We start from the raw sequence: 144,179 nt of genomic DNA on the forward strand, positions 1-144,179 counted from the left end.
ACGCCTCACGAGGCGTCAGGGCGGAAATCCGGCCGACTCCCGCACCCCCGGCAGAGGGGAAAAGGGGGGTGGAGTGCCCCAGGGTCTCGGAGGCCCCGTCCCCTAACAGGCCGCGCCCCCCCACTGCGGGGCGGGCGCTCTACCCTAGGATCCGGAGGCCTCCAGTCGGCCCACACTCCCCCCACCAGGAATGCACGAGACGACAAGCTTTATTCGTTGGAAGAAGTATCTTTTATTTTTTTTAAAAGACATCATATGAAATAACTCATAACTTCAACAAGCCAAACATCAAATAGCAAGTATAGCAAGGTTAGTCAATAAAGAAAACATTTTTATTTACATGTTACTGAGAAATTGTCTCACCTGTATCCGTAGGAGGGACGGTTACCCTGACTACCCGGTGCCTTGTCCTCCAGTTTAGGGTTCCGCCCCCCCTCCAAACACCAATCAGCCCTGGGGTGTAATGGGGGGAGCCAAGAGCTGGAGCCCCATGTCCCCAGCGATCTGAGGTCTCTTACCCCCTGATCTGGTGTGTACATCCGCTGGTTGGCTCAGAACTTCAGGATCCCATCCCAGATGTCCTCCTGGGGGCCCCATCTTGGGGACCCCCTCCTATTGTTTCTAGTCACATTTTTATCTCAATTTCCGCCACAAGGGTGACCAGGGCCCCAAAGGTCCTTCGCCCTCCCCACCCAAAAAGAGGCTGCGGGCAAAACCCCACATGTCACGGATAAATTGATTGGTTCCCTCGTCAGACAAATGCACCTGGTTGTTGTGAAACATGTGCACGCCTTTCAGCAGTTTGTGGGGGATATTGCATAGGCGCCCAGGGCCTGGGCAGAGTTTTGCCATCTCGGCATTCAGCCGGCGAACTGACACATTGATGGTTCGAGATCTTATCCCTGCCCCCCACTTAAGACGTGGAACCATGTGTGACCAGGCGAATGCTGCCCACGGGAATTGCTTTGCCACTCTTGTGATTTCAAGGAATACCGTCTCCCTAAGGGTCTTCCGGCCTAAACGCACTAGATCATTGCCCCCCAAGTGAATGAGGATTAGGTCCGGAGACTGCAGTCCCCCTCGACTACTCGCCAATTCGACCAAATGTTGCAGCTAGGTGATGCCTCCTCCGCCAATGCCGCACCAACGAAAAGCCACGTTGTGCAAGTCTGCCGGTTTCGACCCACGGAGCAGTTGCAACCGGTATGCCACCCGACGGACAAATGAATGCCCCAATACCCAGACTACTCGCTGAGGCATCTGACTGAAAGAAAAGAAACATACGCGTGAGACATCACCACTGAGCAACCCAGTCCCTGTTACACCAACTCTGGCCTGATGTAACGTTTGTAACATTCCGAAGACCAACGACCTATATTTTTTACAGCGGACGCTGGAAGGCCTGCTGCCGCCGCTACCGTGGCGGCGCCAATTCTAAAGGAATGGGATGAGTATCCTTGCTGATCCACTCCGATTGATTTCAGGGCCAATTTAAAGACTTCCGTGAATTGGTAGCGTGACAGGCAGTCTCCCCAGGGGTGAATAAAGAAGGCCAGAGACTCCACCATAGGGCGTACTGCCATATAATTGTTTGTGATTAACACAGGGCATAAGGGGGAACCAGGCGCCTCACCGAGTGTGATGTGTGTTCCTTTCTTCAGCTGGTCGGTCTTTGATTTACGCAACATAATGTATAGAGCCCCATTGCAAACCGTTACGTTTTTCTGCTGTAGGCCCCCCAAGTGGTCACCCTTGGAAGAGCCTACTAACTTGCTGATGCGGAAAGCCCCATAAAAAGCCAAAGTGAAGGCTGCGGCGAAAAGCGCTGCCTCAGCGGGTGAAGAGCAGACGGTGTGGAGCGCCCTTAAAATACTTTCTAGCAAAGGAGGGGTGACGGGACGTCTGGCATCAGAGCAACCCGGGGATCCCTTGGCCCAACCCTGCAAAGCCTGTTTTACGATGAAAGTATTCAGAGGCCTCTCCAAATTAACTATCTTCGCGAAGAAACGTATCGCTGCCAAGTGGGCCCTCGCGCATGACACAGGTCGACCTAGGCTACGCAGATGTTGAAGAAACGCCCCCATTGCTGGTTCAGAAAATGTGTCTGCAATATGCCGGGCATGCAAGAATCGCCTGTAAAGTAAAAAACTGTTCTCGTAAGCTGTTTTTGTGCGTGGGGCCAAGGATGAAGCTACTAAGTCTGGGAGGGAGGGGCACCAATCTTCCTCAGAGATTCTGGGAACTCTGTCATCTTCTCCTTCGCCTGGGGGTGGTACCGCAAAAAGTCCTGCATTAATGAACGAGACAATGCGTCAGCTGCGTTGTTATGCACCCCAGGTACGTGCTTTGCCTTGAACGTGATGTTGTGCTGAAGACAAGCCAGAATCAGGTGCTTCAAAAGGCGCAAAACCAAGGGGCAGGAAGCCCCTTGACGGTTGATAACTTCTACCACCGCCATGTTATCTGACCAGAAAATTACAACCCTGTTCCTGAACTCCTTTGCCCAGATGTTCACAGCGACTACAATCGGGAATAATTCTAAGAACACTATATTCTTAGTCCAGCCCTGCCTGACCCAATCTCTAGGCCAGTATGCCCTACACCATATAGGGCCCAAAATTGCGCCGAAACCTATGCTACCCGCGGAGTCAGTGAAAAGGCCCAGCGTAGGGCTGGATATTGCTTTATGCGGCCAAATGACCGACCCGTTGAATGTCCTGAGGAACAGATCCCACAACCTCAGATCGTCCTTAACCTCTCTAGACAGCCGAGTGTGGTGGTGTTTTTCTTTTAGCCCTGCCATTGAGCGAGCTATTGACCTAGAAAAGGGGCGACCCATGGGAATGATTCTTAGTGCAAAGTTCAGCTGACCCACCAGTACCTGAAGCTGGTGCAGGGTCACCTTTTCTTGAGACAATATAGCCTTAATGGACTCCTTGAAAGCCAACAGCTTTTCCAACGGCAAGCGGCACTCCCCGGCCATGGAGTCGATTTCAATCCCCTGGAAAGTGATGCAAGTAGAAGGGCCGACCGTTTTTTCGGGGGCCAAAGGAACCCCAAATTCTTTGAACAATGCGATTAAAGCTTGAAGGGCCCACCTGCATCTATCGCAATTAGGGGGTCCCAGAATCAAGAAGTCGTCTAGGTAATGTATGACCTCCCGGTGCCCTGTACGTTGTGAGAAAACCCACTGAAGAAAGGAGCTGAATTGCTTGAAATAACTGCAAGATATGCTGCAACCCATGGGCATGCATTGGTCGAAGTAATACTCCCCCCTGAATTGAAAACCCAGCAAATGGTAGTCCTCGGGGTGCACGGGAAACAGACGGAAGGCAGACTCAATGTCGGTTTTTGCTAACATAGACCCCCGGCCCAGCGCCCTAACTTTCTCTACCGCATTGTCCACTGACGCGTAACGAACTGAACATAGCTGCGGATCGATGGCATCGTTAACTGATGACCCCCGAGGGGCTGAAAGATTGTGGATCAATCTGAACTGACCTGCTTCCTTAAGGACCGGCCAGCCTGCCCAGGGACCTCTCTTTCTCTATTTTCTTGGCAACCACCGAAGTGTTCTGTAAGGCAGATATTAAGTTCTACAGTGATTTACCGGAGAAACGTTAGGGGTGGGAATCCTGAAGCCAAAGGAAAAACCGTTAAGAAGTACTGAAGCCGCGTCCAAAGAAGGGTAAGCCTTCATCCCAGGGCGTACCGCTTCTAACCTGACCGGGGAGGGGAGAGAAGAATCAATTTGATGGTTTACTGGGGTCCCGAACCCGCTCTTTAGATTTCTTAATACACTTGGATTCAGGATGGGAAGGGTGTTCACAAAAGGAGCAGTTATGCTTGAATTTGCATGTTCCTGCGGGACGTGAACATGTCTTTCTGTTAAATGCCCAGCAAGACCCTTTCTTCTCGCCGGACAACTGGGGCCGAAAGGGCTGCCTCCCTGGGACCTTGTTGTTAACACATTCGAGCCACACATTCACTTCAGTTTGATCCCACCCAATGGAGGGATCCTCTACTTTCTCCCACCGAAAATCCCTATCATACTCCAACCAAGCAGACCCCCCGTACGTGTGTTGAGCTTTCAATATCTTATTGGCATAATAAATCAAAGAGGTGCCCAACTCTGTTTTTTTCTCCAACAGGATTGACATAAAAACATTAAAGCCAAATAGCCAATTTGTGATGTTTTCTTCGATTTTTGGCTTTCTTTCATTATAGGAAGATGATTTATGCTCTTTCTCCTTCCCTTCAATCTCCCTTCTTTTAGCCCTTATTAAAGAGAAAATGTCCACGAAGTCTCCCTTCCCAATTTTTTCCCTTGTTTCTGTGCTAACGTGGGCTGCCAGCTTAGCTGGTCTGGATAATAATGAATCTGTCGTCCCTTCTTTTGCCGGGATGTCCGGACTTGGAAGCTTGCTTGAGTTGGGCTGGACGCCCTGAACTGGAGGGGGAGATGAGAGACAAATGCTCAGTGCCGGGGCGACACGCGGGCTATTGTTCACGGACTGCAGTGGGTTTGAGTGCGCTGCCACTAGGGAATCCACCTGGCGCTTTAAGTCAGCTACTGTGTTTTGCCACGACCCGTCCGCCCCCCATGGTGTAGTGGGTGGTGGGGCGGTGGTGGCCGGGGCGTTAATACCAGCCAATATCTTAGACACTTGCATTAGCGCCAGCCTAGATGGCTCTTGGTCTTGCGCCCGGGAATCTTGCAAGCCGACAGGCGGTGGACCAGGCGGCGCGGGTACAGCTATCCCCTGATTAAGTGTGGATGATGGCCCGGGCTGAACTGCAGGTGTTAAGGCCGCCAAGGAATTACGAATATCAGCTAGAACCCCTTCTATACCCCCGCCTGAGGGAGCCGTGGAACCCGAGCCAAGATCTTGAGGCGTAGGTGGTGGCACAGTGAGCGGGGGTGCGGCCGCGGGCCCGCTTGATTGACTTGGGAGGCTAGCTGCCGCAGGGGGTGACAAAAAGATGGTGGCCAGGACTGCTGCGGGGGGCGTAAGTACAATGGTGGCCGGCACCTGCGCCTTACCATTCCTTCTGCGCTTAACCGGAGGGAAAGCCGCGCTGGGGGCCACATATGACCGTTTTGGGCGGGAACCCCGCACTTTGCCCCCCATGATCTCGGGGCCCCCGCTGCCCTCACCGGTGTCCTCGCTCCCTAATTTTTCTAAGACTAATCTTAGCAGCTGGGATAATTCTGGGTCACGCCCATTCCCTATCTGAGTGCTCGCCTTTTTTTATGGCATGCTGGACTACAGGGAGGGGGGGGGGGGGGGGGGGGGGGGGGGACCTAACCTGAGTGAAGCTGCTAAGGCTGATTAACCGGTAGTATAACCGCTTAAACGCTAGTATAACCCCTGTCTCCTTTTTTTTTTTTATTAACCTGAAAAGAATGCAAACACAACAGCGTCAAAGACAAGGATCAACCAGGTCACCTACCAGGAATGCTTTTCTTCCGGATAACCTGCCAAACAAACGCGGGCCGCACGCCAGGTCCCGCCGCTGCGCACAGGTAAAGAAGGGGTTTCCCTTCTGGGGGGGGGGGGGCGCTTTAAATAGCCCCCCACCAGTGCGCAGCAGGCGGCCAACGTCGGCCCCACGACATGCCCCCTGTGGCATGACTTTCGCCCCAACGCCTCGCGAGGCGCCAGGGCGGAAATCCGGCCGACTCCCGCACCCCTGGCAGAGGGGAAAAGGGGGGTGGAGTGCCCCAGGGCCTCAGAGGCCCCGTCCCCTAACGGGCCACCCCCCCCCCACTGCGGGGCAGGCGATCTACCCAAGTATTTGGTTGCAATTAAGGAGTTGATTAAAGGAAACATTTAACTAATAACTAAAGAATACACACCAGTGTTGCAACTTATGCCAGATCTTTGGAAATTATACATGGTATAGGGATCTGGGAATTTCGGGATGAATGCAATAAATTGATAGTCTTTCACAAAAAGTTATCTTTCTGGACTAATTTCTTGCACATAGGTTTTACATATGGTTACACAATAACATTTTCTACATTAAAGAGGTGCAGTAGGAGAATAGTATGTTTTTGATAGGCAATGATTAGCGACGAGCCATAAATTCCAATATATCATCTAATTTTAGTTGTTTTGGTACCTTGTTCTTTCTCGTTACAAACCGGTCTAACTCTGGCGACCTCTATCCCTGGCACATATCCACAAAGGATACATTTTTATCAATGTACAGATACATTTCTGAGGTTTACTTGAGTTTATTGACAGCATGTGCAAGCAAAAACCTACCCTGTCTGTGATAACTGCTGCAGAGGTTACCTGCAGGTTGAGGAGCTCCAATGTTTCAGCCCATCATAAAAGTGTGCTTCTTCTACTACTGCAGTTTGTACTGAACCATGGAAAGTAACAACGCTAGATTCTGCCACGACTCAGTTACTCCAAGCCACACTTGCATTAGAACTAGTGCAGTGCAGAAGGCCTTCCTACAAAACAGATAAGGACATCCTACAATGTCAGACTGTTATGTCTGGTGACCTGTACTTATAAATGCCATTACTAATTCCAGAAATACGATGTTCCCATTTGTAAAATCAAGTTTATCCCAAAAAAAACCTAAGGCTATAAGTGTTGTGGAAAGGGATTGGGCTGTGGCGTGCTGATGTTGAACCCTAGGCTGTGAAGCAAGAATACTGTTTGCCTTGTTTGGTATTGGCATTTACCAAGTCTTTCCTTTGAAACAGTCAAATCAACCAGACATTTCATCTGTATGACTAAATGGCGTTAAGTCTATTGTTACTAAAACAATTTGTGGATGCCCTTCTGTCATCTATCCCATCTATTTTGGCCCAAAGAGAATTTCCTTGTTGAAAGGTACATTGATAAAACGTGCTTGTATCTCTGGGAGAAAATCTGACATTGACAGCATTGTCAGCACAACAGATGGCTAATATTCAGCATTGACCGAGTGTCTGCTGCGTCCAATGAGGTACGAATTCTAGCTTTTGAGATAGCATTGCAGTAGTGGACAGTTATCTTCCTTTTATGGTTAAGTCCCTCAAAGATGTTAAAGTCTTACCCTTTCCTCCCAAATCTATTGTGTCCTCTGAGGAACGCTCCAAGTTACTTAACTTTCAGAACATAGCTGAACTTGTGACTACTCTGCACCCCATCGCGTATATAAATTCAAATACTAAGTGTAGGCTCGATGTGCTACCGTGGATCAGGGTTCATGTGGCCACAAATGTAAGGCTGGCCTACTTTGTGGTTTTCAATATGGGCAGACACTTTTCTATTCTATCCTGTTAAAGAGTTTCATTTAGAAAGCTGTCTTCCTCCTGCAACTGCATAGTTGATCCTGGATGTTGGAGTGTACGTGGAATTACTGCATGATTTCCAAAAGTTTCATCTGTTCCATCCATCATCATCATCCTCTCGCTCACTAGATACTCTAGGTCCTTATGTTACTCATCGGATATTCCTTTTCTGTGTAGATTGATATTCGTTTTTCAGGCAGTGGCCAAATAGCTGATGGTGGCAATGTATCTCTTGATTTTCTCAGAGTGTGGTAAGTAGTTTTGTGAATAATATTTCTCTAATGATCCAGAAAAGAGTACTTGTACAGAGACTGCTTCATTTAATGTTACGTTCTGGACATTTGGAGTAGTTCCTTTTAACCAGCATTAAATTGATGTGGTAATTGGATTGGCATGATAGGACTACTTTTTGTGGTAATATAATATAACTCCTGGGTGGATCTCTGTTCGAGATGGGCTAGCTTTCAGTTGTGGCAAGGGCTGGATTAACTTTGAGGTTAGTATCCCACTGAAGGTCTTTCAGGTTGATGACTATGCCGAAAATTCTATATAAATGATGCAGATTTCGGTGCCAATAATGTTCGAATACCTTCTAAGCTAGTCTGTTTTGTAAGTTTTGATGTGTGTATTTCATCAAAAGACCTGGCAACTGAAAGATCTCATGTTGAAAGACTCCTGCCTCCTTCATCCAGATCAATAATCATGATTAGTTCTGCATAAAAATGTTCTTTAGCCACTTAGGCCCTCATTCTGACCTTGGCGGGCGGCGGAGGCCGCCCGTTAAAGTCCCGCCGTCAGGTTACCGTTCCGCGGTCGAAAGACCGCGGCGGTAATTCTGACTTTCCCGCTGGGCTGGCGGGCGGTCGCCTTCAGACCGCCCGCCAGCCCAGCGGGAAAGAGGCTTCCACGATGAAGCCGGCTCGGAATCAAGCCGGCGGAGTGGAAGCTGTGCGACGGGTGCAGTTGCACCCGTCGCGTATTTCACTGTCTGCGCAGCAGACAGTGAAATACATGTAGGGGCCCTCTTACGGGGGCCCCTGCAATGCCCATGCCAGTGGCATGGGCACTGCAGGGGCCCCCAGGGGCCCCGCGACCCCCCCTACCGCCATCCGGATCCCGGCGGTCGGACCGCCGGGATCTGGATGGCGGTAGGGGGGGTCGGAATCCCCGCGGCGGTGCAGCAAGCTGCGCCGCCGTGGAGGATTCAATGGGGCGGCGGTACACTGGCGGGAGCCCGCCAGTGGTGCTGGTCCGACCGCGGCTTTACCGCCGCGGTCGGAATCCCCATTGGAGCACCGCCGGCCTGTCGGCGGTGCTCCCGCGGTCCTCCGCCCTGGCGGTCTCTGACCGCCAGGGTCAGAATGAGGGCCCTAGTCTTTAAACTCTTCAAGGGTTTCTTACGAAAATTCGTTATTCCTTTCTTGTCATCATGGCCAAATAAGCAGGGTGCGGTTCTGTTAAATGTTTATTACTTTTTCCAAAGGTCATTGTTCTCTTACACCAAACTGCGTTGTAAGGCTGATAATGTGCCCCTCGTTCTGAACTGGACTATACCGCAGTCAGTAAAATCACCAAGAGAAATAACGTAACTGAAAGTTACCTCAGGAAGGTTTGACAGGATTTCAGACAGTTCTGCACGATGATATGGAGGGATAACATGAGGTCTCACACATACTGACTGAAAGAAAACCTACATGAGTCCATCCTTTCCGAAATGTTTTGTAAGTAACAAAATTCTGCAGACAAAACCTGGAGGAAACTGCATGGGAAAAATACTGGCACAATGCACACTTTTTTACTAATCTTGAAAAGTCAAATCACGCACAAGCACAGTCTGCCCCTGATTTGACAGGAAGTTCAGACTGCATCTGTTAAGAGTGCCTATGATCGCATAACAGACTGCAGATCACATGTACATCATACCAGGTATCAGTCTTACATCTAAGTCACAATATAAAAAGGGAATTCTATTGCCGCCTGTGGATTCATTCTAAGATCTCATTCTGTCCTATCGACTTCTGGGTCAACAAAACTACGTTTGGAATGCTGCTTCCATGTTGTGTGTGCTTAAATGAACAGTTGCATGTTATATCCTACTGGAGCAGACACGACAGTGGAAAAAGAACACAAATTGGAGTCAGTGTCCAGGTCCAGTTTACACATAGTTGCCACTCATTGGAGTATGTATGAATTTGAACCAGAAGTCTGAAAACATCAGGTGTATGCATTGCATGTGTCGCCCCAATAGAAATCCTGTAAATTGCAAATCCACACTTTTCAGAATTCACTTGGCATTCAATCTTTGAAAAGTGTTACCCACTGACATTTAAAACAACCCTTATAGGTCAAGGCCATACTAATCGGTAGAAGTAGAGTCTACAAGGACAGTTATCACTAACAAATAATGTACAAGGCTGATCAAAAAATATTAATGAAAAGGATAAACCTACGCAAAAATTGATTCAGAGTTAACCTTAAGCAAGAGCAACAGCACAGTCAGTCCTGAAATAAAAAAAAAAGCAGACCAATCCCACAACTCAACTGTTGCCTTTATTGTTTGGTAATAGTAAATTTGCCACGTTATCAAAATCAAAACAGATTTGCTCGATGTTCATTTCACACTTGTTCAAAAAAAAAAAAAACATATTCAAGTGAATAATTTCCCCAACAAAATCACTAGATGCAAATCTGGAATGTAACATCTATGGTGGAAAGTGTAACTAAGTCTGAGGATTATTTCCTTTGAAGATAACAGTTACAGTTCAGTCTACAAAACTATATCTGCATGAAATAAGAAATGTTAAGTTGACAAGTCTACAACAGGTACATTGTGTAAAAACTCAATAAATTATATATATAGATTTATAATATCTATTACCATTTGAAATCATGCGCAAATTTTTACAATTCAAAAATGAATGCCTTAGGTACTTGGAATGTACACAATTAGCAGATGCTTGTAAGAAAATAATCTTTTTTTAGATTCAAAAAAAGAACACTAGAAATCTACAGTCTAAAATCTTTCACTGTAATAACCTTAACTATAAATTACTTTTTATTTTAGAATAAGAGCTTTGTGGTCTTCTGTGTTAGGACATAAAAGACATGAACCGTAAATAAGTCACTGTAAATTTTAACCAATAGAATAGATTTTTTTTTTATGCACACATATAGGAGGAGCACCATGATCATTCTAGTGATAAGGCTGTGGGGCTAGCGTGCTTTGGCACACTGGCCTGGACCCCCAGGTGCTGAAATCTGTGAAGCAAAACCTACATTTTCTGAAAATCGATTCTCACATGCGCCCCTGCTACAGAATTTCCTAGAATGAATGACCTGGATGCAAACAAATCATATCCGAATTGTTAGGTTAATAAATGCGATATACAGACATTCTGTGTGACCATCCTGCCACCGACCCCACTCCTGCTAGTGACCTTTTACTGAGCTAACAACTTCCTTTGTGCACGTTTAAGGCGTGCCTTCCAATATAGTTTTTGGTACAAAGGCACATTTAAGGCAATCATTTAATTATGTACTAGCTCCATGCTTTAGAACAACAAACGTCATCACAGCACATAGTGCTATTAATTTTCTTACCCCGTCTGCAAATTACAGCTCAAGTGGCTATTGGTGTTTCATAATAAAAGCTATCAGTGAACCCCTCTCAACAACCATGCTTAGCTTGGTTGTGCACTTGATACACTGAAGAAAGTACATTCATTGGGAAATGGGAAACAGATTAAACTAATGCACTGAGGTTTCTTCATTGGTTTCCATGCACTTAACGTGCAATGTAAAACTGCAAATCAATCCTTTAAGTCAACCGCTGATTATGTATTGAAAAAAAAACCTCAAAAGATTCCATACTGAAATCCAAGATAAAGGTTCTACAGAAAAAGTGTAACAGAACTGAATGAAAGATGTGGTAAAAGTGAAATTGTAATGAGACAGGGCACAAAGTGCTGTTTCAGGACAGTGAGGAGCTGTGTTGAGTACTTCACACATGCAAGTGCCGTCACCCCCAGAACATTTACTGAGCTTCCCCACATCTCTGTATCCAAAGATCGAGATATTGTTTTTCTTGGATAAGGAAACTCCGTACATTCATTTAGTGAACTCAATTTTCATGTCTATTCGCCTAAAATCACACTTTTCAAACAGTTCTTTTTCTCCAATAAGAATGTTTCCAATTTACCGCCTGTTCTGAATGGCACAAAGTAGAGCACTGGCACAAAGTAGAGCACTGGCACAAGAGTAGTCAAAGATCCGCAGTAAACTTTTAATCGCCTAATCATGGATTCTGCTGCAGTATGGCAGAAAAGGTGAGTTTGGGGAACGAACACAAGATGTAAATTGGTGTGTTCTGTTAATTTACCATATGTTGAGGTTTAAGCAAGTGGCCTAGGTCAGTGAAAGAGTAAGTACTACTCATATATACATCTTTCTACTTAACCAATATCAAGGTGCATAACCTTTGAAAAACTGTTTTGCAACAGAAAAAAACATTTAACGTCCAGGTGTGAAAGGGACCAACTCCTAACATTCTCTCAATACTTCTGTAAACACAAGCGGATTAATATAGAGTAACTCTCAACTGTTAATAACTTAAAACTTAGTCTGTAACATCAATATGCTTAGCCTAATGCAACAAACATAAACGTTGAAGTCTATAAATAACTTTACAAATATACAATAGTACCAAAATACAATTTTTAAAACAAAACTGTGAATATAAAAACATTTCTTTTAAATGTTCTTGATCATTATTATCCTAGACTGCAATGCTAGACTTCGGAGACTGCCCTCTTTCGGAGAACTGCTTGTAAGACATCCTAGGAATATTATACATATTTTATTTACATATGTTATGTACATGCTTATTCTGGGATAAACCTTTCTTTAAAATAAATTAAAGACTTTTGCCAGCAGGTACCCGTACTTTCGGTCTTCAAATCACTGCCACGTTTTTTGAAAGAATGGTGAGGCAACGGAGGGGTTTATTTGATTTTGCACCACGTTTGCTGCATATCAATTAAAGACTGAATGAAACAGATGTTGCCCGAAACCAAGGAGGTTTGTTTCATTTGAAAAGTGAAGATAATTCTTTGTTCCTTTTCTTTCACAGTAAGCAGCCACCAGCAACTAAAACAAATTTGTTGTACTTTTTTCAGTACAAAACGTTGTGGAATATGTCAGGTTTCTCCTACCAAAGCAAATTGCAATAGAGATTTGTGTGGAAGAAGACAATGTCTGTGTCATGGGTCCAAATTGATGAGTGATGGGTGTGGCCATGGTGAGGTAAAGACTGAGGCGGGACTTGGTGTCAGAAGAGGTTTTGTTTTTTTAACCTCATGCCTCAACATGGTCTTGTTGGAAGGATTTTGTGTGTACAAGTCTGAAGATGAGACATTTTGCAATGGAACCTGGTTGCTTGTCATTTTTAACAGCTTCATTAAGAGCCTGACAATGCACGCGTACACACACAATTTAGATCTATCCACATAAATATACATAAAACGCAGACACACTACATGAGCCCTCTTTTGCAATACACTTAAAGGCTTCAGGGGCACACAGGGACACATTACAAAAGTGAGGTGACAGGAGGTGCATGGGGGCAGGGATTATATTTGTTCCTAGATCCAGCCATTTGCAAAAACTACGAAAATGGGGCAGTCAGTTTTAAAAAAAAGAAGAGCACCTATTAATTAAACCTTGACTTGCTCCCATTATGCTACCATTCACATTGTTTATTAGTGAGTTGCATTCAGTTATACCGCCAGATGAGTAATTTCTCTTGTTATATGATGCCTGCTGGCGTTTGTTCCCCGAAACCGAGGCAACCCTGTCATAAAAAAGTTAGAAAGGGTGGACAGCTGGGATTAGAAAATAATTACTGTGTACTGAAAGGGATCCCTCTCATGACTGCTGGACTAAGAAGGTGTGGCCAGTGTTTCTATTTTCCTGCATAATACTGCTGGGTATCCAAACCTGTTGCTATAACTTTCATAGACAAGTAAATCATAATGAAGTCACAGGCCATTTTAGCAGCACGCTCTTCTGCTCAGCCTGCCTGCTTTTCCTGCATACCATGTGAAGACTTAACTCGCAGGTCAATGACACTGCCACAGGATAGTACATTAAAGCATTTGGAGATCACTGTTAAGGTAGCAACAAGTTAACCAATAACTTCGAAAACTGGAGATCTTGGGCTTACAGAGGCAACTGGGAAAACATGCAAATATCCTAAAGGATGCCCTATTATTCCTTATTTCTTTACTACATCCATCACCTTTGAAAATTTTGACTTTAGTATGCCTATTTATCCACTGCAATCTTTTTCTCTCAAAAAGCAAAATGATAGGGGTGTTCTGAAATTTTCAAGCCCATGTTTTCTACAGAAAACGTACAACAGTTCAAGGAAACGAACAAACGAAAATGTACCAAACTACCTCAACTGGAAAAAGCATTATAACATCTGTAGGCCACGCCCCTTTTGGTTTCTCCAAAAAGGTTAATGCACAGATTGCATAAAGTTAACAGGTTTACATTCTTCACTAAAGTTTCTTTTTTTTCCTTTCTAGTTTTCTCTCCTTTAAACTCTGCCCTTCTTGGCGTTCTTAGGCACAGATTGGCAACTCTGGCACACTAAAGTACATTACTAGAGGTCAAGCAGTCCATACCTCTAGACTGAACATTCTGCTTTCAAAAAAATATATATATATTTATATCTTGGCAAGAGATTAGGTCCTTCAGGCCAAACAGTGCTTTATGACTTCTTGTACAGCATGTAAAAAACTACGGCTCAACGAAAGAAAAAAAGGTTTCTTTCACTCCTGGGCTACGTCCAGCGAAATCGCCCTCGCGAAAGGTCTGTCCATGGGCCTGGAAGCCTACATGCTTGTGTTGGTTTGGGTCTTTGCCCCTCAACACTCATGTTCGGATTACTCCATTGTACTGCTGGTGCTTCGGAAGGCAGGGCTCCTCGGGCAGGTCGTGGGCAAAGACCGAATCGTCTCCAGAAGAGCAGCTGCTGTGGCTGTCTGGGCAGGCAGGCGAATACTGCTCGAAGGGCACAGAGAGATCGAGGTACTCCTGCAGGAAGGAGCAAAGCAAGAGAGGCCACGTTAACAGAGTTCATCAAGGAAGCACAACATCTGGTGGCAAGGGAGGCGTCCATTTAAGTGAGTAACCCACCACAGCAGTTCTTGAATTTATCTGCAAACCATAGCCCAAATGAACATCTGGAGCAGGAACAGGGAAAGGACTACTACTGAATCCAGGTTGGTTAAGAGTGCTCTTTGAGAAGACTGCTCTTTAAGCCAAGGGCGTGTCCCACTACTGCTATTCTATAAAACATGGGTACTCGCAAACATTTTCTCAGGGGCTAAAAAGTTTGGTCTGTGACGTGCCTGGGGGCCGCATTGATGCCAGGGAGGTGGCAGTCGGGTGGGGTGACTAGGGGATTGGTGGCAAGGTAGGTGTAGGGGAAGCAAAGGATATACATCTAGTGGCTGAAATAAACAATGGGAAACCAGAAAACCTGGAATGAATCCCGGCTTACCCACTTTTCCAAATTGTGTGATCCCAGGCAATTGTTTAGTGTCACTTTCCCTCCTTTTTCTGCATTATCACATTTAAGATGACCTCGAAATACATGATTCATGGTGTGCACTGTACAAAACCTGCTTCTATGTTTGATTTAATAAACTATAATGTTGTTTATGGGTGGCCTGGGTTCCTATCATACATAAAGTGCACATACCAAGTGACTTGCCTCTTTAATTTACTATTGTGGTGTTCTCAGGGTAAGGGAAATAATTAATGTTTCCAAATTTATGTTTGAAAACTATCACTTTAAAAGGAATACATTTCAATGCACTGATAAAATAAATTGTACTAAGGCAAAAAGGTTCTGCATGTTAACTAAATACACTTAATATTGAAGAGACTGTCTTAGTTTTACACTTATGCTGCAAGATATCTTTAAACATGAAGGCGTTTTTAAAGTTAAGTGCAGGAGTCCCTAGTTACTTCCTTTACCACCAATTAAGTTTGAAATAAATGATTGTGTGTGTATTTAATATTTGTTAGTGCGGAGTCGAGCAAACAGCTGCCCAGTGCTCCTGTTGCCCCAGGGGCTGCATGTAAAGGTCAGAGGGGCCGCATGAGGCCCGCGGGCCGTACTTTGAGTATCCTTGCTGTAAAACATAGATGGGTGAGAGAGGGGTGAAACTGTAGAGAAGTATATTTACAGGTGTGCAGCTCTAAGACCGAAATGCTGAATCTTATTTTAGGTACTGCCATATAGGCCCAGAGCTTCACCACCCACTTACCCAACTATACTCTACTGCTGTGGTTCCCAACCTGTGCTCCGGGGACCCTGAAGGGGTCCACGACTACTTCGAAAATGCAATACGTTTATCAGATTAGGTCCGCAGCTTTCAGTAATGACTCAGTGATTTGTGGGGGTTGGGCAAGTGTCCCTGGATTCCAATAATGATTCATTGGGGGTCCATGGTTCCAGTACTGATAAAGTGGGGGTCCACAGTACTCAAAAGGTTGGGAACTACTGCTTTATTGAGCTGCACCGATGGAAAAATGAAGGGCTCGCTGATCAAGGTCACTTAAGCTCCTCTAACAACCTACTTTTGAGAGCCAAATAGCGAAATAACAAATGAGAGACCCTGATTAGATCCATTTAATGTCTGCAGTGTACTCATTCTTCCACTGACGGCACCTATGGTCCTTCAAACCCATGAAAATACCCCCCGAATGAGCAAATGATACGTACATCAGTGGAGGTCACCGTAAGGACCCGGTCCAAGTCTTCTACGAGTTGCTTGAAGGTTGGCCGCTGGGATGGCACTGCATGCCAGCACTCCCGCATGATCATGTACCTGGAACAAGGGCATACCGTAAGAATCTGGGCATAGCACGTGATTAAAGTTTTCAACACAGAGTACGTGATGATGTCACATTTCGAAACAAAATTCGGGTTTAACAGTCATAAAATCCCCGTGTAAAGTAGGTTGTGGTTAGTCTTAGAATCTCTTCACTTTATACGGCAGATTTACTGCTCGAAGCCAGTAACATGGCAATGGCTAGTGTGGTGACATGGTTAATATTATCTTGTATATGCAATACTGCCGGCTAGATGATATGGCTAGTTAAGCACTCTCTGCTTGTGGATAAATTGAGTATCATTATCGTGAGTTATTATAACATACGTTACTTAAAGCGCTTACCAATGAACGTCAAACTGTGAACTCAGAGTTATTTTACTGAACTGGTATTTTCTCTGTGGTGTCGGGTAACTCCCAGCTGGTATATTTATTTTTCGCCCCTTTTTACCTACATTTAAGTAATTCACGATGACCTGCTAATCTAGGTTGACTGGCTTGAGTGCATGTTTATAGGCAATTTAAAGCAAAATAAAGATATATTTAAAATGGAAATGTCTGAGAATTGGAAGTATGCACAAATGGGTAAGGCTACTATGGGACCGGTTTTATCAGGTTGAAAACTACTGCTTAGCCCTGTAGGAAAAACCTGACAATTTATTCGCCTCATATGAAGTGTTAGGGATGAAACTGCTTACATCACGTGGAATATAGTTTATAATGGTGCACATCAGTCTAGAACAAGAATACCTCTACTGAGCTTTTGTTCTCTTTTTTACAGCTAGAAGTGCATAAGGACAGATCGTACCGAGCCCAACACCAGACGGCGGACTGTGCACAGCATGTGTATCTGCAGCTACACATGCCATCGAACACATAGTTCCTCTCAGTGTCTGATGTCAGGCTACTTCAAGCAAGGTGAGAAGCAAAAGCTCTGTGAGATGTGGGGTGTTGGCGAAGACAGTCAGTGCATCATCGGTCTACCTCAAGTAAGAAAGTGTTTCACGTCAGTGCATGAAGGGGGGGGGGGGGGGGGGTAACAGAAGAACAGAGATGTTGGCAGCAGTTTTCACCTGCAGGAGATGTGCCAATTTTCTGAATTTTTATCTGTTTCTCGGGGAGGTGAGCAGGCGGCGACCTTTTCCAGTTATAAAGAGCAAAGATGGGTCTTGGTTGATTAGAGATGGAATCATTGAAAGGAACACCATCTTCTCTCTGCTTGCCTACTGGTGGGAATCAGACCCAGTGATTGCATGATGGCTTGTGTACAAGCAGCACATCGAGGTGTTCTTCCTCCCTGTTGGTGGCCCCTTCATCACAGCCACAAAATAGCAATCCTAGCTGAAAAACAGCAAACATCATAGCACGGAAGAGGTGCAGAGCCAGGGACAATGTTCTCTAGAGCGGTTTATGATGCAATTTATCAGTCGCTGTAGGTGGGCTTCCAATATATGGTGAACATCCTGCTCCCTGCTCCGAGGCAGCTCTGTAGCTGCTCACACAAGCAGGAGCCAGCTCACAAGAGAGTGACGCGGACATGGCAGATGGAGGGCTTGTGGGGGGAAGAAAGTATCTGGGTCACACATGAAGGCCTCATCGCTGTGAACGTCTTCAATGGTGGTCTGACAGGCATGGAAATTATTAATGACGCGGTCATCGAAGGATGGGCTTGGCCTCCAGTGAATGAGATAACTACTGAGGTACTAACTACATGGAGATAATTAACGAGGAAACGGGAGATTTTAAAATACCGAAGATTTTGGTACCATTTTAACAGGCAAATCCACGAAAGTCTTTCTGAAGGCGAGAGCATGAACTTCAAATAGGATCTCTGAGTCGGATAAGTTCCCAACACCCTATCATCACAGATAAACAGGATTTCAAGGGCTCTGCGTTTGTTGGAGACTTTTTGACAGGGTAGCTGAACGAGTACTACCGACGGGTTCTTGCACAGAACACAGTAACGCTTACCTATGTGACACAAGTACCATTACACTGGGTAATAACAGCATCTGTTACTTAAAGCACCCAGAAACAGCAGAACTGCGATAAAAAAATAAATAAATAAAAGTATCTTATTAAAGAAAAAAATATATATTACGGTGCTGCTAAATCAGTGGAGCAAATTCTATAAGCAGCATTCATCAGGGGAAAGTTCTTGGAAAAAAAAAAAAAAAAAAAAAAAGATTTTACAAATAGCTGAAATGAAGCAAAAAAACAATTGTTTTAATACTGCTATTTGCTGCATTTCACTCACCGGGGTGCCCAGTCAGATGGGAAATCTACGAAAGATCAAAGATCAAGATTTCTGTGCTTCAGAAAAAGCACATCGGGGCCTGTTCACAAACTGGATTTTGTAGTATTACAAAACTTACTGCAAAATGAAAATGTCACTTACCCAGTGTACATCTGTTCGTGGCATCAGTCGCTGAGATTCACATGGTATGCATGAGCTCGCCATCTGGTGTTGGGTCGGAGTGTTACAAGTTGTTTTTCTTCGAAGAAGTGTTTTCGAGTCACAGGACCGAGTGACTCCTCCTTCTGTGCTCATTGCGCATGGGCGTCGACTCCATCTTCGATTGTTTTCCCCGCAGAGGGTGAGGTAGGAGTTGTACTATAGTAATAGTGCCCGCGCAATGAAAAATGTAAGTATGTACCTATTAAAGGATTAAATAATATATATACAAATGTACAAAATTGAAGGTAACTTCTGAACTGCTACAGGCTTCCGGGGAGGTGGGTGGGTCCATGTGAATCTCAGCGACTGATGCCACGAACAGATGTACACTGGGTAAGTGACATTTTCAGTTCGATGGCATCTGTCGCTGTAGATACACATGGTATGCATAGACTAGTAAGCAGTTAGTTCCCCATAAGCGGTGGTTTAGCCTGTAGGAGTAGAAGTTGTCTGAAATAGAGTTCTTAATACAGCTTGACCTACTGTAGCTTGTTGTGCGGATAGCACATCTATACAGTAGTGTTTGGTGAATGTGTGAGGCGTAGACCAAGTGGCTGCCTTACATATTTCCTGCATTGGGATGTTTCCTAAAAAGGCCATTGAAGCACCTTTTTTCCTTGTTGAATGTGCCCTGGGAGTAATGGGCAGTTGTCTTTTTGCTTTAAGGTAGCAGATTTGGATGCATTTAACTATCCATCTGGCTATACCTTGTTTTGATATTGGGTTACCTACATGAGGTTTTTGGAATGCAATAAATAGCTGTTTCGTTTTTCTGATGTTTTTTGTTCTGTCAATGTAGTACATTAATGCTCTTTTGACATCTAATGTATGTAGTGCTCTTTCAGCCACAGAATCTGGCTGTGGGAAAAAAACTGGTAGTTCTACCGTTTGATTTAGATGGAATGGTGAAATAACTTTTGGTAAAAATTTTGGATTAGGTCGTAGGACGACCTTATTTTTATGTATTTGTATAAAAGGCTCTTGTGTTGTGAACGCTTGAATTTCACTTACTCTTCTTAGAGATGTAATGGCGATGAGAAAGGCAACTTTCCAGGTTAGGAATTGTATTCCGCAAGAGTGCATGGGTTCGAAAGGTGGGCCCATGAGTCTTGTTAGAACCACGTTTAGGTTCCATGAAGGAACAGGTGGTGTTCTTGGTGGTATAATTCTTTTAAGCCCTTCTATGAATGCTTTGATAACTGGTATTTTATACAAGGAAGTTGAATAGGTAGTTTGCAGGTATGCAGATATTGCTGCAAGGTGTATTTTAATAGAAGAGAAGGCTAGCTTTGCTTTTTGTAAATGGAGCAAGTAATTTACTATATGTTTTGGAGTTGCGTCTAGTGGTTGTATCTGATTATGATGGCAGTACCAAACAAATCTTTTCCACTTACTTGCGTAGCAGTGTCTAGTGGATGGCCTTCTGGCCTGCTTTATGACTTCCATACACTCTTGGCTAAGTTGTAAGTGTCCGAATTCTAGGATTTCAGGAGCCAGATTGCTAGATTCAGCGATGCTGGGTCCGGGTGTCTGATCTGTTGGTTGTGTTGCGTTAACAGATCTGGTTTGTTGGGCAGTTTGATGTGTGGTACTACAGACAGATCTAGCAGTGTTGTGTACCAGGGTTGTCTTGCCCAAGTTGGTGCTATTAAAATGAGTTTGAGTTTGTTTTGACTCAATTTGTTTACTAGGCAAGGAAGGAGAGGGAGAGGAGGAAAAGCGTAAGCAAATATCCCTGACCAGTTCATCCATAGGGCATTGCCTTGGGATTGCTTGTGTGGGTATCTGGACGCGAAGTTTTGGCATTTTGCGTTCTCTTTTGTTGCAAATAAGTCTATTTGTGGTGTTCCCCAGAGTGTGAAGTAGGTGTTCAGAATCTGTGGGTGGATTTCCCATTCGTGGACTTGCTGGTGATCTCGAGAGAGATTGTCTGCCAGCTGATTCTGGATCCCCGGAATAAACTGTGCTATTAGACCAATTTGATGGTGGATTGCCCACTTCCATATTTTTTGAGCTAACAAGCTTAACTGCGTTGAATGTGTTCCTCCTTGTTTGTTTAGATAATACATCGTTGTCATGTTGTCTGTTTTGACAAGGATGTATTTGTGGGTTATGATTGGTTGGAAAGCTTTTAGTGCTTGAAAAACTGCTAATAATTCTAGATGATTTATATGCAGTTTTGTTTGATGTATGTTCCATTGTCCTCTTATGTTGTGTTGATTGAGATGTGCTCCCCACCCTGTCATGGAAGCATCTGTTGTTATTACGTACTGTGGCACTGGGTCTTGGAAAGGCCGCCCTATGTTTAAATTTATACTGTTCCACCATAGAAGCGAGAGGTAAGTTTGGCGGTCTAGCAACACCAGATCTAGAAGGTGACCCTGTGCTTGAGACCACTGTGAGGCTAGGCACTGTTGTAAGGGCCTCATGTGCAGTCTTGCGTTTGGGACAATGGCTATGCATGAGGACATCATGCCTAGGAGCTGTAGTATTGTTCTTGCTTGTATTGTTTGGTTTGGAGACATGTGTTGAATGACTCTGTTGAAATTGTGGATCCTTTGTGGAGTTGGCGTTGCTACTCCTTTTGTCGTGTCTATTATGGCTCCTAGATATTGCTGTACTTTGCTTGGCAGAATGTTTGATTTTGCAAAGTTGACGGTGAACCCTAGTTTGTAGAGGGTTTGTATGACTTGATTTGTGTGGTTTGAGCATTGTGTGAGCGAACTGGTTTTGATTAGCCAGTCGTCTAGATACGGGAACACATGTATTTGCTGCCTTCTGATGTGTGCAGCGACTACTGCTAGGCATTTTGTGAATACTCTTGGAGCGGTTGTTAAACCAAAAGGCAATACTTTGAATTGGTAATGTATTCCTTTGAATACAAACCTTAGATATTTCCTGTGTGATTGATGTATTGGTATATGGAAATATGCGTCCTTGAGGTCTAGGGTTGTCATGTAGTTGTGTTTTTTGAGCAATGGTAACACTTCTTGTAGTGTGACCATGTGAAAGTGGTCTGATTTGATGAATGTGTTTACTACTCTGAGGTCTAGAATTGGTCTCAGTGTTTCGTCCTTTTTTGGTATCAAGAAGTACAGTGAATAAACTCCTGTGTTTATTTGTGTGCTTGGTACTAATTCTATTGCATTTTTTTGCAGTAGTGCTTGAACTTCTATCTCTAGAAGCTGTGAATGGTTTTTTGATAAATTTTGTGATTTTGGTGGTATGTCTGGAGGGAATTGCAGGAATTCTATGCAATAACCATGTTGGATAATTGCTAGGACCCATGTGTCTGTAGTTATTTTGTCCCATGCTTCGTAATATTGACGTATCCTCCCCCCCACTGGTGTTGTGTGGGAGGGGTGAGTGACGTGTGAGTCACTGCTTGTTGGTAGTGGTTTTGGGGCTTTGAAATCTTCCTCTATTCCTAGGGAATTGCCCCCCTCTATACTGGCCCCGAAAACCTCCCCTGTACTGTCCCTGGTAGGTGGGCGGTGCGGACTGTGAGGTGCTAGCTTGTGTGGCCTGACCCCGAAACCCTCCTCTTAAAGGTGTTTTGCGGAAGGTGTTATAAGATCCTCTGCTCTGCGGGGAGTAGAGTGCGCCCATGGCCTTGGCAGTGTCAGTGTCCTTCTTGAGCTTTTCTATGGCTGTGTCGACCTCCGGACCGAACAGAAGTTTTTCGTTTACTGGCATGTTAAGCACTGCCTGCTGAATTTCTGGCTTGAATCCAGACGTTCTGAGCCATGCGTGCCTACGGATGGTAACCGACGTATTAATGGTCCTTGTGGCCGTGTCTGCTGCATCCATGGAGGAGCGTATTTGATTGTTGGAAATGTTTTGACCCTCCTCAACAACCTGTTTTGCTCTTTTTTGCAGATCTTTTGGGAGATGTTCAATGAGATGCTGCATCTCATCCCAGTGGGCTCTGTCGTATCGCGCTAGGAGCGCTTGTGAATTTGCGATGCGCCACTGGTTTGCTGCTTGGACAGCAACCCTCTTCCCGGCTGCATCGAACTTCCTGCTTTCTTTATCTGGGGGAGGTGCATCCCCAGAAGTGTGTGAATTTGCCCGTTTTCTGGCAGCCCCTACCACCACAGAATCTGGTGGCAACTGAGAGGTGATGAATACAGGGTCCGTAGGAGGCGCCTTATACTTTTTGTCCACCCTAGGCGTCACTGCCCTACTTTTAACTGGCTCCTTGAAAATGTCCTTTGCATGGCGTAGCATGCCTGGGAGCATCGGCAGGCTTTGGTAGGAGCTGTGGGTTGAAGAGAGGGTGTTAAATAAAAAATCATCCTCTACTTGTTCTGAGTGTAGTTCCACATTATGGAATAGTGCTGCTCTAGCCACCACTTGTGAGTAGGCTGTGCTGTCTTCCGGTGGTGATGGCCTAGTTGGGTACGTGTCTGGGCTGTTATCAGACACTGGTGCGTCGTACAAGTCCCACGCATCCTGATCTTGGTCATCGTGGCTCATGGCGGTGTGAGCTGGCGAATGTGACGGGGTGTAAGTTGGCGAAGCCGGAGTTACAGGTGGAGGCGAGGGAGGAGGTGTTACCTTTTGTGCTGTTTGTTGCTGAGGAGTAAACTGAAGCGTTCTCTTTCGTTTGACAGGTGGAAGGGTACTGATCTTCCCAGTCCCCTGCTGAATAAAGATACGCTTTTGCATGTGATCCACGTCAGTGGATTGCAGTTCTTGTTCAAATCTATGTTTCTTCATTTGTGAAGACATAGAATGCTCTTCAGTATAGGAGCCTGAAACAGGGTCTGATGTTGCTTTTTTCGGCTCCGAAAACCCTGTTGATTGTTTTTTCGGCTCCGAGGTAACCTTCCTCTTTTTCTGTGCCGAAAATTCTTGGCCTCTATGGTCTTCGGCGCCACTGTCTCGGCGTCGATCCGTGTCGACACCGAACTCTCGGTGTCGATGCTTCTGTTTAGCACTCTCTCGGTCCCGAGGAGGCTGCGTGCCGGTGTCTCGACCGAAGTCGGACGATCTCGACACTGAATGGGCCTTTTTCGGTGCCGATTGTTGGTCACCGAGAATTTGGGTGGAGCCATGGCCGGTTGGCAGTGGCGTCCCCTGGGCCTTCTTTCGTTTTTTAAGTTCTGATCTCGACGTCTTACTCACAGTTTTTGTAGAGTCTAGCTCGTCGGAGTCTGAATCCTGGATGGAAAAGGATTCCTCCTGTTCCTCTTCTGTCTCGAACTGTCGACGCTCCTTTGGCGTGGACGCCATCTGCAGTCTCCTCGCACGACGGTCGCGCAGAGTTTTTCGGGACCGGAACGCCCGACAGGCCTCACAGGATTCTTCGCTGTGCTCGGGTGACAGGCACAGGTTACAGACCGAGTGTAGGTCCGTATAAGGATATTTGTTGTGGCATTCGGGGCAGAATCGAAACGGGGTCCGTTCCATCGGCGTTGTTCTCCACGCGGTCGGGCCGACTAGGCCCCGACGGGGTGCCGAAATCTACCCCGAAGGGCACCGAAGCGCTTCGATGTTCAACGCGTCGTCGTATGTGTCTATCTCGAACCGGATCGCAACGATACCGTCGAAAATCTTCCGTTTTCAGCTATCTTTCCGTTCCGAAACCCGGAGCGACAGGAACACGTCCGAACCCGATGGCGGAAAGAAAACAATCGAAGATGGAGTCGACGCCCATGCGCAATGAGCACAGAAGGAGGAGTCACTCGGTCCTGTGACTCGAAAACACTTCTTCGAAGAAAAACAACTTGTAACACTCCGACCCAACACCAGATGGCGAGCTCATGCATACCATGTGTATCTACAGCGACAGATGCCATCGAACTGCCATTTACAAAATAAGGAGCAGCGTTTACATCTCCGCCTCTCCTACACCTACAGATCTGCACCCTAACTAGGGAGTTGCCTCACTTGTAGATATACGTTTTAGTAGTATATGTAGGAGGGACACGCGGGAGTGGCTAGAAAATGGAGAATACTTATTGGTCAATGGGAAGAGTTAAGGTAGGGGAAAGGAGGGGCTTAGGGAGGCTCAGTCCTCCCACAAAACACAGGACACACCTCGCTCTTCATAAACTGTACTTCTGTACTTACTATAGCCAAAGAGGGACCCAGAGCAGAAGTAAAATACTCAGGCTCACAGCCCCTGGTATTGCAACCCCTGCACACAGAAATTAATGGCAGTAGGGTCTTAATATGAAACACCATAAGAAAGAATGTTAAAGTAAATGAGCTAAAGTAGTTGAAATATAACAATTATATAGATATATTTTTTAACAAATTAACACTAAAAGTACATACTTTAATGTAATCAGAAAATATTTGAATAACCCTTTTTCCATTTAAAAATTAATGTAACAGTAGAATAAAATATAATTAAATTACCTTTAAATTACTTAGTTTATATACATTCAAAAAATGTTATGACCATCAATGTAAATTAATTTGATGTTTATTCTAAATATAGAACTAAATAAAACACTAGCACTATTAACATATTTTTAACTAAATATTTAATTAATGTAAATATAATAAATTACAATTCTTCTCACTTTTAAACAAAAAACTTAAAGTAAAACCTAAAGTAAAAAAAACATCTATTATGATTTAGTAATTAAGTGATGTATACTTTGTTAAAAAGTAATTTATGTATATTTTATTTAAATGTACTGTCATTCATTTTTAACTGCAAAAAAGTTATTAAATGTTTTATATATTAACTTTGCACTATTTTTGTAAATTACTCTTAACATTAAATAATATCTTTTAAATATTTCATTTATTTCAACCTAGTTTCCTATGGGGTTTTAGTTTAAGTTTCTACCTCCATTAATTTATATGACTAGGTTTTGCACTACCCAGGGGTTTTGCCCATGTGTGCTGCTAGACTGAGTTTCTTTTTTAAGTAACTTATACTTGTATCCATACCCTTTTGACAGTGGGGACGTGTCCATCTACACTTGAGCAACTTTACGCTGGCATTTTGTAAATAGTCAAAAGTAGTGAAGTTACTCAAAGGTATAAGAGTAAATGTACACCTAGGAATTACTCACAGGTGTACTTACCTTTGCGAATAGTACCAATTGGATTTTAATGAATTGACTTTATTGACCGTACTGTACGTAATCTTTTTGTACAGAGCCAAAGTGCTTTTCACCAGGCGAAATCGAGTCATTTTCTACCACACTGCTGCTCTCCCTCTCTTTCTGAATTTTGTTTGGTTCAACAGGCAGGAGACAGGAAGGCTTAGGATGGGTTGCTTCGTGTAATCCAACACATTCCAACATTAGACGGAACAGTGAACCAAAAAGGCACTCCTTTGAAGTTTCTTTGCTCTCTGTTACATTGGGGGGAGACAAACATTTGAGAGAGAGAGGTGAATGAGGAGATAATATGAAGGACTCAGCACTGCTGAAAGAAGATGGCAGGTCCTGAAGCCCCTACAACAATATGATTTTGTGTGTTATGAGACTATCAAGGCCCTCCAGTGTGGGTTCACTGGAGACAGAGGATTCTCAAGTCCTACAACACTGCAGGCTGGTGTGTTTAACGAAGGCCAGGGGTACATCAGGTTCTGTGGGTTGTGCATCTGGTGGTTTCTGCAGCACTAGAGAACTCTGGGTCATATGTTTTAGTAGATTCTCTCGAATTGCAATAATGCTGGTTTTTGGCTTCAGCAGATTCAGCCACCATGGAGCACTGCAGGTACAAGTGTGATGTCAGGTTGTTGGCCCTTGCAGCACAACAACATCATGGGTGTAAGTGCAATCTCGGGTGTTGCAGCACTGACGGTTCAGGAGATCACATTTTTCTTAAACCCGGCAGGTTTATGTCACAGCATATTCTGAAGCCGGCACTACTACAGGTCCTGCGGATAGCAGATTCTCAAGACGTAGCACGGTAGGTCCACATGAAGACAGGTTCTGAAGTCCTGCAGGACAGCAGGTCCAGGTGAAAGCAGTTTATGAAGCCAGGTAGTCCCACGGGTTCTTGCAACAGCACATTCTGAAGCCTTCAGACTCGTGTGAAGGTGGACTCTGCCCGGCATCACTGCAGTTTACGTAATGGTTCATACTGAAGCCCTACAACACGACAGGCTCATGAGACCTCAGAGTCTAAATTCCAGCAGGTTCAGGTGATGGCAGATTCAAATGCATGTAGGTTCATACAACAGAACGGGAATCCCTGCGGCACAGCAGGTTCATATAATAACAGAACAGGAATCCCTACGGCACTGCAGGTTCATATAACAGCACAGGAATCCCTGCGGCACTGCAGGTTCATATAATAACAGAACGGGAATCCCTGCGGCACTGCAGGTTCATATAACAGCACAGGAATCCCTGCGGCACTGCAGGTTCATATAATAACAGAACGGGAATCCCTGCGGCACTGCAGGTTCATATAACAGAACGGGAATCCCTGCGGCACTGCAGGTTCATATAATAACAGAACGGGAATCCCTGCGGCACTGCAGGTTCATATAACAGAACGGGAATCCCTGCGGCACTGCAGGTTCATATAATAACAGAATGGGAATCCCTGCGGCACTGCAGGTTCATATAACAGAACGGGAATCCCTGCGGCACTGCAGGTTCATATAACAGAACGGGAATCCCTGCGGCACTGCAGGTTCATATAACAGAACGGGAATCCCTGCGGCACTGCAGGTTCATATAATAACAGAATGGGAATCCCTGCGGCACTGTAGGTTCATATAACAGAACGGGAATCCCTGCGGCACTGCAGGTTCATATAACAGAACGGGAATCCCTGCGGCACTGCAGGTTCATATAATAACAGAACGGGAATCCCTGCGGCACTGCAGGTTCATATAATAACAGAATGGGAATCCCTGCGGCACTGCAGGTTCATATAATAACAGAACAGGAACCCGTGCGGCACTGCAGGTTCATATAACAGAACGGGAATCCCTGTGGCACTGCAGGTTCATATAATAACAGAACGGGAATCCCTGCGGCACTGCAGGTTCATATAACAGCACAGGAATTCCTGTGGCACTGCAGGTTCATATAATAACAGAATGGGAATCCCTGCGGCACTGCAGGTTCATATAACAGAACGGGAATCCCTGCGGCACTGCAGGTTCATATAACAGAACGGGAATCCCTGCGGCACTGCAGGTTCATATAATAACAGAATGGGAATCCCTGCGGCACTGTAGGTTCATATAACCGAAAGGGAATCCCTGCGGCACTGCAGGTTCATATAACAGAACGGGAATCCCTGCGGCACTGCAGGTTCATATAACAGAACGGGAATCCCTGCGGCACTGCAGGTTCATATAATAACAGAATGGGAATCCCTGCGGCACTGCAGGTTCATATAATAACAGAACAGGAACCCGTGCGGCACTGCAGGTTCATATAACAGAACGGGAATCCCTGTGGCACTGCAGGTTCATATAACAGAACGGGAATCCCTGTGGCACTGCAGGTTCATATAACAACAGAACGGGAATCCCTGTGGCACTGCAGGTTCATATAACCACAGAACGGGAATCCCTGTGGCACTGCAGGTTCATATAACAACAGAACGGGAACCCGTGCGGCACTGCAGGTTCATATAACAGAACGGGAATCTCTGCGGCACTGCAGGTTCATATAACAGAACGGGAATCCCTGCGGCACTGCAGGTTCGTATAACAACAGAACGGGAATCCCTGCGGCACTGCAGGTTCATATAACAGAACGGGAATCCCTGCGGCACTGCAGGTTCGTATAACAGAACGGGAATCCCTGCGGCACTGCAGGTACATATAACACAGGAATCCCTGCGGCACTGCAGGTACATACAACAGAACGGAAATCCCTGTGGCACTGCAGGTACATATAACACAGGAATCCCTGCAGCACTGCAGGTTCATATAACAGAACGGGAATCTCTGCGGCACTGTAGGTTGATATAACAGAACGGGAATCCCTGCGGCACTGTAGGTTCATATAACAGAACGGGAATCTCTGCGGCACTGCAGGTTCATATAACAGAACGGGAATCCCTGCGGCACTGCAGGTTCATATAACAGAACAGGAATCTCTGCGGCACTGTAGGTTCATATAACAGAACGGGAATCTCTGCGGCACTGTAGGTTGATATAACAGAACGGGAATCCCTGCGGCACTGCAGGTTCATATAATAACAGAATGGGAATCCCTGCGGCACTGTAGGTTCATATAACAGAACGGGAAACCCTGCGGCACTGCAGGTTCATATAACAGAACGGGAATCCCTGCGGCACTGCAGGTTCATACAACAGAACGGGAATCCCTGTGGCACTGCAGGTTCATACAACAGAACGGGAATCCCTGCGGCACTGCAGGTTCATATAACAACAGAACGGGAATCCGTGCGGCACTGCAGGTTCATATAACAGAAAGGGAATCCCTGCGGCACTGCAGGTTCATATAACAGAACGTGAATCCCTGCGGCACTGCAGGTTCATATAACAGAACGGGAATCCCTGCGGCACTGCAGGTTCATATAACAGAACGGGAATCCCTGCGGCACTGTAGGTTCATATAATAACAGAACGGGAATCCCTGCGGCACTGCAGGTTCATATAATAACAGAACGGGAATCCCTGCGGCATGGCAGGTTCATGTAACAACAGAACGGGAATCCCTGCGGCACTGTAGGTTCATGTAACAACAGAACGGGAATCCCTTCGGCACTGCAGGTTCATATAATAACAGAACGGGAATCCCTGCGGCACTGCAGGTTCATATAACAGAACGGGAATCCCTGCGGCACTGTAGGTTCATATAACAGAACGGGAATCCCTGCGGCACTGTAGGTTCATATAACAGAACGGGAATCCCTGCGGCACTGCAGGTTCATATAACAGAACGGGAATCCCTGCGGCACTGTAGGTTCATATAACAGAACGGGAATCCCTGTGGCACTGCAGGTTCATGTAACAACAGAACGGGAATCCCTGCGGCACTGGAGGTTCATATAACAGAACGGGAATCCCTGCGGCACTGGAGGTTCATATAACAGAACGGGAATCCCTGCGGCACTGTAGGTTCATGTAACAACAGAACGGGAATCCCTGCGGCACTGCAGGTTCATATAATAACAGAACGGGAATCCCTGCGGCACTGCAGGTTCATATAACAGAACGGGAATCCCTGCGGCACTGTAGGTTCATATAACAGAACGGGAATCCCTGCGGCACTGCAGGTTCATATAACAGAACGGGAATCCCTGCGGCACTGCAGGTACATATAACACAGGAATCCCTGCGGCACTGCAGGTTCATGTAGAAACAGATACTAAAGCCCAGCCGCGCTGCTGCAGGTTCATATGACAACTGATCCTGAAGCCTGGTGATGCTTCAGGTGACTGCAGATCCTGAAGGCCGGGGCTTTAAGTGGGCCGGATCTTGCCAGTGCTCAGTACCAGCAGTTCTAAAACGCAGGTGCTGAGACAGGTCCCCATCGGGCTTTCTTAAAAAAAACAACAACAAAAAAATCTTAAATTGGCACAGAACCACCCTGCGCTGCCTTTGATACAACTTCAGAGACACATTCTAGTTTTTTCACAGTCTTATTTCAGAACTGAAGCATTTTTAACATTTTATACAAAGAAACAATGGTTGTTATGCAGCTAACAACGATTGACAAAGCCAATAGTTCTGCCTTGTTGTAGGTGTAATGCTAGTTGTTGCAATATATATCTGGATGCGATGACAGGATGAAGCAGCAGAATACCAGTCGGGGGGCACACTATGGTAAGCACAGATTTTTTTAGCTTACGTGTTTTTAAGCCAGGCACTTCATTAAATCATCCACGACCCTCTGAGAGACACCCCAGTGTTTTCATCCCACTTAAAGCCCTGACTACAGCCAAGCCAGATATGCCCTTTCTCACAATATCCCTGTAGGAAGCAAACACCCGAATGATGGGGTCGTGTTTTTCTCTTGCAAGGAAAGAATTGAAAAAAGGGCAGGACATCTGTCAAAGAAAAGCAGAAACCCACTCACAGCTCATGCGTGCAGTTCGCTGGTTTGTCCATTCGATGGCCTTCCTTTAACAGCTTGAAGAGTTCTTCCACTGGGATTCCAGGGTACGGCGAGCCCCCCAGCGTGAAGATCTCCCACAGAAGCACTCCAAACGACCAGCTGGAAATCAAAGAAAGACTGTTAGGGCTCCTGAAGCTCATTCTCCGGTCGCACATCCCAGTCGTGTGCAAGCGGCCAGGCAGAACTAACACAGCCATCATCGGCAGGACTAGTTGCCCAGACAGTTTCTAGTAAGTACTTGGATCCCTCCCCCACCCAGTACGCCCCCGGCCCGCTGCCAGAGCAGCAAAGAAACCCCGGCTAGAGAGATGAACATTGAAATGAGTATTTCAATCAGATAGATGCATCTCCTCTACTACTTTCCTCCCCTCACATACTCGTTGTTACTATTAAACCATGTGTATACTGCACAGAAAAAAATCTATTTATGGACAGTTTCAGCTGAGAGACAGTTAAGGACTAGAGAACTAAGGTCGAGATTTACTGCTGGTGTGTACCTGAGTAAAGCAACACAGATCACGCATTCGATATGCTGCGCTGTAAAAGTTGCATTTCTATGAGTGCAAACCCCTCAGGACTGCTTTGCTTCAAGGGAGTGGATCAGTGCAAAAACTCATGGGTGGTGCTGCGAAGATGTAATTCATTGCGCTGGTAGACACACGTGCCTCCTTAGATGGTACATCTAGAGGGGGTGATTCTGTGGGCATAGGAAGTCCACTTCATGGAGGTTGCAGGAAAGACTGATTGATGCTACGCACGCCTTAGGGAGACATGGATAGCATCTTGCTGTAGTATAGGCAGACAATTGATTTTGGGAACCAGCACCCTCTGGTACACAGAGTATCCTTCAAAATGGGCAATCTTGTGGAGTTTTGTCAATCCTTTTAAGAGATGAACCTGGGATAATGGGTGCCACCACTTGTGATGAGTATTCATTGGCAGCATTTGTTGTGGGAACTCCTTGTGATAGAGATCCTGAAGGAGAGGTGGTAATGTCTAATGGGTGATCGTGGAGAATGGCATCTTTTGTCAGTGGCAATCACCACAAGTAGTGGCCAGTTAGTTAATGGACAGTACTGGGAAAAAGTGATCACTCCTTGAAACTGAGTAAACTCGGAACCCTGCCCTCCCACTTTATGGGCTAACTGAGGAAGAATGGACATCACTTGACACAGAGCCAATATATCCTAAACCACAGCTCTTTTCAGAAATGTACCCTTGCTTTCTGGCCGGCGCTTGCGTTTACAGAACTGGCTGCTGCTAGTTACCCAACCATGGCACTGCGCAAGCATTCACTTGTGAGTAATGACAAACTGGCCTGGCTTAAGGCCCCAGGTACGACTAGACGATGCCCATCTTAAGACCCGTGGATCCGTCACTTCCACACTTCAACTGCAAACATAACTTTCTTGATTCTACGTAGCAGGACACATGTACAGAATATTTCAGCAAACTTGTTCACATGAAAATCTAACAAATGATCTGTTAGCCATTCCCTTTTTTGCCCATTTGTAGTCTGATGCGGTCTTCAATTCGCGTTCACAAAAGCATAACTTTGTTGCAGCAATGATTTTGCTGAACACGACAGTGTGTTTTGCTAATCAGAGTTGGACGTGTGTTTTCTGGGTGAAGGGGTTATGCTTACACGTCGCTTTGGTGAGTGTAGACCCGGTCGAACAAAGCCTCCGGAGCCATCCACTTCACGGGCAGTCGGCCCTGTAATGAGAGACAAAGGGGACCGTCCCGTCAGCACATTCACTCAGCCGCAAAGGCACCAGATCAATCCTACACTTAATCCAGTCTGCAATGTGTCCCTGGTACCCCCGCTTCCGACCCTGGGTCTGCGTGCACGGCAGGATTGGGGCCGCACAGGCGGGGACGGGCTTAAAACTCAGACAATATCCACAAACACAGCGCTCCTGCTCCCCAGATCCTCACCCCTTAGGACAGCAGACTAGTGGCTTTACAAAAACATCAAAACGATGAACAGAACCTCATCAATGCATTTCCTTATCAAAACGTAAAAACGCTGCATCGACTGAAAAGATGAACTCGCAGTACAAAGTTCCATCTGGATGGCCCAAGCTTGTCAGATCTTTAGAAAGCACACACCAAATAGCAGATCACTCGCACGATTCATTTGGTAGGTATTAGATACACAAATACATTCTTATGGGACACATTAACAAAAGGGACTGCATTTCCAGTTCTGTCGCCGTCCAGTCTCCCCTCCTTCCATCATGCAGAAAAAAAAAGATTCTGTGATTAAATAATCCTATCCCGTCCCCACCAATAAAGCGTTTCACTCCAGATACTATGGAGAAATGTGCGGCCACTGGCGTTTTCTGCAGCTATATATTGAGGCCCAAGACGGGAGACAACCAGAAGTAACCCCTTCCTTTCCTGAACCCATCTCTGGCAATGCTTCCGAGCTGTCAATCGCTGCTTTCCCTGGCCAATGAATGTTCATGTCCCCCCAGGTGTCTAGCCCTGCTACCCATGGCTGATCTGCAGCCATACATCCCAGGTGTCTAGCCCCACTGCCCAGGGCTGATCTGCAGCCATACATCCGCAGCCATACATCCCAGGTGTCTAGCCCCACTGCCCAGGGCTGATCTGTTGCTCTGCCTCCCAGGTGCCTAGCCCGCTGCCCATGGCTGATCTGCAGCCATACATCCCAGCTGTCTAGCCCCACTGCCCATGGCTGATCTGCAGCCATACATCCCAGGTGTCTAGCCCCACTGCCCATGGCTGATCTGCAGCCATACATCCGCAGCCATACATCCCAGGTGTCTAGCCCCACTGCCCAGGGCTGATCTGCAGCCATACATCCCAGGTGTCTAGCCCTGCTACCCATGGCAGATCTGTTGCTCTGTCTCCCAGGTGCCTAGCCCGCTGCCCATGGCTGATCTGCAGCCATACATCCCAGGTGCCTAGCCCGCTGCCCATGGCTGATCTGCAGCCATACATCCCAGCTGTCTAGCCCCACTGCCCATGGCTGATCTGCAGCCATACATCCCAGGTGTCTAGCCCCACTGCCCAGGACTGATCTGCAGCCATACATCCCAGGTGTCTAGCCCCACTGCCCAGGGCTGATCTGCAGCCATACATCCCAGGTGCCTAGCACGCTGCCCATGGCTGATCTGCAGCCATACATCCCAGCTGTCTAGCCCCACTGCCCATGGCTGATCTGCAGCCATACATCCCAGGTGTCTAGCCCCACTGCCCATGACTGATCTGCAGCCATACATCCCAGGTGTCTAGCCCCACTGCCCAGGGCTGATCTGCAGCCATACATCCCAGGTGTCTAGCCCTGCTACCCATGGCAGATCTGTTGCTCTGCCTCCCAGGTGTCTAGCCCGCTGCCCATGGTTAATCAGCGGCCATACATCCCAGGTGCCTAGCACGCTGCCCATGGCTGATCTGCAGCCATACATCCCAGCTGTCTAGCCCCACTGCCCATGGCTGATCTGCAGCCATACATCCCAGGTATCTAACCCTGCTACCCATTACAGATCTGTTGCTGTGCCTCCCACATGTCTGGCTCCGCTGCCCATGGCTGATCTGTGGCCATACATCCTAGGTGGGTCTAGCCCTGCTACCCATGGCATATCTGCTGCTCCGCCTCCCAGGTGTCTAGCCCCGCTGCCCATGGCTAATCTACGGCCATACATCTCAGGTGTCTAACCCCGCGGCACATGGCTGATCAGTGGCCATACATCCCAGGTGTCTAGCCCTGCTAACCATTGGCAGATCTGTTGCTCTGCCTCCCTGGTGTCTAGCCCGCAGCCCATGACAGGTCTGCTGCTCTGCCTCCCAGTTTGTCTAGCCCCGCAGCCCATGGCTGACCTGCGGCTATACATCCCAGGTGTCTAGCCCCACTGCCCAAGGCTGATCTGCAGCCATGCATTCCACGTGTCTAGCCCCGGTGCTGATCTGCAGCCATACGCCCCAGGTGTCTAGCCCCACGGCCCATGGCTGATCTGCGGTCATACGTCCCAGGCATGAGCCTTGGTTTCAGTCTCATCAGCAGTAATGCTGGCAAAACTCACATTTGTAGTTTTCTTGTAGTAGTCGATGTTGTGCACATCTCTCGCCAGGCCAAAATCAGCAATCTTCATAACGTTGTCATCCGTCACCAGCACGTTCCGGGCTGCCAGATCTCGGTGTATGCACTGCAAGTGATAAGCTAACTGGTGAGCCTCAAACGCAGCGCAGCATTATTAAAAAAAGGAAGCAAATGCAGCTCCAGAATACTGTGGTGTACTGGCAGTAGCAGCACACACTCAGTTATCCGTGCAGCTTGGAAAACCTAAAGCTTAGCAGTATGAGGGCCTGCCAGCAAAGGTGTGTGAATCACAGGTTAAAATACCTGCACAACAGAATCAACTTCTCAACAGGGGAGCTTGATGATTACTCATGACTCAAGAAAACAATACATGATATGAAAGCGCTTGGAGGTCTTTCAATTTTAGCTCGAACACGGTTACTAGCCTTTTTGCAAATCTTATGACTTAAGAAGTAACGCCGACACTCTCCGTGCATAATCTGTTTTATTCTCTACAAATCTTCATAATGCAGGGCAGTTCCTAATTGACAAGCACAGTATTTTCAATGTAAGATGGCCCTGTCCCACTATCCCCTACACCTAGTCTAGGGTTCTGCTCTAGCTGCCCCGTTTGTTGCTCTCAGATAAGGTGATCTGCTAGTGTGCCTCTCATTACCTCCATCATGGGGTCTTCATCCTTATTCATGGTGAGGTGCTAAGGGTATCCGCCTTACCACTGAGATCGAGAGGGTTTGGGACCATTGCAACCATGTCTGGGTTATCCACTGTATTCTGTTTTATGCACTTGCACAGCTCCCATGAACCAATCCGAGGACACCAACTTCATTTTTAGCCTTCGATACCAACTTTTTTCCCATTTACAGAACGTTGTAAACTTTTCAGTTTTACATCTTGGTTCTTTATTTATATACACTTTCTTAACCTGTTCATATTATTTCATTTTCTAAGCAGTTGTGGGCCCCCCGAGTAGGTGTTGCGAACCCCCAAAGGTCCCTGGACCAAAGCTCAAGGACCCCTGATCTAAATAACTGGATACATAAGTTTGCTGCTTGTTTTACAACAGAGAGAAATGGAGGAATTTGACCTTAATCCAATCTAAGCAACTATTACAGTGCCTTTCCCTAGAGCTGGAGGAATGTGGGAATGTTACTTTTTATGGTGAATGTGGAATTATTTCCACGTATTAGGATGTATGGGATCTTGAGTACACATTATTAAACCAGTGTATGAGCAACAGATGACATATTCTATTTTCAGCAAATACAGAAAGCACTGATGGCTGTCAGGGTCCAAGTACTGCATTATATTATGGTACTTTTTTCATTATCAGAGGATGAGAGGAAAAAACATAAGAAAACTATATAAACATATTTATAGTCTGTTTGGTTCATATTATGAAATCATTGATTCCACTCTGAGGGATTTGTGGCCAGAGCATTCAATACGCTTTATTCACACACAACACAATCCATTAAAAAAAACACAACAAACACACAGCAAAAATCCGCAATAGCAACTACGGCTCAAACGGATCGAGTGAGCCTCCCGGCTTTCCGTAACAGGCAGACATGATATAACGACCCTCAAACTGGCGGGTGTCAGCACCAGCGTTTTAAGGTTCAATCACAGCAGCTGCACCTGATCTTGGGGGCATTCACCCAAGACCGACAAAGAGATGGACCCAGATGCTTTATTCACAAAACCTATGATCCCAAAGTGTTTATTTGCATGTTTTTTTTTTTTTTAAATGTATTTTTAGATCTCACCTACAGAACGCTCTAGCGCTCTGTTGGCATCAGACCTACTGGATCTAATTTACTTGGAGAGGGCTTTTGGGTATCCCTTGCTCATGATTCCACGGATTGCCTATCTCAGCTCCCTGCTCCTTATAGAAGGGCTTTCTCCCTGTTTTGCACATACAAGGTACACTAAACCTCACCATTTAGACAGGATGAGTGTTTCCATTCTATTTCTGACGCAGGACCTAGCACTGCAATGCATGAGAGACTATATACTTTCTCGTCGTCAGTCTGTTCATGTTCTCCCTGCTCCCATCTTTATTTGACATACTCAAATAATTGCCTCCAGTGCTCCACATGCTGCTAACAGAGCTGAAAGTGACCCTCTCTAAAAGGGATTTAAACCATTTCGAGATGGGTCCCTTTGTGTGGGCATGCACACACAGGTTTGTTTCTTCTTCATCTGGGAATGCTTCTGATAAAAAACATTATAAGAAGCAAACCATGCCTCCTCACTTATGCACATTCACTGTGGCCAACTTGGACTGGTTTTACTTTACACAATGGCCAAACGAAAACAAACATTGGCAAAGACAAAATGTCTGCACCCAGTGTCATAATCAAGACCCACTGGAACTTGCACAAATTGTTGAATCCTGGAAGAGCTTCACTTAGTGTTGTGGTTCACTTATAAGCACATCCATCTACTTTTATTTGGCGCCCTATTTTCAATAAATACATAGACCCAATGTTACCACATCTAAGAACACTGGTTTTGCTACAGTAGCTAACAAGCACAAAGCATCATCCAGTCCATGATGTATGTTAAAGCTCATCACCTTCATTCATAAAGGTATATATGGAACAGCACAGGAACAGTCACCAATGAGTCCTATGCCATGAGTGACTTTCAGCCACCCTAGTTTTCCCTACTAACAGTCCTGAGGGCCTTGTTACAAGTCCTGTGCTAATCCTTGTTGTTCCAATACCACAAGATCTAAGCCACAACATAATGACAAGATTTGCTGAAAATCAGCAGGTCTGGGAGACTGACATGTCTGGGTAAAACTCCATCGCACCATCCTCTATTTCAGAAAAACCGACCAGGCGTGTAGTAGTCCATGCGCACAAACCTCTTGCTAGCTCCAGTGCGGTATGAGTGCTATATAGTTCAACATAACATATGATGTACACAAGACAGTAAAAAAAAAAAAAATCAACAAATACAAATCCTAAATTCTCACATGTTCTAATTAGGTTGTTTTCTTTACATACAGCTTACAGGTCGCTAACTACTTTATTTGTACATAAAATACAAAGACAAGGACACTTTAAAAATATTTTCAAATTAAAATAGCCCAAACTATAAGAATCACGCCTGGTCACATATGCACTGCTGTTCAAACACGGATTCAACTTTTTTCAGTAACCTTTTCCATGTACATTTAGGGCTAACCATGGTCACATTTTTTTTTTTTTTTTTTTTTTTTTTTAATGACTCAAACCACACTTGGCCCTCAAGAAGTACTGTGTTACCATTGATTACATAGGTAAACTGCCCACAGCTGAGAGCAACACATGTTACATACTCACCTTCTGAGAGGCCAGGTACTCCATGCCGCGGGCCACCTGGTAGGCACAGGATACCAAGTCCTTGAAGGTCAACTGCTCTTCGGGAAGTTTGCAGGTGTCGAAGGAGTAATCCATGCCAGGAGGGCGCCGGGCCCTCAGGTACTCCCGCAAGTTTCCTTTGGATGCATATTCCACCAGCACGTAGAGTGGGCCTACAGAAGGACACGCAACCAGAGCACCGGGTTAGGGACGCTGGATCATGCGGAGAGGTCAGTGTGAGCGACAGTACAACGCATGCTCAGGGAGGTTCATGCGGACCTTCCTGCAGCGCAGAGTACGGCCACCTAGATACTTACATTGCATTATACTAATGGGATTGCTTTACACACCTCACATGATTAACATAGAGGTAATATTATTGGTGCCAAAATTAAATAAAATTAACAGGGTGAGAAGGATTACTGTTTGTATGTATAAAAAAAAAATCCATCGCTATCCTATGATATAACTTAGAGCCCTTTCATCATACACATTTTATCAAAATGCTTTTGGTAAAGCCATTTCCGGAGAAAACGGTGGAATGGGACTGGAAAGGTTTGCTCGAGGAAATTGTGGGCTTCAAGTCATTGAGTATCTATAGACTAATCGTGGTACAGAATTTACTGAGGTACAGGAAGGACCAGACGTACCAGGGAGTTTTCCGGATCTGTACACAACGCAGAGGAAAACTCAAAACAAGATTAGGAAACACGCAAGACCGTAGGCAAGACACACTAGATTCGGAATGGGGTTGGTGTCTCAGCTGGACTGTGGAATGGGTCGTAGGGACTCAATGGTTAAGGAGATGGGTTCTGGCCGGGAGAGGACTCTCTGAATGAAAGAACCTGGACTGTGGGCAGAGAGGAAAGAAATTTGACTGGGCAGGCATATAGGCACAAGTGGAAAAAACTCGGAGCCAAGAAGTGGGCAAAGATAAGTCGGACAGTTCTGTGGGTGGTGCAGGAGTTACTCTGAATGTGGCCTGGAGTTGGGCAGGAACAGGGATGTTGATGGGTGAATGACGAGAGAATGAACTGATACGTGAACCATCATTCTGCTCTTGGTGGCCACAGACTACAAAAGGTAAAGGGGTTACACCCATGAAACATCTGCCATTTACTTATTGCTACATACACTTGGATTGTGAAATGGCTTTGACAAAATGAAGTATTAGGTTCAATTATGGGGGACCAACATCTAAGTGGGCTTTTCAATTTTAAAGGACTTTTGTGAACTGATTTTTCTATTATGGGAATTGTTCTTTAATTCGCAGGCGTGTAGGGTGAAATTAGCAGTGTTTTTGAACATTTACCATTTAATTACTTGTCTTTCAAGTTTATATTTAAATTCAAATAATTTAAAATAAAATTTCCATCTAATAAGTACCATCCTGCGTGCAGGCTCCCAGGAGATTAATGATGTTTTTGTGCTTCCCAATCATTTTCATCATTTCCATTTCAGAGACTAGATCCGACAGGTCTTTATCAGTGGCATCATCTGCAAGCCGAACAAGGATAAACGCATTAGAGAGGAGAAAGTGGACAATATGTCAGGGCGCATATAGCTGCAGATGGTGTACTGTTTTGTTACAGAAGTTGCAATTGTCTCTAGAATATGTATTCATATATAGCATACATATATTTATCATTTACATTATTTTTATGTATTTATACGTGGATAGCAGTGTTACCCACCATCTTCAAAAGGTTACTTATATCACAAACTGTGTAACAACAATAACTGCTTGCTAATCTGATTCAAGCAGGTGAATCTATGAAAGATCCAGTACTGGAGAAGAAAATTAGTTACTTACCTATAACTGCAGTTCTCCAGTATTGGTATCTTTCATAGTTTCACATGCAACCCACCATCCTCCCCACTGGGGGCCCCCGTATGTCTTCTCAGTAGATATATATATATATCACTTGCACTAGAAAATCTAAGCTACTGGAGCTTCTGTGATGAAGGTTCTAAAGCATGCTGTCACCTGATTGACGTGACTTTGGGTTTTTTCTAATGATGTGACTAAGTTGTGAAAGTGAATGCACTTTTACACTGCCTTATATGTAAAATATGCTGTTTGATTGTACCAGGGGACTCCCACTTCGACTACTGGGAATAATTCAAGCATGTGAATCAATGAAAGACCCAATACTGGAGAAACTTTAAATCCCCCAAGGTAGACTGCCCCACTGACTGACCCTTCCAATATTTCATTATAGCCAGTTACCAGGAGGTAGCAACCCACCTTTCAACATCTTAACGGCAACCGTGGTGGCCTTGTTTGGCTTATCCTTTTCAATGCCAACTGCATCCGCCATCACCACCTGGCCAAAGCATCCTTCCCCAAGAGGTTTGCCCAAAGTCAAGCTGAAGAATACACAAAAGAGGACAATAAACATTTTGGGCGAAAAGCATGTAGAACAGGTATTACATTGTAGTCTGATAGTAAGATTTAGTTAATATCAATGCAGCATGTGATTTTTGTTTTCAACATTAGCTCACTCTCTTGCATATCCAACAACAATGCAATGCTCCACTAAGGCCAATTTTCAAGAAGCACATTTTACACTAAAAATGAGAGTGGACAACCAGCGTAATTAAGAGTTGTAAGGGTTGTGCTGTATGCTGCACATAATACTATGATGGCCTAATGGAAAGAATGTAGCATGATTAAGTGAGTTCCCGAGAGACACTAAGAAATATACTAAAGAGTGACAGACTGATTACGGTTGGTAAGGTTTCAAGTATTACTGGGTTATTAGCCACCTGCTGTCACCATGAGTGCCACCCACAAGCTACAGACACCCGTCACGGAACTGTGCCTCACCCGTTCACTCAGAGGTTAATAAAATATGGATCCCTCTTATTTCCTGAACCAATACTGAACACTACATAATAGTACAGCACTATGATTATAGTTAGGCCTGCCAGTACCAGATTTAAACTGACTGCCAAGCCGAGGTGTATCAAACCCACTGAGAGGCACACCTTTGTTTAGAGAGGTGAACCCTGGCTGATGGATAGTCTGGAGGGAAAGGGAATGAGGGCACAGCAGCTGTAACACTGCAATTTTACTTCCCCTAGCGACTCTTCCATTAGTTTGGAGGTACATGCCAGAGGTCCTGATTTAGGCTGCCCTCCTTGATCGGTCATACACACTGGGACTACTACTGGGCTGTAGAATTCACCTGCAAGTGAGCCTTCTTATAGGGTCCTTTGGCTGGCATACTCAGGGAGGATCTGGTGGAAGATTGTGTGAAGTGATCAAACTCCTAGTAGCAAGTAGATGAGGCATTATAGCAACACAGTCCACAAAGACTGTTAAAACTATATGCATGAACTTTATTTGGTTAAAGGTTAGACCAAGACATTTTCAAGAATCAGTCTAAATGCACAAGAAAATTTCTCAACCACATTCCCGTCCATAAAAGCGCGTAGAATAAACAGAACGATTTACAATTCTACCCAAGAAAAAGATGAATAACTGACCGTGAACGAGACAATTCCCACTTCGGATCAGCGGGTAGCTCCAGCTCGGACACGTTGGCCAGCATCGGACCATCGCTGGAGGACAGGCGGGTGATTCGCACCAGAGGGGTGTTGGAATTCATTGAAGAGTTGGACTCCAGTGACACCTGCTTGAATTGAGCAAACACAAACTGTTATTGCCTACTATTTGAAAGTAAGGTACATAATAAAATAAGCACTCAGTCAATAGGTTTGACGTCGGCTGCCAGTCTTTTGGCTTTGTCAACATTTACTTTGTCTGGGTTTTTTTTTTTTTTTTAAACAACATTCTAGGGTTAGAAATTGTTGGGCCCTCATCAAAATAAAAACAAATTGGTTAAAAGCAAAATTATTTTTTGTCTCAAAAAGCACAAAGAGTTGACCCTGGTTTTGAAGGGAACGAATTTCTGTGCAGTTGTGTTCCTTTTGAAAGAAAAGAATGCCAACACTTACAGTGAAATTAGCCAATAGCTGAAGTGGGCCTGTGTTTCAGTGAGTGGAAGAAAAATGGTAATGACAAAGACCAAAAACAGAAAAAGGCCTTATCATTAAGTACATTATGTGAAAGAAAACCACCCAGGAAACGTTATGCACAAAAGCTATTTTACATGTCTAGGGCTACATTCTGTAAGCATGTCACGGGGGAAACAGTGTAGGAACCAGAATCAAAGGGGGCCTGGAGGCAAATGAGAAACATCTGAAGGACTATGAACTACTCATTTACTTGTTGTGTCTCCCATCCTGAAAGCATCTCACAGATGTGCTACTCCGAAGCTGTTGTTGTGCTGGGACATGAATTAAGTGGGCCTAGCAGCAACAGGAAACAGATTTAAGGGAAGGTTAAGTCTCATGGACATTTCACTCTCAGAGGAGTGCACCTCAGGCATGGATGTTCATGGTTAGATTGAAGGAATGAGACAATATAAAGAGACTATCTACGCTGAGGGTGGTGAATGGAGGAGAGGGGCTTTAAAGAGTAGTATGTGTCCCGACACAAATTTCTACCCAATACATGTTGAAAATATTACATATCTCCTTGGTCTTAAAAAAAAAAAAAAAAAAAAAAAAAAAAAAGGCATAATTCTGTTTGTTTTAACATTCAGAGAATCAACATTAAAATAAATGCCAGCTTGGGGTTGTGCATTAGTCTTTGCTAACAAGGATGTGTCTTGCTGAGACAATTCTGAGTTCTATTGATGAATACAAGTAAACAACGTAGAAAGAGGTTATTTTCTCAAATAATTATGCATCTAGCTAACATGCAAACGTTCACGCCAATGGAGGAGGATGCATAAATTGCCTGCGTAGACAACTGTGCCCTGGTATGGTCTCACTGCACATATTTAACCGCTGTTGCTAGCGTTTAATTATTTTATAGTCATTCAGCAGCTCTGTAAATGTACGGGGCCCTCACTTATCGAGAGGGCCCTGCATATGGTGGTGCCCCAGGCATGGAGCTGGAGGTGGGCCAAGGGGGGCTTCATGCCCCCGATCCCCCTCAGTGAAGTCTCTGAGGATTGCCGGTGTGTGGGGCGGGATAATGACGACACCTCTCACCCCCTTTAAAAGGGGTTAGTGGTAACCGAACGGGACTCTTGCTCCAGTGCTGCGCTGAAGGAAGTGCGCTCCATTGGCACTTGGACGTCAGAAAACACCCACCCACCTCCCCTCATGGCAACTCTTGGTCGTACTATCTCGCTTTCGGCTAGCACCTATCTTCTCTGCTCTGTTCTGTTCTCAATTGGGATGTTCATTATGTTGTTTCAATATGTATTAACGTGTTCTCTCCTTACAGCATGGATGGATTTGTTGTGAAAGATTCTTTGTCGTATTTTATGTTATGGTTGGCAGGGTGAGATCATGACTGGGGACAATTAGGTGCCTTTTCCTAACCTCAGCAGGACAGCAAGGTAATTGGACCCTCCAAGGGGTGCTGGCTGGGAAGTGAGGATGACATCCAGGGGGCATCTGGTCACTAGGGCCAACCACCCACATACAACTGGTATTTTCTGGGAGGGGATGGAATTATCCCACATGGAGATCCTACCCTTGGGCCTTATAGCAGGGGGGAGGGTCAGGGACCAGATGACTTAGAAGTCAATCATGATCTTGTCCACAGTCACTGATATTTGGACACGCAGGAACTGATTTAGTGAGTGAGAGGAAATCGGATGTATTAGCAGACTCTGTTAAGGCTAGGCATCTGAAAAGTGTAAATACTATATAAATATTATTGGGGGTGGGGGGTTGAGAGGGGTTACTGCGCAGAAGTTTTGTTGATTGAATTTTGATTATGTTTCTTCAAAATAAAGTACGCCCGGGAGCACACAACCCCCAAACCCAAAGAATTGTTGTCCCCCAAGGTGAAGTAATGCCATGATGGGTGTGAATTGGGGTGTGGGGGTCCAGGCGACAGGCCTCAGTGATATCAGGCCATATGGCTTCAACGCCAAGTGAGACGCTGGTTGCAAGACTTTGTTAGAGCTACCTAAAAGTTTGAGCTGCCAAAAAACACAAAACTGTAAGACAAATTGTTTTTGAAAAAATAAGGTACGTACATGACCCTTAAGTGAACTGCGAAAAATGTGCAAAAATAAATATATTTTGAGATGGACTGACTAGACATCAACTCAGCAGCAGCTATTTCTCAAGAGTTCCACATAATCATGGCACATGGAACGAGCTGTACATCTTTATGGGCAACATGCACTTTTCTTGTTTCAATGGTGGCACGATGAATCTTTGACTAATGAGAATGTCTGACTCCAAAGCCAAGTCAAGAGACTTCCTCCTGCAAAGACCGAGGAACAATCATATAAGTCTTTTGCCATGTTTTAGGCGAATTACGTGGGATGCCGTTGTCATGACTGACGCGTAAGGGAACTGTGGTATTAAAGTAGACCTCTCTTGAAGAAAAAATGACAAATGCATAAATACCCTTCAATACAGAACCTGCTCTATACATGACCCTGTTCGTGTGTAATTCCCTATTTCTTGAGTCTGGTGTATTGTGTTACTAGTCCAAGAACTTGGCTTAATCAAGGAACAAACACAATAGCAGAGAAAAGTTCGGACTGCCAGCCACAGAAAGAGAGTAGACAGGGAGAGGGTAGGAACCTTGTATCTACTTTCTGTTACCTGTCTCTTGAGAGGGAACTTTGAGACTTTCTGCACAGTGGCGGTGTTCATGGTCTTCTTGGAGGGCATCTTCATCTTGTAAGTAAAGATTATGATCACCACCAGTATAACAACTGCGACACATCCTGCAGCGGCAAGAATGCTGACAGAGGTGTCGACGTCTGGGACCGGCTCTGCTGTAGAATTGAAAGTAATCAAAGAAATAATAAGCTTCTTTCTTAACAATACCAGCACGACAATAGATGCTAGAACAGTGTTGAAGACAGAAGGCCTTTTTGTTTTCTGTCAACATCACTATGGTGCTTTTTAAAAGTCAATTCGTCTAATAAAGTTAAGAGGCTAAAAAAGTGAGATTTATGGAGGACTGTTCTGGGATCTTAGCACTCAATGGCATAGATGCACACATTCTGGACGTATGGCATGCAGAGTCCTGGACCGGTCAGACTTTGGGGCACTCACATGTAGCCCATGAAAGACTAGCACTCAACGGTCTACTCCAGCGTCATACACACACATTATATATTCCATATAGTAGCGCAATGCAAGGCACCTTGCTGCTGGATTCCCTGGATTCATCCTTAATGACAAAGGGCAATTTAAAAAGAATCAATTTGTCAAAATTATTACAGTGGCAACCTATAGCAATTAAATATATCAGTAGCATTTTGCTACTAGACCTTAAACACCAAAATATTAATGAAGCCAAACAAAGCTGTTGTCAAATCAGTCACCTTGATTTACTGAAGTGCAAGGCTTTCAGAAAAATAATTAATTCAAATAATTATTTTTTTGTTGTTTCAATTGTTAGAGCCACAAAATACTGATGCCCGCAGTAGTGAACAATCAAGAAGCAGCCGTGTAAAAAAAAAATAAAAAAAATACGATAATCGTTATATTTTGAAGTAAATATTAGGTGGAAGGAATGACACCTGGGACGGGAACAATTAATATTTAATGTTTTGAGGCAGCAATCCAGCACAGGTGCCGTACTTAAATACACACAGGAGAGCACAGCACACACATACAAATAAGGTTTGTGTAAAATTAACTGGCATTAATCCTAGACCGAAAAACATTTAAAATAGGAATTTAACAGCAATAAATTAATTTAAAAATATATAAAACATGAATTCAGAAATGCCAGACAGTGATGGTTTATTTAACATGTTTTCAGAATTTTCAATTTTGACTCCTCGGTTTAACTGCCAGCAGTCAAACGAGCATTTTGAAAAACTGCTAAACCGATGACACAACAGTGAAGGCTCCAGGCTGTTGGAGTACTTGTGACACTGGAATATGGACTCAACGGATGAAGATGAACTCCAGTCATGGGAGAGCTGCGCTCCTGCTGGGCAGAGGCAGAGACAGGCTGGCCATTCTAGCAAACGAGGCACAGACCCGCGATACAGCTAGCAAAGGCTCGATCACATTAAATCACAAGGGCAAATACCATGTGCAGATCCACTAGGCCACACTGGGTAGGATGTCCCATTACCAGCCGGTACAGCTAGCAAAAAAACACAAATGAAATGGCAATCAACAGGTATAAGCAGACGTAGCTAGAAATTGCCCAAAATTGTGATTCTCCAATTATGTTGCCCTTCACCACCTCTGCTGTTGAGATCACACCTTGCAGGTACCATTGTGTCCGCACAACAGTTCAGATGGTTGAGCATCTATTGCGTAAATCTACGTCCATCTCCTGTGTCAGAAGTTCCAACTGCATGGAACCAAGTCAGCCTTTATTTAAGAGCCGCATAATAAAAGTACCATGGAGGTGGGCAGGACACCCATAATTCACATGCTAAGAGCAGCTCTGCTGGAAACTAGGGGCTTCTAAACAACTTCTGTTGCAACTAGTCAGTAGCATAGCCGCTTGAAAATGACTTCCACAGTGGAATGCCCGGGGCAAGCAGGGCACAAACCGTCGGCGTGGCATTTCTGAATTACGTTTCTAAGCACCACTGCAGAGAAATACAAGCAGAGGTGCCAATATTAAAGAAAATACCTGGTGGCAGCACCGTGAGCCAAGCAGAATGATGGGAATAGCCAATAGAGTTCCCAGCGAGACAAGTATACTCCCCAGCATCCTCAAAAGTTACATTTCGCAAGAACAGAATTTCTAGCTCCTTATCCGAGGTATTAACACCTGCCGTCTAAAAAAGAAAAACAAACACACATATACAGAAAGGCGGAAACGGAGAACAAGCAAGATTCCCAGCAAAGGCACCAAAGGCATATTTGCAAATCAAGGTCACTGTGGCCCCCTGGCCAGAGTGCATTATTGGAGCATTTCAGCAACCTGCAAAGGAAAACAAGCCAAAGTACCCTTCACCAGACCTTTTACTCTGTCCCACTACGGAAGCATGCACATCGAAAAGGCACCATGGAAGACACTCCCGGAAGGCTATGACTGGACGGCGGATAGCGCCAAAGTGGAGAATTCTGGAAACAAGTGCTAAAGGTGTAATGCAAATTAGAAATAGCAAAAAGCTAAAGGTGGTTACACGAACCAAAAAATTGAAAAATGGCAACTACACACCAATAGTTGGCCGTGCTGGTTACCAACTACAGAGATGCCACAGTCACAGTAACTGGATTTTATTAGCAGTGTCTTCTAAAAATGGTGGTCTGTAATATACACCTGGTCTTCCCCCAATTTCATTTAATAAATGTAAGTTTATTTTTAGGAATAGAAATACAACCAGCACCAATAATCCACTTGGACAGGAATCCAAGAATGTGCCGTCGCCTTAGATTAAAATATATTCTCATACCCCCCAGAAAAATTTGAGATGTCATCAGCTATGCCAACGACTCGTTTATTTTTTAAAAGGCGGGCCGCTTCTAATGTAGAATTCCTTATTAATTTCATGGCAACAATAAGAATTTTTAACTCTGTGAAGATAGTAGCACTGCTGAAAAAATGTGATCAAATGTGTATAAGACACTATACAACTTGGTGTTCTGGGTGCTGTGTGTTGCACCATTTATATGAAATAAAGATCTTATTAAAAAATCTCTTAAGTTAAATTAAAAACCCCAGAGTTCTCAGGCCTGGTGACGTCACAGTGTGGCGGAACAGAAAGAGAAGAGCAGCCCTGTTCAGTCATGCCATCGGAGGTGTCTTCCATTGCAAAGCATGTGAAGGACAGAGAGAAGCGCCCAGGGACAGGCAGGACGGGACCTCCGAGAGGTGAGGGGCTCCACCGGTGGCCAGACCTTGCAAGTGCGTGCGCCCCAGGGCACTCGAGCGCTTTACCTGCTGTTGGTTTGTGAATGTTGAGCCAATAGGGGTTTTCTGCTGTGCCTACGAAATTTTTGGCTCTACACAGATATTCGCCTTCATCTTGCTCTGTCACATTTAACAACGTTAGCTTAACATCGGCTTCAGCGCTTTTACTGATTGAGGTCTGTGGGACGGACAGAAACCTGAACTTCAGTACAGCCAAATGACACTTGCACAGAGGAGCGGTGCAGCCAACCACCACCCACTACTTGCATTGAACAGACAGATGTGTTCCCAGCTCGGGCTGCTCCCCTATACTTTGGCCTTGCCCACACACTGGATTATGTACCACCAGGAAAAAACATACACACAGCACTACCCGCATAATCAATTCTGCTCATATCTGTACAGTGCTGGGGATAACGAGAGGCTGTGCAGATTTTAATGCCAGCTCAGGGAGTCCCTAATCAAGGGAGTCTAGCTCTCTGCGCTGCTTTTATAAATGCATCTTCTATCAACTGACTCTAAATTACAAACTGGAGACGAGACGGAAGCAGGATTCACCAGAGACTGAGTTGGGCTTTCGTCTTCTTACGGGAGGCTGGCATTCAGTGCTGGGCTCCCAGACTATCAGGTCAGGCAAGGGGTATGCAGGGTGGTCAGTCCAAGGCTCCATCCAAGGCCTGGGGGAGGTACTAGTCAAACATTTCAGCTTAGAATGCAAACCGCCCCTGGTGCAGAAAATCGTTCTAGTACTTACTAATGAGGGGTAGGCATCAAGCCTTAAAGTGTTCTGTTAAACTATGACCCTCTTTTATTCTCTCTGGTGTACTTCTGGACTCCCCCAAAATGACTCTCTCAACCACACTTCTGTAAGGCATACTTCTGTACTGCAATTGTCATTATGTGAAGAACAACTCTCTCGCAATACATTAATTACTCTAGTAACTTCAAGCATAGGCATGTTAGCACAACTTTTCAATGACTACTTAGCGCTGCAACAAGATTGACTCTCATAAAACCCCCAACACCGACGCCGATCGATGCAGTAATATGTCATACTGTCTATGCAAGTAACAGACGTAAGAGTCTTACTGCACGGATGGAGACTGTGGGTGGACTGCTTTGTGTGAGGGGCACGCTCAAGGAGGGGCTAGTGTTTGCCCCCCCCCCCCAACTCTTTTTAAGTACATATTGCATTTTCTCTCTGCTACAAAGAAATCATAGTGGGTGACGGAGACTACAGCAGAGTAGCTTTTAGATCTTGATTTAAAAAGGTGTTTTACCATGTCACACCCTATTTTCTTATCTATTATTTACATTCTATTCCCCTACCCCACCTTCAGTCTCCCCAAACAAACCAAAGACATCAGGGCAGATGAACTGACCTTAAGCACAGTGACATACGGGTTCCCATCAGGTCCAAACTTGCTGCCATTAACCTCCACGTGTTTCAGCCACTGGATGTGCGGCTGAGCATCACTGTATACCTTGCAATGGAACTCCACATCGCTTCCTACCACCACAGTCTTGTTGGAAGGCAATCCCGCCTGGAGGATGGGCCGGTGAGGAGAACGTTCTAAAAACACAATATTTGGACAAGGTCTTTCAGTTGCTTTGACAGTCATCAGACAGCTACTTCAAATTCTGTGACCGAAGTTCATTATAGCAAAGTGAAAAATGCACGGAAATTAGGCTTTTTTGTCTCCACTTAAGTGCACAACTTCTTGACACTTCAAGCACACACGCTCCATCAAATCTGTTTCCATGCACTAGGGCTTCAGTACAATACAGATTAAAGTATAGCTGTGCTCGCAGTAGGCCTACTCGTCAATTCTTTTGGAAAAGCAAAAATAAATAAATAAATGGCCCAAAACTTACCAAGGACATCCAATGTGTAGGTCTCTCGGATGGTGCCGTACTTGTTTGCCACCACACATGTGTAATTTCCCCGATCGGATGGGACTACACTCTCCATCACCAAACTCCACTGCTGGTGTCTTAGCTGAGAGGACCAAAAGTACAGACCATTACCAATACAGAGAACAGAACAACAAAATAATTCAAATCAGGTCTTTGCCACATTGTGATCTGACAGACAAAAGCAATGCACTTAAGAGTCATATTTAGCACAAATCATCCTTTGTGGTTCGGTGACGGACTGCTCAAACGCCAATATTTGCTTTAGCTATAAAACCTACCTCTGAATTCCGCAATCAAAAAGAAACTATTGAATTGGGCGCAGAATCATTTGCATAGGGGTGGAACAAAACTGAACTAGAAGCATGACCTTATAGGCAGAGCCTGAGGGTCATTAATAAGTTTTGTGATGAAACCCACAGGTAAGATTTAAGGATGGAGAAGCGAGACTTGAGCGGCTCAAGTCAATGAGCTTAGAAATGCTAGAGCTTGTTACAAGGGGGTTGAAGCACAGCTGGAGGAGTAGATCTGGTTATTGCTGCACACACAGAGAACAAGAGTCATGACCCAAGTGGCCATGACATGGCCAGAGGACTAGAAAGCCCAGCCCGACGCAGCTTAAGCACTACCAAAGGGCATGGTCAGAGAACTGCACTGAACTCTTTCCTGCAGCAGTTATCTGGCCTTGGCTTTGCAACCGAGCAGCAAATACCAGATCCATGTTCTGATGAAAATGTTCTGGGCAAGATATGGGAGAAGACCACAACAGGCGATTAGCACTGCACAAAGATCTGAGGGCATGGTGTGACTTGGATTTATTCATTTTTTGTCCTTCTTGGCTTTCTGCAAAGACTGCACCCACATTCATGAACCCAGTGAGGCTGTGTGCCCCGCAGGCATGTGAGTTAAGACAGCGGTCTGGGAAGAGATAATCCTCACATTTTAATTCTCTTTTCAGGGTCACTTAATGTACCCATGCTTACAATATTATAGATTCCAGCAAGGATTTGGACACCACCATGCTTTGTGAAATTTCATGTGATATGTCATAATGAATTCCACTGAATCGAGAGCGAAGATAAGCAGCCATTAGCTGCACTTGAAGAGTTTAAACTCTCGATGCCTTGAACAACAAAAACCCCACTTCCCGCCTCTCACCATTACGCAAATAGATAAACTTATGAGGTTGTAAAAGGAGGAATGTAAAAACGAAGCTTCCACAGCTCTGCTCCTACATTTGCTTTGGCAAATGCACCACGTAGTGAGTAAGAGAGGGTACAACCCGGTAGGAAGGATGTATCATTTAGAAAAGATTGTGAGCGCCTAAACCATGCTGGTCCAATTAGGTAGCCCACCCATCTCATCAATAAACTAAACACGTTTACCATCAACCGCTGATGATTAAGACACGGAACGCTCGATGCAGAACTGGACACGGAATCCTCATCAGGGACAACAGTACAAGCAGTGTGAATGGAAATAATCAGCTTTCTCTATTGCGCTTATTTGGGACTGCCCATTTCTAAATGCTCTGAATGAGTCAGACACAAGAGCATCAATACAGGGTCACAGAGCTATTTTCTTAAAATAATTGCATCTATTTTATTTTTCAGAATATAACTGGGCTAAATCAACAGGCACTTGGTGGTGATTTGGTGAGGTTCACACTTTTATTTTCATGAAGGCAGGTGAGTATCACAATCAGGACGTTTAGGAACGCAAAAACCCCTTTAAACATCCAGCCCTTGAATAATATTTCACAATTGGCAAATCTGCCACCAAAACACATCTCACTGGGGTCATAGGTAGGTACGTGGCACCTAATGCTGACAGTGACAGTCCAATAAGAGACCCGAGCAGAGCGAAGGCCGCTCGCCCCGCTCCCTGTGTGCGGTCACCTCCTAATACACAAAATGGCGGCTCATGGTAGCGCGCGCCAAGTGTGTGACAGACCACTGCAGGCACGGGTTATCGTCACACTCAGAAGTAGTTATCCTTAAGTGGAAGGGCTTGGAATTTAAAGTGCTCCACCCTTGCCCCACAACGTGGCACACTCCTCGCGGAATGTATAGTGAAACCAGGACTGCAGGAGCAGCAGTGAATACTTGTGAAGTCATGAAGCTGCATGACCAATGAACTGCAGCTATAGGACTTGCTGACCGACCGCTGTGATAACAGCATTTAAAGCTTTAATTGTTACTGTGTATGAAAATATAAATAAAAATATACTTAAACAGGAACAGAAATTAAAAAATGGACTGTATATTGCTTGCTGATGTGTCAGAAGACATTACGAACGCCAAAACGAGCTAAAAGGTTCGTGGCCCTATGGACCCTTCATGCTCCAAAAACATGAACCCAAAGGCGGGAACTCTGTCGGTGCGCACGTTTAGAAGCTATGCGGACTGAAGGGTGGTTATTCGCGCACATCGCTCTCTGCCACCTCAGTACATACACCACCTCAAATCAACTCGTTGCCGATGGGTTAAACCTTTCCTAGAGCATTCTCCTTCTGCCTAGGCCGTGTGGGAATTTTTATTGAGACTGGACCATCGTGAATCGCGGACTACCCTTGTGACTCATTTCATGCATTCCAATAATCCATTAAAGATTATAAATTGTGCGAATATCGAAAATTGTGACGGCGCAACACCAGGCCTTGATTACATGCGCATCTGTGTCTCCCTGGGAATGCAAAGCTCTGATCCCTCTTAAGCAGTAAGAGGGGTAAAAAAAAAAAAAGCTCTTAGTACTGTCTGTCACCTTGGTACCAGCCAAGGCAAGTGGCAGGCACCATCTGACCAGAGGTCAGTAATTAGCAAGTAAAGAATGTTAATGACTTGGCTGCCTTGCTTTCGCCACCGAGCACGGGGTGAGGGCACAAGGCCCTTTCTCTTTTAATGATAATTGGCTGTGCCGAGTTGAGTACCTTCTGCTGGGCCTCCCCAGACAACCTGCCTCTTCCCTACACTTCAGCTGTGAAAAGGCGTTGTGTTTGTGTACCTTTACCCAGTGGGGCCACGCTACAATGAGCCGCAATCTAGGTTATGAGCAACTGCCAGTCCAAACACACTGCACAAACATGTATGTACTCTGTTGTCTACAAGACACAAGCAACTGCATTTAGAATGTTGCCGTCGTTATGTTTAGTGGAGAAAATCAAAGGGGTGTCATGTTCTATCCCCAAAACCCTTATGGCTCAGTAGTTTTTACGGGAAAATAAAATAGCCAATTGCACTTTTATGCATCAATTATTGTCCTTATGTACGCCCATTCTACACTGCAAAGTATACTTTGTTTGGTTCACCCATCCCATCTGCATCAGTCGCCCGGGGTGCCTTATTATGTATATTATTGCATCTTTGGGTTCTCTGGAAGGGACGTAGGACATTACAAAAACGTTCCACACCTTACCAGGGGTCTTTTACTTCGGACTGTAATTCGTTCGTACTAACAGGGTTTTGTTCAATTAAAGCAATTTTCCTTATTTCATTTTCAGAAGAGGGGACCCTTGTAGCCACAGGCTTGCAATACTCTGGTTATTATGCTATGCTATTACATTTCCATAGTATGGGTAGGTCCACCAAAGAGGTAAATATTGCATACAGTGCTACTGGAAATGCTCGCATTCAATATATACAAACAAGATGTGCTGGTTGTTTACATTCATATAAGAACACCGAAATGCTGTATAGGGAAGAAGTTTTCTATTTTTTTCCCTTATTGCTTCATAACGCACAGCCACTGCTGTGGTACAGGTGACGTGTGTTTTGCTCCCTAATGGCACAATGTGATATTGGTTTGGAAGTTGGATGTATTTGGACTCCATTCTTACACTCTAGTGAAGATCTAGTCTTGAGGAAATGATAAGCGGCCCGTTAAAGTGAGGTAAAAACAAAAAATTCCATTATAGGGGTTGCAGAGAGCCTTTGAATGCCCCGCATTCGAAGGACGGCAAGACCGGAAATGCTGGTCTCATTTAGCCTATTCCAACCCCCAACAATTTCATAAGTACACATATATATATATATATATATAATCTTTTTGAGGGGGGTCTACCCCTTGACAAATGGGCCTTTATGAAGCAGGATAAACAGCACTTGCTGCGCCTACAGAGTTGAAAGACTTTATTACTTTCGGAATGGACTACAAATTCGACTGCATTTACCATGATGCATTGGGGTTGGACTTTGTTGCTGGAGTGTAGGCAGTGTGCTCCCTTTCTTTGTAATTTTGTCTTTGGACGGCTCCCTTGAGCCACGGCTGACGAGCCTTGGGAGGCACCTGTGCGTCATGAGAGGTACATAAACCTGAGAAAACATTTGGCGGCATTTCAAGCAAGCCCCTATACCATGCTGCTCCCTGCTGATGATGGGCTAAACCCAGAAACACGTGTACAGGGATAAACAGCACTTGCTGCGCCTACAGAGGTGAAAGACTTTATTACTTTCGGAATGGACTACGAATTCGACTGCATTTACCATGATGCATTGGGGTTGGACTTTGTTGCTGGAGTGTAGGCAGTGTGCTCCCTTTCTTTGTAATATATATATATATATATATATATATATATATATATATATATATATATCTTTTTGAGGGGGGTCTACCCCTTGACAAATGGGCCTTTAAAATGTACATATCACCCAAATTAAATAAGAATGAAAAGTAACTTCATCTAATTGCTAATCTGAAATAATGGACCTGAAGTAATGGTGTGGGAAAATTATAGATCTGAGATAGAGGCGGAACACCTCTGAAAACTGCAAACGGTTGGTCGTAAAAGGCCGTAAAGAACGATTATATGTGTATGCGCTTACTAAATACACTGGATTAGTACCCAATTTATTCCTCTGAAAACCGAGTTTTGATGGATAAAAACCAGGTAAAAATATCCTCGAATAAAAGAATCAGGGAGCCCCAGTTTATCATGGACCTTAATAAAGGTGGGGTTATTTACACCCAAATTAAGATGCTAATCCATTTTCCATCTATACACAAGCCTTACATGTTTGGCTGCTCTCACTGCACAAAACGCAGTATTATAAAAATCCTTTATCTCACTGGTAACAATTAAATATGGAAACTATTTCACAGTTCTCGCAATAGGGAACTCTTCGTCATAAGGACAGACCCAAACACTTGCTAGAGATTTACTCGTCCCGGCTACTAGGATTATGCGGCATGAAAGACCAGAATTTCATGAACAGACAAGGTTTACATGCATGGGAGATTTTATTGCACAATATGCAGTGGTTTAAAAATCCAATTTCACAGACACCTACGGAAAATAGTTTAATAGTGCCTGTGCTTAGTTGCTCTTTGAAGAAAAGAGTGTTTTTCCAGCTAACTACCCCAAAATATACATGTTATAGTAATTTTCCAGCTAACTACCACAAAATAAACATGTTAAATTAAAAATACATAGTGCCTAATATGGTCCTTTGTTGCCTTCTCTGGTTTCCTTCGGCCTCATGGCTTAGGCCATTAGAATTCCTCAGTGCAATATTATTATTTGTATATCTGCAGACACACGTGAGAAGTGGGAAACCAAGGTAACATGTACATCTTTATCAAATGCCAAGCAAGATGCTGCTGCCATACTCTCAACGCATCATATCTACCAATTCAAAGTAATCTCTGCTATCCCTCACTCACACCATCAATCTACACACTTGTACACTGCCCACTGCCTTCACTCCGACACTCACTTATTCAAAGTATTGTCAACACAAAGTTGCAAGGACCTCTAGAAACGACAGCTGAAATTACAACTGCTAGCACGAAGATCCCTCCATTTTGGATTATGAAGAGAAATCACTTTTAGATACATCATGTTCTAAGATCCCACAAAAAGCAGAAACGAATATGAGTGAGCAAAACACACACAGTGTTAGAAGCAACTGGACTGCTGGTAAATCAGCAACAAGGGCGGCTAATATTGTGGAGAAGGTGTCATGCAAGTGATTCTTACCTTTATGCCCCCAATCCGATGCTCGCCTTTGAACTCCTTGCCGTTTTTCAGCCAGGTGATGGATGGCGTTGGCTTTCCTGCAGCTGGGCATCGGAAGCGCACCGTGTTGGCTGCGGGCACTGCAAGCAGTTTCTTCTCCATCCATTCCGGTCGCGTGAATTTTGGTGCATCTAAAGAAAACCACGTTTTGAGTCTGGGTAAGGGTGTGGTCTTTAGTCAGGCGCGGCTTTTGTGTTTTTGCTTTTAATAAAAACCATGCACGTTTGTATAGGTATGGTGTGTGAATGTAAATATACATAAATATATAGAATGCAAATTTAGATGTGGAGCACTAGGAAACCATTCAAGTGTACGCAGTGCTTGAAATGGAAAAATTTAAGTGCAGGTACTCTGTGCCAGAGTACCTGATTGTTTCCCAGAAGTGCTGGTACTCTCCAATTAAAAGTATTACGTTTTTCTTGAGATGTGCCGGTACTCTCCCTCTCAAAATAAAAAAAAGTGCTGGTACTCCGTACAGGACAGTACCGACCCATTTAAAGCAGTGAGTGTACGTGAAATGTGATTTTCCATATATGTACGAGACTTTACATTAGGGGACACAGATTTCCAACTTGATTAAGGGATTTGCTCAGCGTCAACATTGTTGCTCAAATGCCAGAGGCAGATCTCTAACCCAGGTTTCCACGTTTCAAAGTTAGCAAATCAGCCACTCCAACCCATCAATACAGGTACAGGCCATCGGCTCGCAAAAGCGAACAGGATATGAAGCAGGATAATTCAGAAAGGGAAACATCACTGTTGGGTAGACTAAAGTCAGCCTGCACATTTTGATGAACATACTGGCCAGTCCATCCAGGCAACTGCAGCAAAACCTTGGTATGGAGCAGTATATGCATAGGCACCTAGGATGCTCTTTGGAATAGAAGTATGTCAGAGTATTTTTATGGACGAACACACACAGATTTGTAATAATTGTTCACGCTTAGTATTAAAACAGAATACACTGGAAAGGGTGACAGAGAACTTTAACCTGCAACTACAGGGAGTGCAGAATTATTAGGCAAGTTCTATTTTTGAGGATTAATTTTATTATTGAACAACAACCATGTTCTCAATGAACCCAAAAAACTCATCAATATCAAAGCTGAATATTTTTGGAAGTAGTTTTTAGTTTGTTTTTAGTTTTAGCTATGTTAGGGGGATATCTGTGTGTGCAGGTGACTATTACTGTGCATAATTATTAGGCAACTTAACAAAAAAAAATATATACCCATTTCAATTATTTATTATTACCAGTGAAACCAATATAACATCTCAACATTCACAAATATACATTTCTGACATTCAAAAACAAAACAAAAACAAATCAGTGACCAATATAGCCACCTTTCTTTGCAAGGACACTCAAAAGCCTGCCATCCATGGATTCTGTCAGTGTTTTGATCTGTTCACCATCAACATTGCGTGCAGCAGCAACCACAGCCTCCCAGACACTGTTCACAGAGGTGTACTGTTTTCCCTCCTTGTAAATCTCACATTTGATGATGGACCACAGGTTCTCAATGGGGTTCAGATCAGGTGAACAAGGAGGCCATGTCATTAGATTTCCTTCTTTTATACCCTTTCTTGCCAGCCACGCTGTGGAGTACTTGGACGCGTGTGATGGAGCATTGTCCTGCATGAAAATCATGTTTTTCTTGAAGGATGCAGACTTCTTCCTGTACCACTGCTTGAAGAAGGTGTCTTCCAGGAACTGGCAGTAGGACTGGGAGTTGAGCTTGACTCCATCCTCAACCCGAAAAGGCCCCACAAGCTCATCTTTGATGATACCAGCCCAAACCAGTACTCCACCTCCACCTTGCTGGCGTCTGAGTCGGACTGGAGCTCTCTGCCCTTTACCAATCCAGCCACGGGCCCATCCATCTGGCCCATCAAGACTCACTCTCATTTCATCAGTCCATAAAACCTTAGAAAAATCAGTCTTGAGATATTTCTTGGCCCAGTCTTGACGTTTCAGCTTGTGTGTCTTGTTCAGTGGTGGTCGTCTTTCAGCCTTTCTTACCTTGGCCATGTCTCTGAGTATTGCACACCTTGTGCTTTTGGGCACTCCAGTGATGTTGCAGCTCTGAAATATGGCCAAACTGGTGGCAAGTGGCATCGTGGCAGCTGCACGCTTGACTTTTCTCAGTTCATGGGCAGTTATTTTGCGCCTTGGTTTTTCCACACGCTTCTTGCGACCCTGTTGACTATTTTGAATGAAACGCTTGATTGTTCGATGATCACGCTTCAGAAGCTTTGCAATTTTAAGAGTGCTGCATCCCTCTGCAAGATATCTCCCTATTTTTGACTTTTCTGAGCCTGTCAAGTCCTTCTTTTGACCCATTTTGCCAAAGGAAAGGAAGTTGCCTAATAATTATGCACACCTGATATAGGGTGTTGATGTCATTAGACCACACCCCTTCTCATTACAGAGATGCACATCACCTAATATGCTTAATTGGTAGTAGGCTTTCGAGCCTGTACAGCTTGGAGTAAGACAACATGCATAAAGAGGATGATGTGGTCAAAATACTCATTTGCCTAATAATTCTGCACTCCCTGTATTAGTACACACAAATACAGACATACACACATGCACCCACCCCAGCAGCAGGCACCCCATCATCTGCATTGCTTGAACTGCGTGGAAAGTGGCCCTGGGAACAGCTTTATGTGCACCAACAGTTTCGGAAGGTTACAGCTAAAGGACCCTGGCTCTCGTCATACTTGCCCTGGCTTCCAAACACACTGCAAGTCCAGCACCATACTGCACAGATGCTTCCTTGAGTGCTTGCAGGAAATATTGACAGCTGGCTCCTGTAAACATCTGTTCTGCCACGGAATTCTAACTGTACTGTCACAGGAAGATGTACTTCCAACTGAGAAATATGGCAGAATCAACTCATCCACACTTCAAACAAAATCGTCAATTAAAAAAAAAGGTGACCTAAATAGTTCTGCATGCTTGTCGAGGGAGGGGCTATATCAGGGGGGTCTTGAATGGGGCAGAGATGGAAATAAAGGCAGCAGTCGCCCTCTTCAATCTTTACACGGGTATATGGACAGATAAAATAACAGGCACATTTGAAGAGCACATGCCCACCCAAGGAAGTATCTGGGTGTTTTGAGCTCAGAAAGATTAAAGAATCAATGAAACTACTTAGATTGCAAAATGTCACATTGGAGTCAAATATAAAATGAACCACCATAACCACAGGAAAATAGTGTTGAAATAGCTATTTCTTAGCATAATGGATTACAAGAAGTTACTCAGGAGGGCAAAAGCCAGAGGAGGAAACCGAAAAATACACTAAGTATGGAAGGCCAAGACTTTTCTACACAATTTTGTATAGTACTTATTGGACCTAATTGTTGCCTCAGACTGCGAAGCTCGTGGAAGGAGGAAATACAAAAGTGACTGGAGACATTAGGGACCTGAATTCATGAACCAGTGGTTAGGTTCCATAATCACAACACAAAAACACATAACTCAAAGCTTCATACATGCGGAAAAGAAGAAATAGAAGGGAAGGAATCGATCTCCTAAGCAACATTCATTGGGCCTTGCAACTATCAAGGAGAATGCAAATAGAGAACATGTGGTAGAATTCCAAGGATGCCACAATTGACAGGGGAAGAAGAAATAAGGATGCCACAGATGACACTGGTGGCAAGTACACTAATGCAACCTCTTAGAAGTGGTTGAAGCCGCTAGAGCGCAGGCTGCACACGGAAGCAGAGAAAATGACCTCTGCAGTATTTTCTTCATGGAAGTGTCTTTTATTAGGATCCTTAAAAATGTAGTCAGGCACCTCAACTCTTTTTAGCAGTTTTATGTAGGGCGAATCAGGCCCAAAAGTATAAGAGTGCTTTACATGACCACCTGATTAGTTGGATTTGTTTTTGCCACAGGGAGATTAAGTGACTTGTCCAGAAGTACAGGATATTAAATCGAAATAGGGACCTGGATCCCAGTGTCAAAGCCAGCAGCTCCGGCCTTCAGGCCGCATCCCCTTCTTAATAAATCAAAGATGGGTCCGATGAAGTCGGGGACGAACAACGTATGTAGGTGGTTCATTAATGGGCTTCATTCAGTAACGATACCTCACAGAAACAAACAGTACACAACAGTAATAAAAAAAAGACCAAGGCCCCGACAGGAGTCGATAAATATATTCACATTCCTCCAGCGTGGTCTCCAGGTACTGCCGGGGACGGGGAGAGATTAGCGCCCCTGGGGCCCGCAGATTAGGCGTCCAGGATGGTGAAAGAGGCCCGTCAATCCTCGCCCAGCACGAGGGCACCGCTCTGAGGCGGGCAAGCAGACGAGAGGCTCCTGGCACCGGGCGCTTTCAAAGGCTTCACAGAAAGCCTCTCTCAGCGCCCCACGGGGCTGCCAGTTGTGTCTCTGGGCAAAACAAACACAGCTTCTGGAGGGCGACGCTAATAACTAATGTGCACGTATTTCACTCCTTGTGCACCTCACTCGCTTCTGTGAGACCACAGGCACAGCCACGAACCTATGGATTACCAGCTGGCTTCAATGAAAGAAATTAATCTGCTCTTCATCTAGGGAAGAACTTTACAGCGGTAAATGGCAGTGATTTAGCAATGAACGAATACCACAAGACTGTGTGGATTTAGTGGACGGGAATTTTCCACAGTGGAAATCCTGCCTGCACACGGCATGGTGGCCAGGCTTTCCCAAAGTTGCCATGACAGTCACGGTTTTCACCATATGTTCCAGCTAATTTCAGTCAATTTAGCACATTTCCCGGTTTTAGGTCGATTCTACTAGACAATGCATGTGTTGTCTGTTGCAGGGCATATTGCGCTTACCATGAACAGAGTGCCTTGAGGCCAGCCCACTGCTTACCACTGGTTGGGGGTCTCTTGTCACTTTGTTTTGCCTGCTTTTGATTCGATTCGGGTCCCTGATTCTCAACCATGTACCTGTCCTTCCAGAGAAGTATTGCCCCTTTTACCATGTGTGCTCGCCTGGTGTCTGTGATCCATGTTAAGGATCTACTTTTTCATTTTGTGCAAGCACTCACAGAGAGCATGTGTTTTTGATCAGTCTCTCTCTCTCGTGTACTTCTCTCCGCCATGCGCTGCTGCCTGTCCTGTGTGTTTCTCTTCAAGCCCCTCCACGTTGTTTGCCTGTGTGTTTCTCAATGCTACACCAGTCCCTACCCACTGATTCTGCATCCCCCTGCCCTCCTTGTGTTGCTTCAGTCCCCTCCCCCCCCACCGGTGTGTTCCTTCTAACCTTTAGCGTCCGTGGCTTCCGCCGCACCGCCCTGGTTTAAAAAACAAAAAAATGCTTTTGCGTGTTTTCCTTTGCTTTTAGTTACCAACCTTACTCTCATTCTAACTAAAAGTAAAAAAAAAAAAATATATATATATATGGGTAGCTGCATATTTTTTAAATTTAATTTGGCAATGCTGCACAGTATTGAGGATTTTTGTGCAGGGAAGATAAAAACCATTGGCAAAGTCAATAAATAGCTCACGAAGGTGGGACTTACGGGCTTTACTAATACTTGTTTAAACGGTGTCATCGTATCTCCAAAGAGGCAGATTTTCATGTGTTCCAGGGCTGGATTAAATAACCGCCCCTAACCCAACACAATTTAGCTCGTGTACATGCTACTGTTTGCAAAACTAGCATTTAATTCCCCTCGGTGCCTCCTTTTCTGTTTTCTACATTGATGAGAGCCGTCATTTAAAATCATAGCGATGGGAAATTATAGTGCTACTTCCAGGTTTGTGGACAGTCTGGGTTCTTGGTTTTTAAACACCCAGCCCCCTCGCACAAGGGCCTGGTATCAGACAAGGCTATCCGGAAAACAGCTGACATACGTACTTACTTATTAGCTACACAGTTGCCTTTTTGCAGACAGGCCAAAAGAACGACGTGTCTGAGACGGTATTTGAGCAAGCGTCTGCGATGCAGTGTGCAGGGAGGTGCGAGTCTGCGTGGGTGTGAGAACACTGTGGGTGTGCCTTGGGGCCTTCTGTGGCAAGCCCCAGCCCTGTGCGTTAGTGTGCTTGCCTTTCCGCCAGTACTTGTTTGGGTTTAGATTTCCTTGTACAATCTTATTTTTACTTGTGTGTGTACACAAACTTAGGTGTTTAATACTCTATTGAAACGTGCCTGAGTGGGGGAAGCGGTTGTTTCCAAGAGACGGGGTGGGGGCGAGGGTGATATCTAAAACTGTAGAAGTCATTTTTTTTTTTTTAATTGAAAGATCAGTGCTCATCCTTTAATCCCTGGCCCAAGTCATGTCCTCTCCACACTAAGACTTCCCCACACGCCTTCCTTAATTCCTGCTGTACAAACATCAGGGAAGAACAAAACGTAAAACTGTTGCTTAATATTTGTCTGATTCTCAGGACACGGAAATCATGTACTAAACGCAGGAAAATGTTGCAGACAATTCATTACCGTGCCATAACCTTGTACATTTACACACCACATGCTGCATCCAAATCCTGGAGGCCACGGATACAGATATCCTTTAGACAGTGCTGTACAACCCAACTTCTAAAATGAAAATCATGACCTGAATGGAACCCACTGGGAGGAACCTGCTGTCAGAATGTTTATCTTTGGAAAGAGTTAACTGATCTCAATACACGGCGAAAGTTAACGGTGTGGCGTTTACCTTTTCTTTCAGCCTCCTCCAGGGGGCAGTGTCTGACAGCGGCTGCGTTGAAGTGCTATAAACCTTGATCCCCAACAGCGCTGTGGAACGAAGGACAACGATAACAAACGGGAAAACGTGTCCCTCATCCGCAAATCCAGCTTGGAAAAAACTGTAGTAACTAAACGTTTCGGGCGCTGATGGCTGCGCATGCGTAGTAAAGTGGACAGCTCACGCATGTAGTTTGTTTTTCTGCGTTTGGGAATAACAGCGGGGCAAACCTTCCACATATAATGCCTCGGAAGGAACAGGCAGGCAATTTCACCTTAAAACGTGAACTCGCTATTAGATTTTGTTGTTTTCTATCCTGTGCTGTGTGAGGAAACACGATAAGGAGAAGAGTCGTAGGTCTCACACGCCTGTCTCCTGCCAGATGTTCTTCTCCGGCAAAAAAGGACGATTTTCTGAGCTCTTGGATGAGGTTAGGATTAAAAAGTAGATATTAGAATCTCTGGCATAAATGGAGAAAAACGGACAAGTAACAAGTCTGCTGTGGAATCTTAATCAGAATCTTCTCTCTCTCAAGAGGAACAAAGGAGCAGATATCATTATCCTGCATTCTTTCCCGTATCAGGGAAAACATGGGTTTTCCTAATCCCAAGGCACCCGGGATTTACACAGAGACTCTTCTTCTAAGGCATTTCCTTCAACATCCTCAGATGGATCTTCTGATACATCCACATGCTATTAATGTGGATCTCCATGAGTGGCAGGACCCAGTCAAGATTGCTGCTCAAGTTTATGCAAAAACTGTCCCCCCAAATGATATAGCAACTAAACTTCCTGATGCAATATCAGTGGATTCTATAGCGGGAAAGTTGGAGGGGAGAACATCCATGACAGAGGACCCCACTGTGAAAGATGCCACAGAAAAAAAAAATGAACTCTACCCCGAGGAAGGCCTATTTAGTTTCTCATTTGTCTTTGATGACAGGAATCTATGGAGGATACACTTCCTAATCCCCCCTTTCGGAGTTCAAGAGCCTCTTCAAAACAGTAGGGTAAAGAACAGAATGTTCCTATCGCCTAGAGGGTATGGAAACAGAGTTTCTTTCTGATATATCACTTAATACTCGCAAAGCTTCTACTCTGGCTGGTGGAGCATCAGCAGCGGCTAGACAAAGCCTATTCCTTAGAGACTGACACACAGATTGAACCCAGAAATCATCTCCTGTAAGTATGTCCTTTCAAGATTCACATTTTGTGTCAACAACTCGAGGAGAAAATGAAGTAAGTCTCTTTGACAACCTCCATAACACCAGCAGCAGCTAGTCCTCTATTAAGACAAGTATTCTCAAAACAAGTTTCACCGGAACAAAAATCAAGAGAGACAATAGTCCGATATCCTGCCTATATCAGAGGTGGCTTCCAGTTGCCAGAAGAGGGATTCAGTTCTTCAAGGATGTCTGGGAGAAGTCCATATTGCGCCAGTTCTTATCACGGCTCTGCGCTTCTGGAGTGGAAAGTTATGGTAAAAGTAACTGATGCCCGCATGGGTGGCACCTATATAGGTGGTCGCAACATCACATCCAGCGCCAACAACGCCACGCAGAGCCGAATGGAGCCACCTGACAGTACGCACAAGGGGTATTACACAGCAAAAGTTTCTGGATACAGCCTGACGACTGGGAAAAATCAAAGGAAAGGAATCTGCAGCTAGAAGTCTCCATCAGATATGTTAAATGCAGGAGACATTGTATGGAATGCCCTAGGCTCTTGCAAGATTTTGTTTAAAGATTCCAGTGCATATGGCCTTTTGCATTTTCACAGCCCCTTGGGCACTTCTGCAGCCTTTGATTCCAGTGTCTCTTTCCATCAAAGAGCCCTTGATATGGTAGATAGTTCAAGAGAATCTCAGGAAAGGGTTTCCCCTCTACATCTTCCCCTTCACTCCTATGAGTAATAAACAGATGCCAGACTCCTGGGTTAAGGGACAAGGACAACATGTTGGTTCAAGGCCTTGGGTCTACTCTAGAGAGTTGTATTTCCTCCAATTGGAGAGAGCTGATGGTGGTAGTCAAAGCCTTCAGGCCTTTGAAACAATTCAACCTGAATCATTATGTGTTGATAAGGCTGGACAATATGGTAACTATGTCCTATGGCAACCCCCAGTGGGGGTGAAATCTACTTCTTTAGGGATATGGGGACATTTTCTGGGTTTCTGGGAAGAAAGTCACCTCTTACCTTTGAAGGTCTATCTATGTCATGGAGATAGGCAATGTCCTTGCAGATACTCTCAGCAGACCATTATCACGAGTTCAAGAGCTACTTCTGATTCCTCAGGTGTTTTCAGTAAAATTGCAAGAAGTTTGGGACACCTGGTACAAGCCTCTTAATTCGAGACACTATCAGGTTTAAATGTTTCCATCTACATTCCACATAAACAAGGCCTTGTGACTGGATGTTCTTTCCATGATCTGTCGAATAACTGTTTTCCATGCTCCTTTCTCCTTGATCTAAAGAAAGGGGAGGGTGAGTTGATTCTGGTAGTCCCTTTTTGGGCTCAGACGTCTTGGTTTCCTCTGTTGAAGTCCCTTGCAACTCGGAGTTCTTGGAAAATTTTGCCTTATCCATGTCTCGTGCAGAATTTTTCTCTTTCAACTCTTAAAACCCAATGGGCAGAGTTTAGAGCACTTGGAGAGCCACAGGGTCCTTGGGAGAAAGGAGAAGATTTAGTAGGTAGACCTTAGGAGTTTGTCTCAAAGGGTCAAGGCTATGTCTTTCTTGGGAACACCTTTTAATGTTGAGGACTCTACAGAATGTACTGTTTGAGCCCTTAAATACTGTAGCTATTACATTTCTTATCATGTATACAGCATTCTTAGTGGCAATTACTTTAGCTAGCAAGGGTGGAGTGCTAGGAGCTGTTCTATGGAGACCCGCATTGCTTTCTTTTTCTGAGGATGGAGCGATTTTGCATCCACATAATTTATTTTTACCAATGGTGCATTCTTCTTTTCATAGATCTCAGGAAGTACTGCTACCCAAATTTACGGTTCATCCATCTTCAGAGAAGGAAGGAAAAGTTCAACTTCTGAATGTGGTTAGAGTCCTTTCTGCCTGATTTGTAGAGAACCAGTAAGATCTGCAAGTGTGACAATCGTTGTGGCTTTTGATAAGGGAAGGCTAGAGGAAGAAAGCTTCTTCCCAGACTATTAGTCGTTGGATCATGCCAACTACTGCTAGGTTTCCAGTTCAAGGAGGGCTCCAGGGCAGATTGAGGAGTGTGCCCGCTTCATAGGCAGAGTTCAATATCATCCCTCTTTCCGAGATTTGCAGAGCAGCTAAGTGGACAAGTACTCACACTTTTGTCTGTTATTACAGACTTACTGGACTACATAAAATGGACAAACAATTCGGGGCTTTTGTTGTTAAGCTCTGCTGTGTCATAATAGTGTGGGATTCAATAAATTACTGGGTGTGCACTGAAGTCTTGTATGACATAGGTTATTAAATAAATCCATTGTTACTTTGGCACTCCTCATTAGTAACAGGGCCATTCTTTTGCATCGTTCTTTTGACGTGAACGATCAAAAGCTTTCACAGAACAATCAAAAGCATAGGCATACCCATTTCTGCCGCACACTACATCAGAGATCAGAACAATGTTGCAACCTAAGGCGTTGTTTCATTAGAAGATGATCTGTCACTCTACCATCACTGCCTTGTTTCGTACTGCTTGTGAATCAAGGCGATAGAGCCGACCAGCTTTTAAAATTACGATGCTCAAGGGTGAGAACTAACCTTTAATGTAATTTCCAAGGAACAAATAACATTAAAAAAAACAAGCGCTAAAAAATCCTCTCTGGTTTACAGTAGAACATAAACTCTTGCATGGCCATAATAAAAGTGGAGAAATAAAACAATTGAGACTGCAGAGTCAATGAGATCTTCACCTTGCTCTCACCTCTCTTGGATAATGTAAAAGAAAAAAAAAATCAACTACCTGGAACAAGAACTACAGTGCACACATTTTACATTCAATGTTTGTGCTATATCTAGTCAATGTAGGTTCGCATATTTTCCAGTTATCATCAATCCATGTGTACAAACAAGGGGTCATTGATTGCTTTTTTGGTTTGTTTTTTCATGCTCTTTTTTTCAATTAATTTTCCCTCTTTTCTTGCCATCGGAAGAAAGTGAGGAGGTGCAATATTTGGCCTAGACCTATTCAATTGATGGAAAACTGTGGTATATTTAATGAGGAGCTTTGTAAACCACAGCGTGTCCCTTTTTGGTTAGTCGAGATTGGATGTAGCTTTGGTTAACTGTACTGGTCGTTGGGAGTCCTGTCAGTAAGGTAGAAACCTGCCTTATGATTTCTGGTGAAATATATTCCACAATACAATACAGTACACAACTCTAACACAAACGATGTAAGGGACCCAAAACCTCCAGACCAAAGACCGGCACGTACAGTGAAGCGGAAAAGAAACACAGAACTGAAAAAGGAAGCTCACGGGACTGCGTCTCACCTCCCTGGCAATAGTCCAAACTACTCATAAACCTATTGGTCAAGGTTTTTACTGCACCATTCAAGAACAACTGTAAAGAATGAAGAACACTGAACTGGAAATTGTCCATCCAAGAGCGATACCACTAACATACAAAAAACACTGCCACAAGATTTTACATCAGCAATTCATGCCTGGACATCCACCTCTATAGTGTCTTGAAAACAGACAACTGAGACATGAGGTGCTGGAGCAGCTGGCTGACTATGGAAATCCACAGTGGTGCTTCTGAGAGGAGGACCACCCCATGCCATTACCATGTTAGCAGGATTAACATGGAGTTATTTGGTAACTTGTTAGGCAACATGGGACATGAGTTCAACAGGCCTTTGAGACATCAGCTTGCCGATGACACACCTCAGGTTCATGCCTTTGGGGGGCTTTGGACTAGAAGAGGGCTTTTGCCAGATCAGGAATGCTCCATACTCTGATTAGGCCATCAGCAAGACGCCGGTTCGATGGCCCAGTCACTGGCTTTGATTTTGGTGGAAGAAAAAAGGTAATTTAGACCATTACTGCTGTGCGGGAAACACCAGGCAGAGAGGTGCATTTAAATGCCGCCCCTTTGAAGGGCACTCGGGACCAGCCAAGAGGGGCTTAACACTAACACAAGAAACATAGAAATGTAGCCTTCTGGTTTTGTTTCAGAGCCAGTAATAACAGAACAGCAAATAGCTGAGGTGCCGGGAGGGCTGGCAGCCATTTGAATTGGCCGCCTCCACCAAGGTGGTGTTTTTTGATCTGAAGGTATAGTCTCTTCGGAGCGCCCTCTCTGATCTCAGTGTGAAAGGGTCCAACTATACTCAGCCTTCTTTGTAGACGGTCACCAGGCAGCAGTGTTAGGACACACCAACCGACCTTGCTGTAACACCAGCCCACTTCAGGAGAGACGTAGTCCCCAGGCTGGTTATGAAAAGACATCCTGCAGGGGATTCCTGGTCTACAGCAATGCCAGCTTTGCTAGAGTTTTCCATCGTAAATTTTATGTCACTTTTTTCTGCCAAACCCCAGCACAAAACAGGTGATTGAGATTCACTTTCTCGAGAGGTAATCTCCAACATTTACAACCACTTTATCAACAAGCATTGGCAAAGGCAACAGGTCTGACTTATGAATGAACTGTCAAGCTAAACCTAAAAATCCAAATATGTTAATGACTGCCCTACTTTCATCTGTGCTGCTGCCAGAGCAAAATGCCATAAATCATCTAGTTATCTAAGACACTTTAATAGCATTACAATATAGTGCGTGTGCCCCTGAAAGTACAAGCTCAGGCAGTTGGACAAATAAACAAAATGATCACAGCTGTATTTAGGGCAAACACTTTTTTAAAAATGTGTTTCATTACATTTTTAGGCTTGAAATTACGGAACAACTGCATTTTGTTCAGGAAGGAACAATTCAAAGCAATTCGACATATCAGAAACAGTATATCAACCTGACTCGCCTACGCAAATATTGCCATTTGAAATGATACATGGCATTATTTGCAAACAGGTGAGAATGTCAGAAACAGATATGACCGTGGAGTTTGCATAGGGTGTGAATGAGTCATAACAGAAGATCAGGATGGGTGGGGAATACAATATGTCCCAAACGGTGCTATTCAGTGAGAGCTCGGAAAGGGGAGCGGCACCCAGACGGGAGAGGCAGTGGTGGAACAGAGAAGTGACCGGTCCCAGGCTCTTTAGCCAGCATGTCAGGTAGCCAATAACTCTGCTGTGGTGTTTTCCGGTTATTTGTCGCTTGCCCACTCATTCCCACATCGTGGGTGGGGGTGAAATTGCCTTCACCTGTGTGAGCCTGGAGCACGCAAGTGCGAAACTCAAGGTGAGTGCATGTCATTTTCTGCCTTGCCATGGATTTAAAAAGTGTCCCAACAATCACCACCGGTCTGTGTTCCTCCTTGTACATAGTAATTTGAGGACGTTAGTTTCTGTGCACGTTCATGTCAGTAGTATGGCCAACCAGCGTTGGAGATCTGGGGAGCCGTTGGCTTCCACCATCGCCACTTGCCTTTTTAACAGGACAAATGCAAGGTCAATTAAACTATGGAAGTGTCCGTCTCCCTTTGCTTTGGGGTATAGACCAAACAAACAGGATTTGGGTGTGAGCACAAGGGTGCGATCTGCAAGTTCACCAACATTGTTCGTAACCACGACCCAAACCGGATGCAGCAATGGACAATACCACACCATCTGGAAAAATCCAGCCTCTATGGTTTGCAGCAAGGGCACTCAGGAGCCAGAGTTGGAAACGTGCTTAATGCGCTGAGGGGAGAGGTAAGCATGATGTACATAGTAAACTGTGTACATTGGAATCCCGGGTTACGAGACAGGTCCTTCACTTGTTGAAGTGCTCGGAGCCAGGCCATGTCTGACAAAGGCTGCGACAGCACTCTATCCTACCAAACACATGCCTTTGCTGCATGATCCCACATGGCAAGATTGAGGGATATATAGAAGTTAGTGGCAGCATGTCGCATGCCATCGCAGGTCAGAAGCATGTGCAACTAAGGAGATGTGGGAGGCTCCCTATCCTCTACAACCCACGTGGCCCCACCGCCTGTCGTATGGCATGAAATGTCAAAAACTGACAGGCTCCCACGCCATATGTGTCCATGACATCTTGAAAAGACATGAGGACACCTTTGTGATAAAGCTACCCCAGCTGGTCGACCCCCACTTCCCTTCACGGACCTGTGTCACATTGCTGTGCCATGACAGTGAGTCGTAGGAGGTCCCATTTCCCGATGGATGGGAAGTAAGGGAGATAAGGCCCTTTGCCGTGGACAATTCTTTGCCAGCAGGTTCAGGCTATGGAAGTCTGGCGCATCTCACACAGGGGCAAAAATTCAGGTTGGATACCCAAGTGTAAATACTCGTTTTGCCTAAAACTTCTTGGATGGATATTAATTTGGGGCATGTGGGTACTCGCAGCCAGGCCATCGGCCACTGCACCGCCACGTAATAGAGCTCGAAGTTGGGTGCACTCAAGTCGCGGTGGAAAAACACAACTTCTACCCAAACAAAATATGTACTCCTGGTTCCTGGTATGTGGGTGAAGCCAAAGCCCCTCTTCTGGTGATACTCACATAATTATCTGACAACAACTTCGCTGTCAAGCCAGACCATAAAAACGGCCAAGCCTGGAACAAAATCCACCACTACTTTTAAATAAGAGAGAAACCTGCTGAATCTGTCTTGGCTAATCTGAGATGTGGCTACCCTATGCAGTGTAAATGCAATCAGAATACCATGCAGTACGTCAAGTCAGGTGGTGGATGGTCCAGTTGCGTTTGTGGGACATGAAGTAAGCTATCCTAAACTCTGGGGTTTGGGGCCATTGGCCGCATTCCCTGTCTAACCCTGTCACATCCTAATGACACTTGGCTTCCAGAGCTCCATTCACAGATGCAATGAGGAATCTTTCAATTAGCTAGAAAGCCAGGAGAACCACTACGTTGCTTGCTTACATCAGCATCCAGTTTGTGAGGAAATTCACTCTCTCTCAAGCTTGCAGGACCTAACAGTAGCACTCCTGCTACACTACTTAGGAAGGGGGAGGGTCAAGTGCTGCCACAGAAGTAGGGATTACTCAAATGCAAGTGAATCTATGAAAGACCCAAAGCAGAAGATCCGCTGACTGCCGATGACTAGATGAGAAACGTTTAGGTCCTAAAAGTACCAGGGCCATTGTAAAGGAGGTCCAGAGGGGGATTTTACAAGAGACGCAAACAGACCATAAAGATCACAGAAGCAAATGTAGGAGGTAAAATCAAGGATGCAGTTAAGGATCACCTGAACAACAGCAATCATTTTGTACTAACTGTATACAAACACCCTGCTGATTTCTAGCAGCCTTTCACTTAAAACTCAGCTAGTAAATGAGGTAACGTTCTAAGAAGGCATACAACATGAGCCATAAAGAACAATGACACATCTAAATCTTAGCAACTTTAAACATTTAAACTTATGTGTATGCATTAGTACTATGTGTAGTATGTTTTTAATACAAAAGAGCTAAATATGAAGTCAGTTTGTACGTTTGCCCAATGTTGGGAGGTAGCAGAACAAAGGTAGATTGATCGATTCACCAGACAAGCATTAAGCAATTTTGTCAAATGTGGTAGGGGTCTTCCTATATTTTCTTTTGAGGGAGTGGGGGGGTGTACTGCAAAGTGGCCAAGGCGGGGTGAAAGGACACTCCTTTGTTTTAAGGTGCTGGCCAGTTAAAAAGTAGCTTCCAGGGAAAGTCGGAGGGGTGCTGGGCTGGCCAGAGGGGCTATGGACAAGCACAGACAACCTTTAAATGGTTGGGGCCAAGTCACGCAACTTCTTTTGCTGCTGACCCACAACAGCTGACTTCTCTCTGCAGGTCTTTCACTCCTGGTGTTACTCTGGCTGAAAGCTGCTGGTGGACTGGGATTTTCCCCACCCACTTTGACCTTTGACTTTATCTTCATACCAGATTTTTATTACTGTTTCTCTGTTTTCTGATGAGTGTAATGGTCTCGATGGTAAACTACTTGTTCTTCTGTGTCGTATTTTTGGGCAAGGTGGGCTCGTTGTTGGCAGTGTGACTTCTGGTCCCCTTGACAACTTGCATAACATTTTTTCCGTACATTTGGCTATTGATCTGGACATCGAGGAGGTGTGTTGGAGCCTTAATTTATTAAAGGTGGCTGGGACGGGCCCTTCCACAGCTGCTTCTGGTCCTCTCTGTAACAAGGTGCTCACTTTTTGGGGCCCTCAGGGCGAAGAGCAATGCGGTCAGCGCCAGGGGACTAAGTGATGGCACAGCTGCCCAGACTTATCTCTCTGCTGGGTGCTATGGGGTCCTCCAGGGGATGACTCCTGCATGGCCATTTTTAGGTTTGCATCTGAGCAGGATTAATCAAGATTCTGGTGGACCTTCACAGTCACACGTGGGGCCCAGATTGTTTTTTTTTTTTTGTACAGGGAAGATCTGGGGAGGAGTTGGACGATGGGTTCACAAAACTGAATGGGGATGGAGGAAGGACAGAAATTCCTATGTTGTGCGGACTCTATACAGGACATCAATAACTACATGTGTATGTAACAATTGTTTACAAGCTTTTTTATGGAATTTGAATGTTTCCCCGTAAAATATGTTTAATAAAATGTGTGCTTCACAATGGGGTTGTGGTGGAGGTGAGGGGGCAAACAAAGCTTGCTAATCCTTCCTGACTAGCAAAAGTATGTAATACACAGATGTTATAGTGAGCTCCAAGGATTGATACGTACAGTACTATTCTAATCGAATGAAGGACAGCCCTATAAGAGGGGGAAGAACAGCCCTTACTAACAACTTGCAACATGCTTCAACATTGGTCTTTTCCCACAATCAAGACGCATTTTTGTATTTGGATGGGCTTGACCAAGTTGTGGGATCTCAGAATATAGGACCTGGAGACCCCTGTCAGGACCATGACCTCTCAAATCCAAATGAGTCAATAAGAAGTCACTCTGATTGTGGGTAAAGGGCCATGTTTATTACAAACATGACATAAATCAAGCAGAGATCATAAAGCATCAAGTGAAATATAAGTCAAACACAGTAAGCAATATTAACCACAGAGCAAAATCTAGAATACATCACAGTCAAAAGGATAAGTACCTGAAACTCTGAAGTAGGGCAAGCATTTTTTTTTTCTTTTTTCCCAACAATGTTAATGGGAGCCTCCACTGACATCAAAACCAAGGTCCAGGCAACCCTTCATCTCAGAAGGACCACACAGATTAAACAAACGGTATCTCTGACGGGCAGTTCCCACTCACTGTGCCCCTGTCCGTGCTATATCAGTAACTTTTGTAGATTGTCTGGGCTCTGTGACCTCAAAGATCGACGAGTCCCCTTCTTTTCACAATCCTCTAGGGCCCTTTAGTTCTCAGCTGCCACCAAAGCCAACCAATTATATCTGCTTTAAGCATAAGCTTACCCACCATGCGTTCCTTCCAGATATCACGTGATCAACCTACATTTAAAATGTATTTATGAACTGTCACATAAACCTCCAAACTAGGTCTTGGCAAAATTTAAATTACATTGGTGTAATCTGAGTTATTTCGGGGGTTTGACATTATGCTTTTTATGCAAAATGTCATTACTCCACTTCCCATAACTACGAGCCATTTGCAGTAAAAATGTACTTCCAACGAGCATTCACTGTAAAAATTGACCACAAATGCGCAAGAACAACAGAATGTGAGTGGCTGTTTCGTGGTGCTTTCATTTTTTGGCTGTATTTTCTAGCAAAAAATGCCTTCTGCTTTAAAAATTCATACGGGGACGCATCTCGTGCTAAAACAGCATGAAATGACGGATTTGTATTTTGCATAATTTTGTCCAAATTTTACGTAATTACATGAAAGCAAATTATACGAATTTCACACAGAGACAACCAAGACAACGAAACACAAGACAATCGCCTGCCTTACTGTGCTTCTATCAACAGAATATTACCAAAGGGCAGTAGAGCTGCAATACTCTCATCACAGTGGGTTAGCAGGTAAGAAGCAACAATAGCTGACTGCTGTGTTGTTAAAAGTTGCAACTTTTTTCAATGCAAGTCTTAGTCTCACAACACCTAATGAGTTAACATTATTTGACCATTCATAAAGACAAAGATAGAAGAAAAGGTTCCTAAATACCAGATTAAGCCCGGTTCCACCAGTGCGTAAAGCACAGCTCAGAGCCATCTCTGACATTTTTCTGGCAAACCTGCGGTGTGCCCTCTTCATCGCACAACTCTCTACCAAAGGATGCTCAATCAATTTAAGCTGCCCTGTTAGGAGAAGGCGCCCGTCCACCTCCTGTGAAATACAAGCTCTTCCTACACTATGTTCCACACAAGCTCTACAATGAATCAGTTATCATCCAATAGTAAGATGCAGTTATTTCATTGTATTGCCCAATAAAAGTAATTCCACGGGTAACCATCAATTAAAAATGAAACAAAGTAATTAGCAAAGCAAACATTATTCAAGAATTTTCAGTAAATCATAAACAGCGTGCTTCACAAAATATCCAATAAGCTCACACTCGGCTCCAAACAAATCTGTGACAGGCAAACTATTTTTTTAAGAAATGTTCTGACTTCCAGTCTAATACACCCATAGTCTAATTTTTCTAAACAGGGTGCAAATATATAGCACTCTAGCACCACTTGGCAATTAAAAAGAAGGAGAAGCAAAAGCAGATCTTTGGAGGATAGTGCAGGAATACTATGCAATAGGGCAGTTAAAAAAATAAAGAGAATGGAAAGGTGGCGCAGGCGTGGGGATGGGGTCAGACAGACCTTGGAAAGAACAGAAATTAGACACGAAAGTACCATACGATAGAGAAAGACGAATAAGATCGCGAAGGATGAGAGCAGTCAGGAATGGGCCGGACCAGAGAGAAGAGAAGGAGAAATAGGATAAGACTGGGGATGATCGGAGCAAGCAAGAATGAGCTGGTCTAGGAAGAGAAGAAATAGAGTGGATTAGAAAGGCTACGGAGGAATCAAGAGGGCAGAGAATGCGGAACAGAGGTAGCAGATTAAGAACAGGACAGAGAAGTCAGACGGCATCGGAAACATGCAAGGACGGGCTTGACCAGAGAGCAAAGAGAAAGAGAAGAGGAGCAGGAAGTAAGCAAGCATGACCCAGATGTGGATGTGAAAAAGAAGGGAATATGGGAAATGATCGGAGCATACAGAGTGGGAAACAATGGGCCAGACTAGAGAGAAAAAGAAAGAAGAGAAAATGAGAGGGGATAACAGACGAGTGAGAAGATCCAGGGAAAACAGGAAAAAAAACAAGTAAAAAGGGGCTGAGAGGCACTGGGGTTTAATGAAAACAACCATGAAATAAGCCTGAAGAAGAAGTGCATGATTAACAGACAGTGATCCTATATCTGGGGAGGCACGAGGACAACAGTGATGTCAACAAGTGCTGAGGTCAGACAGAAGAAAGAGTATTCTGGTGCCACACAAGCATTTCTACTCACTCAGACTTCAGAAACAGATTAGCACTCCATGGCTGGGCACTTACTTGCACTTTCAGATTCCTCATCATCATCTTCGTCATCACCGGATGACGGAGAATCTGGAGGGGGAAACATAAGGTTTTTAAATGGAAAACCTTGATGCATTTCACCGTATACATCTCCATTTAAGAAAATTACAGATGAAATAAAGCAGAGTAACCTTCTGTTGCTTCGTTAGTAGACATCCTTCATTCTTCGACAATTCTTTAAGAGCCCAAAACCATTTCTAGGGCAAGGATGATACAAAGTTTTCTAAGTCTGCGTTCAAAAGGACCCCTTACACTCACGCTCCACAGCTCTGTACTAAGGGCTTACGCCATAGGATGCTGGAGAAGCTGAGGCTGTGCAAACTAGCAGTGGATCATTCTCATTCTTGATTCTGGATTTCAAGTGAAAACTCACAATGAACTTGCACTCTAAATTAAGTGTCACTTGAAGAGACTATCAGGCAATTCAGACTTATGTTAAAGATGTTCAAAAACAGAGACACACTGCTCTATTTTCGACTTATCAGTGTAATGTCACTCTCATGCTTATTATTAAGTGTATCCCCCCATTGTTAAACAAGAAAAAAAACTTGTAATGCAGATTATTCCAGCGTTCGGTGATATATAAACTATACTTCCATCTTAATGGGGGAAGAGAAGTAAATCAGTGAATTAGGAAGAGCAGAGAGCGAGCAAGCATGACCCAGGTGAGAACAGGTGATAAAGGGAAGGACTAAGGCATGGAGTGGGAAAGAATGGTCCAGATCTGGGAGAAAGAGAAAGAAGAGCAGATGATGGGATAACAGAAGAGTGAGAAGACTTAGAGAAAAGAACAAGAGGAAAAAGGAAGGGGCAAGAGGTGCTGTCATTTGAAAAAGCAGGAAATAAGCCTGAAGACGAACTGCAAAAATAACAAACATTGATCCTATATCTGGGCGAGACATGAGGACTGCAGTGATGTGAGCAAGTGCTGCAGATTCCTTGTGGTGATATAGAAACCATACTTCTCACTCTATGGGGAATTTCACAGTTTCTGGGCTAACTACAAAAATCATTATCTCTTGCCACTTAGAATTGGAAAGTAAAAGAGCGAATAGTGGTGAAGAAACATGAACACAAGAAAAGATGGGGTGAAAGGAGATATCTGGACGTGTAAAGGAGTAGTGAAGGAACCAGTGAAGTAGTGAAAGGAACATTTCATGAAGCAGGGACAGAGCTTGGAGAGGCAGGCACACAAGGGTCCTGTGGTCTAGCAGCCTGACTGCTAACTTGAGTACAACGCTGATTTTGGGCACATGATAAGTGCCACACTGAGTTCAGTTACAGCGCTGCAAAATATAAATTCATAACATTCAGGGAAACGCTGCTCCCACTTTCAGTGCACGTGTAACAGAAATATGGTTGCATTTTGCAATATTGAGTAATGGTGCAAGACGGTCCGACTGGTGAATGTAGGCCTCAGTCTTCAGCCCGTCCGCATAATAAGAGCTTTGGTTAAAGGGGAACTGCTGCTGTTCCCCATTACCTCGGAGTCCTGGGTCCCTTTGTGTTCAGTTAATAGTTGGCTAAAGGCAAGTTTTGTTCCTTTCAACAAATAAGTCTTGGCGGTCTGCGTGTGGCAGGTGTTGGGGTGAGGGCTTTCTGGTGGCCTCCGGGTTCTATAGTTGGCTAAAGGTAAGTTTAATTAAGCTTGGTGCTGCTCAGCAATGGAACTCAATGACAGAGTATTCACACGCTGTATACCTGCCTTCTCGTTTTAAGATGGAAGCAGGAAGCAGTACAAGAGAGGGGCCAGTCACCAGAGATAGCAAAACACTGCTGAATATATGAGCAGTCTAGCGAGGCATATGTCATTGCTTAAAATGGTCAGGTGTCGCTGTGCACAGGCTGCATAAAGATCAGGCTTACTCACGATAAATAGGTGTGGTGCATCACTACGATGTGACTCACCCCTCCTCTGCACGCAGGTATTGCCCTTGGTAGCCTTCTGTTCTCAATGATATCTAATCTCGGTTTACTATGGATTATTTTCCCATGAGCCCCCTCAGACACAACTCGAATCCAACTCGAACAAACAAAAGTGTACTACTCTCGTTTGAGAAGCAGAGTGGCATGAATTACTTCAAAACTATTATCTTAGAAAGGTGCCATATGCAGCAAGACCAGACCATTGTCACTACTCTCGTGGCCTTTCATTTTCTTTGCACAGCACTTCTTACTTTCAGCCTTAATACTGATGTCTAATTCTTGTGGGGCAAATCATTTTCTACTTTCATATGTGTATCCAAACTTCTTCACATGGCCATGTGCAGTCAAAGGTTCTTTACACTTCAGTTGGACTGCTGGTTAAAAGCATGGCAAGCTCGGTACTACTCGAGGATGCAATACTGGGGGATAAACAATGAGGGAGGGAAAGCAGAAGAAAGAGACAAAGGGCAGATTACTGGGGAGCCAAGCATCACGTGCAGGATTTGGAACTAAGGGCCAGATGTATCGAAGGGTTTTACCCATTCTGTGTCTATGGGAAAATGTGTTCGTACATGTGGCCCTAAATTCTGTTTGTTGTACTTTGTAAAACTCTAACTTCCATTTCCAACATGCCCGTGTCAAAGCTATATCATCAATTAGCAAGATGAAAGATAGGTTAGGCTGTGGCGATATCTGAATGTCAACTATTTAGCTTACGTAAAGTCTCCTCACGATGTGCATAAACACGCCGAGCTATCCTGCCCTCCTGCAGCCAAGCAAAAAAAATATGCAAGTCTCCACTGGACAACTGTTTGGACCAGTTCCTCGGGGGCTGTTCTAAAGAACTATTAGAAGGAAAAATGGAAACAAGAACGTTCGGGATGTTAAGAGTTGAGCTGATGGGTAACAGCTCCTACTTTTCACCAGCTGTGCAGCCGAAGAGCTACTTTCGTGCGCCCAGCTGCCCATCTACTCGATAATGCCCCTTGACACCAAAAGCATTTAAATGCAATTGTACAGAGAGCCAAATAGGCTTAGAAACTGGCAGCCACTACTTACAACATAGAGTAAGAGATGGCGAAAGGGGCGAAGATGACTTTAAAGAGGTCAAGTGCTTCAGTGGTTGTTTAGTGCTTCTGACATTGAAAAGACTGTGTTTACAGAATTAAAACTGATGTTTAATACTGCAGGAAAGGGGCGAGAGCACACAGAACCAGACACGTTTTGCTTCAACGTGCCCCGGGGAGGGCGGCCAGTCTGTTATCACTGTAGTTGGAGAATCTCACAGTTTGTTGTTGATGGTGAATTCGACAAATTTAAAAAAAAAAGTATTAGCCAAGGCACAACAAAAAAAAATTGTACCGCCCTCCCTAACTGGGCTCAATAATGAGGTTCACTTCAAACTAATTGCATTGCAATGACCCGTCAACAATAGAGCCATTCAGCCCCCTATTGTGCCCATAGCAGTTTGCGGCCACACAGCTCAGACACACCCAATCCTACGGAATGCGTTCGTGAAAATGATGGTAGTTGCACATTTTCTTAAACTCTCGTTTGAGAAAAGACTGGGGATTCAACAAGAATCCTCTGCAGGGCAATCTGGCCAAGCATGCGAGGCTCTGAAATAAACTGGTTGTTCGGGGTTAAAGCTGGTGACGTGGCCTCCTCATATTCAGTCATTTCACTTTTACAGAGTCGAATGGGGGCTGCGGGTCTTAGACTCGGTCATCCGACCGACCCCTCCCCAGCCGTCCCCGCCAGGCTCCTCTTCCATGCCCTCCACGCCCTCTCCAGGGGCCCAACTCACCGGTCACCCTGACGGTCACGTTCCGGAGCACCTCGCTGGACTGCCAGGCCTTGCAGCTGTACACTCCCGAGTCGTCGTAGGACACGTTGATGATCTTCAGCAGCTTCTGGCCGGTGTGGGTCCGGTTGGTGGGTACCACCGAGATCCCGTCTTTGAACCACACCACGGACACCGAGGAGCCCGGGGTGGTGCAGGAGAGCTCGATGGTGTCCCCCGTGCCGAACAGGAGCTCTTCCACCAGGGAGGCGTCGCCGGGCAGGAAGTCTGCGGGGAGAAGGAGGGCGCGTTAATATGGCACAAACCACACACATCACATGCAGCAGAATTATCATCATCATTACTAACACCGAGTTCCCCGGACACCCTGAGTAGCCACAGGCCCTGTCATTACATCTCCACAGATCTTCACCCGCTATGTCAGGCCTGCTCCCAGAAACCATCCGAAACTAGCAGTTGACCGGTCAACTTGCGGAGTGAACTAACATGAAAAGTGAACTCCCACGTATGTAAAGGAAAGGGGGGGGGGGGGCACAAAGTAATACTGCTCAAACTGGTTCATGCAGCTGATCACACTAATGTGCGTAGATTAGCTCTAACCAATTGTCTATGGTGCTTTAAAAACATTAATGACATTTTAAAAACCATATGTTGTCCTCTTGATTCGTAATTCTTAAATCGACCTGTGAGGGGCAAAGGGGCCGAGTTTGCCCTGCTGCGTTTGAACCGTGAACTGCAGAAGCTCACAAGTTACAAAGCAGAAAGCAGCCAATCCAAACGGACACAAGATTCCCAAATTCTTCGAGGTTTTTAATTAGCCCTTAAAAGCGAGTGTACTCTCAGCGAGTGCTGCAAGTGCTATTACGGACATTTTTCATCGGACGTCGGCGGCTCGGGGGCAGGCAGGAGCGCTGCGCCCTGCCGGGGCCCCGGGGCGGAGCCGCGATGAAGGCGGTAGTGTTCACACACACACTCGGTATGTACGGCTGACCTCGGGCGGCCCCCTCGTCTCCACCTATCCATGTTAACACAAATAAACAGCAGGCTGGCCGCTGTATCTGCGCGAATACGCACGCAGACAGCAGCAGCCTTTTATGAACTGTGCACGGCTCTTAGCAGCAGGAGGGGCGCCGTCTATCCGGCCGAACTATCCTCGAGCACTCTCGGTGCGGAGAGGCACCCTCAAAAGCAACACTCGGTGCCGGGCACAGAACAGCGGTAAAGAGGGTGTTTGGTAATGACTAATGCCTTATATGGCGGTCGCGGGAGGGGGGGGTGTTATTGCACTGACAACTTAAAAACATACTTTCGTGGCAGCTGAACTCTGCTAGCAATCACCGCTCAACAGTCTGCGCCCAGTATGCTGCGGCTGCTGGAAGGGCTGAGCTCTCGGTAACCGGCCCTCAATAAGCTCCGGTGCGTTGTGACACTGCCAGAAACGCAACGCGCAGGCTTGCTGCATGTAAAATGGGAAACACATTCAAGTTAAGGCTTGGTGAAAGCAGTGCACCTCAAAGTCCTTGGTCGAAAAACTGCAGAGCAAACGGTGGCCACTGGAAACTTGGAGAAAACTCTGCCCAATACTGCGGAGTGCCCAGTTCTCGGGAAGGGACCACGTGTGCGTGTGGTATGTGCAGGGGCCACGCATGGTCGACCCCTCCCCCAGCACTGTCCATCACTGCTGTAGACTATGGGATCTGCCTTGAAAGGACCTCCATACCCTGCCGGTGGCTCCTCAGAGTGTCTGCTGAAGACAGTGCTGCTACCCTTTTTACCCAAGGGTAGCAGCATATTCTCACACCGGCGGCCGCAGCACTAGGCCGAAAAGAGGCATCTTAGGCGATCTCACAGAAGCCCGCCTATCTCGAGGGGCACAGCAAGACGAGACTAAGCCCGCTGCTATGATGCGCCTAGAAGACTGTAGGGGTGTGTACACAGGCTACGCACGAGGCATGCTGGGGTCACTAGAATCTGCCGCGCGCATCGAGCTTGATCACTATTGGGTGCCCAGGCTGCTGATCGGCCCTGGGGGCCTGTCCAATGGCCGCCATTCACTCAGATGACGTAAGGCGCCGTGACGTCTGATGCAGCAGCCTCGCCTTACTCTGCTGATCGGCCCAGGGCCCTGCCCAATGGCCGCCATTCACTCAGACAAATGACGTAAGGCGCGATGACGTCTGATGCAGCAGCCTCGCCTGACTCCCAAGAACACTCAAGCTGTAGAACCGGTCCGAGGGCGATGGCGGTTCTGGCACACAGCGCCCGTTCGCCAACCCTGCTCATGCAGCCACTGCCCATGTGAAGCAATTGTTCGTACATGTTCGGGAGAATTTAATTGGCACATAAACCAAGTCGTCCCACATCTCATTAGAAATGCAGCGGGGGAACATCATAAACGCTTATGTGTAAAAAGCAGCAACGTTCTCATTTAAAAAAAAATGTTGGTTGTGTGGTTCGAGCGAAATTAGTAAATAATGCAGACCTCCGAGCTCCCAACCTTGTGCTGGTCTTTTTGAAGATGAAAACACATTTCTATTCACAAGAGGGTACCCAAGGCCTCTAGTTCTGTATGTACTTTTATACTCCTATGGAAGTCCCCCTTCCTTTAACATGGGGGTAGGGATACTCTGGTATCTGCCTACGACACCTACTGAGTCACCACCGTTTGGCTACAGAACACAAAGGCAGCAGTCTGTTTACAGAATACCGGGGCTCACTTGGAGAGCTTCCTATGTTACCCTGGCAGATAAAGCTCAGAACTATAGGATATTCGTCCCTTAGTGCTGTGACATCTCAGGGAATAGCTCAGCTGTAAATAGATGCTTGGCAAAATCATTGCTGCTGTTTGCACAATTTTTCTTAAAAGTGTTCTGTCCTTTTACACTCGTTAACTATTTCCATGATTCTCAAATTGTTTACATTTTTGCTCCTCGAATTTTATGATCGTCGTGTTTGTGCGAGATCGCTAAGAAACGTGACTTTTTACCCACAGCCAAGGAGTAGTGTCTTATATTGATTTGGTCAGTTGGAGGGGGCGTGGTTCAAGCTGGGGGTTTCCGACCACTATTAACAGAAACAGCCCTACCTGAGGTAGTACAAACAGGTCCTGCCCCTCCCCACCCCCCCCCACAACACTTTATTAACAGTACTTTTTCTCGTGTATTCCTCCACATAAGATATGTTTAGAGACAATGGGGATTATTACAACTTTGGAGGAGGTGTTAATCCATCCCAAAAGTGACGGTAAAGTGACGGATATACCACCAGCCGTATTAAGAGTCCATTATATCCTATGGAACTCGTAATACGGCTGGTGGTATATCCGTCACTTTTGGGACGGATTAACACCTCCTCCAAAGTTGTAATAACCCCCAATGTCCTCTGCTAAAGCATAAATACCCTATCAACGCACTGGTGTGTCCAAAACATTGTCACCCTCCCTACACAGAACTATTGCTTTGCGCAATAGACTGACCATCCTAAATTATTTAATTAGGTTTGTATACCATTTTATGAACATTATTAATGAACTGTATCTCAACAGTGTGCCACGACAGATATCACAAAAGGGAGGTGGCTAACTTTAATGCTTCACATTTGCATGTTACACTGAGATTCTTCATCTGACTTGAACTAATACACTTATTCAATGCTAAGAAATGATTCATGATTCTTATGGTGCCTTTTGTATTTCGAGGTCTTTGAAATTCGTTGAATGTTTTAAAGTTTGAACTGATGAAATAAACACCACTGATTAACACTTGACTGTGGCTCAGACTAACTGATTAGGTATAATAGGCTTTGAGGGAGTTAGGCCAGTCTTAATCAAAAATACAATAACTCCAGTCTTTAAACAGACCATGCACCCTCCTTTGCAGTTATTCAACTGCATCTGAAAACCGCGGGGCCCTCTCCGCAGGTGAAGAGGAACATGAAGCAGTTGGCAGGGACGGGGCAGTTAACTGCGAGGAGTATCTACAGTACGCACGCACTCTGAAACAGCTGTTACACACACAATGGCTAAGGCTTCCCTATATGGAGGGGAAGGGGGCACATACTGGGGCCTCGCAGGGCCGGAGCATGGGGGGCAGCGGCGCATTGCGTTTGAAGTAAAAGCGGTCATCACTGACAAAGTGCTTTGCGCCACTGGCCATGGCCACATCCACTACAACTGGCCCATGCAGTCAATACACTGTTGGTCATTTACGCCTGTATTAAAAAGCTTCATGACACTTCACAAGCACTGATTTTGCTAGATGCTGTGCTAAGGTACATTTGTTTTATTGGCATGTTTTATGCTTGTCCTAGCTACTGACCATCTTGTGACACCATCCTCTGCCCTCCTAGGATGTCAACTGTATGGATGGTCCAAGAGGGTTTGATTACTACTATATCTTCAAGCTAACCACTGTCTCTGCAAGTAAAGTAAGTTCCCTTTAGACTCACTGTATGCACATTTATGTGACTATACTAGAATACCTGGCCTGAAAATGGCCTCTTAGATCTACATTGGACGTCGCTGGTCTATCACAGGATTTCAAGCAAATATACTATGCATCGCGTAGGTTGTAGCAACTCTGGTCGGCACAAAAATAAATCAAGAGACTTGGGCAGTGCGGCCCCTGAACTTCCCAACCCTACCGACTTGTCATCATTAAACGTAGAAGACCCAATAGCGCTGAACGCCCGGTGTACACAGGGGACCACACTTCCTTAGGTCCAAGCATTCTAGCTAATCCTACATCAAACGAGGTCCATTTACACTTTTGTCATTGCTGCTTTCAAAGAAAGATTGATTTAGATCCGGTTGTGAGTAGGATTAAAAACATAAGACATGGACCCCCTTCATAATGTCACAAAACTAGCAGCGTTGGCTGCTGAAGAAAGACAGGCAGTTTCTTCCTTTTCACATCAAAGCGCCGTCTGGGGAAATTCTGGTGCGTAGGAAGGAGGCTCGGAGTGAGCTATTCTTTGAAATGAAGATACAACACAGCGAGGGACCAGCTACTGAGAAGGAGTGTGCTTCATAGAAAAGAAAAAAAAAACAAAAAACACTGCTAACGGCAAAGAAATACACCAGTGGGGTCTAAAAAGCACCAGCAAAACACTTCGGACCTAGAAATTAAACTTTTATCATCTGATCTGAAAGCTGGAAAAATTCACCACAGTTGGAATTTCACATCTCTCTAAACTGGAAGGTTTATATACAGGGAGTGCAGAATTATTAGGCAAATGAGTATTTTGACCACATCATCCTCTTCATGCATGTTGTCTTACTCCAAGCTGTATAGGCTCGAAAGCCTACTACCAATTAAGCATATTAGGTGATGTGCATCTCTGTAATGAGAAGGGGTGTGGTCTAATGACATCAACACCCTATATCAGGTGTGCATAATTATTAGGCAACTTCCTTTCCTTTGGCAAAATGGGTCAAAAGAAGGACTTGACAGGCTCAGAAAAGTAAAAAATAGAGAGATATCTTGCAGAGGGATGCAGCACTCTTAAAATTGCAAAGCTTCTGAAGCGTGATCATCGAACAATCAAGCGTTTCATTAAAAATAGTCAACAGGGTCGCAAGAAGCGTGTGGAAAAACCAAGGCGCAAAATAACTGCCCATGAACTGAGAAAAGTCAAGCGTGCAGCTGCCACGATGCCACTTGCCACCAGTTTGGCCATATTTCAGAGCTGCAACATCACTGGAGTGCCCAAAAGCACAAGGTGTGCAATACTCAGAGACATGGCCAAGGTAAGAAAGGCTGAAAGACGACCACCACTGAACAAGACACACAAGCTGAAACGTCAAGACTGGGCCAAGAAATATCTCAAGACTGATTTTTCTAAGGTTTTATGGACTGATGAAATGAGAGTGAGTCTTGATGGGCCAGATTGATGGACCCGTGGCTGGATTGGTAAAGGGCAGAGAGCTCCAGTCCGACTCAGACGCCAGCAAGGTGGAGGTGGAGTACTGGTTTGGGCTGGTATCATCAAAAATGAGCTTGTGGGGCCTTTTCGGTTTGAGGATGGAGTCAAGCTCAACTCCCAGTCCTACTGCCAGTTCCTGGAAGACACCTTCTTCAAGCAGAGGTACAGGAAGAAGTCTGCATCCTTCAAGAAAAACATGATTTTCATGCAGGACAATGCTCCATCACACCCGTCCAAGTACTCCACAGCGTGGCTGGCAAGAAAGGGTATAAAAGAAGGAAATCTAATGACATGGCCTCCTTGTTCACCTGATCTGAACCCCATTGAGAACCTGTGGTCCATCATCAAATGTGAGATTTACAAGGAGGGAAAACAGTACACCTCTCTGAACAGTGTCTGGGAGGCTGTGGTTGCTGCTGCACGCAATGTTGATGGTGAACAGATCAAAACACTGACAGAATCCCTGGATGGCAGGCTTTTGAGTGTCCTTGCAAAGAAAGGTGGCTATATTGGTCACTGATTTGTTTTTGTTTTGTTTTTGAATGTCAGAAATGTATATTTGTGAATGTTGAGATGTTATATTGGTTTCACTGGTAATAATAAATAATTGAAATGGGTATATATTTGTTTTTTGTTAAGTTGCCTAATAATTATGCACAGTAATAGTCACCTGCACACACAGATATCCCCCTAACATAGCTAAAACTAAAAACAAACTAAAAACTACTTCCAAAAATATTCAGCTTTGATATTTATGAGTTTTTTGGGTTCATTGAGAACATGGTTGTTGTTCAATAATATAATTAATCCTCAAAAATACAACTTGCCTAATAATTCTGCACTCCCTGTAGATCTTCCACAATCGCTTAAAGTGAGATGTTATTTCTGTGGCCAACCAACAGTGAAGGTAATAGCAATGCATGTAAAAATGCAGCTTTCCGAAAAAAGCCTCGGGATAAAGTTTATTTTCCATTACAATAAACGTTTTGCCACCCACATCTTTAAGTAATACTTAATATAAACGGATTGTGAAAAGCGAGATGACTTTCTGTAGTGCAAGAATCTCATACACAAATCCATCCTTTGCTTTACTTGGTGGCAGTTGCTTAAGCACAGAGCTGTTTGTACAGCACTACAAACTTGGAAGGGCTTCTGGGAAGGAAAAGCAGATGCCACTTTGATGGAGGTTAATAAAACCGGTCCAGTCTGCAAGAGAAAATTGTTGACTTTATGTTGTGCAAACTCTAATTTACATCAGCATGAGAGGTTTTACAGATTAAATGGTATTCATGGCGCAATATTAACTTTTCACACTGCTTCCAGCCATCCTTTCATCTGATTTACTGTCAGCTGTGCTCTCTGGTAAACCAGCCTTATGCTCTCCTATAACAATCTTAGGCCCAAGGCTCCAGTGGATCCCTACCCCTCCTCTGTACTCGCAGGGGATGAGGGTGAGGTACTTCCTGCCTTCTGCTCCGAAACATAAATGGGTGATGTGAGCCTCGTGTCACTACCGGCCTAGGCGTCACAGGAGCGTAGAACAAATGGACTAAGCCACCTTGTGCTCACCCTGTCAAGCTCCCACTATTTTCGAACCAGACCTTTTGGAGAGTACTTTGTCACACAAAGAGGCTTGCCTTAGTAACACCCCCGCTCTCCAATGTGGCCACATAGAAAGCCACATCATCAACTCTTAAGGGCAGCTGTCCTCTTCACCATTGCCACCTAGTACAGCACTGAGGTTGCAAACAATAATTTTCATTCTGCAGAGACATGCATACCGGGACAAGGAGTCTACACACAGTTCAGAGCACTGTAGGACATGGGGTAGTCCCCTGTGACCTGGTGGTTGGGAGGAGCAGGACCATGGCGTGGGGTCTGGTCGTGCAGAGGCAAGGGACTGCCCCCCCCCCCCCCGAGGGAAGCAGGTGGTTTCAGCTGTGTAGTCAGGGTAAAACGAAACTGAATGCCAGACCTGAGCAATTCGTTAAGTCATCAAGCAAAGTATGGGAATGGGTATAAATATTTTGGCTCATTTTAGTAAGATTGTGACAGTAAGGAAGGCACTGTGTGCCAAAGTTTTGAAAAAATTGTCAATTTTGCAGTTTGTATGGATGTGATTTTTGGCTAACTGTTCTCTTGGTATTATGTTTGTGATGGAAATAAGCAAGACCTGCGTGTATCCAAAAATGTAGGCGTTGCAATAGGTACGGATTCGGTTGAGCAGGAGGAGGCAGGTTCATATTGGGAAAATCCTGGGCCTTTGACGGGCACACAGTGAAAGCACCATAGGATACGACCTCCGAACACGACAAAGCTGTGTGCATACAGTGCATCGATTCAATGAAACATTTGCATATAAGCTCTAATATCTACAACATAATGCATTCAAACCACCAATATACAGCACAAAATACTCATCCTCCTCACACTGTACTCAAGCTATAGCACACTATTTTACTTACACAAACTGGATTGCCTCCCCAGCAGAAATAAAGTCACACTCCCCACATCTCATCCCATGTGGCATATAACTATATAACCGAATTAATAACAGGTGGTGATCATTCTTTAAATGCCCCTTTCGGGACTTAAGTGCACATGTGTAAACAGCTTCCTCAAGATGGTGACAAGAGTCATGTGATCTCGACATCAATGAATGTCCCGTGGTGCGAGTTCATTCTGTGCTATCGGGAGTAGAATTCCATGATTAGGAAGATGAGGGTTGACATGGGTAAGTCAGGGAATGAATTCTGTGCGAACCTAATGAGAGCACGCGTAGTGGAGCATCCAAGAGGTCATATGAGGCCCATATCTAAAAAGGAGCTTTCAGTGGGATAAAAAGCCTCCCCATAATACCCAAAATACAGACTATCACACAGTGTGCCAGCTGTCGCAAAGGTGCTGGCTGGACCTCACTTTCCCACCACCAGGAGAAGCTCGGCCTGGACTCAGGAAATGGCGCCCAGAAGGCAGTGCTCATAGAAGTCCACCTCGGAGCCCAGCAATAAACGCCATGCCTAACTAGAAATGCTAACTTGAAATTCTGGCTTGAAAAGCCCTGGCAACTTTACCCTCCAGTTCATTGCTCCGCTCAGCGCCCTTGTGCCCACAACGTGCCTCGCCTAATCTTCATTTAATGCCGGCAGCTGGCTCTAAGAAGCCCAGAACAATGTGCCTAATCCTAAGCATCCTGGAAGGCCTCGGCTCCCAAACCAGAGCAAGGAAGAAAAGAACAATCTCATCATTGCGCACAGAGAAAAAACACACGAAATGGGAGCGATCGGCAGGACCGGGGCGGCAGAGGCGGCACAATGAGCTGCATCTCGCCAAAGCCGCTAATTAAAAGCGGAAGCAGCAGCACTCCCCGGCCAGTGTTTGCACCGGGCAGGCTTCACCCCATTCACCCCAGGCGCCCAACTGGGGCCCGCATTCAAGCAGCCGCGATTGTCATTCCGCCGGCGAGCGGCCTCCTTCCACAAGACAGGAGGGACACAGCCCCAGCACCCAGGTACCTGGTGCATCCGGCCTAGCGCCTACAGGCGCCACCGGACAACCGGCCCAGCTCCTGCAGGTACCTGGTGCATCCGGTCTAGCTGCTGCAGGTGCCTCGGGACAACCGGCCCAGCTCCTGCAGGTGCCTGGTGCATCCGGCCTAGCTCCTGCAGGTGCCTGGTGCATCCGGCCTAGCGCCTACAGGCGCCACCGGACAACCGGTCCAACTCCTGCGGGTACTTCGGGACAACTGGCCCAGCTCCTGCGGGTACCTCGGGACAACAGGCCCAGCTCCTGCGGGTACCTCGGGACAACAGGCCCAGCTCCTGCGGGTACCTCGGGACAACAGGCCCAGCTCCTGCGGGTACCTCGGGACAACTAGCCCAGCTCCTTCAGGCGCCTCGGGATAACCAGCCCTACAAACGGCCTAGCTCCTGCAGGCACCTAGGGGCAACTGACCCAGCCCCTGCAGGTACACCTCGGGACAACTAACACAGCTCCTGCAGACACCTAAGACAACTGACCCAGTTCCTGCAGGCACCTCTGGAAAACTGACAGCTCCTGCTGGCACATCGGGACAACTAACGCAGCTCCTGCAGGCACGGCTCCTGCATGCACCGCTAGACAACTGACAGGTCCTGCAGGCAGGGCATTTTACAAAATGCATTTAACCACTGCATAAAAAATAATAATCAAATAAATGATGAAACGGTGCAGTTCTTTGATCAACAACGCACTCTCCTGGCACGCGTCAGACAGCATGCAGTAAACCATTAACACCCCTTCATTGCCTCTATAACGTTGTCCACTTCAAGTAAAATAAAACCAAGCCCATATTAAAACGAGCCCTTTGGTTGTTACTTAAGGGAGAAAGTAGCCCAGAGCCCAACCAACGGTCTCGTGTTATCACCGGCAGCTTCAGCTTCGTGTAACCTTATCGGACAGAGCGGGTTCAAACAGCGCAAGATAAACTCAAGTGACAATCGCGTGCCGTGGCCCCGGTCCCTTCATGGTTAAGTCCCCACCCAGCCACCTCCTTCATTCAGAGCACAGGTCCATGCTATCGGGGTGCAACAGATCTTGGCAGGGCATAGATGGCAAGCACTTCACAGCGCAAGGCTCCTGCAAATCGTCACAATATATGCCCAGCTCCCACAGTGACAGTGTTTAATCAGAAGCCGGTAACAGGGCCTTGGCACAGCACAGTGAGAAAAGGCCTGCTTTTTGAGCCTTGGCACTATGAAGCAAGACAGGGGCCTGCCGCAGCTGGGCCTCACACAGGAAAGCAAGGCAGAAGCCTGCCACACCTGGGCCTCACATGGTAAAGCAAGACAGAGGACCGCAGCACCTGGGCCTCACACAGTACAAATCAAAAGCAGAGGCCTGCCACACCTGGGCCTCACACGGGAAAGCAAGGCAGAGGCCTGCAGCACCTGGGCCTCACACGGGAAAGCAAGGCAGAGGCCTGCCGCACCTGGGCTTCACATGGTGAAGCAAGGCAGATGCCTGCCGCACCTGGGTCTCACATGGTAAAGCCAACGCAGAGGCCTGCAGCACCCGGGCCTCACACAGGAAAGCAAGGCAGAGGCCTGCCGCACCTGGGCCTCACACAGGAAAGCAAGGCAGAGGCCTGCCACACCTGGGCCTCACATGGTAAAGCAAGGCAGAGGCCTGCTGCACCTGGGCCTCACACGGGAAAGCAAGGCAGAGGCCTGCTGCACCTGGGCCTCACACGGGAAAGCAAGGCAAGCAAGGCAGAGGCCTGCAGCACCTGGGCCTCACACGGGAAAGCAAGGCAGAGGCCTGCAGCACCTGGGCCTCACACCGTAAAGTAAGGCAGAGGCCTGCTGCACCTGGGCCTCACACAGTAAAGCAAGGCAGAGGCCTGCTACACCTGGGCCTCACACAGTACAAAGCAAAGCAGAGGCCCGCAGCACCTGGGACTTTGACGAAATAAAACAAGGCAGAGGCCTGCCACACCTGAGACTCACACAGTATAAAGCAAGGCAGAGGCCTGCCACACCTGCGCCTCACACAGGAAAGCAAGGCAGAGGCCTGCTGCACCTGGGCCTTGCAAGGTAAATAAAAGAAGGCATAGGCATACCACACCTGGGCCTCACACAGTATAAAGCAAAGTAGCGGCCTGCCGCACCTAGGCCTCTGGAAAAGCGGGGGGAGCGTGGCCCCTTAGGGGTCGGGGACGCCGGGGGCCTGGCCCTCGCACTAGTTGTGCGCGGGCTGGCGTGCGAGCGGAAGTAGTGCCGCACTCAGGACGTTGTTGGTCGGCAGCAGTGCCGGACCGGTTTGGGCTGCCGCGAGCCAGTGTGGGGGGGCATAAAACCACCCTCCCAGAAGGCTTGGCCTTCTTCTTCCTGGCGCGGCGGCCAGAATGGACGGGCCTTATATAAAAATAAATACTTCTTCCATCAAACTAAATTGTCTTGTCGGTTGGTGTATGACCGGTGTTGGGGGTAAGGGCCCACTGGCGGCTTCCGAGTCCTAATACAGTAAAGCATGGCAGAGGCCTGCAGCACCTGGGCCTAACACAGGAAAGGAAGGCAGAGGCCTGCCGCACATGGGCCTCACACCTTAAGGCAAGTAGCAGGCCTGTTGTACCTCTGCTTCACACTAAGGTAAGATATTTCATACTGTAAATCACAGGTGTTCAAAGCATGGCCCGCCGCCGGCAGACATCTCCCTTAGGCCTGCAGACATTCCTCTGAGAAATGGGAGCAGAGAAATAAAAGTTGCTTGAATTCCGTATTCTTCCCAGTCATTTTTGCTAACCAAGCAAATTCGTTTTCTGGTTCTGGGCTTTATTGCAGTCAGGTCAGCTTATTTTATGATCGGGGCTGCCCCCCATAAAAGAGGAAACTGAAATGACTATAGAAACAAAACCCAGAGTCAGAAATTAGGGAAATGATGTTGCATGGGTACCTTTGTTTGCACTCTTTTGGCTTTATTTCTACAGCTAATTCAGCTTGTACTGTCCGGTAGGCAAGCTTGCTCATAGGTGAAGCCTTAAGTGATTGGTCTGTGGAAGTCTAAGGAAAAAACTATGGAAATTGTGACCATAGGTATAATGGGTAGGGTTAGTGAGTGGGGGATTGGGTCAGCAGGTGCCAATAAAGAATTAAATATCCTGTAAATACTTTGTTGGGTGTTTAACCTACAGAAAACTGCAAATAAGTGTAATGGTCAAAATTTGTAAATGAAATATTATTGCAAGTTAAACTAATATATAGAAATGCATTTTTGGTGGGAAATCTCAGTTTGATTACTGCCATACTTGCCAAGTTTCCCAGGTCGAGGCATAATTTACTGCTCCAGTCCAGACCAAATTTAGGGAGGACACATCAATGTTTTAAGCATAAGGCGTCTTTATTTTAACTGTCTCTGCCTAAAATTACCTTTGCTTCATGTTAGTGGGGAAACAAATTCCCCTGATTTGTGTTTCTAAATCTCCCTCTTTGTAGCCTGAACATGTTTTCATGCATGTAATTCTTGGATTTGTAGACCTATTTTCTAATGGAGTACACAAGGCTAAAAATCCCAGAATTCAAAGAAAAAACCTGGACTGAGGTGGTCACCCATGAACCTGGGAAACTTAGCAGTGCTTCACTACAGACTTCAGATGTCCGAGTGCGTACTGGAGTATTGCGGACTTGAATCATGGCTGTTGCACTGGGCAAATGCGATATCTAGTTAATGTACAATTGGGTCTTATCATGTAATAGTAGGCAATATGAATATGCAAATCATCAGTTAAAATAAAATATATATAAAATAGGCTACACATGTTTAAAAAATGCATAAGCTACACACAATATATGATTGGCTACTGCAAAATCATACATGCCAATAGCCCAGATTCAGGTGGGACGCTAGATTTCTGAAGCCAAAAAAGGCTTTATATTAGATGTTTCCGGACTAGAATTGCCTCAGTTTCAACATAGGCCAATTGGGAAATTAATTCCCTTGTTTTTTCTTAAATCTCCCATTTTTGGTAAGATAATTCCCCATTCCCTTCCTGCCTCCGTAGGGATGGCCCTGCAACAATGAAGTCCTCGAGCATACCCCAGACTGTCCTTTGTGGTACTTCAGAAAATATTTATGATTACCCATGGTGTAAACAAGGTAGCTGTTGTGCCTGAACCTCACACTATTGTAAAAGCAACAACACCCAATATAACATGACAAAGGCCTGTTGTACCTGAGCCACAGACGCTACTAAGAAGTTGACACAGAAGAGGCCTTAGTAGGCTCACAACATGAAGTAATGAAAAACAGGTCAACAGAACAAGGGTCTTTATAGTCTACAGCAATCTACTAGGACGAGGTCTGCCTTTAACACAGCATAGTAATACAAGGGCCTGTTGACCTATACCCTAGAGCAGGCATGAGCAATGTATATCCCGGAGAGTTGGATCCATGCTACATTTGCAGGATATCCACTGATTATGTAAATAAGCTTAATGTAAATTCGGTACATAAAAACTTTTATAGAGCTACAGAGGCCTCTTGTTCATGGATTCTGCTCTCTATATAACAGGTCTAATCCAGTCACGTTTAACAGCCTACTGAGACAGAGGCCCGCTGTACCGGGCCTTAACAGCTTGTTAAAGTCTACATAGGCTTAAACACGTTAAATTTTGTATATAGATTTTTTTTTTAAATGTCCTGCTCTGTTGTGGCGACTTGTAAAACACCAGTTCACCAATCATTTCTTGGCACAAGGTGCTGCAAGGGTACTCAGTGAACTGCAGGGGCTTAGGCTCCCACAGTAAAGGGTCTTTGGAGGACACAGTATGCTGCAGGTCCAAATAATAAAATCAAAGCACTCTTACTGATGACAAAGATGAGACACACTCTGAAAAAATAGGATGCTTCAGCAAGCCACATCACATGGTTTAAAGGTCTGCATCTGCATGGGTGTGGAGGATGCAGCCAGCAGGTTTGCTACAATATGACTGCGCACAGTGGGGGTCTTTCCATGCATAGTGAACGTTTTGGCTACAATGGACACACATTTGTATTTTACCCCAGTATGCACAAAAATTAGGAGCATACAGAGATAACTTGTCTAACCAAAGATGTCTTGCATGACATTAACTATCACTACAAATCAACAGATGTGGTTGGATCAGGCAATTACAAGGAGGTTCTTCAAAAGATTACTGGTGAATGTAAAAAAAAAAAAAAAAAAATCTGCTTATGAATGGACAGGATTTACTCACTAACAATGAAATTAACTAATGGCTGGAGTTGGTTGACCGACGCCTTCATATGCTATGCTGTAGTGGGCGAGAAAAACATGTGAACAACAAAACAGACCAATGGATGAAGAGAGCTAACTGCTTTTGTTTCTGTGCCTGTCAAGTGGGGGCAATCCTATATACCCTGTCCAGGAGAGGGAGGGCAGAGTTAAATTTCTAACTCGGGTCCCACTGGGCTTGAGATCAGGCCCTGGTTGACTGGGAGACGAGGGGCTTGATGTGGCTCATGGAGGGGGCTTTATGCTCCCTCCCCAATTATATAATATATCAGGCCACAGTATGTCTCAGGGAGGGAGATATTTACTAATGATATGGCATGGGGAGGGGGTACAATGCCCACTCTCCAATAAAATGAGATATTGGGCCACAGGGATGGAGCCACATGCCTTTCTCTACTAATAATGATGAGCCAACCCTTGGGGCATGGCCCACCCCTGGCCATAATAACTGAAAAGGGAGACTCCATTTAATTATTTTTACTGAGGTACTGTAGCACATCAGCCTCCTAATTATAATGATGCACCAACCCCAATGCAATGGACCCTCTTTCTCTGCCCCCCTCGCCTTTCCCCAATTGCCCCCTCCTCCACCCCACTTGACACATCACCCCAAACTTTTCCTGGAGGGAAACTGGGGTGGTTTAACTTTTTTGGAAAGTTTCATGAAGATTTGTCAAACTGCGTCAAAATTATTAGCAAACCAAATTATCTATTTCCTATGGAAACCTAGTCCTAACTATACCTACGCTACCATCGTGTAATATGTATATAATTTTAGAAAAATCAAAAAGGTGTTGCTAAGGGCAGACATAAAAATGGCTTGGTATGAATGACACAGGGCAAGCTGATGCACACTCCGAGACGTGCTAAGTTACAGCTGGCGGATAAGCAGGTGGGCTACACTGAATGTCCCTGGTTGTTTCATTCGTCCCCTTAACAAAGCAGCCCATGTGAAACTTGTGAGTGTTAAAAGTGGTCATATTATTCACGGCGGCGACAAAAACATAACACTGCACTACACAGGGATAAACACGTTTACCAACACCAATACAGCATGGCGTCAACAAGGAAAACACACCAAGACCTCACTGCAATAAAGACCGAACACTAACGTAATCTGTACCGCAAGTGATAGTTTAAAGATATTTTCCCTAAAATAGCCGTTCATCCTCGGATTTAATTTACTATAGTATCAGGCTCATTCTGCAGATAGCATTTTAAAACTACTCATACAGAAGGACCTTGATGTGTTTGGAAAGTGCCCATTCCAACGTACACACGCCGAGATAAAACGCAGAAAGGCTGATCTGCCGACTTGTTGAGCAGCACAGATTTCAAGACGCCATGGAGGTGAAAACCAATTTGGCAGGGACTGCCTTCCCAGAAAGCAGTGGACGGTCCGAAGCTTCCCAGATAATACCCCATTAATCATACAGATAGTGCCGGCCTGGCGGATTTAGCCTTCACTGCATACATGGCTTCTCTGCACACACGCTTTTAAGCCATTAGCTGGTGATAACTGTTCATCCATTTACTTGATAGGCCTAGGAGCCCTGCTGCTCCGTGTGAACTCGCCTCAGTCCCCAAAGGAGAGGTGTAGAGAGTCCTCGGGCACTCACTCAACACACCTGGGTGCAATGCCCAGGATATAATGTATTGAACCTTAACATAAACATAAGGTCTTGTGGTTTGCATCCTGTAAAGCAGGAAACCTTAATGTCCAGAGACCCCACAAACCATCTGAACCAATTCGATGGTCCTGGCCAAATCATTCTATTTCCCTATGCTTTCATCTGCAAATAATGGGAAAGCTGATGAAGAACAGACCCCAATATTATGCACCACATTAAATACTGGACATTTTCATCCATGCAACATATTCAGATGACCACACCTTGTAACAACCACTCACACAGACTGATCGATACACAATACGGGCACAAAAGTCCGAAGACCTACTTCTCCTTAAGTGCGTTTAAAGCCTGGTGAAAGGGCACACTCGACAAGATGTTAACAAGAAACAATAAATATATGCTAACTTAGCAATTAACAACAAAAAAGTCAGTTTAGGGCCTTTGCTCCTTGCTACACCTATAATAGCCTTTCAAACAATAGAAACAAAGTCATCTGTTCCAAATGTCACACATACCTATGCACACGTTTATGTCTAAACATAAGCAGAACAGCTAAAATGTCAAACTTGCCATTCCTTCAATCGCAAAAGGTGGTGGCGGAATGCTTGCAATACGCCTACCACTGGCAACTGCTCAGGTAGCATTCCAACCCTTGGTTCTTTTGCCCACCAGCTACCTTAGTTTGGACCTCGTCTTATGCAAATCAGTCTTAGTTCTGCTCCAATAGGAACTGTCCAGCCCGAATTTGCAGACCACGTCCTCCCTGAACCTGAACACAAGTAACCCAAGATCAGTTTTGCCATGATTGGGGCTCATTAGTCGGGTGTAACTTGGTTCCAGTGGCACATGACCCACGTCGGGGCATACTCTTCCCACTTAGGAGGTTACATCAAACACACATAAGGTGATGGAAGGAATGCTTTTATTAAGTCTAACCAATGGAAATCACATGAGAATCCTAATTTCTAATTAAACAAAAGCAGAAAGGCAAGAATTCCACTTACCACAAAAGCAGAGATGTGATTATGAAGTCTCTATTGCCAAGCGGCATTTAAAAAAAAACAAAAAAAAAAAACCTCAACCGAACCAGCTCACAGCCAGAAGCACTACACCTCCCAGGATGCCTTACAGAACCAATCACTAGGTTTTACATTCAGCATCTTAAATAAAGGCTCACAATAACGCGCGACTACATGGCATGGAATTGCAGATACAGCATGATCAAAGCATAGGATCTATGACTTATTTACATTTCAAGCCCTCGTCTGCTTCTAGGCACCCATTCTAAAGACCTGCTTTCTTTCAATGTACAAACTACTGAGAGAGCAATACCTACTCTTAACTTGCATCTTCTTATGCTGAACTACACCAGCTACAGGTAGCTTCACTTTTCCAACCGGAAAAAAGTTATTCTACAGGTAAAGACAAAGTCCGTACTAAGCATTAAATTAGGTAAAGGGGTTTCTTCATTATATGAATATGAAAAATCCCTCGACACGGACTATGGCCGTGCAGTTCTGCAATAACATAAATGTGCCCTCAAGAGTGGATCTTTGAGATGTGTGTACACTGTGACCCGATGTGTAGCAGGGATTGCAGCGCTCAAGTTTCATGCTGAAACATCTTTGTGCGCTTTTCTTGAAGTAGGCGAGCTAGCCTTCTGGACAGCCTTGGTGTCAAAGGGCTGGCGTGCAGTTGCTTCGACGCATACTTGAGAATGTTTCAGACTGCCACTTCTGTTTTAAAGCCGCTATTTTTATTTTACAAGGACCTTTTTTAGAATGTCATTCACCTCGTTGTGCAGAGGGTCTCAAATGAAATGCCCCACAACCGTAAACTCTATTTTAAGACCGAGGAGTGTAAAGTTCAAATCCATGAAATGTTTTGTTTTGATTCACAGGGAGTGCACTTCACTAACAGCACCACAAGGTGGAGGCGGAGAGCAAGCGTTTCTATTTAGTGGCTTGATGCAAATACTGGAGCCGCAGACTTTGAGAACCTTTTGTAGAGGAACAACATAATGCACGGCAACCAAGCTGTACAATGTTACAATGGGGGGAGGGGGACTTTATTCGCAGTGATGGAGTGGATGTGTTTAACAAACAGGAAATAGACTGGTTTCAATGCACCACATTACAAGAACCTGCAGTTTAACTCAACGGGGGGCGGTAGGTTGTTGGGTGAACCCCGGTTGTCTCCCTCGTCCCTGCTCTCTCACTGCGAAGAAACAACGAAGGGTGTACACATGTACCTGCACACAACACTTGGTATTGCTGGGAACCCCCGCCCTTTTGCTAGGGGCCCGAGCTACTTCGAGGCCTTGCGTAAGCCCACACGTGCTACGAAGCAGCTCCCAGCAGCAGCCGGGTGCTTGGATTCCTGCCCCTCGGCGCTGTCCCAGGCAGGAGGCTGCTGCTGCTAACGCCCTGCTGAGCTATGACTCAGTGGTGGAGCGAGCCCGAACCTGCACCCTTCACCCTCCCGCAGCACAGGCAACGCATCCCCGCGCGGAGCACCAGCACCGGGCAAAGCCTGCCGCGCTCACGAGGGTCAGCCACTAAATGAGTGGGCGCAGGGAGGGGAGGCATGGGGCTTTACGGTACTGGATGAAGGCCTGACAGCTGCAGCCGCTGTGTATTAGTGAGACACGCCACAGCACACCGCAGTGTGATACAGTGGGGCGCAGGGAGGGGAGGCATGGGGCTTTACGGTACTGGATGAAGGCCTGACAGCTGCAGCCGCTGTGTATTAGTGAGACACGCCACAGCACACCGCAGTGTGATACAGTGGGGCGCAGGGAGGGGAGGCATGGGGCTTTACGGTACTGGATGAAGGCCTGACAGCTGCAGCCGCTGTGTATTAGTGAGACACGCCACAGCACACCGCAGTGTGATACAGTGGGGCGCAGGGAGGGGAGGCATGGGGCTTTACGGTACTGGATGAAGGCCTGACAGCTGCAGCCGCTGTGTATTAGTGACACACGCCACAGCACACCGCAGTGTGATACAGTGGGGGTCTAGGAGAAGAGGTATGGGACTTTATGGTATAGGATGAAGGCCTGACAGCTGCAGCCGCTGTGTATTAGTGAGACACGCCACAGCACACCGCAGTGTGATACAGTGGGGCGCAGGGAGGGGATGCATGGGACTTTACGGTACTGGATGAAGGCCTGACAGCTGCAGCCGCTGTGTATTAGTGACACACGCCACAGCACACCGCAGTGTGATACAGTGGGGCGCAGGGAGGGGAGGCATGGGGCTTTACGGTACTGGATGAAGGCCTGACAGCTGCAGCCGCTGTGTATTAGTGAGACACGCCACAGCACACCGCAGTGTGATACAGTGGGGCGCAGGGAGGGGAGGCATGGGACTTTACGGTACTGGATGAAGGCCTGACAGCTGCAGCCGCTGTGTATTAGTGAGACACGCCACAGCACACCGCAGTGTGATACAGTGGGGCGCAGGGAGGGGAGGCATGGGGCTTTACGGTACTGGATGAAGGCCTGACAGCTGCAGCCGCTGTGTATTAGTGAGACACGCCACAGCACACCGCAGTGTGATACAGTGGGGCGCAGGGAGGGGAGGCATGGGCTTTACGGTACTGGATGAAGGCCTGACAGCTGCAGCCGCTGTGTATTAGTGACACACGCCACAGCACACCGCAGTGTGATACAGTGGGGCGCAGGGAGGGGAGGCATGGGGCTTTACGGTACTGGATGAAGGCCTGACAGCTGCAGCCGCTGTGTATTAGTGAGACACGCCACAGCACACCGCAGTGTGATACAGTGGGGCGCAGGGAGGGGAGGCATGGGGCTTTACGGTACTGGATGAAGGCCTGACAGCTGCAGCCGCTGTGTATTAGTGACACACGCCACAGCACACCGCAGTGTGATACAGTGGGGGTCTAGGAGAAGAGGTATGGGACTTTATGGTATAGGATGAAGGCCTGACAGCTGCAGCCGCTGTGTATTAGTGAGACACGCCACAGCACACCGCAGTGTGATACAGTGGGGCGCAGGGAGGGGATGCATGGGACTTTACGGTACTGGATGAAGGCCTGACAGCTGCAGCCGCTGTGTATTAGTGACACACGCCACAGCACACCGCAGTGTGATACAGTGGGGCGCAGGGAGGGGAGGCATGGGGCTTTACGGTACTGGATGAAGGCCTGACAGCTGCAGCCGCTGTGTATTAGTGAGACACGCCACAGCACACCGCAGTGTGATACAGTGGGGCGCAGGGAGGGGAGGCATGGGACTTTACGGTACTGGATGAAGGCCTGACAGCTGCAGCCGCTGTGTATTAGTGAGACACGCCACAGCACACCGCAGTGTGATACAGTGGGGCGCAGGGAGGGGAGGCATGGGGCTTTACGGTACTGGATGAAGGCCTGACAGCTGCAGCCGCTGTGTATTAGTGAGACACGCCACAGCACACCGCAGTGTGATACAGTGGGGCGCAGGGAGGGGAGGCATGGGGCTTTACGGTACTGGATGAAGGCCTGACAGCTGCAGCCACTGTGTATTAGTGACACACGCCACAGCACACCGCAGTGTGATACAGTGGGGCGCAGGGAGGGGAGGCATGGGGCTTTACGGTACTGGATGAAGGCCTGACAGCTGCAGCCGCTGTGTATTAGTGAGACACGCCACAGCACACAGCAGTGTGATACAGTGGGGCGCAGGGAGGGGAGGCATGGGGCTTTACGGTACTGGATGAAGGCCTGACAGCTGCAGCCGCTGTGTATTAGTGAGACACGCCACAGCACACCGCAGTGTGATACAGTGGGGGTCTAGGAGAAGAGGTATGGGACTTTACGGTACTGGATGAAGGCCTGACAGCTGCAGCCGCTGTGTATTAGTGAGACACGCCACAGCACACCGCAGTGTGATACAGTGGGGCGCAGGGAGGGGAGGCATGGGGCTTTACGGTACTGGATGAAGGCCTGACAGCTGCAGCCGCTGTGTATTAGTGAGACACGCCACAGCACACCGCAGTGTGATACAGTGGGGCGCAGGGAGGGGAGGCATGGGACTTTACGGTACTGGATGAAGGCCTGACAGCTGCAGCCGCTGTGTATTAGTGAGACACGCCACAGCACACCACAGTGTGATACAGTGGGGGTCTAGGAGAAGAGGTATGGGACTTTACGGTACTGGATGAAGGCCTGACAGCTGCAGCCGCTGTGTATTAGTGACACACGCCACAGCACACCGCAGTGTGATACAGTGGGGCGCAGGGAGGGGAGGCATGGGGCTTTACGGTACTGGATGAAGGCCTGACAGCTGCAGCCGCTGTGTATTAGTGACACACGCCACAGCACACCGCAGTGTGATACAGTGGGGCGCAGGGAGGGGAGGCATGGGGCTTTACGGTACTGGATGAAGGCCTGACAGCTGCAGCAGCTGTGTATTAGTGAGACACGCCACAGCACACCGCAGTGTGATACAGTGGGGGTCTAGGAGAAGAGGTATGGGGCTTTACGGTACTGGATGAAGGCCTGACAGCTGCAGCCGCTGTGTATTAGTGAGACACGCCACAGCACACCGCAGTGTGATACAGTGGGGCGCAGGGAGGGGAGGCATGGGACTTTACGGTACTGGATGAAGGCCTGACAGCTGCAGCCGCTGTGTATTAGTGAGACACGCCACAGCACACCGCAGTGTGATACAGTGGGGCGCAGGGAGGGGAGGCATGGGGCTTTACGGTACTGGATGAAGGCCTGACAGCTGCAGCCGCTGTGTATTAGTGAGACACGCCACAGCACACCGCAGTGTGATACAGTGGGGCGCAGGGAGGGGAGGCATGGGGCTTTACGGTACTGGATGAAGGCCTGACAGCTGCAGCCGCTGTGTATTAGTGACACACGCCACAGCACACTGCAGTGTGATACAGTGGGGCGCAGGGAGGGGAGGCATGGGGCTTTACGGTACTGGATGAAGGCCTGACAGCTGCAGCCGCTGTGTATTAGTGAGACACGCCACAGCACACAGCAGTGTGATACAGTGGGGCGCAGGGAGGGGAGGCATGGGGCTTTACGGTACTGGATGAAGGCCTGACAGCTGCAGCCGCTGTGTATTAGTGAGACACGCCACAGCACACCGCAGTGTGATACAGTGGGGCGCAGGGAGGGGAGGCATGGGGCTTTACGGTACTGGATGAAGGCCTGACAGCTGCAGCCGCTGTGTATTAGTGAGACACGCCACAGCACACCGCAGTGTGATACAGTGGGGGTCTAGGAGAAGAGGTATGGGACTTTACGGTACTGGATGAAGGCCTGACAGCTGCAGCCGCTGTGTATTAGTGAGACACGCCACAGCACACCGCAGTGTGATACAGTGGGGCGCAGGGAGGGGAGGCATGGGACTTTACGGTACTGGATGAAGGCCTGACAGCTGCAGCCGCTGTGTATTAGTGAGACACGCCACAGCACACCGCAGTGTGATACAGTGGGGCGCAGGGAGGGGAGGCATGGGGCTTTACGGTACTGGATGAAGGCCTGACAGCTGCAGCCGCTGTGTATTAGTGAGACACGCCACAGCACACCGCAGTGTGATACAGTGGGGCGCAGGGAGGAGAGGCATGGGACTTTACGGTACTGGATGAAGGCCTGACAACTGCAGCCACTGTGTATTAGTGAGACACACCACAACACTGTGATACAGTGGGGCTGAGTGACGAGAGGTAACGTGTATGGTATAGGATGAAGGTCCGACAGCAGCAGCCACTGTGTTTTAGCGCGACACGCCACTGTGTGATACAGTGGGTGTGAGGGAGAAGAGACATGGAACTTTACGGTATAGGATAAAGGTCTGACAGCAGCAGCCACTGTGTGTTACCGACATGCACCACACCACAGCACTGTGTGATACAGTGGGGCTGAGGGGCAGTATGGACGTGTATGGTATAGGATGAAGGTCTGACCGCTGCAGGCCTCTTGGTCGGTGAACAGTTGCAGAAAGAAGACCTTTACCAACAGACTCCCACACACTAACACCACACCCAGTAGGTATTCAGTGCAAATACCAGGGGTGGGGATTTGTGACCGACCCTGTTTTCCCGCGGAAACAAGTCTGACGCTATCTTGAGACTTGTCGTTCTCAATACAGCGCATGCCACACAACGGAATGTCCCTAAAATTACGTTGTTATACATAATACTAACTTACTGAAAGACACTCATTTGACATACCCCTCGATGATGCAAAGCTCTTCCAGAAACTCAACACACGACATGTACAATGTACACAGTACCTGCGGCAGACTCTCAACCAAGCGATCTTAACTGCAATAAAGAGCTACTGCCAACAAAGCAATACCATTTATTCAAGTTTCTTCTCAGGGACGATTGTAAGAGGTCAGAAAAATTTCACTTTCCTCCTAACTGTTGCAAAATCAGCGCTGCAGAAGCAAGGAAGCCAATTTTGCAGCCTCCCTTCTCCTCAAGGTTTTCAAATGCCCACCAATGTTTTGGCATTATCCTTTAATACTTGTAATGTACAATTTTACCAGATTATGGAGCGCCTACAATTAAAAAGTGGAGGTGTACGATGGAGCCATCTCTCAACAGAACTCCTTGGCTATAAACATTCATTTGCTAATTCTGACAGCTCCCTTAATATTCAGGCGACGCCACTGAATGCTAAGAGGACAACATGAGCCAAGCTTGGCAGAGAATTGAAAGACCGCTGGAGATTAGCCGTCCATCAGGAGAGTGAATAAATTACAATATTCGTGCCGAAGAGGCAAACATTCACTTGTGTGCCTTCCACCCATCCCTGCCACAATGGGAGAGCCACCGAGGGACGTGACATTCCTAAATTGTGTGTTGGGATATCTTCATCAGAATACTAATGCTGGTCGGAAGGCCTAAGGCCTATTCTCTTGCCGCTGAATGGAGTGACCGCATGCTTGGAGCAGAAAAAGAGTTCGCTGACCCCCTTAATCATCTCTGCCATAGCCTGTGAATGACACAGACATTCACATGGCCTGCCTGCGCCTTTCCACTTTCATTCATAAAAAAAAAATGACATTGCCTGCCTCCCCCCTCCAGGCACAGCAGAGGAGGGGACCACATCATGGAGGTGGCCTACAGTGTACTCCAGCCTTGGCTCCCATTCAAGCAGCAGCCGCGCCATCTGCCTCCTTCCTGCCAGCAGCATGGAGCGCAACTCCCCGCGGGGACATGGAAACCTGCAGCCCCTCCAATGGGTCACATTCATATTAGCAAACACACACATACCTCCAGAAAGGCTCCCCTCAAAGTGTGTTTTATGCAGCCTGGCCTGGGCACAAAGCCTGAGCTGTTACAAGCTTCACCAGCCCCGTGTGGAGCATTAGATCACAGGGGAAAAATCCTTCCAAGCTTTTTTTATGGAAAATGAGGCCTTCAACTGTACGCACGAGCTGGCGAACAACCACCCTCAGTAATGAGCCCCAGTGAAGAACATGCCTTTCTTTGTACAAGCCAACACCGAGCTCAGAGTGTGATCACTTGTTCTTCCGCCTTTGTAGATTATGGTTTACGTCCTACATGTGGCTATCTACTGAGTGTGGCAGTGCAGTAGGTTGGCAACAATGTCAGGATAAGACAACAGATAGTTACAGAGGCTCTGCAGCGCCACAGAATACAGGTAAGGTTAACAGATACCGACAATGCTCAAGCCAAATTAATCCAGTTAGCACGAATACACCGTGGCTAGATCTAATTAACAACAAAAACTCAAGCAGTATAATGCCTTCTACAAAGTGCAACTCACAAACTACAGACTGCTGTCTGTGATGAAATCCAAAAAAATCAGGGTATGTCAGTACCGAATTAAGCTGGTGCTGTGGGATCACCATAAATGTATAATGCCTGCCATTTGAGTATGTATAACATGATGTCAAAGCTATCAAACATCATGCTCCAGGGCTGGGTCACACATCTGTAGCTGGGAGCATGTGGTTGGAAGGCTTATGTGATAACACATAGATCCTCAGCAGGTAGGCCTCATGAGATGTCAGCAGAGGATGGATACCATGGTGCTACCCTCTCCTGTGCCATGTTACAGGCTGTCATACAAGTTACTTTAACAACAGAACCACGCCATAAGCCAGGGGCTATGCACTTGATGTCACCAACATTTCACCATTGTACGGCAGTTAAGACACATTCCCTGGTCTTCATTTAAATTATTATGTTCCATGTTTTGCTGTACTAACAATCTTACCTAGACAGTTTTACAAAGAGTCTTGAGGTCCCATATGACCCGCAATTAACTTGACCAAGTGGAAAGACAAGCCTTTAAAACTCAATTTTCTGGCATATATTTAGTGCCAACATCATATATTTAGTGCCAACTACGCACATTCAACACAACGTCCTATTTTTGTTAAGTAAGAATATTTTTTTTAAATATAGGTCATGCAGGAGTGTGGAATTTGATAAAATATCTATTAGTCCATGGGACAGGTTGCTTCATAAATCTATGTGTCCTGCTAAAAAATCCATATGTCCCCTAGGTGCCATGTACCATGGCAACCAATTATGGCACAATCTAATTATATAAGAGCTCTTGTAACAGCATCTCTGATTATGCCAGGGCTCATACTACTGTAGAGTTTGAATAGTAGCAATTCCCTTATTTTGCCACCTTTTAGCAGATCTACATAGAGGGGCTGGAGATAGAGGTAAGCAATAGTTCCAGGGTTGGAATTCCCTTTTTAGTCTCTGCAAACTTACTAATTTGTATGTTTTAGGAGTTTTCACCAGCTCTTCTCTAATCTTTTCCCATAGAGAAAGGCTGGAAATTTACTCCTGACAAGGCAGAAGTAAAACCTCTTCCAGGGTTGGGAAAAAGTGACTGGACGGAAAGTGATTTTAGCATGAGCAAATCTACTCATCCCTTTTTGCTCGCACTAAATTGCAGTTCACAAATATATTCTAGGAGTACAATTTCCTGGCCTACTTCTGTAAATTCTTGTGAATTAATGAAAACCGTAAATCTGCTCTAATGCAAGGGCGGATGTGTGCACTTTTAAAAACTGAGATCTTTTGCTTTTATTTCAATTTTATCTCTCTATTTTTCAGCTGGCATCACAGTGAGTGAGAGCATTTTGCTCTTTCAAAAGGAACATACTGGCACATGAAGTAGTTTTGTTCAATGCCCTGAACTACTGTGGCAAAGTTATTGTGAGGGCCCAGCAGCTCCCACAACACTAATGCTTTAGAAAAACCATATCAAAACAAGACATAAATTGACAACCAATGTCAGACCTATTGGCTTTGCTTATTTATTTTTGTGTTTCCCATAATCTTGTTGGAACTGTTTACACTGATTTTTCCACTATGAATTGTTTTGGGACATACTGCCATGCATCAAGACATTTATCAAATGACACTTTAAAGAAATGGTACTTACATTGCACAGTAGCTCAGCAGAAAGTTTTTTTTCCTCGTTGCATTTTTTGTGAACATTTTATAAGATCACCAACTCTGCTTTCAGGCTTTTGCAAATATTTGCATCAAACCAGAGAGTATGCTGAGAGCATTATATGGAGCCTAATATTGTTAATCTTTGCAAACGTGTGTACTCATTTTTATACTGGAACCACTGTCAGTAGTGCAGTCTGAGCTCACAATATTTTAATGCTCACCCTTATAAAGACTGTGTCAATGAGACATAAATACAAGATCCAACAGTGTTAATATATGGGCACAAAAATTACCTTAACTGCAGATAATGCCCTTCCCAGATCTATTATGTAGTACTGTAAACTGGCAGTCAATAGATTTGTGCTGTAGGGGTTGAGCCTGCTTGCCCCAATGGCAAAATAAACATGTTAACTTGTTGTCCTTGACCCCAAACAATGTCCTCGATGTTGGGCTACAGGAATTCCACACCCCAGTCATGGAAATGCAAACTATAATCATGCAATTGTTTGTTCAGCACCCACAATCAATAACAGCTGTCCAAGAAACAGAACAACTACCATCACATTTGTGTTGTCCCTGTCCTGTGCTTTTAGGCACGAGGCACACTTCTGCCTCACAGCCTTACAAACAGGGTGGAAGCACTCCCAGAACACCACGGAAGCGCTGAGTGTGTACACTGCATTTAGCAGAACACGGTGTCTGCAAACATAACCACTGTAAATGCAAGACAGCATTTCCTTTAATTTAGCACTGTGCCAGATTCAAGTAGCATGATCTGCAGCCTATGGTAGGAACACAGTAAAGAACCCCCAATCAAGTGCAGAGAATGCATGATGCAGACCAATTGCAGGACCAGGGCAAAAAAACATCAGCACAACCTCACCTTACACCCTACCCCATCACGTGCAGAGAATGCACGACCTGCAGACCACGGCAGGACCGGGGCAAGAAGCCTCAACACAACCCCACCTTATACACCCCCCCACCCCCATCACGTGCAGAGAATCCATGACCTGCAGACCATGGCGAGCCAAGGCAAGAAACCTCAGCACAACAAACCTTTTGCCCTGCATGATGTGAACAGAATGCATGATCTGCAGACCGTGACAGGACCAGGGCAAGAAAACCCATCTTATACCCCCTGTGATCTTCCAGTCAGGATTTGACCTACTTTCAGATGGAAAAATGGCTACGTCTGATGCACGGCAGAAGCCAAATTGGGCTGGTGCACAGGCCCAACTCCATTCTCACAAACAACTTATTTTGTTACTGCTCGACAATCCGCAGGACATTAGAAAGTTCTGACTGGTTCTAGTAACCTTGGAAATATAAAACCTTCCATTATAGGGAATCAAAAACTAAAGAGACTGAGCAGCAGATGAGGCCTCATAGGCGAGCCCCGAATAAACGGGGAAGCATTCCAAAAGTTACATGCTTTTGCTGAACTTTACCTAATTTCTTGGACACTGAGCCCACCTTGCTTTTAGATATGTATTAAAGAAGAATGGTGCATCAATCACCAACTTAGTCTGCCTAAAGCATTGGCACTATATTAACGTGGGCTCTTTTGTGAGGGGAGTCACAAATAGAAATAACAAACCTAGCCAAGGATTAAGCAAAGAGCAGCTATTCTGTCTCTTCAAGATGGCTACGACACTGCCACATTACTGCGCAAAGTCAAGCACTTGATTTGTTTAAAAAAAAAAAACCACACACACAACGATAGTGGAAGCAAGGAAGCTAATTTAGCAGCCTCCCCTCTCCTTAAGTACACCACCAACAACATAAATCAAACCCATTTTACTAGTCAAAAAATGCCCACCAATGGTTTGGCATTATCCTTGAATACTTGTAATGTACACTTTTACCAGACTGTGCAGCACCTACGTTTAAAAAGCGGAGGCCTGTGAACATTAACACCACCTGAAAGATGGAGCCATCTCTGAAGAGAACTGCTTGGTTATAAACGTTAATTTGCTAATTCTGACATCTTCTGAGAGCCAAGACTGGGATCCATAACATCTCACCACTGACTTCGATTACACATTCTGATCCCCACTCGCTCTCGGCGTGCCTCAGCACAGTATCAAGTTGTCCCCCTATAACTGGCTCAGGCTACGAGTAGCAGTCAATGAAGTCTCTGCTGTAGTTGTCACGGCTGGCACACTCCGTGCGAGGTCACCGAAACACTTTGAATAAACCAGCACCTATAAACTGCAAGCCACGAAACACCACCAATGTGACAAATAACCAGAATTCTATAAGGTGATAGAGGCAGATTATGAAACAGGCACTTAATGTACTGCGAAGGTGTAACGTTGGGAATATCGTAGGCCGCATTAATGCACCTTCTATCGTCTTGTGGCATCACTTAATCAAGGATAGTTGCAATGCCAAAAAACAAACAAAAGAAAAAAACACATTGAAAGAGGCCTCTAATTCACTGCAAAATCACACAAACATAGCTGCTGTGCCGACAGACACAATTCCCGATATCACACAACCAAAAGCAGCTGTTCTCCTGAATGAAACATTACATTGATGCATTGTGACCTCGCACAATCAAGGACGGATCTGCATCAAAGGACCCTCTCTACAGCATTATGTGTTGCTGCGTAACACAGGGACATATAATGCAATGTGACATCCTACAATCATGAGCAACTACCACTGTACCAAAGGAAGCTCAAAGCATGATGACAACACACAATCATGGGCAGCTTCCCTATCAAAGGAACATCTACTGCATGATGTCATCACACAATCATAGGCATCTGCCCTACCAAAGGAACGTCTAATGCGTTGTGACATCACACAATTCTGAGTACCTACTGTGCAACAGGAGCGTCTAATGCATTATCACGTGGTCAAGAACAGTTATTTTCATAGTGGCACTGCATGAATAAATACTGCAGCTTTGCCAGGAACCTCCACTATATTAAGAAATGACTCGATCAAACTTCGTGGACAAGGACTTCTAATGCATTCTCGTCTCATGCACTCAAATCCAGCCGCTGCATCATGAGGACCAGTCACTGCACTGTGACGTCGCTTCACACAACCACAGGCTGCTATTATGTCAACCAGACCCTAATGAACTGTGAAATCACAATCCCACTTACAGCATCGGTGCCAGGAAAATACAGCTGCATTATGACATCACACAATTAAGGACTAAAGGCAGGCCATGTTATGTGTATTTGTAAAGCCACTCTCGCCATCGGTGGTATCCTGGCACTGAGTGGGTGAATGCTCCCAGCCCTTCCTATGGTTGCTTGGTTAATTGAAAAGCCAGGTCTTCACCTTCTTGTGAAAGACAAGACGAGAGGACGAGGCTCTGGTAAGTAGTGGGAGGGTGTTCCAGGCTTTTAGGCGCGATGTACAAGAAGGCGCGGCCTCCAGGTCTGCATGTCTCATCAAGTATTTCATACTGGTAAACAACAGTTGAGTTTTCCCCTCCAAGGCTGGCCTGGAAACGTCATCATGGGTGAGGGGTCTACTTCAGGAATTCAAGACAAACGATTTGAGTAATTGTGATAATAAAATGCCATGATCACACCATCTGCTACTTATGAAACATGCTCGATCTCACACTAAAACTTAACCGAGTACGGAAAGGTTCAAAATGATCAGCATAACTTTGTGGCAACACGATACGTATGCTGGAAAGCTTACTGAGATAAAAAAATATGAGGGCACATGTGGGACAAGCAGGTAGTATGGCGCTGACACAGGTGTGTACCCAGGCATGGCTTAGAGTAGGGCATCCATGCATTGGATAGCAATATATTGAGACAAAGGCATAGCAAACAGGATAGGTGAGGCACTGTGAGGAACTATAAAGCACACACAATCACAGAATCACATAAACGACCGTGGGATCTTTAAATATCGGCAATAAACGCCTCCTAGCAGTCAGTTGAAAATTCGATTGTCACCTCTGCTTTCCCAAATTCACCTTGTCTAACAGCCTTGCAATCCAAAATCAACAAGGAGTTTGGTAAATGAAGCAGTGTCGAAAACGACCCCAAGGGTAAGTCAAACCATGAACCAGACAAGGGGCAGGATGAACACAAGCCATGCGCAGCACTTTTTGCATCGATAAGCAGCCCACATCAGTACTTACACCGAAGCTCCTCTGTTGCACCGGACCTGGACCTTTGTATGTACGGCCAGTGAAGAGTTACAACAATATACATCCGTGTGTACACCCATGTACTAGAGTGCCAAGCTGCACACGTACCAGCAGTCAGGGGCTACCTAAACACGCACAACTAAGGTAGATAGACCTGCATATAACACACACGTCATGCACCATACTGTGCCCTCAACACCTCAGGGTCTGTATTGTATTGTACTGTAATAGTATTTATATAGTCACGTACCAACACCAAGAGTCATGTTCTGCAGTCCAATCTCACAGCACAGTAACAAAGGTACTAACAAGTGCCAATACCTGCGCCCCAACTCAAACACATGCGCCAGCATGGTAGGTACTGCTTGGTACCCTATTATTCGAGGGTGCACCTGCTTAGCATGCTAACATTAACTTATATGCACACAGATTTATATAAATTGCCACATGAAGGAACACATAAGCGTTTGGCGTCAACAGTAAGCCACAAGCACGTGTTACACTGGAGACATAAGAGGGCGGAGGCGGCGAGGGTCTCCCGGTCACGCTCTTACCTGCAGAGGGTCGGCCCTCGGTGAGGGGCAGCCTGGCCGCCGGAGCTCCGCCCGCCAGAGTCACCAGACACAAGCCGCAGAGCCAGACGAGCATCCCCGCGCCGCGCCTGCGGGGCCGGGCTCCCTCCTCAGGCATGCTGCGCCCGCCGCATGCTGCTCCCGATGCCAGCTCCGACCCGCGGGCACCGCTGCTCAGCCGCTGCAAGGCAAAGAGGGGAGAGTCAGAGACTGAGGGGGCCGAGGGTCGACGCCCACATCGCCCGCAGGATCTGGGGGTAACTCTCTGCGCCGCTCGGACTCCTAGTATCTGTGACGCCTGACTCCACACGGGCACAAACTTACCCAAGGGCAGGCACGGGGCGGCTGCCGGGACCGTCCGTCTCTAGCGCACTCTCACTGGGCCCCAGAGTGGGCGCTACAACGCAGGCAGGACACACCGCTCAGTCTGGCACAGGCCACATCTTTCACTCGCTGTAAGGCACACGCGGTAGTTTGTTTCCCCCTTTCCTTTAACCCCACTACACAGACCACTGACAGTTAGGTCTTTAAGCCACTACACTACATGTGCGGAACATTTCAGAGTGTCTACTGCCCTCCGACAACTGTTACTACATCGGCCAATTTCAATATGCCTTGCACCGCCCCGACTGACTTCCAAAGGCAGGGTCCATTACAAGTCCGAAGCCCCGCCAGGTGCCCATAAAATGACATACATGTGAACTGCTGACAGCTTTCCTAAAGTTTCATTCACTGATGCTCCAAGAAGAGAGAAGTGTCTGCTGCTCCTGTGTATTTCACACAATGTACACAATTGCACTGCCCTGCGCACTGACGCATTTCCCAAGTCAAGCACTGATTAGCATTTCCCAGGTCCTTCTGCGTATTACATGCACTGCCAGCTTTACGTCACCCGCCACGGTGCATGAACTGACAGCTTTTACCAAGTGTCACCAACAACGGTGCGTGAACTGGCAGATTTTACCAAATGTCACCCACCACGTTACACCAACCGCCAGCTTTTACCATGCAGGTCACCCGCCACGGTGCATGAACTGACAAGCTTTTACCAAGTGTCACCAGCTACGGTGCGTGAACTGACAGCTTTTACCAAGTGTCGCCAGCTACGGTGCGTGAACTGACAGATTTTACCAAATGTCACCCACCACGTTACACGAACCGCCAGCTTTTACCATGCAGGTCACCCGCTACGGTGCATGAACTGCCAGCTTTAACCATGTGTCACTCGCTATGGTGCACGGACTGCCAGCTTTTACCATGCTTTTGCCATGTATGTCACTCACCCAGTTGCAAACTGTCAGCTTTCACCACAGACATTGACTGCCACATTTTACCATGCACGCCACCCACCTGGTTGCATGAAATGCAATCTTTTACCATAGATATCACCCGCTACGGTGCATGAACTGCCACCTTTCCCTTGCATGTCACCCACTATGAAGCATGAACTGCCACCTTTTACCGTAGATATCACCGACCACGGCACCTTTCCTTTTACCCACAAAGTTACATACGCAAAAAAAACTGACACCTTTACCGTGCCTGTCACTGAATATACTGGCATCACAAAACTCCCAACACTTACCAGACGCGCCTTTACATGCACGGAGCACTGACGGAAACCCCGCAAAACACTAGAGTGGGGCGCAGGCAGCCCTCCCTGGGCACGTTCACCCCCGTTACATGCAGGTATCGAATGCACCGAGCACTCGGTGATTCCTTGGGCTTTCCATGCACTGAGCACATAGATCACACCACTGCATGCACGAGGCGAGCACTGGCAGTCTTTCACACACTGTACCTAGTACAGTCCGTGCAGGCCACTGGGGTTTCACACCTACCTCCAGTTATTGCATGCATGATCCCGCCTTTCACGCCCCGCACCTGGTACACGCCACTTGGATTTCAACTTCGCACCCATCTTCGTCCACTACACTGCATGAGCTGAGCACTGGCAGTCTCTCACAACCCTTACCTAGTACAGCCCTTGCAGGCCACTGGCAGACGATTTCACAGCGATCTTCCTTTGCCAGCCACACTGCATGAGTGTAGTAGCACTGACAACCTTTCAAACCCTTACCTAGTACAGTCCTTTCAGGCCACTGGAATTTCACACCGAACTTCTCACACTGCATACCTGAGCCCAGCACTGGCAGCCGTACACACACCGCACCTAGCCCCGGGTAGGCCACTGCGACTTTAATTTCACACCTATCTTCGCCCACTTTGCTGCATGAGCAGAGCACTGGCAGCCTTCACACCCCTTACCTAGTACTGATCGTGCAGGCCACTGGCAGCTAAGACTTCACACCCATCTGCCTTCGTCCAGTACACCCCATGAGACCAGTAGCACTGGCGGCCTCGCACACCCCTTACCTAGTACTGGCCGTGCAGGCCACTGGCAGCTGGGATTTCACATCGATCTTCCTTCGTCCACTACACTGCATGAGACTAGTAGCGCTGGCGGCCTCTCACACCCCGTACCTAGCGCGGCTCAGTGGACCACATTCACCAATTAACACCTTTCACTCGCTGGAAGGCCTAGGCGGTCCTCACACATAGCAAGCACTTCATGCACACGTTTCACCCAGTAAAAAGCAGGAGAGGCACCTGCACGTTGCATGCAACAGGCGCGTCGGTCACCGAGTTACACAGAATATATCCAACTATGGGGCGAGTAAAGATCATGCTAAACTGTACGTAGCACCACAGGACTACGCTCCTTTCCCGAGACTTTACAGCCAGCAGGTTAGAATCCTACTGAGCTTCCAACTTAATATGCAAACTTCTCGGGAGAGCCCTGCAGATGCACAACTTTCTGCAATAAAAGGTTCTCCTCAGTGCAGAGGCACGGCCTGGGGAGAAGCTATGCACCCATGCATAACCCACTCAACCCGACCTGTCGCCCGGTGCTGATCAGGCGCCGCGCGCCCCGGCACCTGCAGCCGGTGGGAGGGCTGCAGGGTGCACCGTAAACTCGAGTTCAACTCCAGAGACAGTGGGGGCGGCTCGCACGGGTCCCTCTGCACAGACCATCACACCGCACCGGCGTCACCGCACTGCAGGAACCCCGGCACCGCCAGCTGCCCTGAACTGCGCCACATCCGAGGAGGCGCAGGGATCAACCATCCAAAACACGAGCTTGCAGCCGGGGGTGCTCCTGCACGCGCACAACTGCCCCCACGAGAGCCCAGATCCGCACGGTGGGGCGACGCCGGCTGCGCCCCTGCAAGCGTCCCGGCAGAACACGGAGGATTCCACGGTCCAAATTGTGCACGTGAATAATCCAGATTAATGCGTGCGGGTAGTCCGGCTAGGTAGGTACCTGGGCGCGCTGGGCATCCTGCTGCTGCTCCCGCTGCGGGCGGCTCATGGACAGCGCTCTGTGCCCGACCTCCAACGCTACCTCCTTCCCCGCTTCCCCTACGCTTGTGCTGCGCTCAGTATCCGACCCGGGGCTCAGAAAGGCAGGGAGGACTCCGCCCACTATCCGCAAGCCCCGCCTACCCACCCTCTGCACACAAGCCCCGCCCACCTACGCAAAGATTCCGGCGCTCATCGAATCACTGCCTCGAATTTAAAGAAACGCACGGGAAGGTCCGCCTTCCACACGCTCCCTTCGAGCATGCCGCGCGCATACCCGCGAGCCACGCCCTGGTGCACATCAAGAAGCTCTTCCCCTAATAAAGAGCCGCGCCCCCTGGCAAGCCCAAGCCTACCACACCACGCCCCTCCCGCTCTCGGAGACTACGCCCCTTTCAGTGCGAATGACGCGCCCGGTATACACAGGTCCACTTCACAAACCGCCCTGCCCTCTACATTCACACCTGCGGAGGCAGTCGAGAAACGCTATAGCGGCACTGAAGCTCTTGATAGCGCGTCCATGAAACGCATCGGGGTAATAACAAATTCCGACATTAGCTAGCAGCGCAAGTACCATTCTGTTACTTAGGGGGGTGGCGCCATCCTGACGGTCACGCCCAGCACACGCCTCCATTTGCTGGCGGGAGTTGCGAATCAACAGTCACGTGCCGTACTGCAACCAATCGCAAGTGCTGTTCGGGTGTTGACAAAAGGCGGTTACTACCCAAAGGGCGGGGCGCTAATTTGTTGTAAATACGCCACTCGCCGTGCTGCGCTCAGTGTCAACGCCGACGGCCCTCGTGCCCAGGTTGAGAATATATAGCTCGGTCATCGGGAATACGCACCGTGTCGGAGAACTTTACTTTTTATATTCAACTCGTTATTTGTAATGAATATATATATGTTTCAAACCGAAAAGTTAACCGAACACATTAATTAATAGGGTACTGATGTTTACTGCTTACTTTTGATTCTTTAGCGACTCTTCGATTTTGCAATTATTTTATTTTTCCTTCTAAATATTAAACGCGCAAACTTTCGTTCCGAAAAGTTATTTGCGTTTGATTTTGTGGTATACTGTTAAATGAAAGCGTAGAAATCAGTTATCCCAAGACCATGCTTTTCCTATAATTAATTATTGCGCATGTCGCTCGTAAAATCGCGTAGGAAATATATTGTCATAGAATGCACACATCCTAAAGTGTTATGAGCAAGTAAACGTATAGACGTATGCCTCCTAACTAGACTGCCTTAATAATACACCAACAGCCGACATAAAATTAAGAAACGATTTTACTCAGATTCAAATTTCGGTTTCGAACCAAACTATCAGTTAAATATAAAAAAATATTTTGTGTGCGTGACTTTACTTAACACAACGCTCTCATTTTGGGTGATATGCATCCAATATGTTATGAGTTCCTGTCAATCAAAATAATGCCAATCACATGTGACTCAATTTTAACAATATTCTTTTTGAGAAAATTCTGTGTAGTCTCACTTTGTAATATATATATATTTATTTATATATATAAGTAGAAACAATACTAAATTGTTGTTTGGATTTTCGTTTAGTATGTACGTCGGTAAGTGCACTCAAGCTACTCATTTATATGTAATTCTCGAAGAACATATACATTAAAAATTCAGAATGTGGACGCAAAGAAAAAATATAAATTCTTATGCAACGTGTCAAGATTTATTTCTTAATAAACGATTTTTTTTATTTCCAACCAATGAAATTAATTTAAAGATTTATATGAGCACTTTAATGTACGTCTCTATATTTGGCTACAAAAGGTATATTACTGCTTTGTCTAGTGTCCAGGATTTGTTTCCTTCTAGACCATACATTTGAGTATTAAACATTTCGCTTAAATAGTCATATTCTTATGATATCACACATAATAACCATCAATTAGTGACTGTTTGAAAAAACGAATCTATAACAAATTTAGAAAACTGAAGGCTCATTGTTCATATTGTTTAAAATGTTAACTGTTCAAAGATCAATAGTATGTTTTCAGAACATCCACAGTGGAAATGCTCATTTCCCTATGGTACCACACTATATTGCAGCAACAGTCTCAAGTACAAGCTATAGATGTCATCATCTAAAAATTGTGCCACTTTTTAAAGTATTTTTTTTTCAACCAGTGTTTCAAGCATATTCAACAACCATGGATTTATTCACCCTGTTTGGCGCTCTTTAAGATGATACAGTTGACACACTTTGGTGGCAAATACAATCCACACCTTATTGCAAAGCCATAGTTCACTATAGAGATTGCTTTATAAGTGTTTTAATTTCATTTACAACTTGTATGTTTTTCTGCGCTCCAGTGTTATATATAAGGCTCCGTAAATGTCTGCTTTTTATTTCCACCTTTCATGATTTTCTCCTTTCACTGTGATAAAAATGCTGTTCTGCCAATGTATTTCATCAGATGATTAATAGGTGGATGCTTTCTTCAAATCTATCTCTGTTTTGAGTTCTAAAATGGTGTCAAAGAATGTAAGTATCCATATGTTCATAGTGCAAATAGACCTGTTCAGAATTTGGGCAGATAATTTGGAAATATGCCAGTTAATGTCTCGAGCTCACATTGAGGTGTCAGCCTTATAGAATACTTAGAAATGTTACCATTAATGTGTTTCTGTAAATATTACAAAGTGTTCTCAGAACTAATCAGCAAAAGGACTATTATCAGGCTGACTTATAGTGACTAGCCTTTTACTTTACTTGGAGCCTGTGCTTATACTTGTCACCCTATAATAAACCAGTCCTGTCCCTCATTAAAATATTTGTTACATTTTGGGTCCAACTCCATTCCAAATAAATTAAAACATTACTAAATATTGATTTTATCAGCAAGACAAAAATCTGCATGCTCATAGCGCATAAAAAACTCAAGAGTTTGTGTGGAGAATTTGGAAATGTGCACAGAATTATTTAAGGGGGAGCACTAGTGTCCAGTCTCAAAGCAGGGTTAGAAATATTAGTGTTCATAGAGCTCCATGAATAATAGAAACTGCACTCAAAACGAACCAAATATAAAAGTACAGTTATGAGGCTGACCAAAATTGTCCATCCTTTTCCTGTAACAGATGGCTGCCTTTTCAAGTGTTACTACCAAGACTCGCTGTCAAAGCATTGCTTAATATGCACCATGAAAGCAATATTCAACTAGTTTATGTGACACAAAGGAGCAGGACAAACAACCTGTTGCTCATGCTTCGTGCTCTGCTTCACATCAGTACTTACCAAATGGCAAACAACTAGATATCAAACTCCAAAAAACAACTGAAGTGAAAGAAACAAACTATATAAATCTAGAGATTGATAGTCACTCCCATTTTGCTGATCTCTGTTCTCTATGTTTCACAATGACCCCCACCTTAATACTCACCAAATGTAACAAAAGTAGACATACATCTAAAAAAAACACTTAAGTGAAACAAAAAAAGGAAAACTACAGATGTAGGGACTATGGCTCACTCCATGTGTGCCTCGCATATCCCGTGCTTAAGAAATTGTATTTATTTAGCTATATAGTTAGCATTTCTTATGGCGTGTACAAGGCCCAGGGGCATCAGAACACTTCACATAGACAACCCGTAGAGCAGTATCATATTGGAATATAAAATGTAGTAATAACAGGGTATGTAAAATATAATATACAATAGGAAGTATTAGAACAAGTGTAACACATTTAAACGTTAATTGAACATCTCATATGCATGTACATACCCAATCCAGAGAATACAAAGAGGGATGTAGATATGTCTGTCAGGGGAAAGGAAAAGTCTGTCTCTCTGGCCCATGAACCCTAGCTGATGTTGAAGTTTGGTTGACAGCTTGTTTTATAACTTTATCCATACCCTGACAGAATTATCCACTTCCTCCTTTGTCATCTCTGAAATGAAGATGTACATGCATATAATGGAATCAATTCATGTTTATATGTCTTACAGTTCTTCTAATTTTACCCCTTTGGCTGGCAAGCTATGATTGACCCCCAGATTTTCCAGTTTCAGTCTGTGCCGTTCAGCTACTGGATTGTTATCTCTTTCTGATGCCAAATATTAAAGATTTGTCCTTAAAACTTGGAGAGTAAGATTAGAATGTGGGTTACAGGCATAACCCACATTTTATTTCTGCCAGTTTTACATAGCACAAACTTTGCCAAAAAGACGTAAGAGTGCTTCTCAGCTAGGATATTTGTCTGTGAGGCACAAGATGCTGACCATAGGTTGGGATTCAATCTTGGTTACCCATGTTACCTGGTTGGCAGCTATAGCTTCCAGGCTACGTTGTCTCCCGTGGAAGTTTGGCTTCTTTGAGCTCAAGGTTCCAAAAGGACCTCAACCTGAGCCACATCCTGGCCTCTGGCTTGAGCTGTCTGTAGCTCGCCCACCTATAGGGGTAGCGTTGAATATCATCTGTATATTGATGGTAAGAGACTGCAGGCTGTCTGATGATCTCTACTAGGGGTTCCAAATAAAAGTTAAAGAGTGCTGGAGAAAAAATCAGACTCCAGGGACACACCTTGAGATATTGGCATGGAACAGGGAAAAGAGTTGTCCCCCGTATTCACCGGGGATCAGTTTGTTAAACAAAAAATAAGCTGGTCAAGAATTTCATTGTTAAGGATTAGAGTGAGAATGAGGATATCACAATTTAGTTTCACATCTGTGGAGACTTCGAGTAAGATTAGGAGGCACTAGTCTCCGTTGTCGAGCATGCGCTAAGTATTGTCAGTAATTTGGTGGACAGCAGTACTACATCCAGACAATAAATCAGATTTGTATCACCCAAAAGCTTGTTCTCACTACCAAAGTAATTAATTGGATAGTTCACACAAGTTTCCAGAATTTTGGCAAGGAAGAGTAGGCCAGATACAGGATGGAAGTAGTTCAGGTCACCAGGGTTGGGTATGATTTTGTTTTAGAATAGTAGTGACTTGACTCTGCTTTAAACAGTCAGAAAACAGCGCTTGGAACAGGGAAGGTTGATCAGATTCACACGGTAAGGTACCAGACGAAAATGAACATCTTTAGCAAGGTGGGCAGATAGGGTGTGATTCATGGGTGTCAGGCTGGCAAAGATTTGTAGTAGTTCAGACTATTCTTCGTAAAGATTAAAATCATCACTCTTTTCTGTTAATCACTAAGGTGATGATCTTTTATAAGTACTTTCTAGGCAAAATAGAATCATATCTTTTCCGTGGGTCCCCTCTCCAGACGACGAGCATGGACCCAGCATCATGGGTGGTAGACTAAAGTGACCCCAACAGTCTCAACGTCCAGCTGTTTAACTTTGGTTGGAGGTAAGGGCTTGCCTCCCCACGCAAGACAGTACTCTCATGCACTGAAGGCTTGCAGTTGCCAAGGCTTGGGTGTGACCTTCCAAGAAGTTCTTTGTGCACAGCACAGCTCAGGCCCCCAGCACTCCATCCTGCGACGCACAGTTTCCTGAGTGGTTCTCCGGCGGTGTGGGATCCCTTTGTGTCGTGCTGCATGGGCCTCCATTTGCACCTTCCTGTCCCCGTGCTATGGGACTCCTGTGCGCACTGCCAGGTCTTCTGAGGGTTCTCTGAGTTGCTGAGAGCCCGCTCTGTCTTCTCCTCCTCCTGGGTAGAGGCCACTAGGGCCCTCCTGGTCCCAGGCAGTGCCATTTTCCGCTAACAGCAAGCTTTGCACGTGCAAGGCTTGTTGGCGGAATCCAGCGACTGCAATCATCCATCCGGCGTGGGACATCTTCTGCATTAACCAGGAAACCACATCTGTCTTCTTGGGTGCATAACTGAATTTGTCTTCTTACCAGTAGTTCTTCTTTTGCACCTTCATCTGGGTTAGCAGGGGCTCCTGTTCTCCCTGGACTCTTCAGTGCTTCTTGGACTTGGTCCCCTTCGTCCACAGGTCTTCAAGTCCAGGAATCCATCATTGGTGTCTTGCAGTCTCTTCTGGTTCTTGCATAATCTTCTATCACAACTTCTTGTGTGTTTCAGGAAACTTACTGTGATTTACTCCTGTTTTCCTGGGCTCTAGAGTGGGTTCTATTACTTACCTTTAGTGTTTTCTTACACTCCCAGCGCCCCTCTACACACTACACTTGTCGAGGTGGGAAACCAACTTTCGCATTGCACTATTTTAGTATATGGGTTGTGTTTCCCCTAGGCCATTTGCAACCCATTGTGAATTTCACTGTTTGCAGTTTTCTAACTGTTTACTTACCTGTTTTTGGATTCTAGTGTATATACTGTGTATATGACTTACCTTCTAAGGGAGTCTCTGAGGTATTTTTGGCATTTGTGTCACCAAAATAAACTACCTTTATTTTTGTAACACTGAGTATTTACTTTCATGTGCGTGAGTACTGTGTGGCTACAGTAGTATTGCAAGAGCTTTGCATGTCTCCTAGATAACCTTTGCTGCTTAGCTACAGCTACCCCTACACAGCCTGGCTGCTAAACACTGACTACATTTCACTAATAAGGGATAACTAATGAAGGATAACTGGACCTGGTATAAGGTGTAAGTACCTTTGGTTCCCACTACAAACCAGGCCAGCCTCCTATATCGTAACACTAATTTTCCAATATACAAGATGATATCACATTGAAACATAATGATATACAAACTTTCAATAGAAAATTATATTTTTGTCCATAAAATCATATATTTTCCTCTGTTCAAATTTTTAAAATGCATTAAAAATACTGCTTTAGACAATAGCACAGATTTACTCACGAAGGGTTCATCATAAACACAAAGGTCCTCACTACGAACCTGGCGGTCTTCAGACTGCCAGGCTCGCGGTGGCGGTCTGACCGCCGCCAAAGCTGTGGTCCGACCTCTTTGGTGGCAGTCTAACTGCCACAATATGACGCGGCCTGGCTGCGAGCCCTGCCAGTTTCCCTCCACAGGAGGGACTGGCGGTCTGAATCCTCTAGGGCAGCACTGCAGGCAGCTCCGCCCTGGGGATTACGACCCCCCTCTCTGCCAGCCTTTACATGGCGGTAGCACTGCCATGTAAAGGCTGGTGGAGACAGGGGTGCAGGGGCCCCCATGGCCAGCCCCGTTTCCCTGTTCACTGTCTGCTTTGCTATTCAACCGAGTTCAGTGTCTGAGCAAAGTTATGAGATCCCACCACCATCCATATGGAGCATGGTGTGAAGCAGCTGGTGATGGTCCTGAAATAGACTGTGTGACTGTTTTCTTGGGCTTCTCCAAGTTCTGAATGTGGTATGTCCTTGGGGTAGTGCAACATGAACCCTGGTTCACATTCCCTCTGATCCCTCAAATGTATGTAGACTTGTATGTGGGCCTCAACTGGTAAAGGGCTGTGGGGGTATACAATCTCCTCACGTCTATTTCTCCTGCCTGCTTTGGAAACGTCTTGGAAGCCTGTGATTTAATATATTTTCCCTCATTGTTAGAACGGCTGCCTGGAGATGTACTTGCAAAGCTGGGAATGACAGTATTTGTTAAAGGTTCTGCAAGATGGAAGTTAAAAGTCCTACTATACTATAAATGTCATTCTGTCTTGTGGCAGAAGGTATTATGCAGCGTAGGGCATGCTCCATGATTTGTGTTGCCTCTTCTTTCTGTGTCATTGGCGACTGAGCCAGTGCTTAATTTGTGCTTGTTGTTTCCGGTGCAGGGCACCAGTACTTATTTTTGAGGCAAGGCACAGCTTTACTGCTGCAAACATTCACTGCTAGCAAAAGACACATAAAGGAAAGACAGAGAAAGAGAAAAACGAGTGTCACAATGGGAGAAAGCAGAAAGCCGCAGGAGTGAGTTGAAGGGGCAGAGTGGCTGTAAATGGATTAAAGAGGCCCGAGATGGCTTCAGGATTACGCTGCCTCAGTATTCAGTGCTGGCACATTTCATTGCAGCAGCTGCGTGTCTCAGAAAAGAGCCATGGGCACGTTTTTATTTACAAATTAAGCACTGGACTGATCCATACCACTGGGAATTTCGTTAGGGGATTTAAGTGATGACTTTACATTATTGCATAATTAGGTATACACCAGCTGAGGTGAGTTCCTGGCACTGCAGCACACAGCATCCTCGAACTGGTTCATCGCTAAAAGAACGATTCCCAAACCCAACTTGGAAGATTTCACGGAACTTTATTTTAAATACACAGTTTATTGGCTAACACAGTTAGTGCACCGTTTCATAAATTATTCTCATTTATTTAGCTTTCTGTCTGAACCTTTAGTCCGGCTCTGCTTTTTTGGAGTACCCCTTCCTTATTCTCTTAACTTTTTGGAGATAGTTCCATGAATAAAATGTTGGTAACGACTATTTTGACCAAGAATAGTGTATTCACATGCTGCCCCCAGTCAGTTTTCTCAGCACCCGCCTTAATTAGCAGATTATTCTTAAAACAACATTGTTTTAAAGTCAGCAAAACTGCAATCTTTAACACCAAGGCTGTTGGTAGTGGGCGAGTTGTTATGATGACTTGAGCTGCTTATCTTCTGCCCCAGGAGGACTTGTCCCAAGCTTTATTAAGGGCCCTGGGTCGGGAGTGAAGAAAGACAAATATTTGTGCTGTCCTTATCAGAATTAAAAGAAAATACAAATTGAACCAGAAGTCAGCAGCGCATTGTTTCATCTTGAACGGTTGTGGCGCCGTGTGTGCCGCCTGGGACGCTAGTGCACTGCAGCTGGTTAGTTCACATTGTGTGTCTGGCAATTGTCTACATGTGTGCGCGGGATTACTTACACTGGTTGTATTTAGGGCAGATGTGGGGACTTGCACCTTTACGCAAGCGGCAGCTGGCTTGGGTGTTCTCACCAGGCTTGATGAATTATTCCATTTCCCCGAGCAGACTCCTTGATGGGATTCAACTTCTTCTTTAGTAGCTATGTATATATACTCTTGCATCAGCTTCCTACCTCTCGTTAAACTGCCGGGCCTGTTGCCTGTGACCCCCTTGTGTGGCCGAGATTCTGTGGATTCGTGGGGTCATGGGGGAATTGCTGCTTGGGTTGTGGTAGAATGAATGAATTCAAGCTTCCTTGTCTATCTTGCAGTGCTCTCCAAAACATGTTTGGTTCCCGGCTGGCCTCTGTCCTTTCATCTGTCTCTCCCTGGTGCATCTTTACCTTGGTGAAAGCGCCAGATGCTGTTTTCAGATTGTGGCTGGTCCTCTGTGTCCCTCTGCTATGGCTCAGCGCACAAAGTGAAGGTTTCTATTTGAATGCTAAAGAGTGGTTTTTAGTACAGACTAGGCTGTATGGTGTTTCTGTATGCGTGCCTGGTCTCCGCCCCTGGTCTACATGGCAGGTCCTTATTGCACCACTTAATTTCACTTCTGGTAGGCATGTCCGGCTCAGCGTTTGTTATTGGGTGTGGGGGGCGCTGGGGCTCTGCTGTGTTTGGACCTTCCTGATAATAGCTGGTTCTTGGTTTCAACCTTAATCCTAGTTTCAGCTGTTGATGCTTCTTATTTCATGTGTGGAGTCTTTGGAGATGGCACCTGTGCTGCAGCTCCTTCTGATGGCCTCATTGGGGGCTTGTGGCTAATGGACTGGTGCTTGTACAGCTAGGTATCATTCTGCAATGTGCTGCCTTACAGCCTTTGTGTGTTTGCTTGCTTATATCTGTCATTCTTCTCTTAGAGATGGGTGTTTCCTTGTACTGATAGCTTTGCTAGGTTCCTAGAAGAACATGTCATCGTTGTGTTGCAGCATCCAGTAGCCTGGTTGGTGTTCATTGAGGGCCAGTACTGCAACTCTGTCCATTTGGCTGGACTACACTTATTTGCAGATGCTACTATTTAAATAGGGGTCCCCTGATTTCTGACTGACACAATTTTGAGTTGCTTTGTTCTGTCTCTCCCCTCTGTGTCAGCGGTTCACCCTTGGCTATGTGGTTAGTGCCGCTATGATGACCATCTTGCTCAACGTCATTACGGACACTGTCTCCTGTTCTGAGCTTTTCACCAACAAATCATTGTTTCCGGGTGTGTTGTTCTGTTTAGTTCAGTGGAATCAAATCAAAACTACACCACCAAGAATGTATTAGGTGATCACATGAAACTTCAGTATTGGAAACACTGTCCGGATTGACCTGGAAGGAAGTGGTCACCCTAACTGTCGCTATTTCCAACTCTAAAGGTTCACTTGTGTGATGGTGATGATATGTTCTCTATTTCACCCTCCTGTGCATTCCCAGATTCAGACTGGAGGGTTCTCTTGCCTATTTGGCTATACGCATTGATGCACTTTCTTGTGTTTTGGACCATATGCCAGCTGCTTAACATTTCGTACCATTATGCAGCCATAGGGCACACAGCTGAAATCTGAAGTAGCAAAATAGTTACCCACCTTCAGATTGAGATTGACCCTCATAAAGTAAGTACTGGGACAAGGAACAAAGGTTATCATTTTTTTATTAGGTTTCTGTGGGTAATGTTATTACATGCATAACTTTCAATGCCCCGTGTACATATAGGGGTCGATTATGACTTGAGCGGACGGAAAAGGCCGTCCGCCGAAGTCCCGACTGTCAGGTTGCCGCCAGTGCGGCTGCCTTCCCGCGGGCTCCATTTAGAGTTTCCTGCTGGGTCAGCGGGTGGAAACGGTGTTTCCGCCCGCTGGTCCAGCGGGAAACGGCCTACAACATTGACACCGGCTCATAATAGAGCTGGCGCTATGCTGTACTGCGTAGAGTGCACCAGCACCTGTCTCAACGTTCACTGTCTGCAAAGCAGGCAGTGAACATCGTGACAGGGCTGGCCAGGGGGGCCCCCTGCACCCCGTCTCCACCAGCAGTTACATGGCGGTGCTACCACCATGTAACCGCCAGCGGAGAAGGAACTTGTAATCCCCGGGGCAGTGCTGCATGCAGCGCTGCCCTGGCGGATTAGGACGGCCTGCACTGCCAGTCCCTCCTGTGGAGGAAAACTGGTGGTGCTGGCGGTCTGACCGTGGCGCCACCACCACAGTCGTAATGTGGCTGTCAGACCGCCACATTGGTGGCGGTCCAAACGCCACCACGACCCTGGCGATCTCAAGACCACCAGGGTCTTAATGACTCCCATAGTCTTCAATTATACAAAAGTAAGAAATTACATATATACACATCCTGCTCCAGAATCCCTGTTCACATTTACAAATAACAATAAAAAGCGCTCTAAAATTAATTTTTATGCAACTTGTCAACATCCATCTGTGTCTCCATCGAGTTAGACAGGTGTTTCCCTTCTCAGTTGCTTAATAAATTGCCTAGCAGTAATCACTGTGGTGCAATTCCACGAGCCGTGATTAGACAGTAGTTCAGAATTCGTAACAGTTGTCCTTCCTTCTCAATTCCCGAATCTTATCCTGATCAGTTCACTCTTCGGTGATCACAAAGGCAGTAACCATCTCCATTCACATATCTGCTGTTAGGTTTTCCGATCCCCACCGCTCTTCTGAGTGCAAAGCTGCCCCTTCTGCTAATGCCCTTTTCACAACAGTTTTTTCCATCTTCTGTGTGATGGTCCCTCGAGTGAACGCAAGTGCATAGCTAAGTCTCTTTGGGTGAGGACTAGTGCCTGATCTAGTAATCTTTTACCGGCTTTCCTGTTTCTGATGAGTGTATTTCCACAGTAAGCATGTTTCCACTGTGTATAGAGCTACAACTTTCATCCAGAACTGTACCATCACAGGGCAGCCGAAATCACATGTGGATAAAACTGGCATCCGTTGACATGCAACGGTGGCAACACATATTGTCTGTGTGTTTTATGATATTCCATCTGTTCAATCTGCAACAGGTAAAGTATATTGTGAACTGTGTATACTTTTACTGAATATTCCTAGGTACCTTACACACATGCTTCCCCCACCTGCTCCCATTCTTTACCTCGAAATTTTCTCCCTGGTGCTTCCTCCCATCAGGTGCACTGTACAGGAATGTCATTGAAGATCATCAACAGAAATGCTTACGTCCGTCACCAAAGTCAACAGAACTTTTAAGAGCTTATTGGTTGGGGGCAACAAATGGCCAGGATCCCACAAATGTTGTGTAAATTGGCTCAGTACTCCATATACCAAGAACTGGGCCTAGGGCAAACCATAATCCTCTACCATATCATTCAGGTTTCTGATGCTTTCCATCAGAGCAGCAATCTCCAATGGTCTCTATCCCAACTTGTGTCCACTCCCTCATTTGCCTGCCTGTAGATAAACTCGCTCGTTGTGTGGGCAATCCTAATAGCAGAAGTGCTAGACATATGCTTAATATTGCTGCATTTTTAAGTGCTGCTTTCCAGCAGCAAATCACCAATGCAAGTAATTTAGGTTGTAATTGTAAGTGAACTCTCAGTATGAATGCAAGGAAAGAACCCCTACATCTCCCCTATATATTCCACCCAGAGAGTCATCTAGCCAAACTTTGGAGTAGGGCTGATAACAAGTACAATTCATAATCTGGGACTCCCAGCCCTCTGGCTCGTGTTTGGCATCTTACGATAATCAATGAAACTCGGTGTCATCCCTAATCACAAATTAACTCTCGAAGGTGTTCAGTGCTTTAAACCAGTACTGTGGGATCCAAACTGGCAAGTTCGCAAACTAATATGACTCTTGCAGAAGGATCACCATTTTGGATACGGCAAATCTTGCCATGAGTGGCAGCCTCAAAGAAAGCCAAAAAAACTCACTTCACTTCAGGGCCCGCAGACCTCTGCCTAAATTCCCTTCTCTGTTGTCCATGTCGATCTGATATATGATAACCACGGAAAACATTTGTGGTCGCCAGGTGTCTCACCTCTGTGGCCTGCCTTCATAGAGAAGCTAGGCTTGGTGTTTGTGGTCCAGACTTGCCTACGTGGGGTTGACTGTTGTAAGTTATAGTTACCTTAGGGCACGAGTTATAGTTACTTGAAATAACCCTAACTAGGACAGCAGAATTCTATAGTTTTGTTTGTTTAAAATGTGAGCCTAACTACAGTGCCCCTGTAACCTTTGTTTTTTTTAAGTGAATTTTTATGTTTTTCTAAATTCTGTTCCTAACTATAACGTCCATGTAACCTTTGTATTTTTCAGTGAATCCTGGCCACCCAACCCTGCGCCAGTCAAGGCCCTTGGCCGTGCATGGTGGTGGTTGGTCGCAGGGCCTGGCCTGCAGCATGACCCTGCAGCCAACCTCCTATAATCACCCAACCCCGTGCCACCAATGGCCTTCGGCACGCATGAAGTGCATCTTGTTTGGTGGAGATGTGATCATATTACCGTGCATCAAGAATGTGCCTTCAAAATCGGCATGAATGCGCTTGGGGGGTCCTTTTAGTAAGCTGTCCATTTTCCTGGGAAAATGGGGGAAAGACGTTGCATATCACTAATGTATATGGGGCGGGCCAAAAGGGCAGGGCTTCTAAGCCATCTTACATACTTGTAGCTTTTAAAAGGGATAACACAATCTCTCCTCTCAGCAGCAGATGATAATAAAGAACCCACTTGTCAAGTTCACTACATGAGATATCGTGCAAAAAAAAACCAAAGGATGCAAGCAGCTCTCTATCAGGAATGAATTACTGATAATTTTCACAGTGGAAATGCACTAAATATACACTTGCTTTTTCTTGACCATGCCCATGAAATTAGGATGATTAGTACTTCACAGAAGTGAAGCTTCAACTTGGGCATCTGCTTTGTTTATGTCTGTAAGTGCTTTACGTTGAGGTTTCATTTCTGTGAAATGAGCATCATACCAGAATGAATCCTGCCCTGTGCATTTATCTAAAATAAATGTGCAGGGTAGCATTCATTCATTATTTTTTTTAAGTCGGAGACTGCTGCAGAGCCTGTGGATTCTCTGTGGAGAGATAGATACAAAGTTTTGCTCAAAATCTACTGAACTGATTTCCACCAAATCACAAACACTCTTTCTGGACCAAGATCTAGATTTCTGTCAAATTTGGTGTAAATCTGTTCAGCGGTTTGGGCTGTAGCTGTGTGTAAAGTTCCTATGGAAAAATGAATGGGGAAAAATGGTTTTGGGACATCGCTTGATGGATCCGCCCAAAACTTTCCAATTAGGAGCTGAGGTAAGAAACAATTTTTTTGTAAAGTTCTTGAAGAATTGCCAAACGGCACCAAAGATATAACCAAACTAAAAAATGAATTTCCGATTGAAAGACAGTGCTAACTACAACTACCCAATGGTGACCAGCGTGAAACTTATACTCATATTGTAAGAAATGGGACATGGAAAAACAGGACTTGGAGTAAAGAATATACATGCTAAGTCATTTGTTTCCTTATAGGTCTCTGGGTTCTACACCCAAATATTATTTGCTTTGGTAAATGAGCAACTGAAAGAAAAAGATAAAGAAGTACCCTCTCACTGGCATTTCTGCACTTCTACTCAGCATCAGATAAACATTTCTATATTCCACAACAGCAATCTCTTGCACAGGACACAGTATTGCACCCCCATATTATATCATGTGCAGTGTGTGGTAGCACCTCCACTTCCTTGCTTCCTTTATAGGGGATCAATAGTAATGCAAACAAATGTAAATTCATCCTTGTTTCAGCACACTGCAAAGGATACAGAGAGCAAGCAATGCTGATGAGCAATCCCTGTGTGTTACTATGAGCAGGCTTAAAAGCTAAGAGAGTGTGTAAGATCCTGAATGGGACGTGGCATGGTTCATTGGTTACGCCATTGACTCGGTAACCAGGAGCCCAGTTTTCCCCTGTGCTGCTTATAATTTGCATATTTCCCCAAAATCCTTAGAAAGTGACCAAATACCAGAATAAAAAAGAAGATATCACAATGCACTTAAGCACAGGTATTGAACGCGGGGTTAGAATTACATACAAGTGTCAACTGAGAATGAAGCTCCAGATATAAGCACCGATACTGAATGCTCGGAGACAGAGTTTTCCTCCAATAATATATGGTCTGTGCAGCCTCACCAGACATTAAGTTCCTGGGACATCTCTGTGTGAAAGTGGATATTATGATTAGCCCTCTACTGCTCTGGAAACAAAATATCTACCCTCTCCATATTGTCATTTGAGAGGGCAGATATTTATTTTTTCAGTACGCTTAGACCAGAACATATAGACACACCCAAAACATCCTAGATATGCCTTAAATGGGTCTCATAGTGCATCAACAACACACAACAGCACCACACTGTGCCCCAGAACACATTAGATAGACAGAACTTTGTACAAACAGCTCAAACATGCTTTGACCCACTACACAGTACCTTACAACAGCACAGATTAAGACAGAACCCTGGCCATACACCTACCATAGCCCCAGTATGTAATGAACTGCCTATTAGGGCATGAAAGAACACCTCTTATGACAGCTGCTTAGTAAACATATACGTTTGCTGGGCAAAGAGTGCCTCTGCCAACATAGGCAATACCTCAGCAGCTTGTTATAACCCTCGGGTTTCAACCAACAAAAACACCTCAAAGCCTATTAATACTGATATGCATACTGTACTCATCTCATACCTCCGCGAAACTGAAGGAGACTCAGGTCTGTAATAGAAACATTCTGAAAGCCATGCCTCAGATTCCTGAAAGATGCTGTGATGCCGCAATAATGAGTCTGTAATATGCACGTGCTAATTAACAGCAACTATACCAACAGTCTGGAGGATTACAGACCTCTGTATCTATGAACTTTTTGAAAACATTTGGTACGCAGTTAAAATATGCAAACCCCTTAGCGATAACATTATTTAGCTTTTCACTTGCCCTTTTACTTCTTACTAGCAATGCCAAAAAAAAGTTTAACATGCAAAGCTTTGTTTTCAAAATGGCCGATGATTCGATTATCCGTTTAAAAAAACTGGTTTCTGTTACATCAAAGAATGTCTGTTCTGTTTACAGTCATGTCTCTGCCTAGTGCCCTGACTTTGTGTTGTTTCAGCAAAAGTGGGGGAAAACAGGGACGTGCAGGGGGTGGCAATTCGTTCAATACTGGCCATTTGCTTTAAGTTTACAGGAGAGCCAGTTGGGGTTGGATAGTGTGTGCTTCTCCAAGATATCAGGCACTAGTACGTTCCCACTATCTAAACAAATAGCAGACGCTGATTTTGTATTGTATTTAGTCATTGATTAATGTTTTGTCACGTTGGTAAACAGCGCGGAATCCGTGAAGAATGCCACAGGAGTTAAAGGAATTAACCCCAAGACCGATAGTACACTTTGTTTTCGCAAATTAAAACCAAGTAGCTGAGAAAAGTTTTAGAAGGCGTTTTTCAGATTTACTTATTCAAGCGCTAAAACATGTTGCAGCAGTGTTAATGTTTTCCGTACACAATAAGGAAAAATAGATGTTGTTTCATGTGAGCTCAATATGTTGATGTTAAAGGTACTGAGAATACAACAAATTGGTTCATGCCTGTCATAAAACGTTACAGAGGTGTGTGAACGCATTTTCTCCTCCAGGTCAGGATTTGAAAAAGCTGGTACCGAGGTCATGGGATCTTTGGACTCAGTGAAAAGTGTGGTAAAACCAAACACATTCAGTCAAATCTCAATGTAACATCAGATTTAAACAACATAACCAATGTGGCCATGGAAACATATCTCCAATCGATGAAAAGTTTCAAAACTTTATTACAACCACAATCCAAAATCATGTTAACAGGGCTCAAAATTAAGTTACACAAATAAAAGAAAAAAACATAGGCTGACCAAATCTGTGAAACTAGTTTAATCTACTCAACATCAATACCAGTAGACACTTCAAAAGAATTATGCAAACAAGCAATTATATAATTTGCACAACAGAAACACATTTCAAATCGTTAGGTGGTGACATTAGTCAATGCTCAAATTCAAATTCAACATGTACATTTTTATGAGGATGGTTGTTACAAATCAACACATCAATTTATAGGAGTTTGGTCGTCCCTGCTGTTATCACAAATTAGGACAAGCATGTGTGGGAACAGGCCAACAGATGAGGACAAAAGAAGAAAGAAAAAGAAGACAAAAATAATTAGGAGAAAAGCATCTATCTCAGGTTGGGTTAGACTAGCTAAAAAAAATCAAAAGGAAACAGATGTCAGCATGCTAAACTAATTAAAATAAGACAAGGGAAAATTAACATTGCAATTTTATACCTCTTCCGGAAACAGCTTTCAGGTTAAATTCGGTAACAAAATACCTTAGATACGGCAGACTGTATCAGGAACATCATTACGAAAAATGCAGAACACAAGCTGCATATCAGGAACATGCATGGGCAAATTATCAATTAAATTCAAGGGGCAATTTAGCAATACATGAAGCGTTGGAAGTGCTGGGTCAGTGCTAGGCACAGCGTCCTGTATGTTTAGCTCGCAGGTTGCGACCCCTGATCAAATGGCTTCTGATCAAACATCGAATAGCCTGGCTGTGGCCCTCCATGAGGCTTTTTGCACTGGTAAGCTGTCAAACGTATAAAAAGGGCTGTTTGGCGAAAGGAATGGACTAACAGTATCACCGCCAACCCTACCGAATTCCCATTTATCTCTCATCTGCCTGAAAACTGTGAGGCTGATATTGCATACATTGCAAGGCCAAGTTGGGCGACGATTTTGACGGAAGAGCTGGTGGGTAGGGTTGAAGAGGTTCTGAAATTGGAACTTACACCCTTTTTGGCCCACTTGTCAGCAATTGAACATTCTCTTAAGGATATTAACAAGTCTTTGCCAATGTAATCGTCACTGTTACCGCCACTGATACCTCTACCCACTCAGCTCACCAAATTATTCAGCCTACCCAGTCAACTCAGCCGCAGATTACCCAACCCTTACAGATCTCACAGCCTGCTAATAATAATGACAGCACCTCCTCACAGATGTCGGATGAAGCTGGGCACCATAAGGGGCACGATAGGGGGCTAAAGACAACTATTGGAAAGGGCTCCGCATCGACCCATGAACTGAGGGTTAATGGGAGGGTACCACTACGAGTAACGAGGAACCTCGCTGTCATCAATTTACCACCCGCTTCATGCTGTTATGTAACAGTGCTGACATGAGTGCCAGGCTTGGGTGAGGAACAGTTAGAATCACATGACAATTTGGTTAATAAGTGTTTGCACTGACTCACAAAATATAAGAACTTTCCTACCTCCCTGGCCCATAATATACTCCTTACGAGCAGAGTTCGGTTGATCGGGGAGGAGCAGAAAGGATTGCCCAGGGGACTGTGTTATAGTTAATTTTAAAGACCCTGGGCTGGTCCAAAAGTTGCTGGTCGCCACTAAGAATTTATGTAAAAGTCATACTAATATCCGCCTTTTTCCTTTAGGGAATTTTTATAAACTGCCACATGGCCGTGGCAGGACCGGGCAGTCTATCCCACTTGTACAACTCTCCACACGTCCTCGTTTTTCAGATACCAGTGTCCCACAGACAGTGGGGCTGTACAATGTCCCGGTGTCTAAACGCTTCGATGTTTTCGATGAGGTTGATTGACTAGTTAATAAGATGTCCCCAGAGGGCTCAAATAGTAAGAAGAACAATATGGATGGCCCCCTTAAGGCTGGGTATTAAAAAATGGGGGGTGTTAGTGGGTTAGTCCCCCTTTCATTAAGGGAGTTTGACCATATGGTAGAGTCACCTTAGAGGCTAATAATAGCCTAGGAACTATGAACCTTGGGAAAAGTCCCCCCCTCTTCTTTTCAGGGCCAATGTGACCTGTTACAAACATTGGGCCTTCATAGTAAGGGGGGATCAGTTCTATCTCCTCATGAAATGGGGAGTGTAGATCTGGAGGATGAGGTAATTAGAGATTCTAAATCCCAGTCAAAGGGGGTGACAGTAGCAACTTGGAACATTGCAGAGGCCCGTCACAAGTTAAAGAATCCAGACTGACAAAAGTTGGTTGCGTCTTTTGACATTCTCTGTGTTCAAGAAATATGGATGTTAGATCCCTTTTATATAGATGATTTCACATCTTTGTTTCAACGTGCTCTTGCTTCCCTGTCAAGAAGGGCACGTGGCGGTCTTGCTACTTTTGTTGCTGTTAAAATTCCAAACATACAGGTTGCCAATAAATGACCTTCTCCACTGTTTTTTGTATCATTTATTATGTGGTCAGATTAATGTGACATTTTGTTGAGAAATGTTTATAATAATTTTATCCACCATGAAGTAGATACAGGGTTGAGTGATTTAGAAGATTTTATAAATACTTTTTTGCTCATCAGGGGAAAAATATAATCCTAATATGGGCAGGAGATTTTAATATCACCTTGTTCCCTATTGAAAATAATCATGTTTGCGGTTTCTTACCGGTGTGAATGCGAGGATAGGGCTCATTTTAAACATACTAAGCTGGGGACTGCTTTGAATATGCAAATATTGAAATATGACCTTATAATCCTTGGCGAGGCCTAGTCAAAAAATACTGTCCAGATCCCAATGTTTATAGGGAGGGCTACAGGGAGTACTATAGATTTTATATTAATATCTGCAGCTGCTGTATCTCTAGTTGTGAATTTTAATATAGTGGCAAATTGTCTTAGTGATCATAACTCCGTATGCTTCACCTTGGAGTAAAAAATTCACAAAAATCCCACAGTCGTGGAATGCAACATGGGCCTCTTCAAGAATAAGGACTTCGGATTAACTGGGCAAAGATTGATTCTGTTAGCTTTACCAAGAAAATTGTCCATGATAATATATCGTTTATTTTGGCATGTGTGGATGAGGATCATACTGACAGTTCAGTTCCAACGGAATTTAAAACTCTATGTGAGGTGATTTCCGAAGGGTTGGTTATTCATAATCCCCGCCTTAGGATCTCTCTGCATCGCTGGTTTAACGCCCCCTGCTTGGCGGTGCACAAGCATTTAAAGGCGGTGCTTAAAAAGTCTCCACTCAACCCTGTGGATGTTAAAAAGGCTAGGCGTGATTATCAGTCCGCCGTAGAAGAAAGGAAGATGTCTATAAGAGATAAGGTCTGGGAAGACCTGGCCCTGACGTCATTATTCAGGGATAGTGCAAGGTTTTGGACCATTATAAATCATCCTTATTTTCTCAAGTGTTATATTCCCAAACTGGAAGCTATAATTCTGGAGGCCCATTGGGTGGCACACTTCAAGGGTATTTTTCAACCAACTGAAAGTGGCCAGCCCTCTTATGGGGCCTCTAATTGTTCCCCTCCACCAGAGCCAGTCCCAGTACCTATGGACTTTCCCATAGAAATTAGTGAGGTACTTTTTTCACTTGGAAAATCTACCTCCGGGAAAGCCCCAGGTCCGGACGGGGTCCCAGTTGATATTTTTAAATCAAATACAGATCTATGGGCCCCATATGTGACAAATGTTTTAAGAAGTGCTCTGGTGGGGGAAATCCCTGATTCATGGAAAACAGCCATCCTTGTCCCCATTTTCAAATAGGGGGATAAATCGTGCTCATCCTGTTATAGGCCAATATCTCTAATAGCAGCAACAGCAAAAATCCTGGTAAGAGTGATTCTCGCCCGACTCCAGACATGGGCCGAAGAGAATAAGGTTTCAACACCCATCCAGTACGGATTCAGGCCAGGCATACCACTGTGGAGCAAGTATTAAATTTAAGTTTGATTACTAGTAAATATGTGAAGGCTAGAGGGGGAGCCATTCATATGGTATTCATTGGCCTGCCAAGCGCCTTTGATCTGGTTAATAAGGATAAATTATGGAAGATCATGCAGACAATGGAGGTGGATTGAAATCTGCTCATTTTATTGAGACACCTGCACCATGATCTTAAAGTATCGGTCCGTTATGGCCCACAAGGTGAATTATTATCTCCAATAAAGTCCATGAGAGACATTAGATAGGGCTGTATTTTAGCTCCTTTCTTGTTCTTAATATATTAATGGCATTACAGAACATTTATCTTAGGTAGGCGTGGACGTTCCAAAGGTGGGGGATTATCCCATGCCAATACTTCTGTATGCGGATGATGCAGTTTTGATTGCATACACCCCCATTGCACTGCAGAACCTATTATATCTTTTTACAGAATACATGGAAGGTCTGGACCTGAAAGTAAACCATTAAAAATCATACAGCATAACTTGTGGGCCTTTACACACGATATCTAAGCACTTTAGAATGGGGGTACCCTCTTAAAACGTACAAAGGACTTCAGTTATTTAGGTATTGTTTTTAGCTCATCCCTAGGGTAGAAACCACACACTTTTGCAAAAGCCCAACAACTAGAAAGAAATGTGGAGGGTATCTTTCGATTCGCCAGGTCATTAGGCCCCAAACCTCTGGCAGAGATGATCGCCCTGTATCAATCCAAATGTATTGCTGCAGATGTCTATGGGGCAGGGGTTACCAAAAATCTGATAATCTCCAACATATTGAGAATGCCTTCACCCGTAGGTTGCTTGCAGTCCCAAACAATACAGCCAATTTTATATGCCATGAGAAGGTGGTCCTTCCCTATATAACCAATCAAATAAAAATCTTGCCACTCCTATTGTGGATTAAGTGTTGGCAAAACCCAAAAGCAGCATTAGTCAGAGCCTGTATGTCAGATTGCCTAGCTCTAGAAAATGTGAATAAGATACCATGGTTGATATATGTAAAATCGGGTCTTCAGAATTTAGGTTTAAATGATTGGTTCAAATCCCCTACACGTCTTCCAAAGAATGCTAAGCTGACTGTGAAATCTAGGTATGCAACCCATTGCGGGGAGGAGGGGTTAAGAGGTGCTTTGGACATGAAATCAGTGGTTTATTATTTGCAGATTGTCACTGTTGAATCCCTTGAACCATATTTGGGATGGATAGAGAATGCAAACCATTGGCTCCTTTTAACATATTTTAGACTTCATTTGATTCATTTTAAAGTGGATTTGCCATTACAATGTTTTTGGCAGCGGGACCTACCTTCATGTCATTGTGACCATGCCACCAAACAAAGCACTTGTCATTTTATTTTATTTTGCCCACTTTGTGCATCTCCAAGAAGGACCTTTCTGAGTCCATTGTTGCACCAGGGGAAGCTTAGACAACATCGTCCTGCGACGGAATTTTTACAGAAATGAACTAAGACTGATTTGTGCCATGCTGTGTTAAATGTTATTAAGAGTGAAATTTGAATCAGAGACCAGAATGAGCTTGTTAATTTAACCTGAGATTTTAATGTGAAAGAGTAATAATTCCCTCCTGATTTTCTGAAATTTTATTGACTGTGATTTTAGATGTTTTATTGATCTCTGGTGTTATTTATATGAACTTTTCTATGTTGTGTGTTGTGTTATCTTGCTTTTTATGGCTTGTTGCTGAAATAAAGTTGTTGTGACATGATGTTTCCACTGTGTAGAATTATAGATCGCAAAATGACAAATGTCCAGTGAAATTTAGAACACCCATTTGGTTTGCAACATCCCTTAGTTTTCTCAGGGTTGGTGCAAAGTCATCTATCCTTCTGTGTGACACAGACAGTAACTCGTAACTCTGTACATTAGCTGATACATTCCAAAATATTCCCTTGGCTCAAAACAGTTTTCTCCTTTCACATGAGACCGAATGATTAAACAATGGAGTCTGTCTTGTTGTTCAATTCTCCATCTCCAGTGGTCTCCATCTCCCAGTTCCAAGGTAAAAAACTTACACATAATATGATAAGACTCTTTACTAAATATGTGAAACAACCTAATGGAAAAATTCAGGTTAAAGGGAAAGAAGTGATTCCGCTTTTTCATTACTGCAGCAAATATAAAATTTCAGGCCGAATGATAGTAACACAAGAAATACTGTGTATTAATATAAGCATGAATAAAACACAAATTATAAAAACTCATGAATATATCTCATGTATAATATATGATAAAATATGCAAAGCATTTCAATATTAACTGCAATCTTTGTTAACACATCACATTAAGTATCACTGAGACGGATATTTATTTTTCTGCACACGTGTAACTTTAAATTAATAACTCATGTAAATCAACATAAATCATAATTATTTTCTAATCGTAATAATTAATTTGAATGATTTATTATTCTCAAACATTGTTATAAATCAGGTAAGTATTTTAATAAACTCGGGTGGCATAACGTCTGCCATGGTAAACATGATGCTCAACAAGGGAGGCACAACGTCCACCTTATTCAAATGTGCACACTTTACATTACATGTTAATTCATCTCGGATAGGCTTTTAAATGTGAATATAGAGTTGCCTAATGTTGACTTCTGTGCCAGCTTTAATAAAAATTTCACTCTAACAGGTGTGGACCATAAAACATACATTTGGAGAAAATACATGAGGATCTTATTTGTAGTACCCATTGTTATTTTTAACAATAATATTGAAAAATATTAGACTTGCCTGTTTATTGTTTTAGCAGCAGTGAATTCTAAAGATACCCAAGGAGCCAGTAACCTATAATTTCTGCATCTCAACAGAAGATATGCAAACCATTTACTTTGAATCTATATGCTAATTTTTTAAAAACATTTTGTGTTTCAAATAAAGCCTATGTTCAAAAACAGAAAAAAAAGCAATGAACTGTGACAGGAACTACCCCCTTCGCAATGTATGTATATCCCCCCTCACTCATCTGCTTCTAACTTAAGTTAAAATATAGTCGATCTGCTTCAGTTAAAAGTATAACACTTTTTCACCTAATAAAAAAAGACTTGTTTGTCCAGGGAGTACTGACATGCTGCAATGGCTGTGATTAAGAGTGATATTCAAAGGTTCCAAATAATGCCCTTATAAGGACCACAGAATGGGTGTCATTATGAACATGGCGGTCCAGATTGCCATGCCGGCGGTGGCAGAAATTACCGCCACCGGCATGATGGTCTGGACCACCATATAATGTTCACACAGGAGCCCGCCACAGCCGGAACTCCGCCACCACCAGGCTACCGCTGCCAGGCAGCCTCACGATGGCAGAGTTCCGCTGCATAAAGAACCTGTGTTCCCCCAGCCTTTCCCTGGCAGTTTCCCCCACCAGGGAAAGGCTGGCCGAAGAGGAGCTCCGACCCCCCCCCCCTGGGGGCCCCAGCACTGCCCATGCAGTTAGCATGGGCAGTACAGGGGCCCCTATGCGCAGCCCCATCGCGCATGTCACTGCCTGATTTACTGGCAGTGATATGCGCGACGGGTGCTGCTGCACCAGCTGCAAAGCGACATTGACGACGGCTCCATGTGGAGCCATTGGCAATGTCCAGGCCCAGCATTCCACTGGGCCAGCTGGCAGGAACACTGTTTCCGCCTGCCGGCCCAGCGGAATGTTCTTTATTGGGCTGGCGGGGTCTTCAATGGGCCTGCGGTCTGTGTTTAGACCACCAGCATGAACACAGTGGGAAATCCCGCTGTGCTCATAATGACCATAATACTGAAGCACACTAAATTCGGCTGCCCATGTCCGAAAATTTGAACCATATAGAAACAATGGCTATGAATTTTGACATGTGAAACAACAGATTTTAGGTTCAATTCAAGAACAGATATCAGGGGCATCACTTTTGCTAAAATTGTTCTCTTTGCTAATGGACCCAAAGCCTTAGATTATGGATGATGATGAGGAGATTTCTAAAACAGTCTAGGTCCAAATGATAACTGGCCTGACCAATAAAGCTTTTTTCTGTGGTTAAGGAAGATTTTTGTGAATCGCACCCTAAGAGGCTATTATTTCCAAAACCTTTTGTTCCACCAGTCATTTATCATGGTTATCCTATTAGACTGTAGTCCAATAACCCCCAGGATAGGCCATAGATCTTCTTAAGGGAAGGGAAAGGATAAGTTTAACGGGATACGCTCTTCCTATTCTTATATTGTCACATTAAGGAGTACCCCTAAGGATATCTCTGAAATGTTGGTGTTCTAAGAGTATCATTCTGCTCATTGGAAAACAATGTTTTATTTGTTAGACCCTCGCCCACTCTATTAGGGGCATGTGTCATCATTGGGTTTCAGCCTGATCCCTAAGAACCAGGATGGGCTCAACCATGTTCTAGTGAGCACTTCTGATATGATTCCAGCCGAAGTACCTTGAACAACCCAAAAATCCCTTTAATATTGATTGGGCAGGTATGTTTAAAAAACAATGTGGGTGTTAGGAGGGTATATTATGACCCTATTAGCCTAATTTCTCAGTGGACAAGTTTCAGCTCCTAGTCTAATGGACTCAGGGTTCAGGGATTTCATCTGGACAAGGTAAGTGCCCCGGTTCTGTTTTATGTCTACATTTCTATTTAGAAGATACAAAAACATCATGCAACAAAACATTTACATTCACATATAGGGTTTACTTGCCCAGATGTTGATACACTCTCATCATGATTCCTATGTTGGGAACAAAAATGCAATCATTACGAAGGCAAGGGTGAAAGTCATAGGCCAAATCACCAACTGTAGTTGTGAAAATAATTCAGGAATTATGAAATACAGAACTCACGTACCGTATACGTAAGTCATAACTTAAGTTATTAGCATTACTTTATTGTGACTTGTGTATTTAGGGCAGTGTGGACCAAACACAGATCAGTATTGTGTGGATTTACCAACTATAGTTGTGCAAAACATGCGGTATTCATGAAGTATAGCACACATGTGCCTTGTCTCTAAGGTATTTAAGTTTCGCAATTCATCTGTTGTGACTTGTGGGTACATGAAACAGTACTGAATACAACAATTCACATTAAGGTCGTACTCTGGTGTCCATAGGGACATACAGGTTAAAAACAAACCCATCCACATACTGAGACAGGACACAAAATTGAGTGCACAAGCATCAGAGCCAGATGTGAGTTCTTACCCTAGTTGGTATTACAACATTGACACGTCAGTCATAATGGTAATAATCAGGACAAAGAGGGCGTAGAAAAAGAAACATCAGTGATAAGAAGAAAGACTATCACATTTGGCCAGCCTTCAAATTTAGCATTCTTTAGGGACTTGATTACCTTTCATGCTAAGCATACCTGTTTAACATGCCAATGAATTTGATTTTACCTAAACCGTCTTGTCATAACCTGGAGCTATTAGGATATTTTCTGCTGGAAGCAGACTATATCTATGGTCCCTGAGCTGCCTTTCTCTTACTAAGTGAAATCTTTGAGAGGAGTGCCCCCAGTGATTTTGAATTCCACGTTAGCCACGTAAGGCAGAAAGAGCCGGGGGAATTAGCAAATCATCATGCTCACTGTCCAATCTGGAATGCCAAGTGATATGCCTTTCTTTCCTGTTGTAGTTCCCTGATTCTTAATTCCTGGCTTTCCTCCCTCTTCTTGTGTTTGCCCCTCCCATGGAGCATTTTTTCTTGACATAATTTTTTAACTGGATGATTTGTATTATCCCACTGCTGATATGAGAGGATAATTTATTTATTCTTCTTTCATCACTCCACTGCTTTCCAATGGTCCGGCAGATGCACACAGCAACTCGTCCCTATTTGTGCTGCGCCCCATGAATACTATATTTTTAAATTTCCTGTTCTGAAATGGCTGACCATCAAAATGAAATGGTAAATTAAGAATAAGGTATAACAAGAAATCATTCCAAGCTGGCGGCTGTGCACCTATTTGCTCTGCCAATGTGTGTTAAATGTTACATTTAGGGGGTCATGGCTGGAACCTCCAGAATACCGCTGCGCGGTCAAAAGACCGCCGCGGGTATTCTGGGTTTCCCGCTGGGCGGGCGGGCGACCACCAGAAGGTCGCCCGCCCGCCCAGCGGGAAACACCCTTCCATGAGGATGCCGGCTCCGAATGGAGCCGGCGGAGTGGAAGGGGTGCGACGGGTGCAGTTGCACCCGTCGCGATTTTCAGTGTCTGCATGGCAGACACTGAAAATCTTTGTGGGGCCCTGTTACGGGGGCCCCCGCAGTGCCCATGCCATTGGCATGGGCACCGCCCCACGACACCCCTTACCGCCATCCTGTTCCTGGCGGCCACGATGGGGGTCGGAATCCCCATGGCGGCGCCCCAGGGCAGCGGGAAACCGGTGGTACACCGCCGGTTTTCCGTTTCTGACCGCGGCTGTACCGCCGCGGTCAGAATGCCCATGGGAGCACCGCCAGCCTGTTGGCGGTGCTCCCGCGGTCGTTGGCCCTGGCGGATTTTACCGCCAGGGTCAGAATGACCCCCTTAGTGTTTACTACCTTGTTGATGCAGAAATTAACCCTTCTGTTTCTCTTTGTGACTTTACATTAATTGTGTCTTGTTGGAAGAGAACATGCCTAATATATCCGATATGCTCCATAGGATGTTGAATTCCTCAGCCTTTTATGTTTTCAGATTGGGTGGAAAAATGGGTTAGAGTTGCTATTCCAATACCCTTGGATAATCTTGTATAACCTGCAACATAGCTGGGACGGTAGATAAAGAATCTTGTACATATAGCAGCACACCTAGTTTAATAGCTGATCTTTAATTATGGAATAATCTTTAAAACATGCACAATTCATATTTATACCTTGCATTTCTACAAATATTGAAAAATTAGTAATGAAATAATAGAAAAAAACTAGTATTTAAAAATAATCTTTCAAATTTCTGAAACAGTTTGCAATTACAATTGGACAACAGATTGAATAAAATGTATGTGAATCATTACTAGTTAGTAATTCAAGGCAGAGTAATCTGTGAAAATCTGACTATAGATTCTACTTTACCAGGACAAGGTGAGTGAACAAAGAAAACACTAAGGGGATCATAATGAAAGTGCATCTAATACTGCCAATCACCACACTCTTTGATATTAAACTATGGGCCCCTGAACCCTTTAGATCATGCAAATAGCCCAATTAATGAATCCTCTGGTACATTATGTCATACTGGATACACAGATTAGCAAGCAACATGGTAGAGTTAGCTTAATCAACAGCAAATTGGTAGAAAATGAAGTCATTACATTTGATTGCTGCAAACAGAAACATCATCTGAAAATTTGTTTCTCAATTTGATTGTAACTGATTGTGATATTAATCAATCGAAATGCATCTCAGAAGGACATCATTACATTATTTTGATTGTACCTTCGTAGGCCTAATTGAGTGGACCATAGATATCATCATCATTATTACTATTATATTATTGTTATTCGAATATTTATAAAGCTCAACACTCGCCCTACTAGGTCTTTTGGCACTACAGAAAAAAGACTACAGTTTGAGTCACTGCCTTTGCTGCCTGAAATTTAAAGAGACCACAAGTGTCTTTCCTTACTCCTGTACTTTCAGATGATTTGCTTCTTGTTCATACTTGCTGAGCAGTGGGTTCCAAAGATCCACACCCTGAAGGAATTAGTCCCCCATTTCGCAGGTATCAACTTGAGGTCAATCAGCAGCGTTTTTTCTGCTGACCTCAGAGGAGCCGGGGTGAAATTGTTGAATTTTAGGAACACTAGACCTTGCTCAGAGTAGATCTTATCCATACCTTGGCGCTAATACTTCGCTGAATACTCAGTTGTTGAAGTGAACCAGAAACATGGTTACATTTCCTATGCCTCAGCAGAGTTCTGGTTGAAAAATTCTGAAAGCTTTGCAGCCTCGTAAGTGTGCTTTGTTTTGGTTATACCAAGAAAATTTGCATTCACTATTTCTACTATCTGAAGAAAAGATAAAAAAGAGAGTACTCGTCTAAGATTTATCAAATGAAAGTGTATTGAGTATTATACTGCTATATTTGTACATAATATGTTTCCTTATTAATGGCTTATATGTCAATGTTTAATCTAGGCAAACAGACAGATAAGAATACTCCAGAACTACTTCAGTATTTTGTTTATTCAGAAGCCAAGATTTATTGGATGGGTTTTTGTCAAAGAACATAACTTTCAATATGTTCGAATGAAAAGCAGCCCTCATTCACAACAGTTGGGTAGTAGTAGGGGGTTGGCCATAGGCCAGGCCCCGCTGCCGACGGCCTGTCGTGCACAACCAAAGGCTATGTGCGGCAGGGGTTGGATTAATGTATAGTAATGAAAATTACTTTACATTAAAAAAGACATAGAAATTCACTGAAAAACCCAAAGGTTACAGGGACGTTTTAGTTAGGAAATAGAATTTTAAAAAACATAGAAATTCTCTTAAAAAAACATAGGTTACAGGGACGTTATAGTTATGCTCACATTTCTAAATGAACAAAACCTTTGAAATGCACTGCTAATTACCCCACAAATTATGGCACTCATGACATCTTTGATAACATCATTGATAATATCAATGTAATACTTGCAGTAAAAATTTTGAAGAAAACCCTACTTCCTGTAGGGGTGGGTCACCTCCCCTATCCCACGTGCATCTTAATACCCCTCTCTTCTTTATCTGCTTACCTGCTGGGTCAATGGTTCACTCGATGCAGTGTGTATTCAGGTAGCACCAGCTGAGTTAGTTTAAAAGCACAGCAGTTGTGTAAGTAACCTGTGGATCCGACCGATATCTGTCTCGTTTCTTTGTCAATTAATTGTCAATGTAAACTTGGAACTCGCGAAAGCTAGTGGTGGGATCTTCCTACTCTCAATTTATTGGTTTAACCATCAAAGGAGACTTTATTTCCATCTCATTTAGTGAGCTATATTTTCTAAGCCATCGCTTTTTTTACATCACATAATTCAAATAAGAAATTTGATTGCATCTTATTCTGGCAGGACACAAGGCTCAAGAACAACTGATCAATATCTGCTCCAAATGTAGCTCTTTCCAGGCAATATCACAATTATATTGATAAACCAGAACTTAAAAGAGTTTGATGAGTGTTAACTCGCATTGATTGCTCTCATGGACATAACATGGGATTTGCACAAAAAAAGGCGAGGGTAGCTATGGGAAAGCCACGTTTATATGAATGGAAGAGATCAGGATTGATTTATGAAGTAAAAGACCAGCCATTCTTCAGGTCACTCCTCCAAATTTATGCAGATTTATGAAGAAAGTTCTTGACCCTGGTCTGGAGCCACAAAAGTCTTACTGTTTTGCCTTTTATTAATTACATACTAGAGTGCTTACAAGTAAAGAGCCTTACATAATTACATGGTACAATAAGTTTATGAAACCCTAGATGATAATCACTCTGAGAAAATTTAGCAAATAAGAAGAGATACGTAAACCGCAGTGAACAGAAGAAAGAAAAGCAGAGTATAAGTTATTCAAAATCATAAAATCACAAACCATTTACAAAGTATAGGATATAGAAACCTGTGCCAGCTTCCCTGTTGCATCACCACTGGACTCCTGCTGACCTCGCAGTTTTCCCCGATGCCCCGTCATGTCCCCCGTGCAACTCCTTTGTAACTCGTCTTGCCCCGTGCAACACCTTTGTAACTCCTCTATTTAGTGCTGTAGTGCTGTATAGTAACTCTGTTGTAACCCCATTGCCACTGTTTTTTCATTGTAGTTCACTGTATTTGTATTCCAATTGGTTTTTCCCACCACTCCTTTCCCACATATTTTTTGCCAGTCACAGGCCCCTGTCATCA

The 144,179-nt window shown here is 45.2% G+C and overlaps 1 protein-coding gene across 8 annotated transcripts; it reads right to left on the minus strand.

The window, feature by feature from the left end:
• Positions 1–9,825: 9,825 nt before the first annotated feature.
• On the minus strand, positions 9,826–113,874 carry FGFR3 (fibroblast growth factor receptor 3). 8 transcript variants are annotated; one of them, XM_069203907.1, is made up of 18 exons: positions 113,725–113,874; positions 110,382–110,580; positions 78,955–79,218; positions 75,198–75,251; positions 55,881–56,050; positions 49,868–49,991; positions 49,375–49,565; positions 46,766–46,913; positions 44,758–44,933; positions 41,602–41,750; positions 40,358–40,479; positions 39,496–39,606; positions 38,092–38,282; positions 34,743–34,865; positions 32,336–32,406; positions 30,652–30,789; positions 16,095–16,200; positions 9,826–14,395 (listed from the first exon to the last, which is right to left on the minus strand). In XM_069203907.1, exons 1-18 carry the CDS (start codon positions 113,770–113,772, stop codon positions 14,234–14,236), a joined length of 2,547 nt encoding a protein of 848 aa, XP_069060008.1. In that variant the 5' UTR covers positions 113,773–113,874; the 3' UTR covers positions 9,826–14,233. The 8 variants fall into 8 exon arrangements, with proteins under 8 accessions (XP_069060008.1, XP_069059989.1, XP_069060015.1 ...); XM_069203888.1 differs by having other exon boundaries at positions 41,602–41,746; positions 44,751–44,933; XM_069203914.1 differs by lacking the exon at positions 46,766–46,913 and adding an exon at positions 48,020–48,170 and having other exon boundaries at positions 41,602–41,747.
• Positions 113,875–144,179: the final 30,305 nt, after the last annotated feature.

Source organism: Pleurodeles waltl, chromosome 1_2 (assembly GCF_031143425.1).
Source record: "Pleurodeles waltl isolate 20211129_DDA chromosome 1_2, aPleWal1.hap1.20221129, whole genome shotgun sequence".
Classification (NCBI taxonomy): Eukaryota; Metazoa; Chordata; class Amphibia; order Caudata; family Salamandridae; genus Pleurodeles; species Pleurodeles waltl.

What these genes read in the sequence shown, in the direction of transcription:
- FGFR3 (XM_069203879.1), bottom strand. Translation starts at nt 113,772, where the DNA reads ATGAGCCGCCCGCAGCGGGAGCAGCAGCAGGATGCCCAGCGCGCCCAG. An exon ending in AGGATGCCCAGCGCGCCCAG is followed by an intron (nt 110,581 to 113,724) that starts GTACCTACCTAG and finishes TTTGCCTTGCAG; the next exon opens with CGGCTGAGCAGCGGTGCCCG. An exon ending in TCTCAAGAGACAGGTAACAG is followed by an intron (nt 41,747 to 44,750) that starts AAAGTAGATACA and finishes AATTCAAGCAGG; the next exon opens with TGTCACTGGAGTCCAACTCT.